General features: G+C 37.0%; 1 protein-coding gene across 3 annotated transcripts; it reads left to right on the top strand.

Annotated features, from left to right (window-relative positions):
* Window positions 1-60,026: 60,026 nt before the first annotated feature.
* Window positions 60,027-142,960, top strand: ARHGAP12 (Rho GTPase activating protein 12; the record flags this gene model as incomplete). 3 transcript variants are annotated; one of them, XM_084253534.1, is made up of 18 exons in its annotated part: window positions 60,027-60,704; window positions 96,079-96,339; window positions 101,749-101,889; window positions 103,015-103,095; window positions 111,958-112,083; window positions 114,574-114,648; window positions 114,984-114,998; window positions 122,068-122,129; window positions 127,874-127,955; window positions 133,638-133,739; window positions 134,523-134,621; window positions 135,503-135,605; window positions 137,272-137,388; window positions 139,953-140,051; window positions 141,309-141,386; window positions 141,485-141,619; window positions 141,871-141,973; window positions 142,786-142,960. In XM_084253534.1, 18 exons carry the CDS (start codon window positions 60,027-60,029, stop codon window positions 142,958-142,960), a joined length of 2,532 nt encoding a protein of 843 aa, XP_084109660.1. The 3 variants fall into 3 exon arrangements, with proteins under 3 accessions (XP_084109660.1, XP_084109659.1, XP_084109661.1); XM_084253533.1 differs by lacking the exon at window positions 114,984-114,998; XM_084253535.1 differs by lacking the exons at window positions 114,574-114,648; window positions 114,984-114,998.
* Window positions 142,961-144,179: the final 1,219 nt, after the last annotated feature.

The raw sequence follows: 144,179 nt of genomic DNA, 5'->3' as shown, positions 1-144,179 counted from the left end.
GAGTTGTGAGATGGGGGTCCACAGTAATCCCCTTCTCTAGGCCAGCTCCTTGGTCTTAGTGTCTCGTGTTCAATAAGATTGTCTCATGTTCACTTCCACTCTAGGCTATTTTGGAGCATTAGACGCTGTGCTAAGCACAGATTATATTTGATATCTGATCACAAGCCAGGAGTTATTCCATTTTCTAGCACAGAGGCTTATCCTGGGCTGTTTGCTTTTAGTATTGACAGCACTTGGGCTCTAGTTTGTTCAAGTGTTTCTTTGTCTTGGGTAAGCCCTGGGTGGGGTGTGGCAGGTGTTTTGAATATCTCCCCTTGGGTTCTATATTGAATCAGGCTCTAGTCAGTAATCCTTGGTCTGCACCCTTACTCCTGCACATCTCTAACTGTGCAACCTCTGTCCTGTGCCAACTTGTACACCCCTTTATCCAGTGCAGAGTTGGGTCTCTCAAATATCCACTGTTGTTGTGTGCCCCAGTCCACAGCTATAGGGTGATCTGCACAGCAGCCTCCCTCTTGTAAGCTCTACTGCTCCATTATCACTATAAACAAAGTCATTTAATGTTTGCCTTGCCCCTTCCTACTGTGACATTGCGCCTAGTATGTGCTGTGGATGTCCATTTTCCCCTCAGGAAGATTTAGTTTTGTTTCACTGCAATTTAGTTGAGTATCTGAAGGAGGCAAAAACTGGTCTCTACACTCTGCTTCCATCTTGCTGCTGAATCCTCTATTTTTTGAATAAGCACTTTGTTCTACCACCCCCTCCTCTGTTCCATTTCTGGGATACCCCATTATCCTTATATTGCCTTTCCTAATAGAGTCAGATAGTTCTCTAAATGTCTCTTTGTTGTTTTTTTTTTTTAAATTTTGCATGCCTTTCTCTTCTTCCACCTTGCACCTTTCATCCATTGCATATTACTCTTTTTAAGTTCACTGAATTGATCTCTATTTGGTGTAATCTGCTTCTGTAGCTTTCCCTAGAATTTTTAAATCTTATCTATTGAGCTTTTTGCACCCTGAATCTGTTATTTTCTCATTTAAAACTTCAATTCCTGGACCTCCCTGGTGGCACAAGGGCTTAAGACGCAACCTATGAAACTATCCACAGCCACTGCAGCATAAGTTCGATCCCTGGCAAGGAGGCAACCCACATGGTGCAGCAGACCTCTCCTGACTCGCCCACTGCTCCCCTCAGCAGTGTATTTCAGTCGATCTGCCTGTTCTGTTCCCCACTCTGTCTCTGGTGAATCCTCTCACCACCCACACCTCTGGCCTGTACCCCAGTTCTTGTATGCACAAATAAATAAATCTTTTAAAAAAAAAAACTTCAATTCCCGTTTTTTGTTCATTAATTTTATTTTTTAGTCATTTTTCTTCTATTTCTGTGAAGAATGCCATTGGGATTTTGATAGGGACTGCATTGATTCTGTTTATTGGTATAGATAAAATGACCATTATAACAATGTAAATTCAGTCTACAAACAGGAGTATCCTTTATTCTTTCTTTAAAAAAAAAAAAAAAATAGGGCCTCCCCTGGTGGCGCAGTGGTTGAGCGCTGGGCTGTGAGGCTGCCTGCAGCCTCCGCACCGCCGGTTTGTTCCCTGGCCACTGGCAAGGGTCCCACACAAAAAAAATAAATAAATAAAAAATAAAATAAAATAAAAGGTTTATTTATGCATAGAAGAACTAGAGTGTAGGCTGGAGGTGTGGCGGCTGAAAGGATTCACCAGAAACACAGTGGGTAGCAAAACAGGTGGATCTACTGAAATGCACTGCTGAGGGGAGCATCAGGCAAGACAGGAGAGGTCTGCTGTGCCATGTGGGTTAGCTCCCTGGCCAGGGATTGAACTCAGGCCGTAGTGGCCACAATAGCTTGATAGCACTGAGACTTTAACTCCTGCACCACCAGGGAGACCCCATTTTTTATTATTTCTAATAGTTTTTTGGTGGAGTCTTTACAACTTTCTATGTGTAATACCATGTCATCCACAAACAGTGACAAATTTACCTCTTATTTTTCAGTTTGTATACTTTTATTTCTTTTTCTTGCCTAACTGCTCCAACTAGAATGTCCAGTACTAAGTTGAATGGGAATGGGCTTTCTTGTCTGGTTCCTGGTCTGAAAAAACTTAGTTTTTCCATTGTTGGATATGATGTTAGCTATGGGTTTCTTTGTGGCTTTACTATGTTTAGGTACATTCATACTATACCTATTTTATTGAGCATTTTCATCATAAATATATGTTGGATCTTCTCGAATCTTTTCTCTATATTGATGTGGTCATGTGATTTTTACCCATTATTTTGTTCATGCTGTATATCATCATGATTGTAAATCATTTAGGTGATTTCTATTTAACTTTTTATCATTGTAAATAATGCTGAGTTAAATAGGCCCTTGTTTTTATTTCTTTTGCTAAAGTATATTAAAGTCTTCTAGTATATCAACCCAAAGCTAAGTGCTTCATCTGCATTTTCTCATTGACTTCTCACAATGTCTCATGTGGTAAACTCTATTATTTCATAGATAAGGAGCATAGTGAATGAATATTATAAATATTTGCTTAGGATCACACAATCACTGATAACCTCTAATAAACCTGTGGGCCACACAGCTAATAGATACAGAACAAACCTAGAAATCCAGGTTTGTCCAATTGCACAGCTCAGAGTCTAACCCTATAACTTCCTTCTCATGTGGAAATCCTCAGGTAATCCATGAATATTTTCTTAGGATAAGTCGGGAAAATGGAATTGGAGAAGTGAAGGCTTTTGATACACCGTTTTCCTGAAATTTTGCATCAATTTATACTGACTCCAGGGCCTCCCTGGTGGCACAGGGGGTTGAAGAACAGCACTGTGAAGCTGTCCACAGCCTCTGCAGCATGAGTTCAATCCCCAGGCCGGTCAGGGAGCTACTCATGGCGCAACAGACCTCTCCTGTCTTGCCCTGTATTTCAATCAGTCTGCCTGTTCTGTTCCCCGTTCTGTCTCTGGTGAATCCCCTCACCCCCCATACCTCTGGCCTGTACCCCAGTTCTTGTATGCATAAATAAATAAATCTTAAAAAAAACTTATAGTGACTCCAAAGATATATTAAAGTCTGTATTTTCCCCCATACTTGTACTACACCTGCTGAGAATTATCTTAATCAGAATACCTTTACTAATATAAATGGTAAAAATAGGTCTTGATTTTTAATTTTGGCATATTTTGTATTACATTGTAATTCTAGCTACCTTCTAGTTAAGCCTAAGAGGATAGAGACTGATGTTTGGTTTGTTTATTGATGTATCTCCAACCACTAGCAGAGTTCCTGGTAAACAGTAGTTACTCAACAAAAAGCTGAAGAAAACTTAATGAAACTTAGTGAAAGTACTGGGCATTGAGTTCAACACTTTACAGGGATTATCTAGATTATTCTTTATAACACTGTGCTTTAGCTAGTATTGATACCATGGTAATAGGCATGTGGCTTACTGGGTATTCCCAAGGTTGAACAGCAAGTTGGTGGCTCCAAAGTAGAACTGCAACTGGGTATTCCCAAGGTTGAACAGCAAGTTGATGGCTCCGAAGTAGAACTGCTCACCTCCCTTGGATTCCACACTCTTCCCCCCAGAAATTCCTTATACAACATGTATGCTATATTTTAAGTCAAATCACCCCAAATATATCTCCAAATGGTAAAAATATGCCTATCTATTTTCTAACTATGTAGCCACAGGAGAAATAATTTTTAACAAGTCTAATGATTCTTTTATTATTCAAAAAGCTCCATTTTTAAATTTAACTTTTTTATTCTATGCTTGTACTTTCAACACTTTTGTAGTGATTTTCTGCTCCTCAATATGAAAAGAACGCTTGATCCTGTCGTGGACACATTCAACAACCATGAATGTGCCAGATGCCTTTTTTTGTTTGTTTTTGCTTTCAACAATCTCATAAGAACTTTAGATCTAACAGCACAAACCCCCTGTAGTTGTCCCAGGCACATGCCACATGTGGATTTTGGTACTCTTGCACTCGTCTTTGTATCAGGCAAACAATTTTAACTGGGGCCTCAGGACAGTTTAGTTTTACTAGAGATTGTATTACAGGGTAGTCTACAGTACAGTGGTATGTAAATACATTTGTTGTGAGACACTATTCCCAGAATAGGAAAAGAAAGAGAAATTAAGTTGTTTTCATAGTGGTTGGAAAAAACTCTCTATGCATAAAAACTTATCCCTAATTCTTGTCATATATTTCGCAAATGCCCTCCTTTATTTTCATTGCCTTTCAGTTTTTTTACAGTATATATTTTTTTACTTGCAAACTTTTCCCTTTTTTGTAGCAAAATTATTTGTTTTCACCATTATGGACTCTCCGTTTTCACCATTATGGACTCTCTCTATATATGTCTTTTACTTTATATAGGCTTCTAATCATACATTATAACCATTTCCCTGTGGACTTATCTAGAATTTAATAAAAACCTTGGCTCTCTAATGTGAAATCAAGGTGGTGTGCACAGAATCACTCAATTTCTGTGTAATAGCACCAGATTACCTTTGCAACTGCTCCCGGTAATCTATTATAAACCACTCAAGGGCTAAGGTACCAAAGTTTTTGACTCTGAGAGAGAAGATGGGACATCAACTGTGTTTTCTCTTCAAGTCCTGTGAATGGTTATATGCCTCTGCAAAGCAGCCATTATCACAAACACCACTTCAGTTCCTTGGGGTCAACAATGTTGGATTTTTCCCTACTATTGTAGGCAAAAAGGAGACATATTTAATGACTATGTATATGTGTGTGTATTCATACAATTTTTCTCATAAAGCTTCAAATAACTGAAAAACAATAAAAATTAAACAGCTTCAAAACAGTCATACCAAGCTATTTAAGGAAAGAAAATGAAAAAACCCAATTCAACCAAAATAATAGATAATAAAACATAGAAGTTTCTCAAGCATGAATGAGAATTGTTTAGGAAGAAGACATTCACATCATACAATGAGATAACTCAATCATGTAAACTTATGTTATCACTATAAAATACAATAAAATACAATAAAATAAAATAATGAGTTAACTGCTAATGAGTAATGAATTATAAGTATTCATTGAATTTCAAGTAAAGGGTCCTGTTTCTAGTCCCTTAAAAGAAGGAGTCTAGGGCCTCCCCGGTGGTGCAGCGGTTGAGCGCTGGGTTGCGAAGCTGCCCGCGGCCTCTGCGGCGCCGGTTCGATCCCCGGTTCGATCCCCGGTTCGATCCGGGGCTCGATCCCCGGCTGCCACTCAGCCACTGGAGGAGGGTCCCACATGGCGCACAGACCTCTCCTGCCGCCCGCTGCTCCCCTCAGCAGTGTACTTCGGTCCTTCTGCCTGCTCTGCTCCGGGATCTGGCTCTGGTGAATTCTCTCACCCTCCCGTGCTTCTGACTGTACCCAGTGCTTGTATAAACAAAAAACAAACAAACAAACAAACAAATAAATAAATAAAACATGCCTCTATTTAAAAAAAAAACTTATAAAAAAAAAAAAGAAGAAGGCGTCTATAAGGAGCTGAGAGACATTCATAGGCTGACTTTGAGACACTCATCTCCTAAAATACACAAGCAAATCCACTTTGTTTTCTACATTGACAACACTAATTGTCTGGATACAGTTATGTCTCACAGAAATAATAGCAAATGTAGTGCTGTTTCCTGTGCTATGTAATTATCAAAAGCAACTTTAGATCTTGCTGGGAACTCCGTCATATTTGAATAAATAAAGCTACAGCATCAGCAGCATGAGGGCTGTGTGATGACAGAGTGAAATGGTAATTAGCTGTTAATAAGATTTGCTGAAATATTAGGGCAATCATCATAGAAAAACCCCACTCAACGTTATATGTAAGTTAAAAATGCCCTAGGGCAGCTATTCACTGCTGAAGATAGTAGCCGGTATAAGCACTTCAGGTGAAGTTAATCAACATTTTTATTACCTACTTACTCAGTTTTCAGAGATTATACATGGTGGTTTTTTTTTTTTTAAAGATTTATTTATTTATTTATACAAGCACTGGGTACAGTCAGAAGCGCTGGAGGGTGAGAGAATTCACCAGAGCCAGAGCGGGGAGCAGAACAGACAGACTGACGGAATACACTGCTGAGAGGAGCAGCAGGTGGCAGGAGAGGTCTGCACACCTATACATGGTGTTTTTTTATGGCACTACATTAGTCTGGTGTTTGTACCCAAGTTTATAGATTTGTAAATTTAAAAATATCTTTTCTTTTACTGTAAAGTTGCTGCTAAAGAAAATTGGCTACAATAAACATTCTTATGATATTGGACTTAGTCTTCTTTCTTTTTCCCTTGGAGAATTTTTTTTAGACTTTCCATCAGGGAGAGATACTTTGGTAACCTACAAATACAAAGACATACACATATCTCCATGATAGAGTCATATCAGCCTTATGAAACTTTACTTCATGGTCATTCATTTCAGATCTTCTATTTATTTGTTTTCAGATCTTTTAACATGAGTCGAAGAAAACTTAGCAAAATGACTCTCTCACCACAAATTGCAATTGAAAACCTCAACCGAACAATTAAAAATTTAGAGAAACAATTCAGTACATAACCAAATAATGTAGTCTAGATCTTAGCTACTTACAAAACGTAATTGCTGTATCTTGATTTAAGATTTTTATTTAATAACGAAGATACAATTCAGTTTCTATGTATTCAATCTATTCACAATCTATAGTTTCATCTAAGGAGCAATGTTAGTTTTCTTCACATTCACCACAGACAGTATTTACACATAACAGAAATAACATATGACACTTTAACAGTTTCATTTGTATGACCCTATATGTATTTATCTATTTTTTGTAATTTATACATAAGATTAAAAATATTACTTGTTTAGGGGGCCTTCCTGGTGGCACAGGGGTTAAAGTCTCAGTGCTATCAAGCTATCACCAGTCACTGAGGCATGAGTTCAATCTGAGGCCAGGGAGGTGACCCACATGGCTTAGCAGACCTCTCCTGTCTTGCCTACCACTTCCCTCAGCAGTGTATTTCAGTAGATCTGCTTGTTCTGCTCCCACTCTGTCTCTGGTGAATCCTCTCACCCCCAGCACCTATGGCCTACACCACAATTCTTGTATGCATAAATCTTTTTTAAAATATTACTTTATTATACCAACTCTAGTGTATTAGTTTTCTATCACTGTTTAACAAATTGTACCTAAAATTAGTGACATAACAACAAAAATGCATGAAACTCAGTTTCTGTCTATAAAGAATATAGACACAGACCAGCTGATGCCTTTAGCTTTAGATCTCTCATGAGTCTGTAGTTGAGTTGTTAACCTGCTCTGTGGTCTTATTTAAAGACCAGATTTGGGGACTCCCTGGTGCACAGGCAGTTGAGTGTAGCAAAGCCATGCATTCTCTGTGGCGCAGGTTCGATCCCGGCCCCCAGGGAGATACCCACATGGCACAGCAGACCTCTCCTGTCTCACCCACTGCTCCCCTCAGCAGTGTATTTCAGCCAGTCTGCCTGTTCTGCTCCCCACTCTGTCTCTGGTGAATCCTCTCATCCTCCCACCCATCTGGCCTGTGTCCCAGTTTTTATATGCATAAATAAATCTATTTAAAAAAAAAGACTAGATTGGGGGCAGATCCATTTCCAAGCTCATATAACTGGCTGTTATCAGTCTTAGAAAATTCACTTCCAAACTCACTTACTTTGACTGACTCATGGTAGCTGGCTTCTCCAAGAATAAACAATCTGAGCTAGAGAAAGTGAAAGCATCTATGATGGAAACTGAAGTCTTTCATAAACCAATCTCAAAAGTGACATAACATCATTTCTGTTATAATCTTTTCTTTAGAAGTGAGACACTAACTCTAGCCCACATTAAAAGGGAGGAAATTACACAGGATGTTAATACAAGGAGACAGGAATCAGGATTATTTGGCTGTCCCTAATATAACCATAATCAGTCTATGATCATCTAGAAAGGAAGCAGATAGTTGTTCTTATTTTTTGTATGCGTACCATCAGTTTGGGAAATGATTTCCTCATTCCTCAGTCTGTGTGGTTCTGAGAAGCTCACTACTCACCCCACCCTGGCTCTTGGGTAAGCAAATGTGGTACCCCCCAGCCTGGCCAGTCACAAACTTCAACTTTCTGGCCACACTGAGTGAGCTCAGGATGAGCCATTCAGAATCGTTTTTCATAAATTGACCTGAGTGCTAAGTGAAAAATGGTGTCCTAAGATCACAGGTACTATGAAATATAGAGAATTGGAAATTTCTTTCTTCTCCCATGCCTATATATAGACCACCTGAGCTCCATATGAAAAAAATTCTTACGATGAATCCAACACAGGGCCTTCCTGGTGGCGCAGCGGGTTGAGCGCTGTGCTGTGAGCCTATCCGCAGCCTCTGCAATGTGGGTTTGATTCCTGGCAGGCCAGGGACATTCCCACATGGCACAGCAGACCTCTCCTGTCGCACCCACTGCTCTCCTCAGTAGTGCTTTCGGTCTGTCTGCCTGTTCTGCTCCCCAATCTGTCTCTGGCGAATCCTTTCATCCCCTGGCCTGTACCCCAGCTCATGTATGCATAAATAAATAAATCTTAAAAAACAACAACAATGAATCCAACACAGAATAAAACATAGCTGAGAGGAACGTGAGTGAGCATAGCATGTTCTTATGACATCTCCTGCATCTCTATTCTCAGTTAAGCCTTAAGATACTTTGAACTATGTTTTTGTCACTTACCCAAAAAATGGTCCTAACATATCCAGATGTTATAGATGTGGCCCCAAATATTCTAGCTTCCCTTAACAAAACCATCATAGCCTTCCCTGAGATTAACTGTTTTGCATATATTTACATTTTTCTGCTTTATCAGCTTAACTGTTATGCCTCACATGTTTCTTATTTTGTGAACAACTTCATTTTTTCATCCTCAATTTGCTTTTCTAAAGATTCAGAATATCTTCTTTTTAAAAAAATATTTTATTTTATTTTATGTTTTTTTACAACATTTTCCATTTTTGCAGAATGCATGCACTTTCATCGTGGCTATATTCCCCATACAATTCCCACCCCCCACCCCTAGAATATCTTCTAATTCCATTTAAGTTCTCTAAAAGAAGGGATAAATGCCTTTTATTAATTTTTGGGTTTGATTTTAAACAACCTTGTTTATTTTTTCACAATATAGGATTTCTCCCCTCAGGTGTAGTCACCATAGTTTTCCCACCATGAAAGAGCCACAGCCCTACTACACGGTCCACTGTGCTCTCCTCGCCTACTCTTACCTACTTTCCTTCTCTCTTTTTCCTCCACCACCCCCTCCTCAGTGTCTCAGATCTACTGTCTGCTTTCAAGGGTCAGTTTTACAATTTGTCTTTGTCTGATCCTTTGTTCAGTTTCTCTAGATGCTACTTATATAAATAAAACCATCCAGTATTTCTTGTTCTCTTTCTGTCCCACTTTGCTTAGAATAACCCCTTGCTGTTTTCCATCCATGCTGCTACAAATGGTATGAATTTATCTTTTTCGATTGTTAAGTAGTATTCCATTGTGTTTATGTACTACTTTTTTTTTTTTTTAATTTGCTCTCTCCTTTTTTTTTTTTTTTTTTAAAGATTTATTTATTTATTTATACAAGCACTGGGTACAGTCAGAAGCGCGGGAGGGTGAGAGAATTCACCAGAGCCAGAACGGGGAGCAGAACAGGCAGAAGGACCGAAGTACACTGCTGAGGGGAGCAGCGGGCGGCAGGAGAGGTCTGCGCGCCATGTGGGACCCTCCTCCACTGGCCGGGGAGCAGCCGGGGATCGAACTGGCGCTGCACAGGCTGTGGGCAGTTTCGCAACCCAGCGCTAAACCGCTGCGCCACCGGGGAGGCCCCTGTACTACTTTTTTTTAAAGATTTATTTTTATTTATTTATGCATAGAAGTGGTATGTAGGCCAGAAGTGCGGGAGGTGGGGGGATGAGAGGATTCACCAGAGACAGAGTGGAGAGCAGAACAGGCAGATTGACCAAAATACACTGCTGAGGGGAACAGTGGGCGAGACAGCAGAGGTCTGCTGCACCATGTGGGTTATCTCCCTGGCCAGAAATCAAACTCATGCCGCACTGGCTGGCGATAGCTTGATAGGACTGAGACTTTAATCCCTGTGCTACCAGGAACGCCTCCACTTATCTGTTCTGGGGGTTTTAGGTTGTTTCCATATCTTGGATATTGTAAATATAATTGCTATAAAAACAGGAGTGCAGGTTTCCTTCTTAATAATTTTGTGCTCTTTGGATAGATACATAGGAGTGGAGTTGCTGGGTAGCTTGATCTAGCCTCTATAGAGGAAGTGTGGAAATTCTTCAAAAAAGAAATGCCTTCTTAATGACAATTTCATGCCCATATATAGCACAACATCTGCCCACATGGTAGATCCACAATAACTGTTTAATGAATGAATGAGGAAATGAATCTTTAAAATGTACCTTAGATTTTTTTCAAAATTTTGTTTTTTTCTCAAATTAATATTTTCTGCCTGTTGTTATAAGTTCATACCAACTTTCAGGTTATTCCTCCCTACTTGGGCTTCTCTTTATCATGGGAATTTAGTGTCATTGTGCCCAGTGCTGTGGTGTTAGCTCACAAAGAGCTATAACATGTGACTGTACTCTGGCACCATCAGCACTGCTGATCTGTAGCCAAACACTGTGTCCAGCTACCTCTGAGAGCTGGCTGCTACCCCTCCAGCACCACTTCCTGGTGCTATTGCCTCTGGTGCTGTCTTGTCCAGTGGCTGGCACTGACCAGCTTAGCCTTCCAATAGGTGTTGCTGGTTGCTGTGATGCCATATTAATAGCACAGTATCCGGCTGCCACAGTGAGCTGAACCTTGGTATGCAGCTTGTCTGCATGCTGCCAGTCTCGGGCTCTCATGGAAGGGACTGTGCCATCTTTTTAAGATTTATTTTATTTATTTCCTTTTTTTTTAATAAATTTTATTTTTATATTCCCCATACAATTGCAATCCCCTTATTTTGACCCCAATCCCTCCTTTCCCCGCCCCCAACCCCCCTATTTATTTACTTTTACTTTATTTATGCATACAAGAACTGGGGTGTAGGCCAGAGATGTGGTAGGGGGAGTGGTGCGAGGATTCACCAGAGACAGAGTGGGAAGCAAAACATGCAGAGCTACTGAAATACATTGCTGAAGGGAGCAGCGGGCGAGACAGGAGAGGCCTGTTTGCTCCCTGGCTGGGGATCGAGCTCACGCCACAGTGATTGGCAATAGCTTAATAGCGCTGAGACTTTAACCCCTGTGCCACCAGGGAGGCCTGGGACTGTGGCACCTTGAATGAGTGGCCTTCGTTTTGCACTACTGAACACTGCAGACCTGAGAGCAAAACAGCCATTTGTGGCCTTACAAACTCTTTCCTTTTCCCAAACCCCCTTTATTAATAAACCCTGTTATTGTAGCTACCAGCACTGAACCTAAATGGTTTCTTGAAATTGTGAGCACACAGAGAAGAACCCACAGACAGTGACCTGTCCCCCAGTCTTGGCACTTTCTTTCTAACACTGTTTCACTAGAACAATCACAGGGCGCATTTGTTTCCGTTCTTGCAGGGATCACTGTCCACTGCTTCCTGGAGCTCAGTGTCTGAAAACAGTTGTTTTCTATACTTTCTTGATTTTTTAAGTATTTCAGCTGGGAGAGTAAATCTAGTCCCTAACACTCTATCTTGACCAGACGTGGAAATCCAATTCAATCCATTGGAACTATTTGTAGTTTTAAAGTGCTGGGCTCTTGCATGTTTTTGTGATTTTATGTCAGTTTGAAATATCCTTCCCTTGCACTCTACCTGCCTGGCAAGATTTGGTTCCAGTATTATCTTCTCCTAAACCTTCCCCGGACTCCTCGCCCACATGGCATCCCTCCTCTGTGCTCTCTGGCATCATACGCACACCATACAGTCTACTTCCCCGCATTGAACTCTAGGCCCTATGCACACAGATAATAGCTGATTCATCTTTGAATCTGCAAATTTAAAATAGTTGAAACAGCATGTATTCAACATATGCTTAATGAAATGAAACACTTTATATAACTACAATGAAACAGAACAATCTTCACTGGTTGTTTAGAGGATTTTATAAAGTTATCTGCAAAAATAGGTTATAACTTAAACATTTCTATCATCTAAAGTTCTCATATTGCATTTATTTTGCACTGAACATGTCATTAGCACAATCATCAGTGGTCTCAACAAAAATGGTTTAGTCAGAAGTGTATCTGTTGGCTCCTACTACAGCATTTGAAGGAGCTAAGTCACACAGGAAGTTCTCCTAGATATGGGTCCTGGGCTTTGTGCCCAAGAAACACAACAGTCAGCACCATGTGAAGCTGAAGAGCTTCACCAAGGATAATTCAATCAAGTCCACCCACCTCAGCCTTCCTGAGCTTCAAGAATGGCATGGCCCACATTGTTGAGATGTGGCCAGGATCCAACTTGACAAGAAGGAAATTGCAGGGGCTGTTCCATTGTGGAGATGTCTTGCTCATAGTGGTGGTGGGCAGTGTGGCTATGTGGAAACCCTTCAAGACCCGATCATAAAATGATCGGGACTACTTAATGTGTTTTTCCCAATGTCTGATTTCAGTTTTGATAGTAATCGCCCTATCTACTTTGATGTTCCTTCATTTGGTACATATATATTGATCTGTCTTCCTGATGTATTTTTCACTTAATCATATACTGTCCATCCCACAGTGATCTGCTCCTCTAAGGCAGCTCCTTGGTCTAAGTGGCTCATATAGTCTCATGTAAGCATCCACTCTAGGCTGTTTTAGAGCATTACATGCAGCACTGGGCATGGACTAGAGCTGAAAAGGTGTCACACGGTGGGAGTTATTCTCTTTTTTTCCTAGCACAGAGCCTTATCCTGGCGTGTTTGCTCCTATTGTAAGCAGGTTGTATAAACTCTGGCTTATTCAAGTGCTCATTTGTTTTCCTTTTTTGGGGGGCCTGGTGGGGAGGGGAGGGAAGTAGGTGGCAGGTGTTGTGAATGTCCCAGCCTCAGTTTCTCTTGGAAGCCTTTCCTATGAGGATACACAGATAATCTAATGTGTTAAATCTGTCCCCTTCCAAGTTCAGGTTGTTCTGTATTGAAAGCTCAGTCTCAAAGGGTCTCCGTGGTGGTGCAAGGGGTTAAGATGAAGCACTATGAAGCTGACCGTAGCCACTGCAGCACAAGTTCAATCCCCGGCCAGGGAGCTAACCCACATGGCACCGCAGACCTCTGCTGTCTCGCCCGCTGCTCCCCTCAGCAGTGTAAGTCAGTCAGTCTGCCTGTTCTGTTCCTCACTCTGTCTCTGGTGAATCCTCTCACCCACTGCCAATCTGGCCTGCACCCCAGCTCTTGTATGCATAAATAAATAAATCTTTAAATAAGGAAAAAAGAAAGCCTCAGGCTAAAGCCATAATCCTCACACTGCTTCCCCTCCCTAAAGTTCTCCAAGATTGCCTGTGCTGGGTGCCAACTCTGTATGCCCCCTTATCCAGTGCAGTGTTGGGATTCAAGAGTCCCAGATGCTGGGCTGTGCCATTGTGTCAGTCATGATAGGGGGTTCTGGCCAGCAGTTTACACTCCCTCGTGTGGGTTGTACTTCACCTGTATCCTGTATCTCTGTAACACAGTGCATGTAGAGTCTCCTATCCCTTTCGACTAGACCATTGCTCCTAGCATGCACTGTGGTTATTTGTTTTCACTTTAGGGGGTTTTCGTTTTGCTCTGCTACAATCCAGTTGTAAGTATACAAAGGAGGCAAGCCAGGTGCCCTCACTATGCCACTGTCTTGCCGGACTCCTCATGGGACTACTTAAGAAAGACTAAATTGCAAAGGAAAAAAGAGATCAATGTCAGTAACAGACCCTGCAGTTGGTGGGATCTCAATAAAAAGTATTTTCCAGTGGGGAAAGAAAATTATATGTCTGCTTGTAGTCTTCCTGTTGAGCAATGTTGCAGATTGTTTGGCGTGTGTCTGTGCATTTGGTTTAGTTACTTATTTTGAGCATGAAACCTTTTCAGTATGTCATAAATTTTGAAAAATGTCTTGTGTGTTTCAGAACATGTTGAGCAGAATGCAACTGTAAACTGCCCAGCAAACAATTTCATTCTCTGCCTCTCATGTGGTGAAACTCTCCTTGACCCAAAGCAAAGTCATAACACAATCTCTAGCTGTGCATTATAACCTATATAAGTTTTTTTTTCAAGATTTTATTTATTTATTTTTGCATAGAAGGGGTATAGGCCAGAGGTGCAGGGGGTGAGAGGATTCACCTGAGACTAAGTAGGGAACAGACCAGGCAGATCTACTGACATACACTGCTGAGGGGAGCAGCAGGTGAGATGGGAGAGGTCTGCTGTGCCATGTCGGTAACTCCCTGGCAAGGAATCAAACTCATGTTGCAGTGGCTGGCGATAGCTTGATAGTGCTGTGTCTTTAACCCCTGTGCTACCAGGGATGCCCTTACACATGATTTCTTATGCTAAAATATATTCACCTAAACACCCTTACCGCAGATCTCTGAAATACTTTGTGTAGTTTTTTTTTTTTTTTAAATAGAGGCATGTTTTATTTATTTATTTATTTGTCTGTTTGTTTGTTTTGTTTATACATGCACTGGGTACAGTCAGAAGCGCGGGAGGGTGAGAGAATTCACCAGAGCCATAGCAGGGAGCAGAACAGGCAGAAGGACCGAAGTACACTGCTGAGGGGAGCAGCGGGCGGCAGGAGAGGTCTGCGCACCATGTGGGACCCTCCTTCGGTGGTGGGGGAGCAGCCAGGGATCGAACCGGCGCTGCAGAGGCTGCGGGCAGCTTTGCAACCCAGCGCTCAACCGCTGCGCCACCGGGGAGGCCCTACTTTGTGTAGTTTGCAGTTAAACCTACTTGAGAATTACTTAGTACTTTCTTTTAATTTCATAAAAAACTGTCATCAATAGGACATGTTAACTGCAAAAAATACAAAATATGTGTATGTCTGTACAAGTAAAATGATAAATATCATCTGCAACCACACAGCTCAAAGTGTATTTGCTGCCCTCACATATTACATACAAAGTGTATTTAATATATATCTAATATTGTATCTACTGTGTTGTAAACAATCTGCCTTTCCCATCTTCACATCTTTCCAGGTCAACATAATGGTTTTCTAATTCCCCAAAGCAGTTAAATCTAAGAAATGTTTTGCAAACATTATTTTTTATTATGTTCCCTCCTTTCTTTCTGAAGTAACCACATTTTAATAAAGAACTCCTGAAGACATAATACCTACCCAAAGAAATTATTCTCAAGTACTGGAATTTCTAGCAAAACAGGCGTAAATATTTTGAATGCTTTTAAATTGTTATACTCATTTCACCCATGCATAAGGCTAGTGCTGGCATATTACAAATTACAAAACACTGTTGTAAAATAAAACAGTTGTAGTGAAAAAAAAAAAAGACCACTGAAAAATTTCAAATGTCATGTTCTTCTGTGTCCTAACAGATGGTTATTTTTAGTAACAGCAATGACATCTGTGAGATTTTATTCCATGAAGGAAAGAAGAGAAAAATCAATGGTTTCATATCTTCAATATTTTCTTTCTTTTTTTAAATTTAATTTTATTTTTTTCTTTCTTTTTTTCTTTTTTCTTTTTTAAAATAAAGATTTTTAATGCATATAAGAACTGGGGTACAAGCCAGAGGTGGGGGTGGGGGGTGGTGAGAAGATTCACCAGAGACAGAGTGGGGAGCAGAACAGGCAGATTAACTGAAATACACTGCTGAGGGGAGCAGTGGGTGAGACAGGAGAGGTCTGCTGTGCCTTGGAATCAGCTCCCAGGCCAGGGATCGAACTCGTGCTGCAGTGGCTGTGGATAGCCTCGTAGTCTGAGAGTTAGCCCCTTGCACCACCAGGGAGGCCCCTCTTCAATATTTTCAACAACAATGACCAGTTTCATTAATCTCATTTAATTTGTTTTAATTTAATTTTATATTTGTATCTTAAGCTAAGACTGCTAACAGTACACTCTCTAGTTTTTGGAAAATTTAGAAATAGTCTACACTAAGCTAATAAAAAACAATTAACATTCAAGTCTCTTTGGAAAAATATACCAGGTTTGGGGCCTCCCCGGTGGCGCAGTGGTTGAGCGCTGGGTTGCGAAGCTGCCCGCGGCCTCTGCGGCGCCGGTTCGATCCCCGGCTGCTGCCCGGCCACCAGAGGAGGGTCCCACATGGCGTGCAGACCTCTCCTGCCGCCCGCTGCTCCCCTCAGCAGTGTACTTCGGTCCTTCTGCCTGCTCTGCTCCCCGCTCTGGCTCTGGTGAATTCTCTCACCCTCCCGCGCTTCTGACTGTACCCAGTGCATGTATAAACAAAACAAACAAACAAATAAATAAATAAATAAAACATGCCTCTATAAAAAAAAAAAAAAAATATACCAGGTTCCATGATGGCAGAAATGATGTCTACCTCTCATATCTAGCATGGTACCTGACAGAGAATAGGGCCTCAATATATAATTACAGACCCTCATCAAGCCAGAATTTAGAAGTAATCAACTATAATTAAATGAATAAGGGTCAATGTTGCAATTGAAAACAGTGTCATCTAAAAATTATCATCTGTTTTTATCCCTATATTTAGAATGATTTTTGTATACATATGACATACACACAAACACATACACACACACAAGGATTTATCCACTTTAATAAGGTTACCATTCTTTGTTATGGGGTGATTATGCACTACGGAATGTTTAGCAACAAATCCTGCTTCAACCCACTAAATGCCAGTGACTCCTCACTCTCCTCCATACTGTGACAATCAAAAATGTCTCCAGACCTTGCCTGTGCACACACACACACACACACACACAGAGTCAGGAGACTCTTAACAAATCATTATAATATTCTTTAAAAAGAAAAATCATACAAATAATACATCAATTCAAAGGAGAAATAAAGAGTGGGAATATTTACCTCCATTCACAGAAAAATGGCAAGTTATCTTCCTAATGTTACTAAGTTCAAACCTGTCATCTTGAAAGCACAATCTTTGAAATAGCCCTGTATTTATTTTATTCATCTAGTTACTTATATACTAGAACTTTAAGAAAAATAACAATTGAAGCAAAAATCAACCCCTTATGATTCAGAGTATATTTAAATTCCTTCTTTTAAGATTCCTTGATAATGAGTGGCATTGTTTTCATCATTCATAGTTAAATCTCAATGATCCATGCATGGATGATGTTGGTTCTGTTAATAATCAGTTGTATGATCTTGGACAACTTGCTGATCTACTCAAGTCCTCAGTGTTTTCATCTGCAAAATGCTTATAATATTAATCCATAGTCCTAAATGTGTTGTAAAATTTAAAAGATGAGTAAAATGTTCAGAACAGTGACTGATACTCAAAGAACACCTGATGAATATTAACAATTACTTGCCAATGTGCAAAAAGTTTTTCATGCCAGATGACCCATTTTCTCTTTCATCACTACAGATTGTTTTTGCCTAATTCATTCCACTAAATTACCTATACAAAGTGAACTAACTTCAAGATAAGGTTACTTAGCTTAAAATACAATTGGGTAGGGCCTCCCGGTGGCGCAGCGGTTGAGCGCTGGGTTGCGAAGCTGCCCGCGGCTTCTGCGGCGCCGGTTCGATCCCCGGCTGCTCCCCGGCCACTGGAGGAGGGTCCCACATGGCGTGCAGACCTCTCCTGCCGCCCGCTGCTCCCCTCAGCAGTGTACTTCAGTCCTTCTGCCTGCTCTGCTCCCCACTCTGGCTCTGGTGAATTCTCTCACCCTCCAGCGCTTCTGACTGTACCCAGTGCTTGTATAAACAAACAAACAAACAAAAAAAAACACCAAATAAATAGATAAATAAATAAATAAACAAAATACAATTGGGTAGACATAGTTGTCTCACTATTCTATTTGTACTATTGTTATTCATTGTTAATATGAATAGAAAATTAAAAATTAATGGGAAAAGAACATTGGGCTTCATAAATTCTCATTTTTTCCTTCCTGTGTTAATGGGGCTCAGGGGATAAGATTGGTGGTGTTTTGGCTTGTCAATTATAATAAGTAGTAAATAGGCCATAGAGATCTAATAAATAGTGTAATGAAAATAGAAAACAACATTGGAGGCCTCCCTGGTGATGCAAGGTTTAAAGTCTTAGCACTATCAAGCACTATCAGCCACTGGGGCATGAGTTCGAACCCCAGTCAGGAAGCTAAACACATGACAAAGCAAACCTCTCCTGTCTCACTCACTGCTCCCCTTAGTAGTAGTGTATTTCAGTAGCTCTGCCTGTTCTGCTTCCCACTCTGTCTCTGGTGAATCCTCTCACCCCCCCCCCCCCCCCGCACCTCTGGCCTATATCAGTTATTGTATGCATAAGTAAATAAAATAAATCTTTTTTTTAAAGAAAGCAATATTGAATTATAATGTAATATGATAAATATTAGTTCAGTAGTGATCATATTGTAACAAATAAACATATCAAAGGATGTTGCTTTGATATGTTATAATATATATAATATATGTCAGTGACATAGTATACTGTTTTGATATTAGAGTTTATATGTATGTCTCAAAATACCTTTATTTCACTTTCCATTGTGAAAGATATTTTCAACAGGTAAAGAAATTCTAAGTTGGCTTTTTCCTTAATTTTTGTTAAGTTAAAGATATTGCTCTATCCTTTTCTGGTTTTCATATTTTCACTGAGAGGTATATTTAATGTGTCTTTTTTCTCTGATTGATTTTAAGATTTTTTTCCCTCTTTATTACTAGTTTTAAGCAATTAGTTATAAAATTTTGTAAACTTTATTATATTTGTTGTTCTTGGGTTCATTGAGCAATATGGGATCTTGAGAGTATATAATGTTCATCAAATATGATAAAACTGTATTTATTACTCCCTGCCTCCCTTTTCTAACCACACTTATTTTATTTTTTGTTAAAGATTTATTTAATGCATATAAGAATGGGGCCATAGTCCAGAGGTGTGGGCAGCAAGAGGATTCACCAGAGACGGAGTGGGGAACAGAACAGGCAGATTGACTGAAATACATGGCTGAGAGGAGCCATGGAGAGGAGACAGGAGAGGTCTGCTGCACCATGTGGGTTGCTCCCTGGCCAGCAGGGGAGCAAACTCTGTAGAAGACCTGCTCTGGCAAAATGTCGGGTCAGGTGTCCCTGAAAGGATGAGACAGCCTAGGCCAAACTTGAGGGCTCCTCACTTGAGGAGTGAGGCCGACACAGACACTCTTATATTGGTGAAAGAATCTCCTGCTGAGGGTCTCAGGGGGTCTTTATTTATACATTAAGGCAAGTGGTGGGATTGCATCATCGTATGCATAGAAGCAAAACAGAAACAATCAGTACATTCCTTTCCCATAGACATTTTGGCGCCTACGTGTTTTGAGAAAAGAAGCGACCTTAAAAGTTAATAGATAATTAAAACTTAGACTCATTATTTCAGCCTAAACAACTACCTAGAACAGCTAATAGTCCTTGGTACATCCCTGTTGCCAAGGCTACAAAATCAGGAGACTCCTTTATCTACATGGCCTGCAGCTAGAGACCAGTTGCTTCCTGGTTATCAGTTATTAGAATTTTTTTCTACCTAGAACCTCCTAGCATAATCAACTTTATGAATCATTACAAGGCTTCTTTACGGAACTTCCATATAAGGAATATTGTGGCCAGCTCTGGGTTGCTTATCAGGCATGCCCTTGCACAATAATTATTTCCCATTGTCAAGTGGGCCAAATTATTCAGTGTTTAATTTTTAAGCAAATAATTCTCCATGCCATGTACTTACCATATTCTTATACATATAATTTGTTGCCCAATGTATTTACTGAGAAGTTCTTTCTTATTATGACCAAGAACAAAAAACAAAGGGATGTTCAATCTTCAGCCCCCAGGTGTGAGGCACAAGGAATCTTCAGCCCCACGGTGTGAGGCTCTTTAAAAGTCTTCGGCCCCATGGAGTGAGGCCCTTTTCTTAGCTGCTTGCCAGTGTCTTATCTGGCTGGGGCAGCAAGGCCTTCTGCAGCAAAACTCGTAGTGTAGACGCTGCTGATAGCTTCACAGTGCTGTGCTCAACCCCTTGCACCACCAAGGAGGCCCCCGAGCCCACCATTTGATTCTTTGAAAGCTTACTTTAACAATTTGTTAGACAGGAGGGACCAACTTGGCGGCCTAGGTGTGTTAAGTCTCAGCGCTATCACCTCGACTGAGTTGGATCTTGGCCAGGGAGGACCTCTCTGTCTCATCCCCTGCTCCCCTTAGCAATATATTTTGGTAAATCCACCTGTTCTGCTCCCCACTCTGTTTCTGGTGAATCAACTCACTCTTTTCTACCCCCCACACCTCTGGCCTATACCCCAGTTCTATGCAAAAAAAAATAAAATATTTAAAAAGGATTTTAAGAATGAACCAAAGTAAACTTTAGTCTACTGCTAATTTAGTCTACTGCTAAAATGTCACAATTATAAGGATTTCATTCAGCCTGGTGGTAAAACCAACTATTCCGAAATCTGTTTGATCTTTAAGGATTGCCCTGCCTTCTCCTTTCTAGTGGAGCTTTCTCTAGCCTCAAGCAATTTCTTTACAGGTGTGTGCTGATCAATACTCACCTAAAGACAAGAGGGAACCCTTTCCATTTTTCTGAAGCTCTTTTTCTGTAGTGTTCTTTCATCTCCAGTACTCTGCCTCGCAAATTCTAACCACTTTCAAGCTGGCTCATCAATTTCTACTTGTTACCTCAACTCAGGGAACCCTGAATTCTAGGTCTCCCCGCTCCTTGAGCTTGAAATGCTACAGAGTAAGCCCAGATAATACCAAGTTCACCACATTTGTTTTCCACCTCTTATGGAACACTGTCCTGAGCTTCCTATTGTCCAATGTCTGGAAATCACAGTTTCACATATTTGGTCCAAAAGACAAAAGAATAAATCCAGTTCCTATTGTATCATCATGGCTGGAAGCAGAAACTGCTCAATGCTGTCTGATCATGTTAAATAATCTTACGCATAAGCTGACATCTAGTAATAAAACCAACAGGCCTATGATTAGGATGATATACTCAGTCAATTATTCACGGTTATCAGTGACATTTTGTATTATGTGCTGACAAAGAACCACATCATCCTTTAAAGTTTTTAAAAAGATTATTCTGATCTTCAGTTTTAGATATTTTCCCCCTGACTTTTTATTTTGAAAAATGTGAAGCCTATTGAAAAACTAAAAAAAAAAAAAAAAAAAAAAAATAGGACAATGAATATCCATAAACCCATCTACATTCTCCAGTTATTAATATTTTGCTACATATACATGCTATATGTTTTTCAACCAATTGAAAGTAAGGTTCACTTTGAAACATTTATCCTGTATCTTCCGAGAAAAGAACATTCTCTTACATAACCACAGCACCATTATCCTACCTGAGAAATTTAAAACTGATACATAATATTAGCTAATATAGAACTCAAATTCAAATTTCTCTAATTATCCATTTCTTTTCCCATAATCACAATCCAATCAAGAATTTGGTTACTATGTCTCATCAATCCCTCTCCAGTTTTTATCTTTTATAATGTTCACAGTTTTGTGGAATTCAGATCTGCTATCTTATCTCATTTAGATTTTTGAAAATTGTGATAGAGTTGGTAAATCTTATAAAAAATTGGGAAACAGAAACTCCTCATTATTTTTGAATTATAGTTATATTGTCACTTTGATGACTGCTAACTTTTGAATATGAATAAATTTCTTTTTAGTAATACCTGGAAACTGCTCAATGACTAAAGAGTGTTATTACAGAATTTAGAAGTGTAAAATATCTAATACTGCAGACCTTTTAGCTGTGTTTGTTTTCTCATTTTTGCTTTATAGTTATACGGTGACTTAAAATGTCGACCAACTTTCTGTGCGATCTTTATATAAAATCTCTCATCTATTTAGCAAATGCACTTGTTGTATATTCCCCTAAGTGAAATGGAATAAAAATTGTTTGTTGTTTTAGAACCCCAGCATATGCATGAGACAAATAAATGCATATTTCTCCTTGATAAAAATGAGTTCACTTTACTTCCGGAAATTTCAAAACTACCATCTGGTAGTCAACCCTGTTTTTCCAGCAGATGGCAATAACCCATAATGGGTGAGCAGCATGAAAGGAATGTACAGAGGGTGTGAGCATTAACAGGGCTGTTAGCTCACAATGCTGTAATGAAGGAAAAATGATGAATCCCAGAAGACAACAAATAATGGGTTGCTAAATCTGGCACACTAGATGCTAACGACAACCATCATGAAAAGGGGATCACAACATTCATCTTTAATTTATTACTGCAAAATTAGGAATAAAATAAGCTGCACCATTTGTTACATTTTTTGTTTTCAGAATCATATGTTAAAGAACAGCTGATAGAGTGAAGTCATTGATATTAAAGTGGAATTAATCAAATTCAGCCCCAAAAGACATGTGTATGTTCCCAGCAGAAATCACAAATTCAGAAAGTATTTTAAGAAAAAAGAGAAGGATTGGAATCTGCAGGAAGTGCTGATGCAAGCCATTTCTGCTCCCCTTCAACATGTCTCCATCAGGAATTCTGCTGACACTTCACTGGTCTTTCAAAATCTCACTAATTGAGTATACCTACTTGGCATTGAGTTTAGGTGGTATCATACAGATCCAACCCAATGATACACTACCTCATGCAAATAATCCACAGTGTACTATATTCCACAATTACAGTAGAATTCCATACTTTTTTTTGCATAGAGGAACTGGAGTGTAGGTCAGAGATGTGGCATGCGAGAGGACTCACCAGAAACAGAGTGGGGAGCAGAACAGGCAGATTTATTGAAATGCACTGCTGAGGGGAGCAGCAGGCGAGACAGGAGAGGTCTGCTGTGCCATGTGTTAGCTCCCTTACCCTGGATCCAACTCATGCTTCAGTGGCTGGTGATAGTTTCATAGTGCTGAGACTTTAATCCCTGCACCACCAGGGAGGCCCCTAAACTGGAAAGAATTTAAACAAAGTTGTTTAATATTGCACATTCATAAAAACTTATAAGGAAACAGGAACATTTCCTTTTGTTTGGGTAAACACATAATTAACTATTTAATATAGGTGAAGACAGTATATAAAATAAAAACACAAAGGTAAAATAATGGGAGGTGCTAGTGGGAGATGGGATTGAGGGAATTCAAATTTTCCTTTTATTATTTATTTATTTATTTTTTTAATAGAGGCATGTTTTATTTATTTATTTATTTATTTATTCATTTGTTTTTTTGTTTGTTTGTTTGTTTATACATGCACTGGGTACAGTCAGAAGCGCGGGAGGGTGAGAGAATTCACCAGAGCCAGAGCGGGGAGCAGAGCAGGCAGAAGGACCCAAGTACACTGCTGAGGGGAGCAGCGGGTGGCAGGAGAAGTCTGCGCGCCATGTGGGACCCTCCTCCGGTGGCTGGGGAGCAGCCGGGGATCGAACCGGTGCTGCAGAGGCGGCTGGCAGCTTCGCAACCCAGCGCTCAACCGCTGCGCCACCGGGGAGGCCCCTTTTATTATATTTTTAAAGGGAGCTACAATTAAAAAAAAAAAGCTCAGCTTTTGTCTATTTTAAAATTTTTTGTCTTTGTTATAAAAGATATAAGTGAGTGGGCCTCCTAGGTGGCGCAACGGGTTAAGCACCGCACTGTGAAGTAATCTGCAGCCTCTGCAGCACAAGTTCGATCCCCAGTTGGCCAGGGAGCAACCCACATGGTACAGAAGACCTCTCCTGACTCGCCCGCTGCTCCCCCCAGCAGTGTACCTCGGTCAATCTGCCTGTTCTGTTCCCCACTCTGTCTCTGGTGAATCCTCTCACTTCCTGCACCTCTGGCCTGTACCCTAGCTCTTGTATGCATAAATAAATAAATCTTTAAAAAAATATATAAGTGAGTAATATAAAATTTTGAAAATAAATAAGTGTTACCAATTTGAAGGTAACTGCAATCAATTGTAATATATTTTCTTCAATTTTTTTCCTATTTTTTTTCATCTTTTAGAAAAATCTGTGTTTCATGGTTTTTATGACTTGATTTCTAACATTGTTACAGAGTAGGGAGAGGGGCAACCCAGAACCCCCAAACCTTCCCTCTCTAAATAGCTTCTGCCATCCACTGCATCAAGACAAAACATAGAACTTTATTTAATAGAATGGAAATGTTTTTTTTTTAAGATTTATTTATTTATTTATTTATACAAGCACTGGGTACAGTCAGAAGCGCGGGAGGGTGAGAGAATTCACCAGAGCCAGGGCGGGGAGCAGAGCAGGCAGAAGGACCAAAGTACACTGCTGAGGGGAGCAGCGGGCGGCAGGAGAGGTCTGCGCGCCATGTGGGACCCTCCTCCGGTGGCCGGGGAGCAGCCGGGGATCGAACCGGTGCCGCAGAGGCCGCAGGCAGCTTCGCAATCCAGAGCTCAACCGCTGCACCACCGGGGAGGCCCCCAATAGAAAGGAAATTTAATACAATTAGTGTGCAATACAGAAAAGGCAAAGAATATAGTTTCCAAATCAAGCACCCGAAGTTATCCTCGTGGGTAAATGTCCACCCAAACAGGATTGGCCCAAAGCAGACCGAAATCCTGCCACAAGTCTAAAGCACCTTCCGGCGGGGACCCATGCATTAGAAAAGGGTCAGAAACAGCTATACAAGTTTGGGAGGAAAGAGCAAAATAAAAATAAGGTAAAAGTTGCTACTGTTAACCTCCCCACAGGTCTCTCACCCACATCTGTTCCATCCAGTCCAGAGGCAAAAAGCAAGCACAGTTTCTTTACCAAAAAGCAAGCGCAGTTTCTGCTCCATGTGCCTCCTCCAGGTCTCCTTCTTGTTCTTTATCCAGGTTCCTTTCTTCTCCAGGCTCCTCTCCAGCTTCTCCCTGCTCAACTCCACCCTCCTTTTGGGTGGAGCAGGGAACCTGGAACCTCCCCTTTTCTTGAGGACCACCCTGTCACAACATTACATGATAATGTGTATTTTCCTGATTAGAAAAAATAAAATAATTTTAATGGCTTCACAATGAGTCATACTTAGCATATCATTGAACATATATTCAGTTTCTCCTTTCGGGTATGACAAATAGCACTGAGAACAAGTTAGTATATACAAAATACTTCCCATATCTAAACACTCTTTGAATTGATTCCCAAGAGTGAAAGTACTAGTTCAAAAAGCATAAAATATTTTAATGCTTTTTTATTTGTATTGCTGCCAATATTTTTTAAACAGAGATAAATGGATTTATGCTGCTACTAGCCATATACAAGGAAGCAGCTTTCACACTGATGTCATTGTATTATCATAAAAACACAACCACTTTGTTTAATGATCTCCCAGTAGCATTTAATTTGCATATCTTTGATTATTATTGAATTGGACTCTTTCCCTATTGTTTGCTAAACTGAATTTCCTCTTTTATGAATTGTTTACTTAACTCTTTTATCTGTTCTCTTTGAGTCTTTATTATCCCTGTTTACAAAGATGACTAACACATACTGTCCAGAGAAATGCCCTCTGTATGCAAGAGTAGTAGAATTCCTTCCCTTTCAAGTCATTCCAGACCCTGCATTCCAATAGCAATGTGAAGCGGAAACCAGGAAAAGTAGGAAGATATGTGATGTATTTGTCTTTGCTGTTCAAATCAAGCACTCCACTCAAATCAACAGTTCATGTTTCTGTAGTAAATGGTTCTATTCCTTTTCTTAACCCAGTACTTACTTTTATACTGCATTTTCTAAGTTTTGACCTCTTTTCAAAACAACATATTATTAACATAGTATATAATACAGGGATACATCCTGCATGAGTCATGGTGAAGCCCTGGTAACTCCACAAAATGCTACCATTCCAGGAACATATTTTGAAATGATTTAATTATGACTTAATTTAATTTAACATGGGGTGTTATCCTTTAATCTGTAGCCACTTCCTGAAAGGCTGGTACTTCCGTGTATAATTTTTCTTACAGCTACAGCTACACTAAGTACAAGAAGGGAGCATAAATGCACTGGCCTTGAAGGAAAGGTGGATAAGCAGACCTGTTCTCAGCACCAGTAACCCAGACCCCAAAATACATGCCTCCTAGGGGCAATGGCAGGATTTAGCAACTAGAACGCCAAAACAAAACAAAACACCCTTAAAAAGCTGATAATGGCTCCCTAAATGCTTTTGTTCCATTTGGTTAATTAAGAAAACCTCCTTACATTCCCCTATTTGAAAAATGGGGTTAATTATTCTCTTCTTATCCAAGGGATATTAAAAAGATAATAAGGCAAAAATACTTTGAGGTTGAAGAACATTATTATTACATTGTAGTAAATCTTATTTTAAAAGATAAGTCAAACTTCTCCAATAACACACCAAAGGCGAATACCGCTGGTGTCCCTGGTGAGCGGAAAGCCCCAGGGCCCAGAGCCCCGGGGCCCAGACTGGGGGAGGGGCAGTGAGGGGTGAGGAGGCTTGGAATGCGATCCCAGGCTGGCTTCCGCGGAGGAGGGAGTCTCACTGGGTAACTCCTGGAATCCTGCCCTGGAGTGGCTGAGCAGCTCACGAAGGCAAGGCAGAAGGCCAGGGATCCCCGCCACCAAACTGCCCCCGCGCCACCAAACTGCCCCCCCCCCCAAAACCCCTCACTTCAAGGCCATGGAGATCAAGTTCCTGGAAGGTTGATCTTTTTTTTTGGCCATCAAGGAAATCTGAGATCATGGATTTTTTTTTTCCAGAGATGTCCAGCAAGAATGAAGTTTTGACAATTATGCCTTTGCAAAAGCAGATCCGAGCTGGTCAACAAGCCAGGTTGAAGGCATTTGTAGTCATGGAGCGTTATAATGTTAGGGGGAAAAGTGTAACAGGGTGGTCCCCAGGAAAGGGGGAGGTTCCAGGTTCCCTGCCCCACCCAAGGAAGGGTGGAGCTGAGCAGGAAGAGGAGAAGCTGGAGAAGAGACTGAGGAAGGAAGCAGGATGGAGCCAGGAGACCTGGAGGAGGCACATGGAGCCTAGAGACACGTGAAGAAACTGCGCTTGTCTTTTGGTCGTAGACTGGGTGACACAGATGTGGGTGAGACCCATGGGGAGGTGACAATGGCAGCTTTCAATGGCAGCTTTTATCTTGATGTTGATTTTGCTCTTTTCCTTCCGGGCTTGTCCGGTTGTTTGTGACCCTTTTCTGTGGGTCCCCACTGGAAGATGCTTTAGTCTTGTGGCAGGCTTTGGGGCCTTGCTTTGGGCCAATCCCATTTGGATGGACTTTTACCCACGAGGGGACGGGTAACTTTGGGTGCTTCATTTAAAAAATAGACTCTTTGCCTTACCTGTATTGTTTCCTAGTTTTATTAAAGTTCCTTCCCATTAAAGTGTTATGTGTTTTGTGTTGATGCGGCGGATGGCAGAACCCATTTAGAATAGGCAGGTTTGCGGGGCTTGGGCTACCCCTCTCCCTGTCCTATAACAAAAGGATGTCCTAAAGCTAATTCCATACAGGCTTTGTGGACTCCACCCCCACCCCATGCCAAAGCCAAAGACACTGGGAACTCCAAATCCCATCACCACCAAAGGGAAGGTGGCTGGGACCTGAGGGTGGGGTTAAGCAGCCAGGTTGGTATAAAGCCAGACACGTGGGCTTTGGAGGGACCCCCCATTTTGGCTCTCCACCAGCTCACAGCGTCAGGCCAGCTCTGAGAGTGCCTTTGGGTTTCCAGGTCGGCGGATCGGGTAGGACGCATTAAAGACTTTATTTCCCTATTTTCTCCCTGAGTTGTACATTTCCTTAATTCCTTTTCCCTTGTAAATAAACCTTTTATTTACCTTTTGTATATGCCTGTAGTGGAGTATTAATAAGTCCCTTTTAAGCGCGCAGGTGAGGACCCACAGCCAGGCAACCTGTTTTATATCGGGGTTGCTCCGTAACAATAACACTTACTTTGGTCTGGGTATTAAGTGCTCCAAGGAGGTAACTGCTGCCATCTGAGGTGTCATTATCCTGATCAAGCTCTCCATTGTTCCCATACAGCTAGGCTACTGAGGAAAAAAGGTCTGCAAGTCCCACACTGTCCCTGGCAAGATGACTTGGCCGCTAGCTGTGTTGGTGCACCTCATCCCTGCCCCCTGGGTCCCAAGAAGTTGTAGATGGTGACCCATAAGGATCACCTCTGCCAGGATCTCCATGCTCACCTCTTCCCACCCCACCCCACCCCTGGGCAGCTCTGCTAAGACCACGTTTGATACTATCATCAGTAACTACAGCTATCTCACCCACAAACGTCTGGAAAGAGATCATGTTCACCAACCCTTCCTATCAAGAATTCATTGAGGGCATCCCTGGTGGTGCAAGGAGTTAAGTCACTGCACTATGAAGCTATCGGCAGCACAAGTTCAATCCCCAGCCAGGTAGCTAACCCACATGGCACAGCAGGCCTCTCCTGTCTTGCCTGATGCTCCTCTCAGTAGTGTATCTCAGTCAGTCCTTCTTCTCTTCTCCCCATTCTGTCTCTGGTGAATCCACATACACACACACACACACCACATACACACATCCCCCCCACCCCGCACCTCTAGCCTACACCCCAGCTTTTGTATGCATAAATAAATGAAATAAATCTTTCAAAAAAATTCATTGACCCATAAAGACTCACTACAGTTTCCTGCGGAGGATCCAGGCTTCAGCTGTTAGCACACAGTTCTGATGCAAGGAAAATATATAAAAGTTATCCTGTATTCTAGGCATATGAAAAAATGTTCAACATCACTTGTAATCAGGGAAATGCAAATCAAAACTACCATGAGATACCATCTTACACCAGTGAGGAATGGCACATATTAAAAAAACTAGCAACAATAAATGTTGGCGAGGATGCGGAGAAAAAGGAACTCTCCTGCACTGCTGGTGGGAGTGCAAACTGGTCCAACCACTATGGAGAATTGTGTGGAGATTTCTGGACCTACTAAACATAGAGCTTCCATAGGATCCAGCAATTCCACTCCTAGGTATTTACCCAAAGGACACAGAAACATCAATTCCAAAGAGCACCTGCACCCCTATGTTTATAGCAGCACTATTTACAATAGCTAAGCTTTGGAAACAACCCAAATGCCCAAAAATAGATGACTGGATCAAGAAGATGTGGTACATATACACCATGGAATATTACTCAGCATTCAAAAAAGATAAACACATGCAATTTGCAGCAACATGGATGGAGCTGGAAGGGATCATGCTCAGCAAAATAAGCCAGAAAGAAAAAGAAAAATACCGGATGGTCTCACTCATATCAGGAATCTAGAAAATTTAAATAAGGAACCAAGAAAATGAATAACTATAAGAAAGTGAAAATGAAAATCAACAAAAAACTATGAACCAGAGACACTCTATGGGGGATGGGGGGCGGGAGGGGAGGGACTGGAGTCAAAATAAGGGGGTTGCAATTGTATGGGGAATATAAAAATAAAATTTATTTAAAAAAAAAGTTATCCTGTATTCTATCTATATATGTATACCTTCAAAAATGACTTCCTTGATCAAATATTTGGAGGTCATAAAGATAATCAAGAAATATTAGAAATGAACAGAATCTTGGAATCATCGAAGCCAAATCTCATTCAACAGAAGAAGAAACTGAGGCTGTAACAGATCATCCTAAATTTGTACAAGATGGTACTGCTAACTAATGACATCCAGAATAATGACCCGGGAGTTCCTAATTCCCTCAAAGAATTTTCCACCCCCTCTTTCTCCCAACCAGAGAGTAGAAAGTTACTTAGCATTATCAAGTAAATAATTTACTTTTATTTCTTCATCAATTTTAATAGAAAATTTCCAGTATCCCTTATTCTATGAGCTAAAATTTTGTTCTTAGTAAATAATAAATATGTTAAATAGCCTAAAATATGTATATATATTTGTCTGGCATCAACATGTGAACTTAAGAGTAACACATTACATATCTAAAAGTTTAATAAACAAGAGAGAGGAAGTTTTAAACTGAAGCCTCTTTTTTGACTTGTATTTGCAAAGCAATATCATTCTCTGTCAGCTGGTGTAGTACTGCAAACACACTGGAGGGAACGAAGGTCATGGAAATGAAGTGGAACCAGTTTGACAGAGAATATGTAATCTTGTTTCAACAGATTAACATGAGAAGAAATACATGTTAGCTGCTCAGGAAGAGGTCTCTGGAATCTTTGCAATTTAAGAAAATACACCCTTTTTAGCTAATCATGTAAGTGAAAGTCAGTGACAAATGTGGATTGCAATAATGAAAATGAATATCAATATATCAGAGAAACTTCATCAAAACTGAGAAGACAGGGCCTTCCTTCCTCGTGGAGCAAGGGTTTAAGTGACGCCACTACGATGCTATCCACAGCCATTGCAGCATAAATTCAGCCTGGAACTAACCCATACGGGGCAGCAGACCTCTCCTGTCTCGCCCGCTGCTCCCCTCAGCAGTGTATTTCAGTCAATCTGCCTGTTCTGTTCCTGACTCTGTCTCTGGTGAACGCTCTCACCCCCCACACCTTTGGCCTGTGCCCTAGTTCTTGTATGCATAAATAAATAAATCTTTTTTTCCCCATGTGATACAAGAATAATGTTTTATTTTTTTAATATTTTATTTTATATAATTCTTACATTATTTTTCATCTTTGCACAATGTATACATTTTCATTATGGTTATATTCCCCATACAATTGCAACCCCCCCTTATTTTGACTCTAGTCCTTCCTCTCCCCGCCCTCCCCCCCATAGTGTGTCTCTGGTTTATAGTTGCTTGTTGATTTTGGATTTTTACTTTGTATTGATTAGTCTTTTTCCTGGTCTCCTATTTAAGTTTTCTAAATTCCTGCTATGAGTGAGACCATCCGATATTTTTCTTTTTCTTTCTGACTTATTTCGCTGAGCATGATCCCTTCTAGCTCCATCCATGTTGCTGCAAACTGCATGTGTTTATCTTTTTTGATTGCTGAATAATATTCCATTGTGTATATGTACCACATCTTCTTGATCCAGTCATCTATTTTGGGGCATTTGGGTTGTTTCCACAGCTTAGCTATTGTAAATAGTGCTGCTATAAACATAGGTGTGTAGGTGGCCTCTGGGATTAATATTTCTGTGTCCTTTGGGTAAATACCTAGGAGTGGAATTGCTGGATTATATGGAAGCTCTATGTTTATTAGGTCAAGAAATCTCCACACAGCTCTCCATTGTGGTTATAAATAAATAAATCTTTTCAAAAAAAAAAACTGATAAGGCTGGGAGCAAGTTGGCTTACATGTGTGAAATTATGGGAAAATGTATTTGTACATACTTTCAAATGGCCAAATACAAATATGTGGTGCTAGTGAAGCTATATGATAAGATGGACAGTTGAGGCAAACTTTGTCAAATCAAGGGAGGATTTTCCATTGCCCCTCCATTCCCAATTTCTTTAACTTTTTTAAAAAAAGATTTATTTATTTATGTATACAAGAACTGGGGAACAGGCCAGAGGTGCGGGGAATGGGGAGAGGATTCCCCAGAGAGAGAGCGGGGAGCAGAATAGGCAGACTGACTGAAATACACTGCTGAGGGGAGCAGCAGGCGAGCCAGGAGAGGTCTGCTGCGCCATGAGGGTAGCTCCCTGAATGGCTAGGGATTGAACTTGTGCTACAGAGGCTGTGGATAACTTCACTGTGCTGTGCCTAACCCTTGTGCCATCAGGGAGGCCCAATTTCTTTAACTTTTTAAAGAGCTTTTTATTTCTTTCATATATTTCCCCCTAACCCAATTAGGATTTACTATATGTTTAGACATACACACACACACACACACACACACACACACACACACACACACTAGTAAAAAAAGTTAACCAACAGGAAAAAATGTCAAGAATGCTCTACATGGCAAGAGCTTTTCTGGTGCTTTTTCAAAGTAGCTATATTATTTGCTATTTTATCCTTTTGTTAGGACAAACTGTGGACACTCAATGTTTCAGGTTTATCAGGTTAATTCACTCTGATTTCACAGATTGTATAGAATGTGCAACATATGGGAGCTTTACCAAGGATTTGAATTCTGTGGTCCTTACAATTTTAGATTCTGTCATATTTATGCCAGGAAATGAAAGCAAAAAGTATCTCATTTTAGCCATTGATTTCAATCATTTCTTTTACTAACTTTCAAATAAAACTTGTAAGGCATTTTTTAAAAATGTTATATCGGGGCCTTCCTGATGGTGCAAGGGGTTAAGACGCAGCCTATGAAGCTATCTGCAGCCACTGCAGCACAAGTTTGATCCCCAGCCTGCCAGGGAGCAACCCACATGGCGCAATAGACCTCTCCTACCTCACCCGCTGCTCCCCTCAGCAGTGTACTTAGGTCAATCTGCCTGTTCTGTTCCCCACTCTGTCTCTGGTGAATCCTCTCATTCCCTACACCTCTGGCCTGTACCCCAGCTCTTGTATGCATAAATAAATCTTCAAAAAAAATGTTACATCTATCTTCAGAACTTGCACTGAAAAGATTGAAGTGAAGAATGTTCTGAGTTGCATAAAAAGAGAATCAAAAAGAAAAGGCTTCACATAGGCACAAAATGAAAATTTGTTGTGAAAATAGACTTTAGAGGAGTACATATTGAAGCCAACAGTTAGTTCTGTGGAAATTGTCACAGATCATGGCATTTTATATCTCATTTAATGATGCCTTTGCAATGCTGAGTGAGAGCATTGGTATTTTCTTGACTCACAAGGACAGGAGCGTGCCGCCTGCTGAATCACCCTCCTTGCCTGCATGTTCCAAGACACTAATGGAAGATTAAATTATGGTTGCCATGACAGCTACCTAAATGCTGTCATGATAATATCAACAGATGTAGTACAGTCTTTCCTGAAAGTTTAATTTTTTTCCCCTTCCAAAATCTCGATAATTTTAATGTTTGAAATTCTTCAATAAGTAGCAAAGTTGATCTAAAGAACTGGAAAAGTTCTATTCTTAACTAGATAGACATATCAATACAACTCATCTCTTAAAATGTATTTCTTTCAGTGAATGATGATTGATAGATGATGTTGCTCATTGTGTTTTAAAAATTAAACTGAATGATATCAAAGTAGAAATACAAATGAGAAGTTTTATTAGTTTTCTTAAAGTTATAGAGTCACATTTTAGGAAACAAGTCATAATACCTTAAGCATTACTTGACATCTTAATGTGTGGCAGTGTTTATACAAATTATTACATGTGAGAACTTGCTTATGAAGGGGTAGTATTTGGAAGGGATATGTTCTGTTCCTCTTTTCCCTCCATTTCAAGAATTAAAACTATAAATGAAATAGAGGATCCTTCAGAGTCTATGTTTTTATTTTTAAACATCTCACTTTGGTGAGATTTACTATATCTTTTGGGGGGATTAGCATGTACTACTGAGGAGTGTTAGAGTCATCAAAATGAGTATCATAAAAAGCTCAATGACCTCTTAGAAGGTACTTGAAATGCCTTTACTAAATATTTTCAAAACTAGACCTTTAGCATGTTGCTGTTTTTTATTTAGTGTTTTTCTCCTTTCATTTCACCTACCTTCAGGTTGTTGGTTACTGTTTCGCTGAAGTGTTCCTTGGAGTCAGTGACACAAAACTGTATCAGAGGGCTATTTATACACATACAGCTTTCCCCCATTTTTTATAGGCAGTTCCTAAGAAATCTCATTAGCCAAAATTGGTTAAGAAGTTTTGAAAAATCTCAGAGTCCAAAGAAAGTACCAGAGCCTCCCTGGTGGCACAAGGGGTTGAGACACAGTACTGTGAAGCTATTTGCAGCACTAGTTCAATCCCCTACCAGGGAGGTGCCCCACATCGCGCAGCAGACCTCTCCTGACTCGCCCGCTGCTCCCCTCAGCAATGTATTTTGGTCAATCCACCTGTTCTGTTCCCCAGTCTGTCTCTGGTGAATCCTCTCACCCCCTCACCTCTGGCCTGTAACCCAGTTCTTGTATGCATAAATAAATAAAACGTTAAAAAAAATGTACCAAATCATACCAAATAATTTAGAAATCCTAAAATCACACAAATACATAATAAAAGTAGTAATGATACCATAAATACATAGTTTATAGAAAGTAGTTCCCAGAGAAGGAGCTTGGCAGTGCTACCCTTGCAAATAACCACTATTTGTTTATATTGTTTTTCCTTTACGGCACATAATTCTCTCAACTCCCTCCATTTTGTTGAAAATGGCTGCATTTCATCCTTTCTTATGGTGGTATAATACTCCATGACATGTATATATCACATTTTCTTAATCAAATCATTTATTGTTGTTCATTTAGGCTGCTTCCCTGTCCTAGCCAATGTAAATAATGCTGCTGTGAATGAACATTGTGAAACATACTGCTTTTTTGTTCATGGTTTCATATTCTGTGGATATATGCCCGAGAGGGATTACTGGGTTGTACAGTACTTTTAGTTTAAGGTAAATTCAGTTTAAGGTAAATTCAGACTACTTTCCATATAGTTATGCTATTTTATGCTCCCAAAATATCCTCTCCAACACTTGTTGTTGGTGGAGTTTTTAATATGTGCCATTCTTAGGGGTGTGAGATGGTGTCTCATTGTACTTTTTTTTTTTTTTTTTGTGGGACCCTTGCCGGTGGCCAGGGAATGGGGCCTCAACCGCTGTGCCACCAAGGGGGGGCCCTCATTGTACTTTTAACTTGCATTTCTCTTATTGCAAGTGATAAATATTTTTTCATGTCTTTTAGCCTTCTGGATATACTCTTTGGTGAATTATCTGTTCAGATCTGCTGTCCACTTATTAATAAAGTTATTTTTTTAATTGTTGAATTGTATGAGTTTTTTATATATTGTAGATATTAATCCTCTATCATTTATATTGTGTATACATATTTTCTCTCATTCAATGTGGTGTTAAACTTGAGGTAATCCCAACTATTTGTTTTTAATTCCTTTGCCATAGGGGTTGAGTCACCAAAAATATTGCTGATATCATGGATGTATCATCAATGTTTTCTTCCATGGATTTTACTGTTGCAGGTCTTATATCTAAATTTGTAATCCCTTTGGGGTTTATTTCTGTGTTTGGGGTCAGCAAGTGATCTAACTTAATTCTTTAACGTGTGACTTTGCAATTTTCTCAACACCATGTATTAAAGAGACTATCTTTTCCCCATTTTACGGTCATGCTTGCCTTTTCATAGATAAAGTGTTGGGATTTATTTCTGGGGTTTCAATTCTGTTCCAGTGATACATGTATCTATTTTTGTGCTAATATCATATTGTTTTTATTTTTATTTTTTTTTTTTATAGAGGCATGTTTTATTTATTTATTTATTTGTTTGTTTGTTTTGTTTATACATGCACTGGGTACAGTCAGAAGCGCGGGAGGGTGAGAGAATTCACCAGAGCCATAGCAGGGAGCAGAGCAGGCAGAAGGACCGAAGTACACTGCTGAGGGGAGCAGCGGGCGGCAGGAGAGGTCTGCGGCCATGTGGGACCCTCCTCTGGTGTCCGGGGAGCAGCCGGGGATCGAACTGGTGCCTCACAGGCCGCGGGCAGCTTCGCAACCCAGCGCTCAACCGCTGCGCCACCGGGGAGGCCCCTATCATATTGTTTTTTAATACTATTGCTTTACATTAAAGTTTGAAGTCAGGTAATGTAATGCCTCCATTTTTCTCCTTTTTTCTCAGGATTCCTTTTGCAATTTGAGACTTTTTGTGGTTCCATATAAGTATCAATTTTTTTTTTTCAGTTTGAAAAATGTTGATGGCAGTTTGATGGGGATTATGTTGAACTTGTATATCATTTTAGGCAGGACGGTCATTTTGATTGTATTGATATTCCCCATCTATCAGCATGGGATATACTTCCATCTCCTTATGTCATTAAGTCCTTTAATAAATGGATAATTCCCATTGCATGGTCTTTTATTTCTGCTGTTAGGTTGATTCCGAGGTACTTAACTCTTTTGGAAGCATTTATAAATGGAGTTATTTTTAAGTTTTCTTTGCTTCTTGTTCGTTGTGTATAAAAAGGCTATGAATGAGCCTCCCAGGTGGTGCAGGGGTTAAAGTCAGCGCTATGAAGCTCTCCAGCAGCCACTGCAGCATGAGTTTTATCCCGGGCCAAGGAGCTAACCCACATGGTACAGCAGACCTCTCCTGTCTTGCCTGCTACTCCCTTCAGCAGTGTATTTCAGTCAGTCAGTCTGTTCTGTTCCCCACTCTGTCTCTGGTGAATCCTCTCACCCTCCTGCACCTCTGGCTTGTACCCCAGTTTTTGTATGCATAAATAAAATTTTAAAAATCTTAAAAAAAATAAAAAGGCTATGGATTTTTGTACATTCATTTTGTAAGCTGCCACTTTGCTATAGTCATATATTGTTTCTAATAACTTTTTTAGTGAAGTCTAGGATTTTTCTATATATCCTAAACCAGTGAACAGTGGTAGTTTCAGTTCTTCTTTTCTGACTTGGAGTCCTTTTATTTCCTTTGTTTGTCTAATAACTCTGACCAAAGCCTCTATTACTAAGTTAAACAGAAGTGGTGACAATGGGCATCTTGTCTTATTCCCATAATTTTATTAGGACAGAACCCAAGCCATTAAAACTTATTCAAGTAAGCCTCTACTGCAAAAAAAAAAAAATAAATTATATATACATACATATATATTAGATAAGATGTATACTAAGGCTCAAACTAAGTTTTATACCTGGAACTTAAATTACTACAGTGAAGAAGAGATACTGCTTGTTCTGAACTTAACAAAAATAGCTCTGAACTTTTTTTTTTTCAAGATTTATTTATTTATGCATACAAGCTAGGGTACAGGCCAGAGGTGTGGCGGGTAAGAGGATTCACCAGAGACAGAGTGGAGAACAGAACAGGCAGACTGACCAAAGTACACTGCTGAGGGGAGCAGCGGGTGAGACAGGAAAGGTCTGCCTTGCCATGTGGGAAACTCCCTGGCTGGCCAGGGATCGAACTCGTTCCGCAGAGGCTGTGGATTGCTTCATAGTGCAGTGCTTAACCCCTTGCGCCACCAAGGAGGCCCCCCTTTTTTTAAGATTGATTTATGCATACAAGAACTGGGCGTGTAAGCGCGGGTGTGAGAGGACTCACTAGAGAAAGTAGGGAGCAGAACAGGCATATCTACTGAAATACACTGCTGAGGGGAGCAGTGGGGCGAGACAAGAGAGGTCTGCTGTGCCATGTGGGTTTTAGAAAAGAAAGATAACTTAAAATAAGCCTGAAATCATACTGTATCACTGCACTTGCTCCCACCCTTTTCTTGCAGGTGGTGTTTCCAGTTTCCCTCAGTTTCTAATGTTCTTTTCTATATCCTTGTTCACCATACAGAGTATTTCTGCTGTATGCTTGTGAAACTGTTTTCCATTGAATCTCTTGTGATCTCTTCCTTATCTCCCTGGCCAGTCAGGGCATTGAAATGGGTCGCTGCAGAGACTGGCAACAGCTTGATAGCACTGTCTTAACCCCTGCGCCACCAAGGAGGCCCTGATGGATATTTAGACTGTTCCCTGTCATTTGCTGTTTTCAACACATCTATAAGAAATAACTTCATTATTAGGCCTCCCTGGTGGTACAAGGGGTTGAGTGTCAGCACTATGAAGCTATCCACAGCCACTGCAGCACAAGTTCAATCCCCAGCCAGGGAGGTGACCCACATGGCACAGTAGACCTCTCCTATCTCACCTGTTGCTCCCCTCAGTAGTGTATTTCAGTAGATCCGCTGTTTTGCTCCCCACCCTGTCTCTGGTGAATCCTTTCACCTCTGCCTGCACCCTAGCTTGTTTGCATAAATAAATAAATCTTAAAAAAAAAAAAGAAATACCTTTATCAGGTCTCATGTGCAGAAGTACATCTGTGGGATAAATCCCAAGAAGCAAAGTTGAAGGGTCAGAGTATATAGGCATTTGTAATTTTGATACCAGATATACTTTTATACCTTTTTCTCTAGAAATACATAATAAAAAGTGGGTTACCTGTTAAAGAATTAGGAAGAAAGCAGCACAAATTTATTCATCAATTTACAGAGTTCATTTTCACTAAAAATACATTAAAAATAAATTTATTATGCATTCACCACATGCCAGATGTTTTCAGGTACTTGGAATATACATACATACATATATATTTAATAAACTCAAATATCTGCCTTTGTGGAGCACACATTTAAATACTACAGTTTTGAACTCTATGTTACTTCATAAGAAATCAGTTAAATGTCAATATCCTGAAAATTATTTGTTGAGATATCCTGAGCACAGGCGCCAGACATATGCTACCACTGTTATTTAAAAACTAACTAGAGGCAATGTTGCATATGATTTCATAGCTTTCCATCAGGTCCTTTTAAAACAACACACTTGGGAGAGAGCTCTTTTTATCTGACTCCATCTGCTGTTGGTAGTGATCAGCATACTGTGGGCATTGTGGTATCATCTGAGATTAGGTTGTGAAACAGGAAGTGGAGTTACAGGCAGATCAGCAAGTATATGCAAACTGCTTTGCTCTATCTCTTGCTGAAACCAAGAGTGCCCAATTCAGGTTTGGGGAGTGGGGAAGATATGGTCATCAGCACATTCCCATCAGGGCAGCTTCCTTTTTGCAGTATGTCCCTGTATTGGTTCAAGGAAGAGATCGCAAGAGAGTCAATGGAAAACATTTTCATAAGCATACAGCAGAAATACTCTGTATGGCGAGCAAGGGTATAGAAAAGAACATTAGAGACTGAGGGAAACAGGAAATACCACGTGCAAGAAAAGGGTGGGAGCAAGTACAGTGATACAGTATGATTTCAGGCTTATTTTAAGTTATCTTTCTTTTCTAAAAGAATATCTTAAAACTATAGCTTTTCCTTATTATGTTTGATTTACGAAAAGGTGGCAATACCTTGCCAGTATCCCAGTGAGTAACCTTTAAATAACAATTGGGAGCTAAGTTTGTGATAATGACAATGGTGTTTCTTTAAGTGTGAGGTGAAGCACAGAAGTGAGCCAGTTTCAAAGAGCGGCTCCTGAATCACATCCTGGATTTTGTTTTCATCTTCTAGTGTCATTAAAATTCCATCTCCGCACCATAATAGCCACACTCAACAGCTGGATGCGGAGTGGGTGATTTCTGAAGTTCTAACACCAGTAATTTTTCTCACAGCCATTTCATTTTAGAGCTATGTCGTGGAAACAAGAACCTTCTGAGTTTAGTCAAAACCCTCCTTTGATGGCTGGGCTCGAGAAGCGTGAAGTAACAACAGAAGAAACTCGGTCTCTTTCCAGATTTCCAGCCCAGCAAAACTCCTGCCATAGGGTCACCATGAAAAACGTGTAATGCCTCTGCCTCCTGGCTTCTACGCTGACATGCTATAAACGAGGGCAAACTGGGATGACTTTGGACAATGACACCATGGCACCCACGGGGCTTGCACGCAGCAGGCTCTGTGGGTGCCTGAGTGCTGAACGAATTCGTGCTGCCTGCCCGCGGGCTGCGGGTCCCGGGTCCCCAGAGAGTCCAGTCCTGCGTGTACAGAGCTTGCTTGTCCACTCTCTTGCCCTGGTGACCCCGGCGAAGGACAGTTCCTCACGGACCCGATAATGCACTGAACACGTCCAGAGTTCCATCTCGTCGCGCGTGGCACTTTCTGAGTCTCGCAGCGCAATTTCCGGCCCAGCAAAGGGCTGTCTACAGCCGGCAGCGGCTCCCAGCAGGCCCGAGGGCCCAGGAAGGGAGCGGGGGCGCCCACCACCCGCCCCGTCTCCCTGTACCCCAGTCCCGCCACCCCAGTGATCTGACCGCTTGGCCTTCGCCCTTCGCTGGTTCGCGCCACCAGCGTGTTGGGACGTACCCCACTTCATGTTCCCAGCCTGTTTACACACCCCAGGTCAGCAGCCCCCGAGGTAGCCGGGCCCCGCGCCCCTCCCCCGCCCCCTCCCCGGGAGCCGCCTCGGTGCCCTCCCGGGCAGTCACGTGAGCCGCCCGGCCCGCCCCGTCGGTCACGTGAGCCGCCCGGCCCGGCCGCCCCGCCCCGCCCCCGCGCCGGCGCGCTCCGACGTGCCCTGGCACTTCACCTCCCCGGAGACCAGCCTGCGGGGACGGCGCTGCGGCCGTCGCCGTGGAGCGCCCTCCACACTCGCCTCTGCGTCCCGCGCCGCGGCGCCCGCTGGGCAGGGAGCCGGTCCCCGCGAGGCCCCCGGGCCCTCGGTAAGGTGGCGGGCGCGGGCTGCGCGGACCGAGGGCACGCCGTGCAGGCACCGCACAAAGGCGCTCCGGGGCCGGGGCTGTGCCCGCCGAGGGCGGCGGAGTTGGGGGAGGCGTGTGCCGGGGGTGCCGAGGTGTGCGGCGAGGTGAGGCCGGGAGCGCGGCCCCGGGCTCCGGCTTGGAGCGCGGAGGTGCACCCCGGGAGTGGGGCGGCTGCTAGCCCAGCGCCCACGGGGGCCGGAGGGTTTAAATGACTCCAAGTCGTGGTTTCTCAGTCCCCCGGGCTTTCTGACTTCCTGTGTGAGGGCAGTGCCCGCCCCGCCCCCAGGAAGGAGGGTGTTGGGATGTGTGTGTGTGTGTAAAGCAGGTTGGTGTCTCCCTCCTTCCTTACCTCCCGCCTTCCGTGTGCCCCACTCCTCTGCTGCTGTGGGGTGCAGAAACCTCCGCCCATCCAGGGAGCCCACCTGAGGCCTCCCCTGGAGAACTGTCCAGTTTAAAGTGGGCACTTCTCTGAGGTCTTAGAGCTGCCCCGCCCCTGCTGAATGCAATTTGCTACTTTCTTGCTTTTCTGGGAGGAATTTCCTCAAAGTTCTTGAATTAAAAAACCCTCGTCCCTGGCGTGTCGCCCCCCCCTCTTCCATCTCGGGATTGTTGAATGTTTTCTTAGAATGCCTGTCCTTTCTATGTTGAGTCGTAAATCACCGCAGACCCTCTGAGAAGAAATGGCCACAGGGGCATCAGTGGAGAAAAAGGCACGGCCTTCACTTTTAGAGGCATGTGATGTTTTCCTTTTGGCTGCAGCAGCAATTTCAAAAACATTTGTAAAGGCGAAGAAATCAAGATGTTCAAAGGATACCTTTGTGAAAGTTCTAATGGAAGTGACGTGTTTGTTACAGGTGAAGTCTGTTAACACTGCACGATTAGTATGCTTAATTGGGACACATGGAAATGGACTTTATTGACCATTTATGCACGTATTCTAAGGGGAGGTAATGTAGAGGAGAGGAAGGGACATTGAATGAGGAATCACTAGAGTTCTGATTTTGGTTCTGCTGTTCACTTCAAAAGGTGAGACCTTGAAAGACCTCTGAATGTTACCATGAAAGGTTGTTAAGAAGTTTTTTGCCCTTAGCCACGCCTCTTTCATATTTAAAAGTTGGGAAACGATGGCCTAGAGATGCATTTAGTTCTTCACATCCAGTGTTCCTTACCTGATCTGTAGGAGGCTGCATTACAAAATGGGTCATCTCGCTGTATCTTTTCTGGTTTGAATAGACAGTTTGACTGCTGGTGTCACTGTGCCAGTGTTTTTATCTCTTTAAAATAAAAAAAATAATACATTGGAAACATTTTAGGGCAGGGATTTTGAAGCCCAGAGCAGTGCCTAAGCACAGGCTCTGAAGACTTGACCCGGAGCCATGCAACCTGAAAAGCCATACAAGCTGGGCACTTTCGTGTGACCCTGTTTACACATGTAGTTCTGCTGTGGATAGTGTAACGTAACATTATTTTGTGTGTGTGTGTGTGTGTGTGAGAGAGAGAGAGAGAGAGAGAGAGAAGTGTATGCCTCAGTACTTGTTGATAGATTTCTGTTTGTACATTATCAACCATAAAAGTTGGAGAACCTGCTAATGGACTCAATATAATGCCATCTATATAGGTTAATATATAGTCAATATTGTTTCTTTAGATTTTTTTATAACTTACTATACCAGTTGTTGTGAACCGTAGTGAAAATATGTAAATGCTGTAGAAAAACAGCACATTTGTAGTTAATCATTTGGCCTTTCTTTATTAAAAAGAAAGTGTCTTAGTCCTTTTTTTTTATTTGAGTAGGTCTATAGAAAGTGGGCTTTAGGAATTTAAGTACTTAAGTTATGCAGTTGACCTTTCTGAGAATAATAAAGGCAATACAGTTTCTAAATTGATGAAAATAAAAGTGAGTTTTGTGGTGTGTAAACTTATTAAATGTATTTAATAATTATTTGAGAAATTTGGTGTTAGGAAAAAGGTTAAAGTGACTGTACCTAAAATGGGCTGTTTTATAATAAATAGTGGAAGAGAAAAGTGAAAGTAAAATTTCTCTTTTATATTGAATGATTTTTTTTTATGATTGCAAATATGAACTGTTTTTAAGAATGAATCAGATGCGAAAAGGTATAGTGGTGTCACATAGCATCCTTGTTCTTCATGCTGTTCATGTCATCCTCTTTTTTTTTTTAAATTTTTTTTTTTTTTTATAGAGGCATGTTTATTTATGTATTTATTTATTTGCTTGTTTTTGTTTATACATGCACTGGGTACAGTCAGAAGCGCGGGAGGGTGAGAGAATTCACCAGAGCCAGAGCAGGGAGCAGAGCAGGCAGAAGGACCGAAGTACACTGCTGAGGGGAGCAGCGGGCCGCAGGAGAGGTCTGCGTGCCATGTGGGACCCTCCTCTGGTGGCCGGGGAGCAGCCGGGGATCGAACTGGTGCCGCAGAGGCTGCGGGCAGGTTCGCAACCCAGCGCTCAACCGCTGCGCCACCGGGGAGGCCCATGTCATCCTCTTTTGAGGAACTCACTGGGTCACTGTCTTTTTAGTTTTTCTTTCTGTCTGTCTGTCTGTCTGTCTTTCAGCACTGGGTACAGCCAGAAGCGCGGGAGGGGGAGAGAATTCACCAGAGCCAGAGCGGGGAGCAGAGCAGGCAGAAGGACCGAAGTACACTGCTGAGGGGAGCAGCGGGCGGCAGGAGAGGTCTGCGCGCCATGTGGGACCCTCCTCCGGTGTCCAGGGAGCAGCCGGGGATCGAACCGGCGCTGCAGAGGCTGCGGGCAGCTTCGCAACCCAGCACTCAACCACTGTGCCACCGGGGAGGCCCTGTCTTTTTAGTTTTTCTTTAGTTGTTAACTGGTCTAATTGTGCTACACCCTCACTTGTAGAAGGCTTTGCTGTGGTTCAGCCATTTTCCTGCTACTTTCTTTTTTTTTTAAGATTTATTTATGCATATGAGAACTGGGGTACAGGCCAGAGGTGCTGGGGATTAGGGGATTCACCAGAAACAGAGTGGGGAACAGAACAGACTGACTGACTGAAATACACTGCTGAGGGGAGCAGCAGGCGAAACAGGAGAGGTCTGCTGCGCCATGTGGGTAGCTCCCTGGCTGGGGTCGAACTCCTGCTGTAGTGGCTGGTGATAGCTTCATAGTGCTGACACTTAACCCCTTGTGTCACCGGGGAGGCCCCTTTTCCTGTTACTTTTATTGACTTTAATGACAGTAAATATCCTGCAGTTTCAGTTGATTAGCTTATTTGAACTGAACTGCCAAATGCTGACATCTCTAAGCTCTCCTCCCTTGTTGATAATCTACTGTCTTAAGTTTTAATGTGTATAGGAATCACCTGAACATCCAGCAAGCCTCCAGGTGATACCAACGCTGCTCTTCTGCCCAGACTGCAGACTACTGCTGTCCTATAGAAATATAATGGCAGTCACGTGTAATTTTAGTTTTTAGTACTCATGATAAAAAAATGGAAAAAAAACTCAAGTGAAAGAAGTAATTTATTTTATCATATAATCAATATTAAAGTTTTAATGAGATATTTTATTTATTTTTTTCAGATTAAGTCTTTACACTTACAGCACATCTCCATTTAGATCAGCCATGTTTCATGGCTTAATAGCCATGCTTAATAGCTGTTTTTGGCTAGTGGCTGGTAGTTGAACAGTACAGTTCTGGAGTCTGGAATCTAGACCAGTGCTTTTTTTGTAAATGTATTTTCATTTAATCCCATCAGCAACTTTGGGAAATTGTTAGAAATGTATGTTTTGGGCACCCAGCTCATGCTTATTCATTAGGTTATCTGGAGTTTCATTAACTTGTAGGAAATCTGAATAAGGTATGAATATTATTATGTATCAGTATTTTCACTGACTATGACAAATGTACCAGCCTGCTCTAAGATGTACTATACTACTCTAAGATGTTAGTAGTAGGGGAAACTGTACAAAGTTATCTGGGAACTTTTTGTACTATTGTTGCAATAATTCTGTAAATCTATAACTCACCTAAAATATTTTTTTTAAAAAAAGATTTAAAAAAAGAACTGGGGTGTAGGCCAGAGGTGCAGGGGGTTGGAAGGTATGAGAGGATTCACCAGAGACAGAGTGGGGAGCAGAACAGGCCACTACTGAAATACACTGCTGAGGGGAGCAGCAGGTGAGACAGGAGAGGTCTGTTGTACCATATGTGGGTTACCTCCCTCACCAGGGATCACACTCAGGCCATATGTGGCTTACCTCCCTCGCCGGGGATCAAACTCAGGCCATGGCCGTGATAGTGCTGAGAGTAAAGTAAGTATTTTTAAAGTAACTTCAGGTAATTCCATTGTTCACTGAATTTCAGAATCAGTTATCTAGATCTTTAATAAGACCTAAGCTACTGGAGCTTGGGTGGATCATGCAGGATGGAGGCCTAGTACTAAGCCTGGCAGGACAATAATATTATTTTTATAAGAAGAGCTAAAATATAGAAAGCACTTAGCAGGTGCTACGCATTATAGCAAGTGTTTTACACATATTTACTCATTTAATTTCCCAGGATGTGGTATGTACTATTAATAAACTCCATTTAACAAATGGAAAAAACTAAGACTCACGGATTGACTTGTCTTAGGTCATATTGCTAGCAAGAGGCAAAGACAGGAACTTTTGAGGGACTGATATCTGTTTGACCAGTTTATTTGTGATCATTTTTCTCTTTCACAATTTTGCTTCTTTGAGTGAGTTATGATTAGTTTGGATACTCTGTATCATCACATTTTTTTCTGTTTCCTTCTTTCAAGGATGTTTTAAGGTTTGTATTGTTTTCTTTGTTTTACAGATAATCTAAAGTGCTCAGGGTCTGAGAACTGATAATTGGCAAATCCTAGCTTTGAATTTCTGGCCTCTGATCCTGTTTCTGTGCTATTTTCCTTTACCAAAGGAGAATTTAGGATACATTTTGAAGTTACAGTGAGATACTGAAAAGCTTGCTGAAAATTATCTGTATTTTGCTTTGTGTTAATTTAAAACATCAGTTTTATGAGGTGTAGTGTACATATTTTAAAATTTTAAAATGTACTAACACTCAGTAATAAAAAGAAGTGAACTATAGATACATATAACAACGTGGGTGAATCTTAAAAGCATTATTGTAGGTGAAAAGTCCAGAAATAAAGCTACATTTTGTATGATTTGGGGTATTTTTTTTTATCGCAACTTTGCTTCCTTTTTTAAAATCACAACTTTGTTTCCAAGTAAGCAATGACTAATGTGATGCTACCTACCTTTATAGTTCACTAAGTACTTTCCCACATGTTCCCCCATTCTCATAAGGACCTTTTGAGGTTTGTGTTGTTTCCAGGTTTACAGATGATGTACCACAATTTGTTTAGTGTTCACTGGTTGATAGGCCTTTTGTTGTTTCCAGTTTCTGGCTATTACAAATTAAAATTATTACAAATGTACATGTAAGGTATTTTCATGGACTTACGTTCTCATTTCTTTGGGTAAATAGCAAAACTTGCCAGATTATATGGTAAATGTATGTTTAATTTCATCAGAAACTTCTAGAATGTCTTACAAAGTGGCTGTACCATTTTGTATTCCCACCAGCAATGAATGAGAATTTCAGTTGATGTATTCTTAATATACAAAATGTGTGTGTGTGTGTACGTGCTTGTGTGTATTTGTGTGTGTCCATTTAAATAGGGGGAGTAGTGATATCTGGTGGTTTTAAAATGCAGTTTTATGGTTTTGTTTAACAGCTTTATGGAGGTATAATTGCTGTGTAATAAACTGCATGTTTTAAGTGAACAATATAATGAATTTTGATGTGTATCAAGTTAATGAACATATCTCTAGCACCCCAAATTCCTTGAGCTTCTTTGTAAATCATTGTCCTTGTTCCCTGGTGACTATTAATCTGCGTTGTCACTATGGATTAATTTGTATTTTCTAGAATTTTATACAGATGGGTTCATATACTATGTAGTCGTTTTTGTCAAAATTTTGTCAGCAAAATTTTGGAGATCCAGTTTCCTGTATCAGTAGTTCATTCATTTGTATTGCTGTGTGATAGCACACAGATATACCACAATTAATTTAGTCATTCACCCACTGATGAATATTTGGGTGGTTTCATGTACAGGTCTTGTGTGGACATAGTTTTTCATTTCCTTTAGGTAAACATCTAAGAAATAGAATCTTTGGGTCATAGGGAAGAAATACATTTAAATTTTGGGTTTTTTTTAAAGATTTATTTATGCATACAAGATCTGGGGTGCAGGTCAGAGGTGTGGGGTGGGGGTGTGTGTGTGAGAGAATTCACCGGAGACAGAGTGGGGAGCAGAACAGGTGGATCTACTGAAATGCACTGCTGAGGGAAGCAGTGGGTGAGACAGGAGAGGTCTGCTGCGCCATGTGGGTCACCTCCCTGGCCAGGGCTCAAACTCATTCTGCTGCAGTGCCTGCAGATAGCTTCATGGTGCTGAGACTTAACCCCTTGCGCCACCAGGGAGACCTCTAAATATTTTGAAGTTTTTAAGAACTTGCCAAACTTTCCCCAAGTGGTTGTATATCAATTTGTATCTGCCCGAGCAGTGTGTGAGAGTTGTAGTTGGAAGTTTTTAAAGTGTAAGCCATTTTAGTAGATGTATTGTGTCATTTATTATGGCCTTAATTTGCATTTCACTAATGACTAATGATGTTGGCATTTTTTTCAATGTCTTGTTTACCATTTGTAGATCTTTGGATAAGTGTGTATAATATCTGTTGTCCATATTTTTTTTTTGGGTTATTTGTCTTACTGACTTTTATAGTTCTTTATATATTCTAGATATAAATTCTTTGTTGGAGATGAGTGTGTTCATGAAGTATATTGATCTTTAGCTTTTTTTTTTCTTCTTATAATAGCTTTGGTTTTGCTATGAGGATAATGCTGATCTCATAGAATGAGTGAGGATTTTTCCCACTGTTTCAGTATACTTAAAGTGATTTGTGTAGAATTTGTATTGTTTCTTACATTTTTGGTAAAATTCACCAGGGAAACTATTTGGACCAGGTGTTTTCTTGTTGGAATGATTTTAAAGACAGATTCAATTTATTTTTCAGACATTGAATTGTTGAGGTTACCTATTTTTTCTTAAGCAAATTTGCATAGAAGAACTGGGGTATAGGCCAGAGATGCAGGGGATGAGAGCTTCACCTGGGACAGAATGGGGAGTAGAACTGAAATACACCACAAAGGGGAGCAGTTGATGAGACAAGAGCGGTCTGCTGTGCCATATGGGCTAGCTCCCTGGCTGGGGATTGAATTCAGGATGTCTCAGTGGACCTTTGTGGTGGTAGTGCTGAGCCCCAAACCCCAGGTCACCACTGAGGCTCTGTAATAGTATTTTACCTTTTTTTTTATATCTATGGGATCTGTAGTTATGTCTCATTCCTGACATTGGTAATTTGTGTTTTGTTGATTTTGTTCCTGATAATTTTGGCTAAAGGGTTATCATTATTACTCATCTTAATGAGTAGCTTCTGGTATCGATTTCCTCTGTCATTTTTCTGTTTTCTCTTTTATTGATTTCTGCTCTGATCTATATCATGTTCTTTTTTCCTACTTTGGGTTTAATTTGCTCCTCTTTATATAGTTTGTTAGCGCACAATTTTGCATCATCCTTTTTTTCTTTCTAATATGGGCATTCAGTGCTATTGTTATAGGCCATGGCCCAAAAGGGGGGGTCCTTTACCCTCTTGGGAAAAAATTCACTGAAAGCTCTAGGTGTAATTGAATCAGGCAAGGTTTTACTGGAGACTCATATATGACAAACCAGTGCCAGAAAGGAGAAGTTAGCTTGGTTCCTCAAAGGGAGTTAGGGGGAGATATTTAAAGGGTAAGTCCATGAAGCAGAGGAGTAGAGCAGCAACCCCCACACAGACATGTGCAGATGGATTATATTCTAACTGTGCATGCAGGTTCTCAGCCTTCTTTCAGAAAGTTGTGAAATTATCATTAGTCAAGATCTAGTGCTTTTTTTTTGTCATGGCACCTCATGGCCAGTGTGATGGGCCAAATTATTTGGGCAGGACTTGCCAGTCCATAATTTAGTCCACCTATTCAAAAAGGATTTGAGGCAACTCATTCTTACCAGCTACCATGTCTTTTACCTAGACTGTTTCACTGTACATTTCCTCTAAACATTACTTCATTTTGCAAATTTTGGAATGTCTTGTCTTCACTTTCATTTAGTTCAATTTTCTCATTGGATTTCTTGTTTGACCTCTGAGATGTGGAAGTATGCTGTTCAGATTTAAACAACACACTTGGAGTTCTGAAGATATCTTCTTCTTTATTTAAAATTTAATAAAGTAGTTATGTAGAAAACATTTTGTCTGATTTTAGTCCTTTTAAGTGTACTGAGATAGATTCATGATCCAGTATATAGTCCACAGAAAATATATGTTTATAATAAACTACTGAAGTTGTACCACTTAGCATTTCCAGTGCACCATATGAGTGTTCCAGTTGTTGATATCTTTGTCAGCGCTTTGTATTGTTTTTGTCTTTTAAAAATAGCTTTATTAGGCCTTCCTGGTGGTGCAAAAAGATAAGTGACAGCACTATGAAGCTATCGGCAGCCACTACAGCATGAGTTTGATCCCCGGCCAGGGAGCTAACTCACATGGTGCAGCAAACCTCTCCTGTCTCGCCCTCTGCTCCATTCAGCAGTGTATTTCAGTCAGTCTGCCTGTTCTGCTCCCCACTCTTTTTCTGGTGAATCCTTTCCCTACACCTCTGGCTTGCACCCCAATTCTTGCATGCATACATAAATAAATCTTAAAAAAAGCAAAATAAAAAAAGAACTTTTATTTGGTGTGTAGTGATTCTTATTTTGGTTTTAATTTATATTTTTGGAATATTAATGCTTGGTAAAATAGTTTAAATTTATAGATAAAAATGAAAAATCATGGAGTGCTTTCCTTTTTTTTCTAGTAGAGAACCCAAAGCTCTGAGGGTTTGGTTAGATTAGTAAGTCGTTCATTTGTCTGGGTGCTACATAAATACTAGTTTTCAGTTTTTTAAAAATTTGACTGTTTTCTTGCCTTTTAATAATTACTTTGAAAGAGGATCTATAAATGTGATGGTAGGATTTTAGTGACTTATGGTTTTTAGGTAGACAAATACAGGTTGACTTAAACTGTATTTTCTAGTGACTGCTTATTGTGGCAATATATACAATATAACATTTCATTTTATCCATATACCACATTTTGGTTAGCTAGTCATCCATCTCTATACACATTTGGTTTGCTTTCACCTTTTGACTATTGTGAATAATGCTATGTGAACATGGGATACATATTATCTGTTTGAGTCCCTGCTTTTAATTCTTTTGGATGTATACCCAGAAGTAGAATTGCTGGATCTTATGGTAATTTTATTTTTAATATTTTGAAAAACCACCACACTATTTTCCCCAGTGGCTGCAGCATTTTATTTTTCTACCAGCAATGAACAAGAATTCCAGTAGTTGTTATTTCTGGGCTGTTATTATTGGTTGTTTACAGTAGCCATCCAAATGGGTGTAAAGTTGTATCTCATTGTGGTTTTGATTTACATTTCCCATATGTTTAGCAATGTTAAATACCTTTTCGTGTGCTTATTGGCCATTTGCATATCTTTGGAAAAATGTCTAGGAAAGTCATATCTAGAATAACTTTTATCACAATGTCAGTTTGAAGTAGATTAGCATAATTTAAGCATTATAAAGTTTTTTTTTCTTTTTTAAAGTAAGTTACTAGTATCTCACTAGAACTTTGAAATGATGAGACTTTGATAATAGCTACACTTGTAGATATATTTGCCCATGATTTGTGGTTTGTATCTTTTCTTAGGGCATGAAATTTGGAAAATGTTTGAAAGTGATTGAATTAAGTGATTTTGAAGATTAAGAGGTTAATGTGTATAGCTTTGGAGGAATATATGAATGAGTTGGGGATGGGGGATGGTGCTTTAAAGCCTTGGGTAGCCAATGTAGTTATAAGGTGAATGAAGTTTTTCTTCTAAAATACATTATTAAAGATGACTGGATCAAGAAGATGTGGTACATATATACCATGGAATATTACTCAGAATTCAAAAAAGATAAACACATGCAATTTGCAGCAACATGGATGGCGCTGGAAGGGATCATGCTCAGCGAAATAAGCCAAAAAGAAAAAGAAAAATACCGGATGGTCTCACTCATAGCAGGAATCTAGAAAACTTAAATAAGGGACCAGGAAAATGAATGTAAGAAAGTGAAAATCAAAATCAACAAAAATCTATGAACCAGAGACACTTTTTGGGGGGTGGGGGGCGGGAGGGGAAGGATTGGGGTCAGAATGGGGCGGTTGCAATTGTATGGGGGAATATAAAAATAAAATTTATTATTTAAAAAAAATAAAAAAATAAAATACATTATTAAAAGATTACAAGTCCTATTAAACTTTTTAAAGACCAAGGTTATGATCTTATTAATGCATGCCAAGTTGTACATGGACTAAGATCACAGGCATGGGTGCATTTCCAAAGAAAATCCAGGCATTGTTACTACAAGGGATCAGACAGGATAGGATGCCACAGAAAAAAGATCAGACTCATATGCGCTGTAAAAAATGTTAAAAAATGTCACTTCCTGGTTTTTGTTTTTTTGTTTTTTGATTACAGGATTCTTATTAAATTAAAATATAGGATTTAGGTGTTCAGAGTACAGAAGAAGCATAGACTCTCTTGATGTACATTTAAAAGATAGTAAAGAGAAAGCTGAAAAGTGTAGAAGTAGAACAATCATCATAGGATGACTTTAAAGGTTAACCTGGAGATATTGTCGGTACAGGTAGCTTTTTAGTTAAATAGAATCTGGAGGAAAAGGAAGTTATCCTGTTCACTCAAGAAACAATTCTTTTAGCTACTTAGACTTTTTACTAATTATGATTTGTTTTTTAACCTTAGGGGTTATCTTCTTGGTACCTACATTATTGCATTAAAACTCTTAGTGTGTACAAGTGGATCAGCGGGAATTAAATCCAATTCAATTTTTAGTGTTTTTTGCTCTGAAAGGACTTGATTAGGGCTGTTGACTGAATTTGAGAATTTTTTTTTTAATACAATAGGCCTCACACTTTCTGCTGCTGTACATATCAACTGGGACAGTAGTACATCTCCATATATAAGTGATTTAGAATGGACCAGTGAAAATGGAGAATCTTAGTAGTTTTTAAATAATTAAAAATTTTTGTTACTATTTTTTAAAAAATTTTGTGTTGAAGAACTGGAATGTAGGCCAGATGTATGGGGTTTGGGGTGGGTGAGGGAGATGAGAGGATTCATCAGAGGCAGAGTGGGGAGCAGAACAGGCGGATTTACTGAAATACACTGCTAAGGAGATCAGAGGGTAAGACAGGAGAGGTCTACTGTGCAATATGTGGATTAGCTCCTTGGCCTGGGATCAAACTCAGGCCATAACAGTGATAGCATTGAGACTTAATCCCTAGGCCACCAGGGAGGCCCTTTAAATAATTGTAATAAGTGCTTTGATGAAAGTAATGAAAGAGGGCCTCCCCAGGTGGTGCACCGTTTGAGCGCTTGGTTGCGAGGCTGCCTGCGGCCTCTGCAGCGCCAGTTTGATCCCTGGCTACCGGTGAGGGTCCCACCAAAAATAAATAAATAAATAAATAAATAAATAAATAAATAAATAATGAAAGACAACTGGATTTATTTAACCGTGGGACATAAAATGTAAACTATGCTAATTTGAATATCATGCATGGGTGGTATTACATTTGACTATTACAAAGTGGTATTACAAAGACTATTGTCTCGTAATAATAATAATTTAACTCAAGTACTTAAAAAAAATCCAGATGGGGGAGGAGAGAGGTTCACTATGGCACTATAAGATGCTCCAGAGTTATTTTATTTCCTAGAAGCAGCTCTTTCTTGAAAGAGCCTTAGTTCTTTTTGGAGGATGGATTAGACACCAAATTTGGGTGCTCAGTGTGCTTGTTGCTCTAGGGTGTTTTTACTGACAGCGAGTAAATTGTGTGCGTGTGTGTGTGTGTGTGTGTACACATGTGTACAGTAAGTATACTGACTTATCTGTAATCTTTTTTTATGTAATCGGCTGTGTCTGAGGTAAGATAAAAATGAATTTAGGGCCTCCCTGGTGGTACAGCGGGTTAAGTCTTAGCACTATGAAACTATCCACCACTGCAGCTGGAGTTTGATCCCAGCCAGGTTGCTAACCCACATGGTGCAGCAGATCTCTCCTGTCTTGCAGGCTGCTTCCCTCAGCCATGTATTTCATTAGATCTGCCTGTTCTGCTCCCCACTCTGTCTCTGGTGAATCCTCTCAACCCCTCCTTTTCCCCCCAACCCTGTACCTCTGGCCTACACCCAGTTCTTGTATGCGTAAGTAAAAAAAAAAAACTTTAAAAAAAGATTTTAAAAAATGAGTTCATATTGATGTTTTCTTGTCTAACTTATTAGCACATGGGTCATTCTAGCCTTTACTCTTTGCATATGTATATAAATCCCACCCCCAACATTGAGAAGCCAAACTTCTACCATCCACATTACCATTTACTTATTCAATTCCAGGATACATGTATAGGAATATTACAATTTACCTCCACAGGGAACTTTTATGTACTGGAACATAGTATACATGTGCAGTTCCATTATCTATGTTCTTATAGATCCCACTTATTTCCAAAATAAGATAGGCAGCATCTTCCCAATACCTCCAATCAGTGAGATTGTTCATGTATTTGTAACAGTGCTTTCTATCCTAGGATTTCCCTAAATGATTTTTTAAAATTTGCACTCACTGAAGCTTATGCTCTGTGTTGTAAGGATTAATGGATTTTGACAAGTGCATAATGCCTTATATCCACCATTACAGTACCATGCAAAATGTATTACTGATCTAAAAAAGAATCCCTGTGTTTCACCTGTAAAACTCTCTCTCCCCTCCTTCCCTTGGCAATTACTGTGATATAGTTTTGACTTTTCCAGAATGTCGTATCATTGAAGTCATTCAATGTTTGTGACATTTTTCAGACTACTTCTTTCACTTAGCAAAATATATCTAAGATTTGTTTGTGTCTTTTCATAGCTTAATACTGTATTTCTTTTTATCTCTCAATAATAGTGCATTGTATGTGAGTATCACAGTTTGTTTATCCTTTCTCCTATTGAAAGGCATTTTGATTACTTCTTGATTTTTGGCAGCTATAAAGAAAGCTGCTGTAAATGTTTGCATGCAGAACTTCTTGTGTACATAAATTTTCAGCTAATTTGGGTAAATACCTAGAGTGTGATTGCTAGGCTATATGGTAAAATCACATGTAGCTATGTAAGAAACTGCTAAACTGCCTTGCAGAATAGCTTGTAGGATTTCAGATTTGTATCAGCAGTGGATGAGAATTTTTCTTGCTCTCCATCCTCAGTAATGTTTGATATTGTCATTTTTCTTTGATTTTATCCACTTTAATGGGTGTGCAGTGGAATTCAAACCACATCACTGAAGGATACTGGAACCCAAACTTTAGGGTTCTGAAAGGGTTTTTAAATCTACATGCACAAAGGCAAAGAAAGCAGGCTCTCAATGTGAAAGATCTTTACCTGGTTTGCTTACAGCACACATGAGAGAGAAAGGATTTCAAATGAAAGATTGCCAATCAAACTCCGAAAATTACTTGTCCCCTTGTGGAACAAGCCCAGCCCAGGCTCAGACCAAAGTGGGGTGGCTGAGGTCCAAAAACTTGGCCACAAGTCTAAGTTTCTGGCAGGCAACCACAAGAAATGGGTTGGGTAGATCCCAGAGAGCTGGTACAGAGAGAGAGATCCGAAATTCAAAATGTACCATATAATCCACCATAAGGTTAAGGAAACGGCTGCCATTGTCACGAAAAAGGATCAGGAGCAGCCTCTCCACATGTCTCTCACCCACATTTCTTTTCCAAGTGTCTCTTCCACATGTCTCTTCTCCATGTGTCTCCCCCTTCCTCCTTCTACCTCAATTTGTTTATCCACTTGCCCCGCTGCCCCCATTCAGTATGGCATGCTGGGAATTGTAGTCCAGGGTGCCTGCATGTAAGTAGGGGCAGGGGCAAAGGCCTCTATTCACTGCTCTGTGATATTCTTCCCTGTTTCATTTTGCAGTTCCCTAATATCTTGATGTTGAGGAAATTTTCATATGCTTATTTGCCATCTGTACATTTTCTTTCATGATGTGTCGTAAAGCTCCTTTTACCATTTAGAAAGTTTGGTTCTTTTCGTTGAGTCTTAAGAGTTCTTTATATATTTTGGATACAAGTCCTTAATCAGGTATGCGTTTTGCAAATAATTTCTTCTTGTCTGTGGTTTGTGTTTTCATTCTCTTCTAGTCCCCTACCCTCTATTTTCATTCTCTAATAGTGGTGTCTTTCACAGAGAAGAAATTTTTAATTTTAGTAGAATCCTATTTAATTTTTTTTCATGGATTGTTCATTTCATGGTATATCTAAAAACTTATTGTTATCAGCAGGATCATTTTTCTTTTTAAATTGGAATATTTTCACCATTGTAATAATACAGGAAAATGTCATTAATTAATTCCACTCCAGTTCTAAGACTTCATGGTAGAAATTTTTCTAAAGCACCCTAAGCAAATGTCATTTTTGTTAAAGTAAGCTTGCTTCCCCAAATACATCCTTTGTTGTTTCCTCATTTTTGTTTCACATTTAAATCTTGGTTTTGAATTTCCTTTACTAGTTTACACTTGACTGTGTTCCCAGTGCTTTCCAGTTATCCGATTATTTCCTGTATCCTATATGCTATTTCTTTCTTTTTTTGCTATTTATGGCCAGAATAGTTTATAATATTAATCACTCAGTTTTCCTATTTTAGTTTTTCTTATATTGTATGCCTTTTTATTCTCAGAAAACAGGGGCCATATATTAGAAATAAAACTTTTAATGCCCTATAGTAGTTTCTGATTTCTTAACAAGGGTAAATGTTACAAAATTATTTGGGGAAATAATTTCTTAATGCTCAAATTGTTCTTTTCACTGTGCACACTGGATTTAATTGATTTCTTTAGAAGAAGGCTGTTTAGAGATTGTTAGTTTTAAATAAGTACTTTTAAAACTACTTGGAGGACTTCATGTCTAGAATCAGTGTTTAAATTATGATATCTTTAAGTTGGTTAACATATGTTTGAGGCTATAATAACATTGTTCCTGCTATTAGAATTGCTAAATACATTGTATAAATATGTATTGAACTTAAAGAAAAAGTTCATTGATTATAATACATTTACTTTAGTTCTCAAGATTTTGTTTACATATTTACTTTTTTAGATAGACCTAATAAGGGCATCATGCTGAGAGATGTAGTTGATTAAAACAGATGTCCTGGGGGAGGAAGATAACATTTGCTGAGCTGTGTAATTTGTGGTAGGGAAGAAAAATTGGCAGACAGAAAGGAGGAGGCTATTAGATTTTAAAATATCATAATAGAAATTTCTGAATTTGACATGAAGTAAGAAAAGTAAAAGATGTGTAAGTGGTTGATGTGTTTGTGTGTCTATGTGTATGTCTGTCTTGTTGAACATGATGAAGAGGACTGGCAAGAGGCATGAAAAGCCTTCCTGGGTATTTTTGAAACTGCAGAGAAACAGTGGTTCGTACTTAACTGTGACTATGCAAAACTTTATATATTCTAGTGATTGGAGTACTTGATGGTTGTGAGATGAATGACAGAGAAGTGTGGTGATGAATATAGAATATATTTCAGTTAGAGCAGTGTTGTGCTTCAAACAAGTGAAAATTAAAACTATATCTTTGTTTTAATACAGTTTATGGTTTAAACTAAAAATAGGTAGCTTAAAGTATGCACACATTTGCAGATAATTTTCACTTAGGTTTAAGTTTTTAGAGATACCCTATAACTATTTGAATTTTCTTTGAATCCATAGTTGGTAATAAAAGCTTTTCTTTTTTATTTTATTGTAACTTTTCCCAGGCTTTGGGATTATAACCCATAATTCCTGCTCCCTGTCTTTCTAGAAGTTTGTAGTTTTCATAGTCTTAGGGGCGTCCCAGGTTTATTCCCCACTCCCGCCCCATATTAATTAGAAATTTATCTCAACCACTGTTCTCTTTGCATTGTACCCACTCTTGCTCATGTCATCTGCCTTTTCTATATAGATGTTATGGCATCTAACTTGTCCAGAAAGATGTGGATCTTCCTTGTCTGACCAGTTCTCATTGACTTTAACTAAAACTTTAGTTTGGATGTTGAGCATAGTGAAACTGACTTCTTTATCTTTCTCCTTAGCTCCTCCCCCATATTTATCTTTGTAGTCACTGGGGAGTGTTGTCATAAAGTCTGGGAGTGAGAGACTTAACGTGGACTGGCCTTTAACCTATTGTTACTCCCCACCCCATAGTACCTCTCCTAGTAGTATGAAATCATATAGTTTACTTGTTATTCTTAGTACTTTTCTCCATTCCTGACCTGCTGTAACTGTCTACATGTTCCCTTACTTGTTCTGTATCTTCAGAGGTATTTCTGAGGGCTATTTTATTACTTCTTGGCAAGAAAAAAAAAATCACCTGAGGAGATAAATATTTCAGTATGGAATTTTGAAAAGTTACAGCAAAAGACTTATGTAGGTAAAATTATTAAAGCACAATGATGCATTGTGTTTTATCACAGAGGTGCTACATGAATGTAAAGGGTGGATACTTAGGAGGGTAGAATTTCTATTTACTGTGAAGGGAAAGATCATGAAGATTTCGCAGGACTGGGGTAGGGCAGAGATAAGATAGGAAGTAGATTTTTCATAGATAAGTTTGAAGTATCTATTAGAACACGTAGGGATTTGGCTTATTGTGCCAAAATCTTGTTTAATCTAGAAGAATCTCCTTTCTGCTTTCATTGTTACGAAAATTTTTTTATAGTTCAAGTCTGCTGTTCAATAGTATGCCTTACATTCTGGATTTAATTAGCTTAATCATAAAGCATCAATGTGTTTTGATAAGAATACAGCATATGTGCAATTGTGTACATCTTGCTGCATCACATTAAGAGGCATGTATCATCATGGTCTCCCATTGTTGGTTATGATTAAGCTTATAACTCTCAGATCTCTCCATTGTAAAGGTGTATTTTCCTGTTTATAGTTAGTAGGTAATATGTTAGGACTCCCAACAACTTTATTTTTTTAAAGATTTATTTATGCATACAAGAACGGGGGTGTAGGCAAGAGGTGTGGGGGTGAGAGGATTCACTAGAGACAGAGTGGGGAGCAGAGCAGGTGGATCTACTGAAATACACTGCTGAGGGGAACAGTGGGCGAGACAGGAGAGGTCTGCTGCAGCGTATGGGTTGCAGCTCCCTGGCCTGGGATTGAACTGATACCACAGTGGCTGCTGATATCTTGATAGTGCTGACACTTAACCCCTTGTGCCACCAGAGAGGCTCCTCCCAACAACTTTTTTAAGATTAATTTATTTATGCATACAAGAACTGGGATACAGGCCAGAGATGCAGTGGGTGAGAGGATTCACCAGAGACAGAGTGGGAAATAGAACAGGCAGACTGACTGAAATATACTGCTGAGGGGAGCAGCAGGTGAGACAGGAGAGGTCTGCTGCACCTTTTGGGTGGTTCCCTGGCCTGCCATGCATTGAACTTGTGCTGCAGAGCCTGCGGATAGCTTCACAGTGCTGTCTGTGCTCAACCCTTTGTGCCATCAGGGAGCCCCCTCCCAACAACTTTAACACTGATTTTCATTGTCTTTACCTACTTAATACCATAAATTTGAAAAAGTCTTGTCATTTTAGCAACTTTGTGAAAGTTGTTTCTCACATTATTAGAAGTTTTAAAAAAATAAAAATAAGCAGGAGAAATGAAGGTGAGACAGTGTGGAAGTGAAATGGGAGAGGATAGTGGTAGAGCATACCGTGTGTTTGTACATGTTTGGATACAACATGTGAGAACACAATTGTGAGAAATAAAATTGTACTGTGTTCCTCATAGGTATTATAAAAAGTTATGCTTTTAAAACTGAAAGCAGTATTATATTCTTAGCCTATAAGCGGTCCTAGTTAAATTTAATGCACTTTTTTTTTTTATAGGTTTAAGTGTAATGCTGGATGTATATGTCTCCTTCTAAGGTAAGATTTTAATTTTTTTTGAAACACATTACTGTATTAAATTTATTATTCAAGTAATTTATCTAGAAAGTAAATTCTGGAAGTTGTATCACTTATTTATCACCTGGGTTTATTGAAGGCTTTTTATCTGTACAGAGAAGAATCTAGTGCTTGGGGGATTATTACTACAACTATAGGGTACAGTAATTTTATGTCCAGTACTTGGGTGCTGAGGAAAATTCGCAGGTTGTCATGGGAACTTGGGTAAACATTTCTAGTACAGCTCAGTATGTTGAATTGCTTAGTTTGCCTTCAGATCCTTGAGCTGAGTGTTATGACTTAGGGCTTAACACTTAGGGCTGTTGTAACAGTGCTACAAACTGGGGTGGCTTGCAGAAATTTATTCTCACACAGCTCTGCAGATGTCCAAAATAAAGATTATTAGCAGTGTTGTTGCTCTTTCTGAAAATCTAGGGGAGAATCCTTCCTTGCCTCTTCCTAGTTTCTTGTGGGTGCTGGTGGTCCTTGGTATTCCCTGACTTGCAGCTGCCATACTCACATTTCCATTTCTGCCTCTGTCTTAATGTGCTCTCTTCCTCTGTTTTTTTCCCTCACTTTATCATCAAATCTCCGTCTTTATAAAGACACCATTCATTGGCTTTCTGGCCCACCCTAATCAAGTATGACCTCACCTCAAATTGACTACATATGCAAATACTCTGTTCCCAAACAAGGTCACATTCACAGGTCCTGGGGTTAGAACTTAACACACTTTTTCAGGCAACTAATTCATTTCCCAGTAACCACTTTCGTACTTAAGTTGTAGCAGTATTCGGATGTTATGATTATTTTGAGGCTTGAAAGCAATGTTCTATGAGGTACTAAAGCTAAACTTGTATAACCTGTATACCTTTAAGAAGAGTTCATTGATGCCCTTGATCATTTTAAAAAATAAAAAAAAAATTATTGAAATTCAAGGACATTGAAATTCAGCTCTAACTTGAAAGGGATCATAAATATGGGATACAGTGAACCTAGCTGAATGCCCAGACCTTGGTAAGTGCCTACTACATGTTGGTTATTATTAGTGAACTTTTCTAAGAAAGTGAAAGAATCTTGAGATAGTCGTGGAAAAAAGGAAAGTTCATGTCACCTCTTATTTTTGATAGCATTGTGTCTGTTGGAGTTATAGTCATTGGTTTTGTTTTGGTCATAAATGACTGAAAAGATGTAGATTATGGTTAAAATGAGAGTGTTTTTAATGTAGGACAATCTGTATGATATTAGACACACGTTTACATTCCAGGGTTTGGGATTTTGAATGGTTCGTATTAAATGTGTTTGTGAATAAATACTAAAAAGTCCAGACTATGTTAACTATTTTTTCATTCTCTTCCTTCATTTAAATAAAAATAGCTGTATCAGTCCAATAAGCCATAATGTGGCATACCATCCTTTTTGAGAGGTGAATATTATTGAATAAAAATGGCTGACAGAAGTGGGAAGATTCTTCCAGGACAAGTGTATATTGAAGTGGAATATGATTATGAATATGAAGCAAAAGACAGAAAAATTGTGATAAAACAAGGGGAACGCTATATCTTGGTGAAAAAGACCAATGATGACTGGTGGCAAGTCAAACCAGATGAGAATTCCAAAGCGTTTTATGTGCCAGCCCAGTATGTTAAAGAGGTCACCCGCAAAGCTCTAATGCCGCCTGTTAAGCAGGCATTTGGACTGTCAAGTAATTCTATGAAAATGATGCAGAGTCTACATCTTCAGAGATCAACAGAAAATGTGAACAAATTGCCTGAGCTTTCAAGTTTTGGAAAGCCATCGTCATCTGTTCAAGGAACAGGTCTTATTCGTGATGCCAATCAGAATTTTGGACCCAATTATATTCCAGGTCAGACTCTCAACCTGAGTCTGGACCTGACCCATAATAATGGAAAGTTTAATAGTGATTCACATTCGCCTAAAGTTGCAAGCCAGAATAGGACACGCTTATTTGGTCACTTTCCTGGTCCTGAGTTCTTAGACATAGAGAAAACTAGCTTCTCCCAGGAACAATCTTGTGATTCAGCAGGTGAAAGTTCAGAAAGAATACACCAGGATTCGGAATCTGGAGATGAACTTAGCAGCAGCTCTACTGAACAGATAAGGGTAAGATTGAAAAATGGAATGATGAAACACGTGTACCAACTTAATAAAAATATTATAGATTTTATTTTAATGAAAATGTCTATAAAAGTTAAGATTTTTTTTGTATTCAGAATACATGTGTTCTATCCTGATTTAAAGAGATGGAGACTATGAAATTACTTGTGTTCATAAAGGTTCACATTATGGTTTCCAAAATTCTCTTGTACCACTTTAGGACTACTTTAAGCGTGGATTGTTTTTTTTCCTCTCTGTTGATGATGCATAAGGTAGAAAGGATTTACTTAATTTACTCATTGGTAATTTTTTCTTTTTTACTCAGTTTGTTTTTACATGTATTCATTTTGACTTGTATCTTCAGATAATAATGGAGATATGAGGAAAGATGTCATTAGAATTTTAATTGCTAACTATTGTTTTTTGAAACTTATTTATTAACCTTGAATATTAAAAAATAATGTATACATATATATGTATATCTAGCATGCAAAACCTTTACCTCCTTTCATGCATGTTTGTGTCTTAAGTGCTTAAGTGTCCATACTTGCTTGCATTGAATGTTAGCTCGGAAAAAATTTAATGTGTCAAAAAAAATTTAATGAGTCTGTGATTTGATTTCTTTTTTTCAATACCTAATTTTATTGAGATTAATTTATCCCATTTTGTAAGTAAAGTGATTTTAAAAGTACATGTGTGAAACTGAAACTTGAAATTTGGAAAAGTCAATTTTAAACGGATAGATATAATTTTTTTTTGTCTAAAGCTTTGTTTTAAGATTCATCAAGTTGAGTCAGTGAATAATTGTGAGGCTGCTCTTAGGTGTGATCTTATTGTAATAGAAATAGTATTTTTTTTTCTGGAGGTTGTCATTTTTCTTGTGATGTTTTGAATTGAAATAGGAAAAAGGGAACGATCTCTAGAAACACTTCTGTGACTTGAGATTAAGACAGACATGAAGTAGTTTATTTTTCTGACTTTAGCAGAGTTTCTTTTCCCCAGTGTTTATGTGATACTGTAACATAGAATATACATAGTTTTCTTGAAATTTAAAAAAAAAATTACTTATTTTTGCATAGAAGAACTGGGGCGTAGGCCAGTGGTGGGGGGAGAGAGAGTGGGGAGCAGTATAGGAAGATCTACTGAAATACACTGCTAAAGGGAGCAGCAGGTGAGACAGGAGAGGTCTGTGTGCCATACGTGTGTTAGCTCCCTGGCCAGGATCGAACTTGGGCCTTTAATGTGATATCGCTGAGACTTAACCCCTATGCCAGCAGAGAGGCCCTTGGAATTATTCTGTATACTGAACTGTTGGGACTTTGGAAATACACATGTTTTCTTCCATCCATCCATCACCATAACTGGTAGATTTCACTCTTCAAATCGCATTTTGTATTTAGGGATACCAGCAGTCCTATGTTCTCTTCATTATGGTCATCTTAAATTCATTGCGATGAGGGTCATGGCTTCATATCTCTCTTGGCTCCTTAATACTGAAAATTCTATCAGGTTTCTCTAGCCAGTCCTCTTCCTAACTTCTCATGGCAACTGTTTCAAACCTTTCCCATTTTCTTCAGTTATCTGATTCAGTTGCTTTTCCCTTGCTCTTTTATCAGTTAACCTTGCCTTCTATTTCACAGCAAAAATAAAAACTAGGGGATGGAAACTACTTCAGCATGGGGAGTTAAAAGTATAGTTAAAAGTGTTGACTTTAGATTTGAATGTAGTTCCCTATCACTTAACAACTGTATGATAATTGGGGCAAATTACTGAATCTTTGTGTGTCTCAGTTTCCTCATCTTAAAAGGGGATCCTGGTTTTTGAGGGTTAAGTGGATTACTATATGTAATTACTATATGCTTACCAAACTTAGTGGCTTAATTATTGTAATTACTATATGCTTACCAAACTTAGTGGTTTAAAATAGTAAACCTTTGGGCCTCCCTGATGACGCAGGGGTTAAAGTCTAAGCACTATCAAGCTATCTATCACCAGGCACTTCAGCTTGAGTTTGATCCCCGGCCAGGCCAGGGAGTTAACCCAAGGGCATAGCAGACCTCTCCTGTCTCACCTGCTGCTTCCATTCTGGTCTATTTCAGTAGATCTGCCTGTTCTGCACCCCACTCTGTCTCTGGTGCATCTTCCTACCCCCTGCCCCCGCACCTCTGGCCTGCACCCCAGTTCTTACATGCATAAATAAATAAAAATTAATCTTTAAAAAAAGTAAACCTTTATTACCTCACAGTTTAAATCAGTAATTCAGAAGTAGTTTATTCTAAAGTTGTATGGTTCTAAAGGCTTAAGGTCTCTCATGAGGTGGCAGTCTTAATAAAGACTGGACTGGGCTGAAGTAGCTCCTTCTAAGATGCCTCACTTTGTGCTAGCAGGATCTCTTCACTGCTGCTTGAACATTATGACTATCTTTCCCCCAGAAAGGATTATCCAAGAGAGAACAAGGTGGAAGCTGCATTGTTTTCTGAATCTTAGAAGTCACACAGTTATATCCAATCAATTATACAATTCAGCCCTGTTCGTTGTGGAGGAGACAAACCAGGAGTGTGAATCTCAGGATATGAAGTTCATTGGGGGCCTTGTTAGGTGCTGGAGGTCATGAAACCTGTAGTTATTTGTACACCTCTGTAACCAACCTTTTGCCCATTCCCAGTCAATATCCACATACCCAACCCCAATGTCTCTGCTAGGGATTTTCATTTTTCTGAGTTACATTACCATTGATTAGTGTTCTTTAATTACATTTTTCATTTTGAGATGATTATAGATTCATAAGCATTTATAAGAAATAATACCTCCAGTAGTAACATCTTAAAAATACTATACTGTGTCACATTAGGATATTGACATTGGTACAGATAAGATATTGAACATTTCCATCACCACAGGTATCCCATATATTGCCCATTTTTGTTGATTTTATGTTGCCCTTTTATAGCCACACCCACTTCCACCCACTTCCACCCCTCTCTCCCTTCTTAACCCCTGGCCCCAATAATATGGTCTCTATTTCTATAATTATGCCATTTCAAGAATGTTAAATGTTAAATAACTGGAACCATATGCTAATAACCTTTTGGGATTGACTTTTTCATTCAGCATAATTATCAATATTTTGATCCAGATTGTATGTGTGTCATTATTTACTTTTTTGTTGTTGACTGGTATTTTGTGGTACACTGTACCATAGTTTATTTTTGCAGTCGCTGGTGGTGAAGATTACCTAGGATTCCTTTTGTTGACTTGCATACACCTCTCTCTCTCTCTCTCTCTCTCTCTCTCTGTGTTTGTGTATAAACACATAGAAATATTTCTGCACCAGGTTTTTGTGTGTGTGTGTGTGTGTCTACATAGCTCTTTCTTTCTTTGCCATAAATACCCAGGAATTTACAGTAGGTCTTGAAACATGTTTTGTTCCAACGCCCTTTCATTATAATGTTGGTGAGAAGAAAGAAATACATACTGATGTTGAAGGGTACGTTATTTAAGGACTTGGATTTATTATACTTTTTTTTGATTTAAAGTCGCAGTTTCTAAGAATATCAACCTTAAGTGAGGACATACTATAATAGCTAATAGCATGATAGTTGAATGTTAAGTTTAAGAAACTACCAAACTGTTTTCCAATGGTTGTGCTATTTCAGATTTCTACCAGCAGTGTATGTGATTCATTTTGTCAGCATACTTAACATTTGGTGTCACTATTTTTTATCTTAGCCACTGATAAGTTTGTAATGCTATTTTGTGACTTTTAATGTGCATTTCCCTAATGACTAAAGCTGTTGAACATCTTTTTATGTGCTTATTTGCCATCAATATATCCTTTTAATTGAAATATCTCTTCATGTCTTTTGACCATTTTCTAATTGGACTAGTTGTTTTTCTATTGTTGAATTGGGGCAATTTTTTATATAATCTAGGTTGTGAGTTGTGTACTACTCAATTGTCAAATATATGGTTTGCATATATTTTCTCCCAAGGTGTAGCTTTTTGTTTCCTCAATAGGTTCTTTTGTAGAACAGACGTTTTTAATTTTGTTGATGTCCAGCTTAGTAATTTTTCTTTTATGGATCTTGCTTTTGTGTCAAGTCTAAGAACTTGTATAACCGTATTAGTCAGGGATCGCTGGAGAAATAGAAGTAATTTAGTTAGTTCTTACACTCATTCAGAGAGGAATATTTATTTAAGGAATTAGCTCATGTGATTATAGAGTTTGGTAAGTCCAAAATCAGCAGTTTGGGATGGTACATCAGAGACCCAAGGAAAAGACAGTGTTGAAATTCAGATATGAAGGTTGTCTGCTGACAGAATTTATTCTTTTTGGGGAGAGGTCAGTCTTTTGTTCTACTCTGTTCTTCAATTGATTGGTTGAGGTGCACCCACATTGAGGGGAGTGGTCTAATTTACTCAAAAGTTCACTGATTTAGATCTTAATCACATCCCAAAACAACCTCACAGAAACATCAGTGATAGTGTTCCAACAACTCTCTGGCCCAGCCAAGCTGATATACAAAACTAATGATCACAGTAGGTGAGATCCTAAATACTACCTCATATTTTTCTAAAAAAGTTAATAGCTTTGCAGTTTGCATTTAAATCTGTTATCCATTTTGAGTTTAACTTTTGTATCTGCTGTGAGATTACATAAAGATTCCTTTCTTCTTTTTCTATGGATATCTTACTATAATATCGTTTGTTGAAAAGTAGCTTTTGTTCAATAAATTGCTTTTAATGCCTCTGTAAAAAATCAAATGGCCGTATTTGCATGAAATTATTTTTGTGTCCTTGATTCTATTTCATTTATTTATTTGTCCTTCCTCTAAGACCAACATCTTTGATTACTCTAGCTATAAAATAATTTTTGCAGTTGGGTAGACTGATTCATCCCACTATTGTCCTTTTTCAAAATTGTTTTAGCTATTGTAGAGTGCTGAATAATACACTACCATCCCTGAGCATGTAAATGTTACTTTTTTTTGGGAAGGAGGGCTTTGCAGATATGATTAGATAAAGGATTTTGATATGAGGAGATCATCCTGGATCCTACATGCAATCACAAATGTCCTTATAGGAGCTAGGCAGAAACACCACACACATAGGAGGCAGCTATGTGAGGAGGGATCAGAGAGAGAGATTCGAAGATTCAGGTCTTGAAGATAGGAGTGATTGGGCACAGTAGAATACAACTGTATCAACTGGAATATAATACTTAATGTGTAATTCTTTATATTTTTAGTTTTACAGACTGCATTGATTTTTCAAAGTTTCTTGGATTAATGCTGATTTAGTGAAATTGTTTCATTTGTAACAGAGTTGTTTTTTTTTTTTCTTCTTTCTTTACATATTCTGCATTCCATTCTGGGGTTCTTTGCCCTACTTTAAATTTATAAATTAAAAAAAAAAGCCTCTGTTGATGTTTGCTCTTTGTGCTGTGAAGTTTAGTGTGTTTTGACAGTTGCAGTAATAGAATAGTTTCATGACCCTTGTCCCCTTTACCAATACACCTTTCCTCTTTCCTCAAACCCTTGACAACCACTCATTCATTTACTTTCTCTGTAGTTTTGTCTTTTACAGAATGTGTTTTAATTTGAATAATAGAGTTGATAGCCTTTTCAGGTTGGCTTCTTTCAGTTAACAATATGTAATTTAAATTCATCCATGCCTTTTCAGGACTTGCTGGCTCATATCTTTTGTTGCTGAATTGTCCATTGTAGGGATGTACCATAATTTGTTTATCCATTCATCTGTTGAAGGACATCTTGGTTATTTTGATTTTTTGGCAATTCTGAATAAAACTGCTGTAACTGTTCACATGCAGGTTTTTGTGTTTACATACATTTTAGATAAGTTGAGTAAATATGTGGGAACTGTTGAATAGTACCTTGGGTAAGAACCTAGATTTCTGAGGGGTGGTAAGGTAAGATTGTATTTACCTTTGTAAGAAACTGTCAGACTGTCTTTCATAGTGGCTATACCATTTTGTATTCCAGTTAGTAATGAATAAAAGTTTCTGTTCCTCATCTTTACTGGCTTTTTGATATTGTTGTTTTTTTTTGATTTTAGCCATTTGCCTAGATATGTAGTATCCAATTGTTATTTTAATTTGCATTCCCCAAATATAAATGATACTGAATATCATTTTATATGCTTATTTTAACCAGTTTTGTGTCTTCTTTTGTGAAGTGTTTAGATCATTTGCTCATTTTAATTTATTTTAAAGATTCATTTTTATTTATTCATATAAGAACTGGGGTACAGGCCAGAGGTGTGAGGGGTGAGAGGATTCACCAGAGAGAGAATGGGAAGCAGAACATGCAGATCTACTGAAATGCGCTGCTGAGGGCAACAGTGGGTGAGACAGGAGAGGTCTGCTCTGCCATGTGGCTGAGCTCCTGAGTTGGAGATTGAACCCATACAGTGGATGCTGATAGCTTGATTATGCTGAGACTTAACCTCTTGTGCTACCAGGAGAGACCCGTTTGCTCCTTTTAAAATTGGGTTTATTTTCTTACTGAGTTCCTTGTATGTTTTGGATACAAATCCCTTACCAGATACATATTTTATAAGTACTTTTTCACAGCCAGTGGCTTATGTTTTCATTCTTTTAACAAGGGCTTTCATCGAGCAAAAGTTTTTAATTTTAAAAAAGTCCAAAACTTGGGCCTCCCCTGGTGGTGCAGTGGTTGAGCGCTGGGCTGCGAAGCTGCCCGCAGCCTCTGCAGCGCTGATTCATCCCCGGCCTCCGGCGAGGGTCCCACATGACGCGACAGACCTCTCCTGCCGTGCCCGCTGCTCCCCTCAGCAATGTATTTCATCAGTCTGCCTATTCTGTTCCCTGCTCTGGCTCTGGTGAATTCTCTCACCCTCTCAAGCTTCTGACTGTACCCAGTGCTTGTATAAATACATAAATAAATCTTAAAAAAAAAAAAAAGTCCAAAATTTTATTAATGAATCTTATTTATGCTAGTGTCTAAAAATTCACTACCAAACCCAGGGTCACTTAGATTTTCTCTTTGTTTTTCATTCTGGAGTTTTTATAGTTTTACTTGTTATATTTGGGTCTTTGATCCATTTTCAGTTAATTTTGTAAAAGTGTTAGGTTCATTTTTTTTTCATATATACGCCCTGTAGTTCCTAATGGTATATGGAAAAAGGGCCTCCCTTTCTTCATTGAATTTCGTTTTGTTTTTTGGTCAGTGGATTATTTATGTGGGTATGATATGGGGCTGTCTTGAACAAACAAAACTGAGGGAATCCAGTACCACCAGATACAAGAAGTCCTAACACTGTGGATGGCCAAATTGATCTATAGACTGAGGACAATCCCCATCAGAATCCTAGCGTGTTTCTTTGTCGAAAATGATAAGCTGATTTTAAACTTTAGGGCCTCCCTGGTGGCACAAGGATTTAAGACACAACCTATGAAGCTATCCTCAACCACTGAAGCATGAGTTTGATCCCTGGCCAGGGAGATAGCCACATGGCACAACAGACCTCTCCTGTCTTGCCCACTGCTCCCCTCAGCAGTGTATTTCAGTCAGTGTGCCTGTTCTGTTCCCCACTCTGTCTCTGGTGGATCCTCTCACCCCCCACGCCTCTGGCCTGTGCCCCAGTTCTTGTATGCATAAATAAATAAATCTTTAAAAAAAAACTTTATATGGAATTGTAAAGGTGACAATAAACATTTGAGAAATAGGAGGAATAACATTTTCTACTTTTGAAACTTAATGTAGAGTAACGGTAATCAAGTAATAGTTATTTTAATTTCCCTGTCTGATAATTCCAACATCTGTGCCGTATCTCAGTTTGAATCTGATGCTTGCTTTATCTATGCAGACTGTTTTTCTTGCCTTTTGCCGTGGCTTGTATATTTTTGTTGAAAGCTAGGCATGTTGACCGAGTAGTAGGAACTGAATAGGTCTGTAGAGTGAGGTATTAGGTTAATCTGGCTAGAAATTAGACTTCGTTTAATGATTCCTGTAGTTGTGGTTACTAGAGACTTCCCTCATTACTTGGCCAGCATGACCTGTGCTAACATCTGACTCTTTGCTAGTCCTTTATGTGGGATCTTTTTACTGTTTGTTCGTAGCTCTTCTGTTTCCTTCTCTGCCTTCTCCGACACTACCCTGGTGTGCGGTTTGGGATGATTGTTAATAGCCTGGCTATTAAGGAAATACAGATTCCCTGCTCCCTACTGCTGGTCATATATGGGTAGGAAGAATGGTTTTCTCTGTGGTAGCTGGCTGGAGCAAAGTGGTTACATGTATAAGTTTTCAGTTTTGCTACATTTCCCCCTTTTTTGGTCTGTGCCTGTTGGTGTTTTGAGTTGCTGACTTCCCTTTTTCAAGTCTGGGATATATGAAGCTAAAAGTAAACCTAGGGAACACACCATCATATTGTTCATTGAGTTCTGAGGTCACTAGTTGGACTCTACCTTTCAGAGTCTTACGTTTGGTTTATATTTTACATCCATCATTTTTATTTGTGTTTGGTGTGTGGAATTGGGAATAGTACATTTACTCTTTTTTCCCTGTCTTGTTAATCTTTATTTCTATGGTATTCTTCTCATCATAAACTTCCATTGCACCCTGTACTTTTCCTTTGTTGTACTCATCACATTGATGATTGTTTTGTTCCAGGGCATGCTAGTACCATATCTTGTTTATTCTGTACATCAAGTCCTTAGTAAGTACCTGGTAATAGTTGATGTGCTATGGAATTCTGACCAGTGTTCAGCCACAAGTAAATAAATGATAGTCAAATGATTTAGGAGGGCCTCCCCTGGTGGCACAGCGGTTGAGCGCTGGGCTGTGAAGCTGCCCACAGCCTCTGCAGCGCCGGTTCCATCCCCGGCTGCCAGCAAGGGTCCCTCATGGCGCGCAGACCTCTCCTGCTGCCCGCTGCTCCCCTTAGCAGCGTATTTCGTCACTCTGCCTGTTCTGCTTCTGGCTCTGGTAAATTCTCTCACCCTCCCCACTTCTGACTGTAACCTAGTGCTTGTATAAATAAATAAATAAATCTTTAAAAAAAATAAATTTCAGAGGTATCATGCCTCTGAAATAATAAAAAACCAAAAGAAACAAACAAAAAAAAAACAAAGGATTTAAGAAAACCTAGATTACTGTCCCATCAAAGATTCATATTTCTGTTTGAAAACCAATGATCTAGCAGTTCTGTAACTCTTGATTCAACATAGACTTTTCTTTAAAAAAAAAAAAAATTATTTATTTATTTATTCATACAAGCACTGGGTACAGTCAGAAGCGCGGAAGGGTGAGAGAATTCACCAGAGCCAGAGTGGGGAGTAGAGCAGGCAGAAGGACCGAAGTACACTGCTGAGGGGAGCAGCGGGCGGCAGGAGAGGTCTGCGCGCCATGTGGGACCCTCCTCTGGTGGCCGGGGAGCAGCCGGGGATCAAACCAGCGCTGCAGAGGCCGCAGGCAGCTTCGCAACCCAGCGCTCAACCACTGCGCCACTGGGGAGGCCCTCAACATGGACTTTAATGAAGAATGTTTTTAGAGAGATGGAGTTGGTGGTTGAAAGTTATAATGCACTATAGAGATTATAAAATTTGAGTCAAAAAATCATAAAATTCAACTGGGTCCCTCATTTCAAATTTCAAGCCAATGGTTGATATGAAGATAAAACTTTGAAAATCAATATGATATGTTAGTTCAGAGTTCCAAACCTTGAACTGTATAAAAATCACATGCTTTGATCATGATGTTCTATGTTCCCCTCATGATCTCATTAATGTTCCTTTAACAGATGTGTTTTTCTCAGTCTTGGGTATCAGATGTCTTAGTTCCCCATAGTTAAAAAGAGTTATCTAAAAGTAGAGAGTAGACAGTATGGAGGGTGATCTGGTTTACTCAAAATCTAACAACTTAAAAGAGTCAAGAATAAGCTTTTTTTTTTTTTAAAGATTTATTTTATTTTATACAATATCCAGGGTACAGGCCAGATACAGGGGAGGATGAGAGGATTCACCAGAGACAGAGTGGGGAACAGAACAGGCAGACTGACGAAACACACTCCTGAGGGGAGCAGCGGGCGAGACAGGAGAGGTCTGCCACGCCATGTGGGACCCTCGCCAGCCGGCCGGGATCAAACCGGTGCTGCAGAGGCTATGGACAGCTTTGTAGCGCGCTCAACCACCTGCGCCATCAGGGCAGGCCCAAGAATAAGTTTTTTAATTTGACTTTATTTGATTGACTGCAACATATTCAGAAAGTCACAAAACTCTTAGCTTGATGAAAATCATAAATCCTTTTCCCAATAAATGAATTAAATTTTGTAAAAATCCAAGGTAACCAAAGTATTCGTAAATTGAATGTTTTGAGTAAAGTAATTATGTAATAAAAATTGATAAAAATTCTTTAAGGGAATTTATAGTCTAGGTAGATGGAAATTTGGGAGAGGAGCTAGCTAGATCTACTTGAAATCACATTGGGTCAAATATGGAGTCAAAATTGAATGGTTTAGGATGACTGTCTGACATACCTTCTGTTCTCTAGGAAAAGAATCATGGTTATATTTATGGGGGCCTTTTTTCAGAAACTATGGATAGTAGAAAGCAAATATTTTATTATCTATCACTGGCTTCCTTCTAGGACCAGTTTCTTTGCTTTCTTTATTTTAACATAGATCTTTTTATCAGACCCCTCTTTCTTAATTGGTTTTGACCTTTTTTAAAGATCTGGTGAAAGCCGTAGACCATCCATTTTTATATAGGAAAGTGTCTATATAAATTCATACTTGCACTTTTGACTCACAGTCCACACACACACACACACACACTCACACACACACACACACACACTATACGTACATGCATACTTACATACATAAAATATTATATCTTCTATCTGAAGAACTGTGACCAAAATACAGGGTATAGCCACCGACTGCTCCAGGTGTTTCTCACCACAATTAGATACTCCAAAAGAAAGGCCCAGAATTTATGATATTTTGGGGGAACCTCTCACCCTAATTTAATTAAGTCTGAGGTATGCAAGATAGTATGATTGGCAGTTCCATCAGAATCACATTATTTAGGGAGGTCAGATAACCAAATAAAGGAATACTGATGGTGCTAATACCTGAAAAGGAGAAATTTAGACAGTCAAGATTAATAAATTTTCATATAGCACAGTTATTTGCTATATACTGGGATATATCTTTTGGAATATGGAATGAATGTATGTTTTAGAATTCTTGCATATTGCATATGGTCAATTGCATATAAATTGCATATAAATTCTTGCATATTGCATATGGTCAATTGCATATAAATATCTTCTCATCTGTAAATGGACTGTGATAGATTTAAATGCATGGATATTGATTTTTTTTAAAGATTTATTTGTTTATACATACAAGAACTGGGGTAGTTCTTATTTATTTATTTATTTATACATACAACAACAGGCCAGAGTTGTGGGGGATGAGAGGATTCACCAGAGACAGTGGGGAACAGAACAGGCAGATCAACTGAAATACACTGCTGAGGGGAGCAGCGGGTGAGTCAGGAGAAGTCTGCTGCGCCATGTGGGTAGCTCCCTGGCCGGGGATCGAACTCAAGCTGCAGTGGCTGCAGCCAGCTTCATATTGTGTCTTAACCCCACAAGATTTTAAAAAGCCTTAGACATTATTTTTAAAGATTAAAGTCAGAGTATCTTAATATTGTGTATTATGTACTAGAAATTTTTCTCTTTCTCTTTAGGTGTATATATGTATAATGTATACATGCACACACATAGGTAATTGTAGTATGATTGTAGTAAAGGAGCAATAGAAAACATGGTTGAAAAGATGACATAATGTTAATAGAGTCATTAAAAAAATGTGTGCATTAAAAATGTTTTCTGTTTTCACCCTGTTTTCTTCCTAGGAAAGAATTTGCTAATCTAGGTGACATATCAACAAAAACAACAGATGTAGAAACATTTTTGCATTTTTTTTTTTGAGAAAAATCTCATCTGTATGCATAGACTATCTTTAGCAATTACTTCAGTAAATGCCAGACAGATGGTTTAGATTCAGAATGACTGCTCAAATAATTTTATCACAACAATTATTTTGAAGCATGTTATAATAACACTCAAGATCAGACTCTGGAAAATCATGAATGTAACTTGGTAGATATAGACTTCTAAACCAGAGAAACTCATGCCACAGTGCCCTTTCTACAAGAAACTTCTAGAGTTATCTTTCTGTAATCTATTGTTGGATACTTCTTTATATGTTTTCCTGTTTTAAAGCATAGAGGAAAATTCAGTGATGTAAAAGTGGTTGGAAAGTAGATGCATGACAACTGTTTTTTAAGATTTATTTATTTGTGCATCCAAGAGCTGGGGTGCAGGCTAGAGGTGTGGGGGATGAGAAGGATTCACCAGAGACAGAATGGGGAGCAGAGCAGGTGGATCTACTGAAATGCACTGCTGAGGGGAGCAGCAGGTGAGACAGGAGAGATCTGCTGTTCTGTGTGGGTCAGCTCCCTGGCTGGGGATCGAACTTGTGCTACAGTGCCTACGGACAGCTATGTAGTGAGACTTAATCCTTGTGCCACCAGGGAGACCCCTGGTTTTTAATGAAGGAAATAAAAATTAAAAACTAGAAGGGATTCATTAAAATAGCATTTTTTAATGTATCATTTTTTGTTTACAACGTTTTATGTTATTTAAGGGTCTATGTTCATGCCTCTTAAGATGTGTGTTACTGCATCATACCCTCTACCACCTACAGTGTCCCATCATTGTCCATTGGGCTACCTACCCTCTTTGCTCCACCCCTTCCACTTGCCCTTTTGGTAGCCCCAGTACTACAGTTATATTTCTAGAGTTTGTGTTGGTTTATTTTTGTATGTTTCTTTATTTTGTTTTTCTATATTACACATATGAGTGAGATCATCTAGTATTTGTCTTTCTCCTTCTTGCTTATTTCACGTAACATAATTCTTTCCAGTTCCATCCATGTTGCTGCAAATGCAGATTTCCCCCCCCCCTTTTTTTTTTTTGCAATGCTAGGTAGTGTTACATTTTCCTTCTCCATTAATTTGTTGGAGATTTAATTTGTTTCCATAATTTGATTGTTGTAAATAATATTGCAGTGAACATAGGAGTGCATATATCCATTTTGAATTAGTGGTTTTGTATCCTTGGATCAGAGGAGTGGAATTATTGGAATATGTAGCAGATTTATTTTTAATGTTTTAAGAAACCTCTGCTGTTTTCTGGAGCTGGGCCAGTCTGCATTGTATCTGTCAGTGTGATAACATTTTTGCATTGAAGAAACAATTTTTTAAAGAGATTTATTTATTTATACAAGAACCGGGGTACAGGCCAGATGCATGGGAGGGTAAGAGGATTCACAAGAGACAGAACGGGGAACAGAACAGGCAGAGTGACAAAATACCCTACTGAGGGGAGCAGTGGGAGAGATGGGAGAAGTCTGCCTCACCATGTGGGGTTCGCTGGCCGGCTGCAGAGGCTGTGGATAGCTTCACAGTGTGGCGCTCAACTGCCTGTGCCACCAGGGAGGCCCCTGAAGAAACAATTTGATATCAGTTGAAGAAGTGAGGAATGTTCTTATCCCCATAAATGTACAATAGAATAATTATATCAAATGTTGACATTCTTGTTGATTTAGTTTTGTGTGCAACAATTTTTCATGGAACACCAATTTTATTTGAAAGAATAAAAACTGGTTGCTCATACTATGGCATTGGAAAGACACTTTCTAAAAAATAAAGTGAACCCATCACTTAAGGAAAACAATTGATATTTGTTACAAATGATGAAGTTCAAGTTTACAAGTGAAAAATAGAATTTTGAAAATTTGTATCTGCCACATGAATTTATAGCTTCTCAGTCTCAAGACTTTACTGATGAAAGCAGTAGTGATATTAAGGTTTCTTGTGATATTTTTTAGGAGAGACTGTCTTTCATAAATATCTGTTCACTTGTAATGTTTTTATTAATATTTTTAAATAAAGTCAGTAAATAATTTTAAAATTTATTGTATCTAATATGACAATGTCAGTAGATATAACCTACACGAATATGTAGCTCTCCCATTTCCCAAGTAATTTTTTCAAGTATGAAGGGATTCTGAGACCAGAAAGTTTGAGAATTTTTGTTTTGGTGAGAGCCCACTTTTGGTGAAGTGAAAGGGGCATTTGATTGCGGCCTTGCAGTATTCCTTGAATCTAATTGATAGTAGGTATTGGATATACATACGTGTGTGTGTGTGTGTGTGTGTTAGTGGTTTAGTGGTTGATGACAGTAGCATTTTTTGAAATAACGTTTTAAAATTTGGTTAAATTCTTCTTGACTAAACTCTTTTTAGTTAGAGAGGCAATATAGTTGTATTTTTTGTTAAAATCTGTATCAGACTGGAAAGCATATGGTTAGTAGTCTTAGTATATAGAATTAAATTTAATTTTTGGTTGCAAATATATAAGCAATATTGTGATCATATATGTAATATTAAAGTATTAGAAATTTCTTGCCTTAGAAATAGTTTATACTTTTCAGAGATTATTGCACATAAAATCACATCTCCATAAGGAAAGCACAGTGTGAAAATACTCAGTTCAAGATCTCAGAACCTTGAATATACAAAAATAGAAATGACAAAAAGTGAGACTTATGTCTCCAGTGAGGATGAAAAAGAGGAAGGAGATTTCCTGTAGTCAGACTGTTTTAAATTCTTTTTGAGTTGAAGTTAGAGAATAGAAAGCTTAGCAAAAAAAAGGGGATGAAGGGCTGCTATATTCCTTCTTCCTTAAGCATAATATTTAATGTAAGAGATACCTTAATTTGTGATAGAACTACGTTTTAAAATACTTTTAAATAAGATGAATTAGCAGCATTTCTCTCTTTTTATCTGTTTAGCTTGCTGAACTAAAATTTGAGGCGTATTTAGAGGGTAATTAATGTAAAAGGGAGTAAATAGTTCTTAATGGAATGAAAGCTCAGTTTTCCTGGGAAATAGAAATGTTTGCCTAATTGAATTTCTCTTAATAAGGCAGGGGTAGCCAGTGTCTGTTTTTCATTTACCATTTATTTAAGACTTTCAGTTGCTAACAAAATGTAAAGTCCTATCTGGTTTTTGCCTTTAAAGTATTAGTTTAGGGTATTTTAGCTCACTCTCCACTATTAGTAACTGTTGGCATATGAAACATTATCGAACCTTTCTTTAAAGAGTCAAAAGTTTATAGTCATCTTTATTATTATTACTAGTTCCCTTTATAGTATTATATTTGTTAATACTATATAGTATTATATAATACCATATAGTATTATAGCATTATATTTGTTAATATAATACTATAATTTGTAGTGGCTGCAGGTTACTTTTCGAGAAACAAAATACTATTAGATATTATTTGTCTAATTCTCCTAAACTGAAAATGTTGAAAAATTCCAGGTAACAGTTTTAGTTAGGCAGGCTCTGACTAGTATATATATTTTTAAATGCAGATGTTCACCTTTCTTTTTTTTTATTTGATAAAAAAATTCTAATCAAAAAACTTGTCTCTCTTACTCTAAGTTTAAAACAATTATTTTCCTCCTCTATGTACTCTTTGAGTTTTTACTATTATTATTATTTTTAAAGATTCATTTATTTATGCATAGAAGAACTGGGGTATAGGCCAGAGGTGCTGGGGGTGAGAGAATTCACTAGAGACGGAGTGGAGAGTAGAACAGATGGCTCTACTGAAAATACTGCTAAGAGGAGCAGTGGGCGAGACTGGAAAGGTCTGCCGTGCCATGTGGGTTAGCTCCCTGGCTGGGGATCAAACTCAGGCTGCAGTGGTGATAACGCTGAGACCTAATCCCTGTGCCACCAAGGAGGCCCTACTATTGTATTTCTGACATTCATTTAAAATCTTATAGATCTTATAGATACTATGGTGAAGGATGATTGTTGTTTTAGTGGTGGGAATGATTTAGTAACATATTTGAAGATGTGTGAACCTGTGCACCTAAATCATATATAGTGTTGTAAACCAGTGTCACCTCAATTAAGAAATGGTACAATTAAAAAAAATACGAAATATATAGATGCAGATAGACATGGTCTTATTTTTTGTGATTCTACTTGCTGAATTTTACTTGCTGTTTTGGTCAGAGCCCAGAGATCGATTTACTTAGCTTTCTTTATCTTTCTGTCCAGTGTCTTCTCCACAGGTGCAGACTATAGATATTACTAGTTAAAATCTCCTAATTACCTATGAGCACAATCTACAGTAGCTTTGTGGTTCACAGTGGGGGAGTTGTTCTGCCTTCATTCTCTTTGAGAAACTAATTGAGTGGGAGTATGTCAAATCTCTGCCTTGGGAGATCAGAGAGGTGTAGTGCTATAGTCAGAAATGTATTCGAAGTTCATTTTAAAAAATGTAGTGGGTGTGTCTTGGCACTTATTTTGTAATTTCTGACTGATTTTTTAATTTTTAATTAGCTCAAGGTACTGAAGAACCAAGAAAATTAATCTTGAGAATTGCTCTTTTCTGCTTAAAATTATCTAGTGCCTCATACTTCCACTCACTCAATAGTTAGGAGGATGACTCTGTGTATTGAATCAAGTAATCTGCTTCCTACTGAATACACTTTGGCACTTTTTATTAGTGTAGAACAAAACTAGTTGGAGAGTTAGAAACATTTTGAGCTTTAAAGTTTTGTAGTATTGGGCCTTCCCTGGTGGCACAGGCAGTTGAGTGCAGTGCTGTGAAGCTGTCTGCAGCCTCTGCAGCGCTGGTTTTATCCTGGTCGGCCGGCCAGCGAGGGTCCCACATGGCACGGCAGACCTCTCACCTGCTGCTACCCTAAGCAGTGTATTTTGTCTGTCTGCCTTTTCTGTTCCCCGCTCTGTCTATGGAGAATCCTCTCACCCTCCCGTGCATCTGGCCTGTACCCCGGTTCTTGTATAAATAAATAAATCTTTAAAAAAAAATAAAGTTTGGTAGTATCATGAACATAACCACTATACTTTCAGAATAAAAATCTAGAACATTTACTTTGATGAGGTGAGAATGTACTTCTGGGGATGGTGGGAAACAATATTTGAAATCTGAACTGAGCTATTTGGTTCCCATGTTCACAGAGGGGAGAGCATTTTTTTTTTTTAAAGATTATTTATGCATATAAGAGCTGGGGTATAGGGCAGAGGTGTGCAGGGTGGTGGTGGTGAGAGGATTCACCAGAGACAGAGTTGGGGAGCAGAATAGGCAGATTGACTGAAATATACTGCTGAGGGGAGCAGTGGGCGAGACAGGAGATGTCTACCTCGCCATGTGAATTTCTCCCTGGCTGGCTGGGGATTGAACTTGTGCTGCAGAGGCTGCGGATTGCTTCATAGTGTGGTGCTTAACCCCTTGTGCCACCAGGGAGGCCCTTAATACCTTTTTGGATATGTGATATGCAGATATTTTCTTCCATTTGATAGGGTGTCTTTTTGTTTTAATGTAGTTTCTTTTGCTGTCCAGAAGCTTATTAGTTTGATGTAGCTATTTGTTTATTTTTACTTTTGTTTCCCTTGCTATAATTAAGTCCCCAAATACATCACTGTAGTCAGTGTTGTGGAGAGTTATGCCTGTGTTTTTTAAATATATTTTATGGTTTCAAGCCTGATATCCAAGTACTTAACTCATTTTCAGTTAATTTTTGTATATGGTATGAGATAGTGGTCTAGTTTCATTCTTTTGCATGTGGCTAGCCAGTTTTCCTGACACCATTTGTGGAAAATACTTTCTTCATTAAATACTCTTTATTCCTTTCCTATAGATTAACTGTCTGGAAACTTACAGGCTTTTAATTTTATCCCATAGGTATGTATGTCTGTTTTTTATTTCTATGATGTGCTGTTTTGATTACTATAGATTTGTAGTATAGTTTGAAGTCTAACTGTTCCTAACTGTTCCTCTTTGTGAGGATTGTTTTGACTGTTTAGGGTCTTTTGTGGGTCCATGTTTATTTCAGTAATGTTTATTCTGTTTCTTTGCATTCTACCACTCAAACTTTGATAGGGGATGCTATATTTTCTAGCTAAGAATTTTTCTGAGATCATGGCAAGGCAGGGTATTTGAAAAAGGAGTCTTCACTTTCTTTCCTTTTTTTTTTTTTTTTTAAAGATTTATTTGTTTATTTATACAAGCACTGGGTACAGTCAGAAGCATGGGAGGGAGAGAGAATTCACCAGAGTGGGGAACAGAACTAGCAGACTGACGAAATATACTGCTGAGGGGAGCAGTGGACACAGCAGAAGAGGTCTGTGCGCCATATGGGACCCTCGCAGGTGGCTGGGGATCGAACTGGCACTGCAGAGGCTGCGGGCAGCTTCGCAGCGCAGCACTCAACTGCTGCGTCACCAGGGGAGGCCCAAAGAGTCTTCACTTTCTTTTCTCTGTTTCAGAGAGGTTTACATTACAATTAACAATAAATTTTGAATACCCACCATAAACTAGGGGCTTTAAGAGAACTTTTTTTGGGGTATATGTTTATTAAGTACTTTAATCATTTTTTATTTGGAATGGAAGAGAAGAACCCATATAGAAGAACCAAAAATCGTCACTTTAGGTTTACCAGTATAGTTAATTCAATCCTGTATTCACTAAGCAAATATTTATTGAGTACCAGCTGTGTACTTGTATTGTTCAGGGTTGTGGGGATATAATGATAAACAAAGAGCATAACTTTTTTTTTAATGTTTATTTTTATGTGGAAGAACTGGGGTGTAGGCCAGAGGTGCGGGGTTGGATGTGAAAGGATTTACCAAAGATAGAATGGGCAGCAGAACAGGCAGATTTACTGAAATACACAGCTAAGGGGAGCAGTGGGTGAGACAGAAGAGGTCTGCTGTACCATATGTGGGTTAGCTTCCTGGCATAGAAATCGAACTCAGGCTGTAGAAGTGATAGCTGTGAAAGCGCTGAGACTCAATCCCTAGACCACGAGGGAAGCCCGCAAGGAGCATCTGTTGTAATGGAATCATAGTTATGAATGGATAGTAGATACTAGTGTAGAAAAGTAGGTTATTTCTATTGCTTCCCTATTATCTTCCATAAGAAAAAATCTTTAACTGGACACTCCCGGACTTCTCTGCAGAGATTGGGCATAAGCTTTATAGAAAAGAAGATCTGTAACCATCAAGGAATTATGTAACATATCCCAGTATGATTCTCGTAAGTGTAGGTGGTAATGATTTTAGTAATGGGATTTATCTGATATGTAAACTGCCAGCCTAGTGTCAGTCTGTTTGTCTATAAACTAGAGGCATGTGTGAGCATGTTAGGTGATTTGTTGGGATGCAGGTGACTTAATAGATTAAGGCAGTGCATATAAGGTGAGGTCAAACGAAAAATATGAGTAGAAAAGTAAGTTTAATAAGTTAAACAATTATTAAAGCTATTTAAGTTTTCGGTCTCTTTGGGCTAAGTACTAAATAGTTATGTATTTAAAATAAAATTAACTTTTTTTTAGAGCTAACGTCATTTGAGATAGCTTTCTTTTTAAATAAAAACAATTGTATTTACTTAGAAACATTCAGAATATCAGCAAAGCAGTTGTCATTTTTATTTTTACACTTAGAGTGGCATTCAGTTAAAATAACAGTAGTTAGTTATTTCATATAAGCTATATCAGAGATAACTGAAGAGGAAAAATTACCACTCACATAGATAACTAATCTGTGTTGTGTACCAACATGAACCTGCTTAAATTTCCATGCCAGTCTACAATCCCTATCCTGTACCAGGCAAGGTTAGTGGCTATTGAAAATACCACCAGGACCAAACTATCTAAGGGCACATTCCATAGTGTGGTAACTATACAAAACAAGACACTGTACGGTTTAGAAACAAATCTTACACATACATTTTTCTTTTTTTTTTCTTTTTTTTTTTAAATAGAGGCATGTTTTTATTTATTTGTTTGTTTTTGTTTATACATGCACTGGGTACAGTCAGAAGCACGGGAGGGTGAGAGAATTCACCAGAGCCAGAGCGGGGAGCAGAGCAGGCAGAAGGACCGAAGTACACTGCTGAGGGGAGCAGCGGGCGGCAGGAGAGGTCTGCGCGCCATGTGGGACCCTCCTCCGGTGGCCGGGGAGCAGCCGGGGATCGAACCGGCGCTGCAGAGGCTGCGGGCAGCTTTGCAACCCAGCGCTCAACCGCTGCGCCACTGGGGAGGCCCGGGTGGGCAAATAGAGACCAGCTTATTTTTCATCTTTGTCATCTTTCTCCTAATACTCTTTCTTTCTTCTTTTCATTGCTCTTTTCAACTTTGATGGCTGTGTTTTGGGCCACATCAGACTTTCCTTTAACTTCGTATGTTGCAATATTCTTTTCATATTTTTCCTTCAGCTTAGCTGCCTTTTCAAAGGGCTGCTCCATCTGCAGCAGTATTCCACAATCTCTTTCATTTTCTTTGCAGCATCACCAATGGATAGGCCTGGATGTTCCTCTTTGATTTTGGGGTCATATTCACAACAAAACAAGAAAATGGCTGAAGGAGGCTTCTTGGGTGCATTGAGATCCTTGAACTTCTTTTTTTGTTTCCTCTTTAGGGGGATATAAGTTTTCATTTCTCTTTCATAAAACGGGCCTTGTTTGCCTTTACCATGTTGTCAAAATTTTTCCTTTTCTTTAGCATACATGGTCTTCCACTTCTGAAAGTATTTTTTTAGAAAACTGAGAAGTTGAATAAAGCATCTGGGTGCTTTCTTTTTTTTTTTAAGATTTATTTATTTATGCATAAAAGAACTGGCGTGTAGACCAGAGGTGGGGGGTGAGTAGAAAGAGAATTCACCTAAGAGAGTGGGGAGCAGGACAGGCAGATTACTGAAGTACACTGCTGAGGGGAGAAGCGGGTGAGATGGGCGAGGTCTGCTGTGCCATGTGGGTTGCTTGATAGTGCTGTGTCTTTAACCCCTGTGCCACCAGGGAGGCCCTGGGTGCTGTTTCTTATGCTCCTTCTGGCAGGTTTGCAGAAAAAATGCATTTGATTTATGCCCTTCAGTTTCTTAGGATCTCCTTTGCTCAGTTTAATTATTTTTCCTCAGTGAGGCGCAGAGTTGCCCTGTGCTGTCTGACTCTCACTTGTCCCAGTGCTGTCTCTATGGAGCTCACTGTACTATAACTGCTGTGTATGATAACATTCTACTTCCACAGTTAAGCAAGATAAGTTTTCTTTTAAATCGGTATTAAAACTTACATGTGCATTAAGGAAATCAGTTGAAACTTACTGTTTAACATAAAATGGCACTTTTACATAGCTGAAGATTGCATTTTCTGTTCATCCTTTCTGAGGGTTTAAGGAAGAGAATGTTAGTGTTGAAGAGATCTCAGTTTTGTCATTATTTTAAGCAATTACTTTGGAAGAATGCAGTTCAACCCATATTCCTGCTAATTTTTGTTTATATAGTTTTAAAATCTAGCTTAAAATGAGGAAGGCAGTTTCACAGGGGGTGGCAATCTTTCCCTGTGAAGAATCAAAGAATAGATATTTTAGGTTTTGTGAGCTCTATGTCTGTCACAAATATTCAACTCTGCCATTGTAGCATAAAATATGGAAATAAGGGAATGTAATTGTAATTAAGTAAAATTTTACTTACAAAAATAGATTGTAGGTTGGAAATGGACCGTAGTTTCATCATCCCTATGCTGTTAAAAAAGTAAAGGGGAGTGCTGCATATTTTAAAAATTTTTGTTTTTGTCTTATTTAAATAGTGTAAAAATGCAACAAAACACTCAAATATAAAATTGCAGAAGCATTGCTACACAAATAATATGTGAGGCTTCTGAAATTGAATTTCTGTTATTTGCTCAAAAATTTCATCAGTTAGTATAAGACAGTTCAGATTTTGTATTAAATAAAATTTGTCTTTTTACATGCAGAGACTTCTAAAGGAAACTTAGGAGTTTCATTATGGAATTACAAATATAGATATACAAGGTATTTGAAAGTTAAAATTCTAAGCGTCACAGCCTCTATCTTTTATGATTATAGCTTTATTCAAGACCTCAGCAGGGGTCTTAAGTAATAGATTTCCAGTTTCATTGTTTAAGGAAGAATATTTGTGAATCTTAATGCATCACTTTTCTAGCCAGCAAAGTGTGGCTTTAAAATTTCATTACTTAGCTGCTGAACTTCTCCATTAAGTAGGTTAGATTTTCCTTCACTTTATTTCTCAAGCATTATTAAGCATCCAGTTTATATTGATGATATTGGTAAACATTAATAAATTAGAACTTTCTGTTTTTATAGAAAAATTGTTATTTCAGTTAAAGTAATATTTTCTTCATTGAGTTTTGTTATTATAATTTAAATAATATGAAAAAAGCTGTTAATCAGTTATAACTTAATAGCTAGCTGTTATTTGTGAAGTGGGAAAAATGTGATCTTTTTAAATTTCTTAGCTACAGATTTATTTATTTATTTATTTATTTATTTTTTAATTTTCTAGAGGCATGTCTTATTTATTTATTTATTATTTGTTTGTTTGTTTGGTTCATACATGCACTGGGTACAGTCAGAAGCGCGGGAGGGTGAGAGAACTCACCAGAGCCAGAGCGGGGAGCAGAGCAGGCAGAAGGACCGAAGTACACTGCTGAGGGGAGCAGCGGGCGGCAGGAGAGGTCTGCGCACCATGTGGGACCCTCCTCCGGTGGCCGGGGAGCAGCCGGGGATCGAACCGGCACCGCAGAGGCCGCGGGCAGCTTCGCAACCCAGCGCTCAACCGCTGCGCCACTGGGGAGGCCCACTTAGCTACAGATTTAAATGGGGATTAATGAATGTCAGTGCTCTCTAGTAATTATATATAATTATAAAAATCATATGGATACTCTTATGAGTTAGTTGCTCTGATGTGTTGTTATTGATACATAATGGTTCTTAATCTAGGGACACTCATTAAAATAGAATATAAAGGCTAAAAACTGCAATAACCAGACTTGTTCCTTCCTATGGCTGGCACTTTCTTCTATTTAAAGAAACCAGGCATCTTTATTCCACTTTCATTATGCCTCATTCTGAAGAACAACAGACAAAACACATGCTAGTCAAGAACTTAGTAAATCTTAACTGAACTTAGATTTCTACCAGAGATTTTCTCATTTGTCTTTTTTACATGTGGAGACTTCTGAAGCCTGAAAGAAAACCTTTTTACTTTTCTTGTGAGTGTTCAAATACCTGCTGACGATAATTAAGTATATCAGTGATTGATAATCCAAGCAGAGTTGACATATCTCAAGTAGAGACTTGGAATAGTGTAGGGAAATTGAGTCTTTATATGAAGATCAGGAATTAATTTGACGTATAGAAAACTTACCCTTTGTATTTAAAACCTTTACTAAAACTTCTGAACTGAGCAGTCCTGGTCAGAAGTGGTGGTGGTGGTGGCAGGGTCCGGGGTTTCTATGCTGCTAGGTTGGTCCTTGTCACAACTGGGATTGCCTGTGTCAAGTGGCTCTCATGGTGAAGAGGGCTCAGATCACATGTAGGGAAGGCCCTCACTTACTTCATCATGCTCTCTGGGGTGGGACTGAGCTTGAATGTCTTCTCTAAGTCACAAGGTGCAGAGCATGAGAGACCTGAGTTCACCTCTACATCAGGTCCAACTCTTTTTTCTGGGGACGTGGTAACCACACTCTATTCCACAACTCTTCTGTGAATTTACTGTTGACCACCTATGAAGATGAATAAAGAAACTTAAGCAATGGGGAACTTAGCTCTGGCTTGGACTGTTTATTACTCTGCCCATGGACCAGAAAAGTGTACAGGACGATAAGCTCACCTTCTTTACTTGTATCAGATAATGACCACTGCACTTCTGTCTCTGCTTATGGCAGGAGATGACTTAAATAAATAACTTGATTGGTCATGAAAAAACAATTTCTGAACTGAGAGTAAGTTTTGATGAGGAAGGGTTGGGAGGGCCTTAACAGGGTATCTCTTTATAGAAATGTAATGTATTATGTCCTGCACTTTGAAATATAATACAATGTTATGCATGTATCTCCTTGGGAATAGACTATATAAGGAGGTCAAGAGGAACAAAATTAAGTTGCTTTTACATTAATCAATTCATGTTGTCTCCCCACCTCCCTTCTCTCTCTCTCTCTCTCTCTCTCTCTCTCTCCCCCCCTCTCCCTCTTTCAGTGTTTACTGTAATATGTTTAGAAGTGGAAAACATATAAAATGTCAATTTTTTGGGGTATGAATCTGTATTAGAGGTTTCAAGAGAAACTAACCAGATTTATTACAAGAATTGGCTCTTGCAGTTATGGAGGCTAGGAAGTCCCATGATTTCTCTTCTGCAATCTAGAGAACCAAGAAAGCCAGTAGCATAATTCAGTCCAAATTCAAAGACCTAAGAAGTGGGATCTGATGGTGTAAGTCTCTGAACAAATATATGCACACAAATGTGTAAATATGTAAGGTATTTAGTAAATTCATAGAGAAAGTAGAATGTTGGTTGCCAAGGATTTGAGGGGGAGGGGAGGGATAGTTACTATGTAACTCTATGTCCAGAGTTCTAGTTTTGCAAGATGAAAAAAAATTCTGTAGATGGTAATGATAGAAAGAAGGGCTGGAAATGATTACCTAGTGTTTAGACTGGCTTGAGTTTATGACACTTTAGGATCAACTGCCCAAAGAGGTGCTAGACTTTTGACCACTGATTTTATAGAACAATACTATTCTACCTCACCCATATTTCCCAACTTGGAGAACTCGCTAATGGGAAACATAGTTTCATTGTGGCTTATTTTAAGGGTCATAATTTTAAGCACAGTGGCTATTTTCTGGTTTAGAATGAACCCAAAATGCCTATGACCTTGAAAAAGACCTTTCTTGCCTACTCTAGGTTTTCTGAGTAAAAGTTTTGGGTATTGACCTCTGTAGATAATCATAAGTGTTCTTGCCATTATAGCTTAAGCTATAGAACTTCCAAAAAGAAATTCTGGAAATGTTATGTGGGTTTAAAATTCATGATCTTTTCTCTTTCACAAATTTTTAAAAAAATCTCACTTCAAAATAAATGTGCTCCTTGAATAATAAATCAGAAAATACAAATTAATGAAAAGCCATAGCAAAACCAGCCATAATATCATGAAATAAATCACAAAAGCTTACTCACTCTTGATCTTTTCATGCATATGTGTATGTATATGTGAATGATTGGTTATGTCTATATGCAGATTCATGCTATATATATATCTAAATACCTCTTGAATGTCTTCTGGTAATTCAGGGCTTAAGTATTTCTTGTTTTAGGATAAGATGATAGAAAATCATCTACTTTTATTTATTTACATATAAAAATATGTATAAACTTTACAGGTTTAAGGGAGTGATGCTTTAAATTACACAGTTTGGAATTTATTTTTTAATTTTTTATTTTTAAAGATTTATTTATTTATGTATACAAGCACTGGGTACAGTCAGAAGCGTGGGAGGGTGAGAGAATTCACCAGAGCCAGAGCAGGGAACAGAAGAGGCAGACTGAGGAAATACACTGCTGAGGGGAGCAGCGGGCACGGCAGTAGAGGTCTGTCACGCCATGTGGGACCCTCGCCAGCAGCCGGGGATTGAGCCGGCGCTGCAGAGGTTGTGGGCAGCATCGCAGCCCAGCGCTCAACCTCTGAGCCACCAGGGGTGGCCCACAGTTTGGAATTTATATAGATTTCACAGAACCTGTATCACAGTATTCTCATGCGGACTTGTTAATGAGTTGGCACATGTAGTAAGTTAGAAACTTATTTGTTTGGATGTGTTCATTTTAAGTCATAGTTTACATTCTTTTTCTCAGGTAATTAAAGTTTTCTGAAGTATTTTCTTTCAGAATCTTATTTTTGAAAATAACAAAAAGGACATTTGTCAGAAAATGAAAGGATGGTATATCAACCACTTAAATAAGTACTATATAATTATGAATTCATTTTGTGTTTTTCTGAAGTTTATTATTTTTTGTTGTTGTCAGAAGCTTCAGCTTCTGAACTTAGACTTGTGCATGTAGTATATTCTTTGAACAAGCAAGCTGAGGTGCATTTTTTTCATTTGTAGTTGTGCCATAAATGTTTTACTTTCTAGAAATTTCCGTAACAGAGTATTCTTTAGTTATCCTCTGAATGCTGATCCTATAGTTACCATTCAAGTCTCCAGGGAGGGAGGTTTGTAATAATGAATCCCAGTGTACCAGGCTGTTGCATGTTGCTTTATCAGCATAAAATAGTTAGATCTAGCTCTCTCAGCATAATGGTCTATTGAGGAATTTTGTTTGCTTAACTGGCCAAGGACAAAGATATGTGGTTGAATACTTTTGACATAAATTAGTAATGAAGTTTTATCAATATAAATTCCTAGCAAGTAGCTGTCTTCATTTACCTTTCTATTTTTAAAATATTCTGAGGATTGGGAAAGCAGTAACTGGGAAAATGAGATTTATCAGAGTCAAAGGCAAAACTTGAGAAGAGATCAGCAGTTTATTCTTTTGTTTCTAGACTTTGAAGATACATAATGATTAAAGAAGAGTATTGAGGCTGTAGGAAAGACTCATGTGAGGGCATGACAGAAAATGGCATGCAAGAGGTGTGGACTTGATCTTGAAGGGGAAATTTGTCGTTTGTTCCTTTAGGGCAAATCTTTTTTCACCTCTGATGAATTTCCTAACCATACACATCCTCAAGACCAGTATGTTTCTTCCTGTTACCTAGGGTTTTTTCCATCATGATGTCTGTCAACTCTTATCTATCCATCATGTATATAGGTACAGATATCTATACCAGTGATTTGAATTTATAGCACACCACAATTCCACTGTTGTCAGTTGACAACTGTTTTTGTTTGCTGGTGGTACAGAAATAACTTCATCGGTATGTTTGTGTATCACTTCCAAGAAATAAGCATTTGTCAGACTTCATAGCTTTTCTAAAAGGGAACTGCTTGTTTCCGCTGTGTGTGGGAGTGGGGTGGGGGGTGGGCAGACTGAATGGAGACAGGACTGTGATGGTGTGAAGGGTTTATTCAGTTTGTTGGCTAAGGTGATCAGAGGAAAGAGGACAAAAACAAGATGAAAGATGGGGGTGGGCACTAATATTAGTACATGACTGTAAGCCCTGTAGAAGTTGAGTAGTCTGGAATTGGAATAACTACTAGGGAAATTGGAAAACTACTAGGGAAAAAAAAGTAAGGAAAATAATTTATTTACCATGTAAATAATATTTATTAAAGCTTTTCACAATTCTGAAAAAATCAGAAATCCCAATTCTGTAGATTGGGAAAGCAGTTACTGGGAAAATGAGATTTATCATACTGAAAGTCAAGACTTGAGAGGCATCAGTAGTTTATTCTTTCGTTTCTAGACTTAATTACAAGTCACTTTGTTATCAGTTACATTTCCTTATTGAAATGCTTTTCATTTCTTTGTTTTTCATGAACTGTTTTTAAACAGTAAGGTTTTTAATGTATTGAAGTACCTTTTACCACTTCTCTTGTTTTACCTAGCTGTCTACCACCTACTTTATAGATCCAGTTAAAACCATACCCTGGACCTTGTCCTGAACACAATGTCTCATTCTCTTCTTCTGTTTAGTGCTGCTTTTTCTGTGTTTTCCCAGTGCTTCTGTGCACACACCTCTATAGCTCTTAGCTCATGCCATTAGACCTTTTTTTTTTTTTTTTTTTAAACGTGCCTCTTTCCTCTTTATTAGGCTGCTGGCCCTTATGACAGGGAAAGTCTTATTTTCATCTCCTGCCTTGCCCACAGTTAGTTCTTAAATATTAGTTAAATAAGCAAATAAAATATTAGTATACTCAATGGAGCTTAAAATCTCAGTGCAGCCATGCTTTTCGATATGAACATTAGAATTTGTAAGAATTTTATATTTAAAAATTTAAACAAAGGTATTTTTTCTAAAATTTGACATGAATTGAAAGACAGTCTTTTGGAAAGGTATATTTTTCCAGTTAAAATGGATACGCTATTTTTAGTTGTGAACCTAAAACAATTTTCAGCCTTATTTTAATTATTTATTTTTAAAAAGTTTATTTATTTATACATACAAGAGCTGGGGTACAAGCCAGAGATGCGGGGGGTGAGAGGATTCACTAGAGACAGTGGGGAACAGAACAGGCATGTTGACCAAAGTACACTGCTGAGGGGAGCAGCGGGTGAGTCAGGAGAGGTCTGCTGCGCCATGCGGGTAGCTCCCTGGCCTGCCAGGGATCAAACTCGTGCTGCAGAGGCTGAGGATTGCTTCATACTGCAGTGCTTAAATGCTTGCGCCACCAGGAAGGCCCCCCTGTTTTAATTAAATAGTTTATTCAAAACTATTCAAAAAAGTTTATTTTCTTTTTTGTCCTCTCTTACACTGTTAATGGCTCATTATTGCAGCTATAAGCAATTATGGCAAAGTAGAGCTTAAATAGGTAATTTACCATAGAATTTGAAAAATAAATTCCATTTCAGAGTTCGACTCATTGGTAAATGTCCTTCTCCTCTCCCCTGCAAATCTAAATTAAAGATATGATTATGGGCTGTAGAGACATACTGGTCATTTAATTGTGTAATTCTACATTTGTAGTCTGGTGGATACTTTAGTATTACTACTGAGTAACATATGCTAATTAAGAAACAAAAGGTGTAGCTTCTTCATTGATGTGTTTTGCCGTTCTTTCAAGTATGTTTTAGAAACATTTCTTGCACTAATGTCAAAAGTAAAAAGAGGACAAATCTCAGTTTTTTGGGTATTAAAAATAACAATTTAGGTAGAATCTAAGATTAAAGTTACCTTCTAATATATATGGTTCCCTAAATTTCCCTTTCTGTGGATAGTCTGAAGACTATTGTAGTTATATATAGATAAAGTGGAACAGGCCATGTCTTTTTTTAAATATAAAACTGGGTCATGTGCAGAGGTACTGTCCCAATTCAGTTGTTAATTAATAACAGGTATGGCCCATTAAAATTAACGTTTTCTTTGTTCTCCTTTTAAAGATTTTTCTTTATGAAAAATCCGTTTATTTTTAAATATTTTTCTTTATGAAAAATCCATTTATTTACTTTTATTTATTTCATGAATATGGTTGTTAAGTTTAAGCTTGTAGTACTGAAGTCTTACAATTATTAGAAAACTAATTTTTATTTGATCCATATATTGAAAGTACTCCTTGTTTATTCATTTCTCCTGGAAATTACTTCTAACAATTTATGAGTAACATTTCAATGAACATCCGTCAAAAAATTTAAATAGTGGTAAGAGTGTGAAATATTAAAGTTTTAACTTTCATTAATTGTCAGTAAACATTTTCTAACTATGTAGCTCTACTTAGAATTACTGTTGTATCTTCCTTGCAGACACTTGACTCTGTTTCTTAGTTGATTAGTTTTGAAGAATACCAGTAAAGTTTGTTGATACTTTGGTTTTAACGAACTATGAAGGATTCCCTTTTCCTCTCGCAGTGTTTTATGTATACATAACTATTTTTATTTCTCGTAATTCTTCCCTTTGTTACCTTTTATAAAATAAATACGTTATTTTTTAAATTGAGGTAACATCAGGATCCTCCCATTGTTGCTTTTTTTTTTTTTTTGAGATAACATTGGTTAACAACAGTGTATATGATTTAAAGGTATAGGATCATAAATTCTGGTGTCTATTTTGACAACACACCCACCACCAAGGCACCAAAAGTCCTCACTTTATTCCATTGGGTACCCTACCCACTTAGATCTTCCTTCTTTCCTTTCCCCTCTGGGAGTCTCTGCTCTGCAGTCAGATTTCTATGACACCATCTGGTATTTGTGAATTTGTCTTTTTCCTTCTGACTTTACTTAGCATTATCTCTTCCAGTTCCACCCATATTGTTGTCACAAATGACAAAATTTCATCTTCTTTAATAACTGAGTAGTATTCCATTGTGTATATATATATATACAGCTTCCTGAAATCCACCCTGAACATCCTGATATTGTCAGCTAGGTAAGGTTGGACCCTGTTAGTACTTGGGTGGGAGTCCCTTTATTACTTTAATAAGGTAAACCTTTTGTTCTATCCTATTAGCTCTCTTGAGATTGCAAGACCCTGTTTTGGTTTCCCTTCCCTATGCCCGTTTCTATAACTACAGGTGGAAAGCTGAGAGCAATAGGAATCCCTCAGTTTCTTCTTTCAGGAACCACAGTCCTGTAATGATTGTTGTACAATGTCTGAAAATACTTGTTTCCTATGTTTACTCACTTTTTAAGTGCTTATGACAGGAAAGTAATTTTGGAGTATTAGCATCTGGAAATTGGTCTTCTAACGACTTCTCAGTTGCTGAAACTGCGTTTTAGAGCCCTTATTTTGAACTCTTTAGGTTGATACCATCAAGTTCCCTATTTTGGGAAAATTTCTTTCTCTTTGACTTTTAAATATACCATTTCCTGTTAGACCTTCTACTTCTCACTTTTCTTTCTGCTTCCTTTAGTAAATTCTCTTACTTTGGTGTCTTGGAAAACAACAACAAAACTACACAAGCATATACATTCATACACATGGATATATATTTTTTATATAAAATTACTACTAAAACACTGGAAGTCACCATGCCAGACTTTGTGCTAACTTTATATGCATGTTCTCATTTTAATTCATAAAGTTTAACTGCTTAGAATTCTCCATGGTTCTGGTTTCCTCCTCCTCCCATCTGTATACACTATCAAGATTTTGGTTCCACCTATATAATAACTTTTACGTTCGTATTTTTAGCCCTGATGTCTTTGCTGAATTCCCAATCTGTGTATCTAACAGTCTATGAGCACTTCCGTCTGGAGTTTGAAAGGCATACCAACCTCATACATTCTATGTGAAACTCTATTTTGCTCCTTTCTTTTTATCCTATTCTTACCATTACATTATTTAATTTATGATTTAAAAAAAACACAAAAATTCTGCTTCACATAGACATATAATCTGCCTATTAATTAATTTAACCTGCTTGAAGCTGGCCCTGCTTTTCCATTCCTATCCTTGTCATATTGTACCAACTTTCTGACTTATCTCTGCTTCTAGTTGTCCCCCTAAAATCTGTAATGCAGCTGTTGTTGTTTTTTTTTTAAGATTATTTAGGCATATAAGAACTGGGGTTCAGGCCAGAGATGGGGGGGTGAGAGGATTTACCAGAGACAGAGTGGGGAGCAGAACAGGCAGACTAACTAAAATATACTGCTGAGGGGAGTAGCAGGCGAGACAGGTGAGGTCTGCTGCGCCATGTGGGTCACCTCCCTGGCTGGCCAGGGAATCGAACTCATGCTACAGTGGTTGTGCACAGCTTCATGGGTTGCGTCTTAACCTCTTGTGCTACCAGGGAGGCCCCCTTATGCAGCTGTTTTAAATCAGAACATACTTTCTGACGGAAAATCTTCAGTATTTTCCTACATGCTATTGGATATTGTCTATGCTTTTTTTTTGTATTTATTTATTTTTTTAATAGAGGCATGTTTTTATTTATTTGTTTATTTGTTTGTTTTGTTTATTTGTACATGCACGGGGTACATTCAGAAGCGCGGGAATGTGAGAGAATTCACAAGAGCAGGGAGCAGAGCAGGCAGAAGGACCGAAGTACACTGCTGAGGGGAGCAGCGGGCAGCAGGAGAGGTCTGCGCGCCATGTGGGACCCTCCTCTGGTGGCCGGGGAGCAGCCGGGGATCGAACTGGTGCTGCAGGGGCTTCGGGCAGCTTCCCAACCCAGCGCTCAACCGCTGCGCCACTGGGGAGGCCCTGTCTATGCTTTTTAACATGACATACAAACTCTCCTTGTTCTGTAACTTGCTTCACTTTAGGTCTTTCTCTGCTGCTCCATGTCAGCATAACTCCTTGACTGTATGTGATTTTTTTTCTTCTAAATTTTTTTTTTGTTGCCTCCTATCTCCCCATATTTTACGTGGTTCATTGTTGGGTCCATGTAGGCCAGTTTCCAACAGGGGTTGTAGGTAGACATCCCCATTCCAACAAGCAATTCTTGGACAGCAGCAGGGTGTGCAAGAAATCAACTCAATTCTGACACTGTGTACTTGGAGATAGCATCAAATCCCACAGTTGAAGGATTGTCTCCCAAGACTTCCCTCTCCATCAGACACAGGCCATAAGCCCCAGCATATCTGTGTTTTAAGCTGTCAACTATTGATCAGGGGTCTCCACAACCCCTCGTCAGACTACCTGTTCAAAACCCAGATTATGTCTATTCTGTGACCAACTGACTATAAATCAGGACACCCACGTCAGGTTAGTTTGCTAGAGTGACTAATAGAATCACTGAATCAGACACATTCCAAAGGAGACTAAAAGCACAAATGGAAGAGATGCTTAGGACAAAGTACATGGAAAAGGCATATAGCTGCCATGCGCTCTCCAGGTGTGCCTTTTTCCCTCAAATAGTCACACCTTGGAAACTCTCCAAACCCCATCCTTCCTTTTTTTTTTTTTTTTTTTTAAGACAGGAGAGGTCTGTTGCACCATGTGGGCTAGCTCCCAGCCTGAGGCTTAGCACCTTGCCCCACTAGGGACACCCTGTTCAATTTATTTTTTATAGTATTTATTGTAAATGGTGACAGAACTGTCTATCCTTTTCCCCAAAGTAGAGTTGTGGATGTTTTCCTAGTTTCCTAATCTCTGTCATGTGTAACCAGTACCAAATCCTTTAATTTTGCTTTTACTCAACATATGTGTTTGCATTTTTATGTTCTTGTGTTTGTTCATTCATCTAACACGTTCTTTGTGCTGAACATTGCATTGAATTTTATGGCATTTATAGATTAATTTGGGACAATTAATATGTTTACAGAGTTAAGTTTTTCCACTTAGGATCAAGGACTTAGCTGTTCAAGTCTAATTTTAGTTCTACCTGAGGAAAGTATTAGTGTTCCTCATTTGATCTGTTACCTATCTTTTAAGACTTATTTATTATTTATCACTTCTCCAGTTGTGAATGAGATTGTTTTAGTCTGTTAATGCTTTTCATTTTGTCATTGCTCATGAATGGGAAACTGATTAGATGATATCTAGTCTGTTTTTGGCCAGTTCACTAAACTCCTTAGAAATTTTCGTGGATTTGGAGTTTCATATATTGGTTATGTCAGTGACAGATACCAGTTTTTTTTTTTTCCTTCTCAGTGTTTTAGAGTTGAATTCATTTTTAATATCTCAGTACATTGCCTAGAACCTCTAGTACAGTGTTGGAAAAAGAGTGGTATTTGACACCCTGCTATTAGTCTTGATTTTTGTGAAAATGTTTTATAGGTCTTGCTAAGTAAGAAACTTTACTTATTTTTTACTTGCTAAAGAATCCTGAATCCATGTTGAATTTTATCCAATGCATTGCTGGGGTGTGTGGAGATGGTCATGTTCATCTGTTAATGTAAAGACTTACACTCTGAGATTTCCTAACATTTCTGCTTTTCCTGAGTTTTTTTTAAATGCAGTGCTGAATTTGATTGGTTATCTCTTATTTAGGATGTTTTCATTTATGTTTATAAGTGAGATTGGTTTATAATTTTCATTTAATTCTTATCTGCTTTTTCAGAATTTTGCTAGTGGCAGAGACTTTAATCATTGCAGTTTTTTTTAAATTGGAAAAACTATTTAAATTTGAACTGTTTAAAGAAGAGTTACTTGTTTAATGATTTAGTAGAATTTATCAAAAAACATCTTTTATAAAATTACTGTTTCTTGAACTTTCTTCCCTAAGTTCTAGTATTGTGAGCAAAGTAAGGGCTTCTTTAGTATTTGCTGAATATTTTCTAGATTGAAATATTATATATAATTCTTATGTTAACGTGTAATCATAGAAGCATTGTGCTTCTTGCCTAATTTATCACAGTATGAAATTAGTCTGTAAGAGAAATACATGAAAATCTGTTTTCGTAGTTTTCTTCATAGATTCTGTTTGATGGTAGTCTGAATTCAAAGGCTGACATTTTTAGTAACACTGTCTAATTTGCATCATTGAATACAGTACTTGTATAGAAAGTACTATTATGTACTTTATGTATAGAAAGACCAGAGGGAACCATTTTATTAATATGTTCATGTTTTGTGTTGTTTTTATGTTTTTCTCCATTAAGACTTATTCTGTGATTTAGAATCATTGTAATTATTTTATAGGCAAATACTGTTTTAGATGTTAAAGTACTTAATTTCAATAAAACTGGTTTAGTGTATCCATTCACATTTCCCTTTATAAAACTCTGTGCATTACACAAACAATTGAATATCTGAATATAACTTGAAGATTTGGATAGTAAAGCAGTGATCCTCAGTCAAGGGCACTTCTGTCTCCAGGGTACACTTGGCAATGTCTGGAGGCTTTTTACTTGTTCCAGTGGGGGAATGCCATTACCATCTATGGGGTAGAGGACAGGTGGCAGTAAAAATTTTACCATGCACGGAATGGCACCCTTACTCCCCAAAGGATTGTCTGTCCCATAATGTCAGTACTGCCAAAATTGAGAAACCCCGTAAAAGGAAAGCTATATATATGCAAATATGAATATGCAGTATAAAAAGGTATTCTCAGATAAGTGCTTTTACCTTCAGCAGCTAGAATTCTAATTTAATAGTTTGTAGTGTGCTCATGCAAAGGGTACTAAGAGTATTCTGCTCTTGACTGACATCTAGTGAAACATTTGAAAGTAAAAGATAAAGTTGTAAATTAAGGTAAAATATGTGGATCAGAGTTACGGCTAATACCTATTTTCCACTAGTAGGGAATTCATGAATAAAAAAACTAGGGAGATATATTTATGACTACTGAGAAATTATAACTGAGGAGTAGAATATAGATAGTTTTAAGTATTGTTTTTCTTTAATGTTTCACTTATATTTTTAACTTAAAAGAATATAGACTAATAAATGCTGAGTTATTCATGTGTAAGACTTTTTATATTTAAAAAAGCCTAAAATTATATAATTTTAGAGCCAAAGGAGATCTTGCTGTTTAATCTAGTTCCTTTATCTATAGAGAGTAAAAAATTCTGTTTTAGAGAGTAATCTCTAATCCAACATCTAATCCAATAATTTGTTAGTGCCAGATTTTGAACTAGAACCCATAGTCAAATTTTCTTTCAGAGTGAAGGAAAGTACTAAACACACTTTGGATTGTATTTAAACTTTTTATTATTTTTTTTCAGCAAAACTGTGAATATTAAAATTGTTACTGTATTTTTTTAGAAAGAATATCTATACCTGTATGTTTTTAAAATGAATAGCTGTGTATATATGTATGCATTATAAATTGTTACAAATTTGATATTATTACTCTTGTGTCTCATTTCATTTTAATATTTAAATGTTAATACTGGTATAAACATGAATATTTAAAAATTTTCACAGGCAACAACACCTCCAAATCAAGGACGGCCAGATTCTCCTGTCTATGCTAATCTGCAAGAACTGAAAATATCCCAGTCTGCTCTCCCCCCACTTCCTGGGAGTCCAGCGATTCAGATTAATGGAGAATGGGAAACTCATAAAGATAGTTCAGGACGTTATTTTTATTACAACAGAGGAACACAGGAAAGAACTTGGAAACCACCTCGGACTCGGGATACAAGCATAGGCAAAGGAGATTTCCAGAGTTCAGGAGATCAAGAGGTATGAGTAATTCAGAAATGAAGCAATGAGTTATCAAATTTTGCTCTTTTTGTTGTTCAAAGACAAAAGCAGTGAATTTTATATATATTACATTATGTGTGTACATATGTCTATGTGTGTCTGTGTGTATGTGAAATAAATATAATTACTTTGCTACAAAAGGATAGTCCTTATAAGTCTAATAAATTTACACTAAAATTATTTTGTCTAACAAGTGTTCATGCTATTTCCCCTTAGTCCTACCCCTGTCTTAGAGAGTAGTGCAGTCAATTGACCAGCTGTATTTTGAGAAATACTCATCCTGAAGATCTGGAAAAATTCCTTGAGACTATTTAGATATGAAGGGAAAGCTGAGGTAGGGTTGATAGAATGGAGTTCCTGCTCTTTAAAGGATTGGGGCTCTTGCCTTCATAGGGCATGCCTTCATATGCCTTCATAGGGCATCTTGCTGTTATACAAGGCATTGGGCTTGTAGAATAAAAACAGAACTCTAAGTTAGGTAGTGCTGGAAATATCAGGTAACACATCCTGTATTTAGCAGACTCTGAAAGCTTTCTGTAGTTAATAACCCCTTTTCTTGTTCTGTTTTTCAATTGGGTATTTATAGCTTTGGTTTGGTGGTGACTTGTAGTTTTATTGTTTGAGAATGAGAATAGTGAGAGTTGTTCATATGTTATGGTAATAAGAAAACTGTTAGGAAAATTTTTATTTTATAGAAAGATTTGAAAATAAATTTTTCTATGTCTTAATAATAAAGCAAAATCTTATAATTTGGGAGAATTAGGGAAAAGGCTAAACTACAGAATAATTTTTTTTTTACAGAATAATTTAAAGGAATTTAAAGAAACTAAAAATATAATAGAGACAGTTCTCATTTAATTGATAGTTTGAACATAGAATTTTCAGTCAGAAATAATTTTTCTTATAATTGCAGAGCATTTTGAGTTTCACTTTATAGTGACTTGGATCAGCTGCTAGCTGGGCAGTCTCCAGTGTTAGGAACCACTAGATTTTTCCTTTAAATCTTCTATCTAGAAAGTAAGATCTTGATAGTTGGCAGTTTATGTATACAATTGATGCTTGAACAACATGAATTTGACCACAGTTTATATACAGGTGAATGTATTTTCTGTCTGCAGATTTGGAATTCACAAATTCAACCAATCTTGGATGTTAGACCCCTATATAGTAGGGCATTTATAAACTATACACAGATTTTTGACTCTTGGGGAGCTGGCTTCCCTAACCCCCTCTGTATTCAAAGTCAACCTTAGTCCCTCAGTCTCTCGCCTTTCTGTTTGATTCCATGTCCCAGTGTGCCTGTTGCCTCCTAACTCAGAATCTTACTGTTTTTCTAAAGAGGGAACAAATAAATCCCTAGGTGGTACACACCTAGTAGCTAGGCACGAACAAGGGGATTCTAGCAATTTTAATCCTTATTTTAGTCTTCAACCCCAATTCTAGAAATACCTAATACTGTCAGTTTCCTAGGAACCTAATACTGTCATTTCCTGAGTCATTTGAAGATTCAGTAAATGTATCAGATTTCATTTTCCTTCTCCAACTGTACCCTCCCTGCAATCAGTTTACATTCTTCTGACTTATCTGCAGATTTAGTTTTTTTGCTTATCTACTATTTAATCTCCAGAGTTTTGTGACTATTTCTTTTTGTGCGCTCCCTGTTCTTGTGGATTCAGGTCTTTAAAAGCATATTTCACTACTTTTAGTGGCGTTTGAGAGAACAAGTGTTAACTCTTTCATCTTAACTCAGAAGCTTAAGTGGTTATCCTAGAATAATGGTTCTCAATTGGGGGTTGTGTTGTCTCCTGAGATATTAGACACTGGAGACATTTTTGGGTGCTACAACTGGGAGAGTGGCTAGTTAGGGAGAGGCCAGAGTTACTGTTGAATAGTCTGATTCAGAAGGTAGCTCCAACAACTAAGAATTATCTGGCCCTAATTCTTTTCTCACATTTCTATGCAAATTATCTTGGATAACTTTAGTTTCTGTTTGTTTGGAAATTAATTTTTTCTGCATTTTTAAAGAATATCTTTTTGGATATACAGTTCTAAGTTAACTGTTTTTTCCTAGTTGATTGAACATTTAATTCTCGTGTTTTCAGGTTTCCATCATTGATGTTGGAAGTTTACCTGTCAGTTTGCCTTCTTTAACAGCAGTTTGTTTCTTCTCATTGTCAGCTTTTAAAATCTTGTATCTGTAATTTCACAGCAATGTGATTAGGTGAAGTATTTCTTTTTTTCTGCCAGGGCATTTTTAGAACTTCTGAATTTGAGGAGTCCTACCATTGATCAGTTCTGGAGAATCCTTAGCCATTAACTATAGATAGCTTCTGTCCTGCTTTGTTATTGATTGATTATATGATTGTTTAATCTACTCACTGTGTCATGTCTTGTAATTTCTTCTATGCTTACAAATGTTAGCTGTCTCCATGCCTCATATTTAATAATTTCCTGACCTAGCTCCTTTTTGCTAGTTTTATCTTCTTCTATGTCTTTATTTGATATTAAGCCAATCCTAAAATTAAAAAAAAAATGTTTTATTTTTTGCTCAGGTGCACTTCTCTATTCTTTTACTTAAAAGAGTTTTTTCACTTACAAAAGTAGTAGGACAGTACATAGTAAACATCCTTATACCATCTAGATCTACCACTTAACATTTTGGCACATTTTCTTAATATCCTTTTCCATCCTTCTATTCCTCTTCCCTCTAGTGTTTTTCCCTGAACTATTTGGAACAAACAATGTGACATTTTCCCTGCATCACTTATTGAAGAGGCTTTCCTTGCTACTATAGTCTTGGCTATTTTGTTACAGATTAACTGTCTGTATTGGTATGGTTTTATTTCTGGGCTCTCTATTCCATTGGTCTGTGTAGCTGTTTCCCCCCCCCCCCCCACTACCATGCTGTTTTGATTATTCTATCTTTGTAGTGTAGTTTGAAATTTGGGAGTATGATGTTGCCATTCTCCCTCTCTTTTTTTGGTCAGAATTACTTTGACTATTTGGGGTCTTTTGTGGTTCCACATGAATTGCAATATATTCTTTCCATTTCTTTAAAAAATGTGATTGAAACTTTGATAGCGATTATGTTGAACCAGTGTATCGTTTTGGGTAGGGTGGCTATTTTGACAATGTTAGTTCTTCCACTCCATGATTATTTGTGTTCAATGTAAAATTACAGTTTTACATTAATTAATTAATATAGATGAAGTCTTTAATGTTGTAGTTAAAAGTTTGATCCTTAAAATAGGATTTGATTTTGCTTCTGTCAGGTGCCTGAATAAACGAATTATTTAAATATTAAAATTAATATTTTAGTTTTAGTTTTTACAGACCTCCTAGGTTGTAGTAATATGCATTGTATGAGATTGGAAATTCCCCCACTTTCTCTCAGTTGTTGGGAAATATTTCTGTGGTTCCTCCAGCTTGGAATAAAGGGACAAGATTTGTTTCTGGTTAATCTATTACTTCCAAACAAAATTTTTTGGGGCCTCAGCTCTGTATTGTGTGGTATCCTTTTAGACTTGCTGTGTTTGATGTACCTGATGAGCTCTTTCCCGAATACTCTTTGTAGTCTTTAAATCTAATATTCTAGTTTGGGTTTTGACAAATGCTGTAAAGGGGAAAACTGTTTTTTCAATTCTATTTTTCTTTCTGGAATCTTGATTTTACTTAGTTTTTGTCCTCTGCGTATTTTTTAACTTCTTGCTCATTGATGTTTAAAAAGAACTATGACAACAACAAAAGCCTTATGTAATATTTTAAACTGTTTCAGTCGGGATAATTTTTTTTTTTGTATTTACCAGATATTATCCTATAAAGAGAGCATTTGTATAGCAGAGCATCTGCTAAAATATATGTACCCAAAGTCACTGAGCAAGGTACCCTGATGAATGGAATTATTTAATATAGAACATTTAGTATTTGGATAATCCTTGCCAAAAATAATCTTCATTTTTAAAATCAATTAAATGGCTTTTTTCAATCAGTAAATTTCAAGATCTTAGAGCTACTCCTGGTTTTATATTGCAGTAAAACTTAATTGAGATATTAGAATTATTTTTGATACAGAAGAGAACATCTTACTGTATAAAAATTAGGAGACTGTGGTTATCATTTTGTCAACTAGAAAGTCATTTATGAAAAAATAGATTCAATAAGTTTGATTGTTTCTTAAATCAGTTTTACTACTTAGATTGCCTTTAATTCTGTTTTTGAAACATTTTACTGCACTTCCGACATAAGCGTAGATTTTAAGTTGCCTCAATTAAATAAACTTCAATTTTTGAGTTAATGATTTCCACTTTTTAAAAACATTACTTCTACAAAACCTGACTTATTTTTTTGCAAGTCTTCTGTAAAGTCTGTGTCAGTTTGTATGAACATACTAACATTACATGTCTGTGTCTTTATGTTACTACTACAACGTTGATGACCTGTACATCTTAGCGTTTCAGACCACATTACAATGGGAGAAATTATAGTCTCATTAGTAATGTTTAATTGTAGAACTATTTTACCTTAAAGTGACCCTAGAATGGTCATTTGCACAAATATAAATGTTTGTTTAATTAATAAAGTTTAAGTGCAGTAAGCAAATTGCTACTTAGTCACATTAAGTAGGGTTAATGTGACTACTTCAGGTTTGAAAAACCTGAAATTGTTACATTTTCTCAGTCTTTTAATTTGTTTCTCTTTTATACCTGGAGTTTATCATTTTTTTTAAAGTAAATCATACTGAAATTACTTCCATACCACAATTTCTTTTTTCTCTGTATTGTGTTTGAATTTTCTCAATATTATATTTTCTTGTTTTGAGAGTTAGCTTGCAACAACCTTTAATAATCATTTGGTTGAGTTAGTTAGGAAAACTTGCCAATAAGTTAGAATATAATAGTGTTGCAAAACCAGTGTTTTTTCTCACTCCTCACTCTCTAACACATTTTAAAATAATAGTTCAAGATGTATTTATTGAACCCCGCTGTTTGCCAGGCATTTGGCTAAGTACTTGTGATATGTGAGTGAGAATTCTCAAGAACCTGCCTCCTCTACTTAGACATGTATACACATACAAATCTGTGTCACATATTAATCTAATTTCAGTTTAAAAACAGCATTAAATAGAAGGTAGCATTTTATCTCTCCATCTGGAAACAATTGTTTTCAATTTTATGGTATGGTGAATTTTTCTAGGATGTATTAATGTGATTTAAAAAACCCACTATTATCTCACCACTTACAATGTACCATTTAAAAGACTAAGCAATTTGTTTTGAAAATTAAATATTCAAATATATTTTAGCCAAATAAAGTTGATATCTTAGTTTTTCAGCTGCTGCATATTTATATTCAAGGAAGAAAAATCCTTATGTTTCTGACTATTTATAGCAACTTTCATCAGAAGAAAACTACCACAGCATTTGTTACAGCCAGTCAGATAGTCAGTGTGGTTCTCCTCCAAGGGGTTGGTCAGAAGAGTTGGATGAACGTGGGCATACCCTATATACCAGTGACTATACTAATGAAAAGGTACATTCTTTTTTTTTCTCATTTAGTTTTGTTGGCAGCATTCTGTCATAAAATAGCTGTGTACTGAAGTTTTAGTGGCATTTAAAACACTTGTGAAAATACTCTTTTTTGGAAATTACTTTTTTATTGTAATTCTCTAATGCCAGTAAAACACAAAAACTCAGTGTAACTACTGATTCATGGTTTTAATCTGCTTACAATTACGGTGATTTTTTGTGGTGTCAAAACCCATTTAAGGCAGACCTTTTTAATAGTAGACCTATTGAATGTACCTTGGTTTAGTCTTTTTCAACAAGCATATTTTTCTTGGGTAAAAGTCTCGTGGGAATATATTTTTCAACATGTCATTATGCTGTTCCATCTCATTTTCTATACTCCTTTTTCCTTTACAACCAAATTTATATTTTAATGAAACAAACCATGAATCTAGTACAATATGATGAATTAACTAGTTTGGGAAAGCATATTGAAATTTTATGTGTGTATGTCTGGTATCATCAGAGGTGGTTACTGGCTGGTTGTGCCTGGGGGTAAATGGAGGTAGGTATTTACTCCTTGCTTCTGCTTCAGTTGTTTAACACAGGAACTTAAGGAAACAGTAGTTTTATTCATGTTGCAGTCAAGATCATGTGTTTGTATTAGCAACACATAATCTTTTCCCTCTTATATTCCCTGAATTTTATTGTTTAAGTTTGGTTGGTACTCTAAATTGTATTCAGTAATATGTGCTGACCACAGAGGGTAATTTCCAGGGGTTTGTGGGAAGTTTGGCTTAAATTGTCAGTTTTACTTAAAATGTTCATTTAATTTTTTATCAGTTTTCAGAGTGGGCATGGCTCTGTTCATTGCATATATTAATCTGTGTATCTTTATGTTATACATTTCTTGATGTATTGTTAAGTGGTGCTTGAATCACTAGCTGGACATTGGAAGGAAGAAAGAGAAAATAAATTCAGACTTAATATTGAATTTACTTACTCTTACCACACTTTTAATGCAAAATATATGAGTTTAATAATTTTTTCAGCATTTTGAACAAGTAAAATGGAATTCATTAAGAATCTTTATGGCTGTAAAGCTTAAACTTACTTTTTAAAATTTAAAAATCTGTTCTGTTTTTTATAGTGGCTCAAGCATGTTGATGATCAAGGTAGACAATATTACTACAGTGCAGATGGATCTCGGTCAGAATGGGAATTGCCAAAGGTAATTAAACTTAACACTGAGTTTCTATTTCAAAAGAGTAGGTAGAGTAATATCCACAAAGGGTGTCAGTTGATTTATTTTCATTCACCTTTAGAAAGCAGCAAGATTATTTTTTTTTCAGAATTCATTGAGACTCTTTTGTCCAGCTAAGCTTTTTTTTTTTTTTAAAAGATTTATTTATTTATGCATGCAAGACCTAGGGTACAGGCCAGAGATGTGAGGGGTGAGAAGATTCACCAGAGACAGAGTGGGGAACAGAACAGGCAGACTGGCTGAAATACACTGCTGAGGGGAGCAGCGGGCAAGACAGGAGAGGTCTGCTGCGCCATGTGGGTTGCTCCCTGGGCGGCTGGGGATGGAACTCATGCTGCAGAGGCTTTGGATTGCTTCATAGTGAGATGCTTAACCCCTTGCACCACCAGGGAGGCCTCCAGCTAAGCTCTTTGAAGATAAGCATTGTACTGTTTAATACTGATAAAATCTGTTTAAATTTTTTTTGGTTTAACTTAAAACCAGGTTTCCATTACCCCTCGAAATAAGAATCCCCATTAATGCCAATTACTATCGTCTAATATATAGTTTTCTTGAGTATGTTAAGCTTCCTACATGAAATTGGCCTATTAATTTTTTATGAGGAGAAAGAAAATCAGCTCAGTATTCCAGTTTATTCTTTTATATAAATAAATGTTTTGTAATTCAGACTGTGATTTGTATCTTGTAGACTCCCCAGTGGCTTTATTATTTTTTTTAAAGATTTATTTATGCATACAAGAGCTGGGGTACAGGCCAGAGATGTGGGGGGTGAGAGGATTCACCAGAGACAGAGTGAGGAACAGAACAGGGAGACTGAGTGAAATACACTGCTGAGGGGAGCAGCTGGTGAGACAGGAGAGGTCTGCCATGCCATGTGGGTTGCTTCCTGGCCTGCCAGGAATCGAACTCATGCTGCAGAGGCTGAAGATTGCTTCATCATGCAGTACTTAGCCCCTTGCACTCCCAGGGAGGCTCAGACTTTAGTTTTTGAAGAAATTTATCTTTTTCCCAAAATAGTTTGAAGAAAGATATTACTAATATAAAGATAGATGGATATAGAAAAAAGTTACTAGAGGTTGCTAAATTTACTAAAGTTTAAGATAGTGAATTAGTGCTATTAGTTGTTTCTTTGTGAATGTTATCTGACATTTAATTATTTTATAAAATCATAATACTTAATATTAGTACAAAAGATATACAGCCTATAGTTGATTTCTAAGAAGTACCCTTTTGAATCTGTCTTGAACCAGTAGCAGAAAAGCTCTTGCCAGCTTCTAAAATGTTGTGATCCCACACAATGAAATACTATTCAGCAATCAAAAAAGATGAACTAATGCATTCGCAGCAACATGGATGGAGCTAGAAGGGATTTGCTCATTGAATTAAGTCAGAGGAAAAAGAAAAATATTGGATGGTTTCACTTATAGGAGGAATATAGGGGAACCAAATAAGACACTAGGGAAAAAATAACAATAAAAAACATAGCAAAATGAAACAAATAAACAGACAACTATAAATCAGAGACATTCTGCAGGGGAGGATGAGGGAGAGGGATCAAAATGAGGGAGGGAAGAACACAAGGGACTATGGTGATGGTGCATGGGTGAACCGGTGGTGGAAGTTCTATGGGGACCACACCTGAGAAAAGAAAGCAAACATTGTACAAAAAAGAAAAATGATGTAACACACATGTAAATAAATAAAATGGAAGAAAAATTGTTCTGATCTCAAGGAATAACAAGGTTGCTATAGTGGAAACTTGGCAAGTAGATGGGTAGTGGTGAGAGATAAAAGAAATACTAGTTCTTTTGATTTATTTGGTTATCAACAACAGGCCCAGAATTTTCTTGTTTAAAGAAAAAGGTTTTCTCAGATACTCAGAGAAGCATTTTTGATCCTTTTAAAAAAATATTCAGATTTTGTTTATAACACTGTATATGATTTAGGGGAAAATTCACACCTCTTTAGATGTATGTTACCCCACCATACCTATCACCAGAGCTCTTACAGTCCTAACTCCTTCTCCTCATTCTCCAACTCATTACTTCCCCTCTAGTGCCCTCAATTCTGCAGTCCTATTTCTTGGGTTTGTTTTAGTTTAGTATGTTCCTTTGTTTTGTTTCAGTATATTCCACACATGCATGAAATCATTGGTATTTTTCTTTCTCTTTGATGTATTTCACTTAGCATAATTCCCTCCAGTTCCATTCATGTTATTACAAATGAAGCGATTTCATCTTTTTTTTTTTTTCCTTTTTTCATTCCTATTTCATTGCGTAACTATACCACATCTTCTTTATTCACTCATCTCAGTGGGCTCTTGGGTTACTTCCATTATATGGCTGTTATAAATAGTGCTGAAATGAACAGAGGAGTGCATATGTCTCTTTGAATAGTTTTTTTACATTCTTTGGATAAATACTAAGGAATAGGGTTGGTGGACATACGTTATATATATTATTAGTATTTAGAAAAACCACTATATTCTATTCCACAGTGACCGAAATAGTCTACATTCCCACCAGAATTGTACAAGGTTCCTTTTCTCTGTACCCTCTCCACCATCTGTTGTTTTTGGTTTTTGTTTTTAATATGACTAATAGGAGTGAGGTCATATCTCATAGTTTTAATTTTCATTAAAAATTTTCACTATCCCTGAGGATAGTGAATTTGAACATTTTATCATATTGCTATCGTCCATCTACATGTAATCTTTGGAGAAGTGCCTATTTAACTCTTCTAATTTTTGACTGGGTAATTTGTTTCTTTGTTGAGTTGTCTGAATTCGTTATTGATAAATGACGCGCAAATATATTCTTCCATTTGGTAGGATGTGTTTTCATTTTATTGATATTTTCATTGTCTGTGCAGAAGCTTTTTGGTTTCATGTAGTTCCATTTCTTTATTTCTAGCTGTGTTTAGGAGACAAAGGAGTCAAGTCTCCATTGGGGACTTAGTGGTTTACTCTTAGGAAACCTACATATCTCTGATATGCTGTAGGTGAAAAAAAAAAAGAGCAGCGCTTGGGACAGAACCTTAAGGGATAATTCTGTGGGATTGGAAATGGGTATTGGTTGTGACTAATGCTGAATCATAAGTTACATGATATTATCTCATTTTCTGCTGCCATTTACCAGTTAGGATAAAGTATCAGAATGTCTCAGAATTTTCTTGAACTTGCAATTAAGTTGGATATGGAGAGGAGATTTGAGTTGGGTACAGTGGAAATGAGGAAATAATGAAAAATGTTCTAGAACCACTATTGAATGGATTGTTGCTGTATTATAAGGAAAATTGCAGGTCAAATTCTGTGTCCCAAACAATTTATTACTTAAAGTCCAGAATAAGTTTTGTTAGATAGGTTTGTAACCCTCAATACAGATAGTGGAAACTTTAATTTCACTATTTTCTGAATACATCTTTGCTGCTGAGGTGGTATGATGAACACAAATGCATGAAGTATGGTCTTTACTCTCACAGAGTTTATTATAAATTTGGAAAGGAGAAATATGTTCATATAAAATCTGTACACAGATTTGTACACACATACCTGGTTCTAGATTGGGTGTAGGTGAATGGAACTACAAAAATGCTAGATAGAAGGAAGATTTGGGAGGGAAAAATAAAGAAGTATGAATGAAGAGAAAACAAAATATCCCCCACTCAAAATGAGCTTGTTGTTCAAAATTCCTAACAAGCAAGTAAAACTCTAATGCTATTACACACGTGAGAAAATCAGGAGGGTGTTCTCCAAATGAAATTAATTTTCTTAATAACTTTGTAAGGATTTTAAATACATTGACGAAGTTCAGAGAGTTTAATGAAGGATTTCATTTAAAAAGAACAAGAAATTATGAAATATAACAATATACATGTAACAATATACAAAGTACATCAATATAATTAGAAATATTGGACATGTAAAATACAGTCATTAAAATATGAAGTGTTGTGGATAACAGACTATAGACAGGGATAGGAAGATAACAAATATTATAACATAGAAGACATGGAAGATTGATGGAAAGCTTCTTAAATTCATATACTAGAAATTCCAGAAGAGAAATAGTAGGGAAATTCTATTTTAAAAATACAATTTCTAAAACTGAAGGAAGACGTGAATGTTTAACTGGAAAATACGCTTTGAATACCACCTGGTATAGATAAAATCACATGATGCCGAAGTTTTGCTGGTTTTTCCAAAATTCAATTTAGGGAGAGTCTTAAAAGCCATCAAACAGTAAAAGATTAGATCATCTAGTAAGGTAGCTTGCTTGCATCATTGGATCCATTCTTTGCCCACTCCTTTATTAGTGCTTTTTGCTTTATGCCTTCATAGTGGACTCCCACTGTGTATGAGGGTGTATTGTTCTGCCCTGAGTCCATTCATGTGACAAAATGACCAGAAACTGAAAGATCTGTGGGAAAATACAAAAATGCTAGCAGTTATTTTATTCAAGTTCCAGAAAGAGAGGAGCGAATGAGACTGAAAAATATTTGAAGAAATAACATTTGAAAACGTCCAAATTTGGTAATTTTTAAAAATAAAACCAAATTCAAGAATTTGAGTAAACAAGATAGACCCAAAGAAGTTCACCTCCAGACATATCGTAATGCTATTTCTGAAAACTAAAGATTCCCCCATCCACATCCAGAATCTTCAAAGCAGCTCAGTAATATTTTTTTTAGCCTATTATCTATAGGGTAATAATGATTTGAATGGCAGTGAGTGTTTTATCAGAAACCATGAAGCTGGGTGTGGTATAATAATATTTTCAAATGGTGAGAAAAGTACCAACTGTCATCCTTTAATTGTACATCCAACAAAATCATCCTTCAAGAATGTAAATATACTAAAGGTATTTTTCAGATGAAAGTACGCTAAGATTTATCACTAGTAATGTTGTTATCAGAGAATTGCTAGAGGAAGTCCTTCAAACTGAAGAGAAATGATAGCTTAAGAAAAATTGACACATCAGGATTGAAGAGTACAACAGAAAGGTGAATATCTGAGGAAACTTTTGTCCTTAGTTTTAAAAATGATGTTTGAGATTCAAAACAAAAATTAAAACATTGCTGAAGACTTAAGTACTCATATGTGGAGATGACAACTCTATTCCAAAAGAGGGAAGAGTAAAGAGATGAAATTGTTGGTAAGATTTCTGCATTTGTAGTAGTAGAGTGTTCATATTAGTACAGTAAGTGCTCACTTAACAGCTTCAATAGATTCTTGCAAATTTTAATTTAAAGCAAAATGACATCACAGAAACAGCTCCTTGTATAACATCCTGTTCAAAGTTGACTGGGATATTTTTTTCCTTTTCAATGTCACCGTGAAATTGTATGACCTGTTGTATATAGATAGTGATAAATTAAGTATATAAATGATAACCCCTAGGACAAATACTAAAAGAGCTTCTTACAGATAGATTCAAGAAACTAGATAAAATAGAATATGTTTAAAAGTTGCTCATACATCCCATAGGAAGGGGAAATGGTTAACAGAAAACAATAAGATTGTAGTCTTAAATACTAACATGCCTGTTAAAAGATTTTGAGAATGGATAAAAAGCCATGACCTAGCTGTATGCTTCACAAGAAAATCATACTAAATGTAATGCTATATTACATCATGCTAAAGATTATTTATCAAATAATTGTAGTATCATACTTCATGGTGATACTGCAGAAGCCTTCACATTAGAGTTAGGAACTTGATTATAGCTTTTCTGTTACTGCCTCTATTAAAAAATGAAATAATAAAAGAAATAAGAATTAAAAACAAAAAAAAAATATAGTTTTTGATATTGCTCTCTGTTGCTGGTGAATCCCTCCTCCCCCCACCTCTGGCCTACACGCCAGTTCTTCTATGCAATAAATAAATAAGTAATAATTAATCTAGATATAAGATCAACATAAAAACAATCCATTTCTCTGGTAAAAATGTGATAGTTTGAAAATGTGATAGGAATAAAGATCCTCTTTCCATTAGGAGCAACAGCAACAACAAGAGGGTTATAACTAAGAATATACATATTAAAGGTCCGTTGGATTTTAGGAAAATGTCATAGCAGAATTGGATAAGTGGTGCATTACCTTTATGTTATTGAATTGGGAGGCTTAACTTTATTAATATAAAAAATAAATTCACTGCACCTCCATTTTTTTGGAACTGATGCTAAATTTTATTTGCAGAAAATGATCTATGAAGAACCAAAATATTCCAGAGGGGGTGGGGAGCTATGAAGGATGGGTTTCCTGCCCAGGTATTTAAGATGAAATAGAAAGGGCAAAGGTATAGAGGAACAGACCAGTGAAACAGAAAGCTCAGTTGTAGCATTCCAAATCGATGGTTTAATAAGTGGGGGCTATACAGATACATTGCCAAGATGATTGGTTCTGTCCATGAAAAAAAATGAAATTATGTAGATCTTGACCTCAGGTCATACTTAATAATTAATCTAGGTAGATTAGAGGTATAAATGTAATAAACAAGATTTTAAATACTGTTGTGAAGCATGTATCACAAAATACCTTGGAGTCAGTGGTAGGTTTTTAAAAACACGACTATAAGGAAAAACTGTAAAAGGAAAAATTGACAGATGTGACTATATCAAAATTAAATAAAACACCTTGTAATATAAAAGATGCCATATACAAAGGAGAGACAATGAGCCGCAGACTAGAGAAAGATATAGTCCACTTACATAGCTTGTGGAGGTTTAGAATCTAAAAATGTATAAGGAACTTTTTAGTTCTTTCTGTATTAGAAGAAAGATAACCCAGTTTTAAAAAAAGGCAAAATAAGTGACTAAGCTCTACACAGGGGAGGAAGTACTTGAAATAAATACATGAAAAGACATTTCGTTTTTTTCTTTTTTCTTTTTTTTCAATTGAGGCCACATTGCTTTACAACACTCTATGATTCAGAGGTATAGGTTCACATCTCTTCAGATATATGTCACCACGCCACGCCTACTGCTAAGGCACACTTCATCCTCCATCATAGTCCCTTGCGTCCTCTTGTTCCTTTGTCTCCTTTTCTCCCATCCCCTCTGGTATCCTCATTTCTGCAGTCAGATTTTTAGTGTTTGTTTTGGTTTAATTTTACCTGTTCCTTTGTTTTGCGTTTATTTTTCTACTAAGCAACTATAGTAGTTCTAAAACTCAAAATCTAGAGTAGGTATCCATAAAAATTTATACACAAGCTTACATACAACTATACATTTTAGTTACTGCTAATGATGATTGAATTGTAAGGAAAATACAGCCCTGTTCAATAGTTGTGTTTCTTTTCATGTAGAGATTTCTGGTATTATTATTATTATCATCATCATCATCATCATCATCGTTATTGGTAACCTTTAAGCTTTATCTGTGTTCATGCTAAAAATGATCCCTGTGCGAACTTCTGTGACAGATTTTAAGAATGTTGTTTGTTAAACAACAGTGAGTTAAAAACAACTGGCCATATGTGATTGCCTGGCTTTAACAAATTTTAATGTGAGGAATGAAGTAACAGCTTTGGGAGGAAGTTTGATGGTTGAGTGTGGCCTCATTTTGGAAAGTAAAGAAATGGCATATCGTGGAAAAAGATGTTAGAAGATTTTTTAATATTAAAAATATCCTCCAAATAGGGGCCTCCCCGGTGGCGCAGCAGTTGAGCGCTGGGTTGCGAAGCTGCCTGCAGCCTCTGCAGCGCCGGTTCGATCCCCGGCTGCTTCCCGGCCACCGGAGGAGGGTCCCACATAGTGCACAGACCTCTCCTGCCGCCCGCTGCTCCCCTCAGCATTGTACTTCGTCTGTCTGCCTGCTCTGCAACCCACTCTGGCTCTGGTGAATTCTCTCACACTTCCGCGCTTCTGACTGTACCCAGTGCTTGTATAAATCAATCAATCAATAAATAAATAAATATTAAAAAATATCCTCAATAGAATTTTGTTGACATTATAATGAATCATTAAAATGTAAGATTTACTGGATTTTTCAGATGGGGGGGTGGGAGTAGAAATTAGTTATTTGTTTTCTGGAGATGAGTGTAAATTTTAAAAAGTAGATTAATTTTCTTTTGTTTTTACTGTAATAATTTATAATTTATTAAAATTGCCAGTATCAAATATTATAACCCTTAAAAACCTCACAATTTTCAAATACTTTTGTTTGGTGATCTACTTGACCGTTCAAACACATGATTTAATAAGTTTCTAATTTTATATGTCCTTTTCTTTTGGCAGTTATTACCTATCCTTTATACACAGCAGGTATTGAACTAGTACTGTCTTTAGAACTAGTACTATCTCTGCATTTGACCTGCTAATATTTTATCATTATAGACAAATATTGGTAATGTTTGGCCTGTAAGAGAAAGCAAAAATAAAGAGAAGCAAACAAAATCCTTTAAATGTGAGAGTACCATTGTGTGTATAAGCATTTTTTAAAAAACCTAAACCAAAAATTGAACTCATGGATTTCAGAAGTAGAAGAAACCTTGAAAATAAATTTGTTTGCCATTATTTTATAAATTATACCTAATATTCATTGATAACCTACTGTTACAGCATTGTCACTTTTTATACTTTGTTTAATCCTTATGACAACTCTGAGATATTTCTGTTATATCTGTTTTAGAGTTGATGAAACTTAGACTTTCTTCTATATCAAAATCTGTGATCTCAATTGTGCCACAATGTTGGTCAAAGATAAAACAGTAAAGACCAGAAAAATCCATGTTAGTGCCATATGACTTTGCTAATAACATCATATGTCATTTAGAGTCAGCAGTGCACTTTTGTTTCCATTATTAGTGAAGTGTATTTTGTTTTCTTTTAGTATAATGCTTCATCCCAGCAGCAGAAAGACGTAATTAAGAGTAGGAGCCTGGACAGGCGGCTACAAGAACCAATAGTATTAACAAAATGGAGACATAGCACCATTGTGTTGGACACAAATGACAAGGTGGGCCTTTTTGAGAATCTTTGTTGAGGATTTTTGTAAGTTGTTTATTCTTAATTTCTACTCAGCTGAATCTCATATCTTGGTGAATACTATTTTATTGAATGTCCTGTAATGGATTTTGGTTTTGAAGATTATTGCACAGTAGACTTATCCGTGGCATACCTTTATACATTTGAAACTAATAGATGACATATAATTTTGATAAACCTATTTTATGTTTATAAGATGGACTGATAGAACACAATGAAACTAGTAGCACAATTTCTAATTTATATATTGTGAGGATATCATGCAGTTGAATATTTAGTGTATATTAAAGAAATAAGATTCTGGAGTTAGTGATATTGAAGAATGCCTGAAAAATATTAGCACTGAGATAAATCTGAGTAAGTAGGACTGCTTAGAGATTTTAATGGAGAAATTCATTTAGCTCAAAGAAGTGGATTACAATTCATTTTACCTAGGAAGTCCCTAAACAGCATGTAATATTCTCTAAATGTAAAAACCATTGTTGAATCAACTTTTCACACTGCAACAACTAAGGGTGATTGTTTTGGTGATGGAGAGTTAAAATGTACTCTTTTTTACTTTTTTTTGAGATTCATTTTCATTTTATATTACAATAACTTGCATAAAGTTCTTAATACATTTCCTTTTCAGTGAATTGTTCCAGAGTATAAGAATCTGACTTTCTTGACAGATTTATTTATTTTTGGTAGAAACGTCTTTCCCTCACACTTTATCCTTTAAAAATGAATTTACAGATGATTTCCTTCTTGAGTAAGTTTCTATTATCACCTGATGTGGTCCCTTTTAAAATAAGTCTTCGAAGTTATGTAAGAGGGAGTACACCAGAGGAGTCTAGCTGACTAATGTATGATAAGGGGCACAGTGTGTGTAACTTGAGATGTAGTCAAAGAAAGTTAATATTATGTAGTAAATGTTGATAGGGTGACATAAGTCCTAATTCAATGTTCAGGTAATCTTGGAGAAGATTAGGTGTGTGTATGTGTGTGTATGTGTTGGCATTTGTTTGTGCCTATGTATAGTTTTTACTAAAACCTGCTGTTTATAGATAAATTTAACATATCTGTGCACATACATTTATAAATAGATGTAAATAAATGTATAATTGAAAAATTATTGTTTGTAATATAACCATTATACATAATCACTTCATTTGATAAGGTTTTTATTTCTGTAGGGCTGATAATACTATGAAAAATCATAATTTATTTTCATAGAATTTTTCCCAGACTGTTTTAATATTAGTTATTCTTTTAGAGTGAAGAGTTTGTAGGGTGAAACTTAAATGAGGTTAAATTTGAGATTTGGACACTAAGTGTAATTATTTTTGTAAAAATATATTTGATAGGATTTTAGTATTTTGTCTTTTAACATTGTAGGCCTAGGGTGTTTCACTTGTAAGGTTGTCCCCTTCAAGGTTTTTCCTTGTGAACAGTCACTGCTACCAAGTTTCTGTGGTTACAAATTGTATCAGAGAACTTTCCCAAGTCAGTGAATGTTGAATTAATGGGTTACTGTGCTGTTTGACAATTCCTGGTTTTATAGACAGTACCTTATCCAGTTCCATAACTATAGGAAAGTAGACCAATAAACAGATGTGGAGATGATTGTTCAAATAAATTATTTGGATATACAAGAAAGTTAATAATAGGTATTGAAACATGATTTTTCTAATTCTCTTTTTTTAAAAAAACTATTCAAAGCATCTGGGGAAATGGAAAAAAATTGAATGGAACTTGGCTGTTGGTACTAAAACAGTCTTTTTCAGTCTTTTGCTCTACGAATAATAGTCGTACATAAGCATTTATGGTAGAAATTACACAGTTTTAATGCACTTTAAAAATGCATGTTATTGAATTGCTCCTATTTTAGATTTAGACATGAAAACTTTAAAAAAATTTCAAGTTATTAATCTTTAAATTTGGGCTTCTTTCTTTTAAAAAATTGCTTATTTTTAATAATTAACTAAATTACTTTAAATATTAATAGCAAGTCAATTAAATTTCTTACATAGTCATTAAAGTAAATTTCTTATTCTAGCAGTTGCCAAGTAATTTCTGTGACTGTTCCTTGCCTAATTCTGGGTCCTCCTACCTACCATCTCAAAAACAAGTTATTACATTTTTATTTACAAGTGTGTGGCTTTTACCTATTCTCAATATGGTTAAATCAAGCTGATGCAGCATTGTGATTTTAAGGCAACATGCATCATTTCTTTTGAATAATTCTGTATGAGGTATTTAAATTTTTAACTAATCAGTTTAAAACATGCCATATTTAATAAACCCTCTGGCATCTGTAATTTTAAAATCATTACAATATTAGTTCAAAACGGAAAATAGAAGGAAAATAACTAGGAAAAAATTCTTCTTAGCCTCCTTATTAAGCTCTCCCACTGTGAGTAGAGGGAGAAATATAATTACATAAAATAGAGTAACATTTTTCATTACTTATTTTTTATAGGAATCTCCAACTGCCTCAAAACCCTGCTTTCCTGAAAATGAGTCTTCTCCCTCTTCACCAAAGCACCAAGATACAGTTAGTATGATAACAGCATATAGTATTATATAGTCCAGTTATTTTAATCAGCTTCAATAAATTTTCTCTAAGTGTAATGTTTAAATAATTCTTGGGCTTTTATTAAATTTCATTGTTTCTTAAGAGACATACTCAAAATTAAAATAGGTTTAAATTAAGACTCAGGCTTTATTGAATTTAAAAGTCCCTCTGTACAAAATAGGTATCTTCATGATGAACTGATTTACATACTATATTTGTAAATGATTAATTTATAATTTGTTTATTTTTTAAAAAATAAATGTAAAATATCCAATGAATACTATCAAAATATACTTTACCCTTTTTTTCCTCAGACCAACAGTCCAAAGGTAAGAAGTACCCACCTTCTTATAGATGCCTTTTTATTCCTGTGCTGTAAAGCACATTGCCCCATCTATGCCAGAGGAATATTGGACGTATGTAATTCAACTAAGTTTCCTCTAAACTGAAAAACCTCTGAACGAGCTGTCGTCTGACTCTTGTCTTAATGTTAAAGGCATTTTACTGGACCTCTCTGTATTTATCGTCCCTCCAGTCTGTCTTGTAACTTGCTGATATTCTTTCCTTTTAATGGCTTCCCTTATAAAATGAAGACTAAAAGTTTTAATGAGGACTGCAAGACTACATACGCTGTGACTCTTGACTGCTTCTGCAGTCTTCTTGTGTTCTCCTCTTCTTTCCGGACTTGATTTTTTCGGCTACACTGCTTTTCTCTCTGTTCCTTAAAGGAGCCTGCTGTGTTAGACCTTACATGTGTCATTTCCCCGCCCACTAAAACATTTCAGTCCTGTCTTTACCCAGTTTTAAATAGAGTAATTCTTTCCATTTCTTATTTCTTACAGGAACCTTTAACCCTATATGAGTGTCTGTCCTTCCCACTAGACATTGGAGCAGGAATGGAGTAACCCCAATACCTATTGTAGTGCCATATAGTTGCTGTTCAGTATTTGTTAAATGAATAAATGAAATTTTTAAGGCTTCTTAAAAGACAAACTTTTATTACTTCATTATTTTATGAGACTATGGTAGACTTGCTTATTATGATACTTCTGATTTCTTTAGGAGGCAAAGCTTTCCAGATGCCATTTTTCTCTTTCTTCATCCCCAGTCTACTCAGATCTTTATGGTTCACATTTCCATCTGCCACTGTAGGCAACCTCTTTGCCCAGAATGGTCCTTGACTTTTTCTACATTTATGGTGAAATCCTATACTGACTTTTAAGACTTAACTCTTTAGGAGACCTTGCCAGACTAACCTCGGGGTAATAACATTTCTTTTTTATCTGAACTCCCAAGTTACTTATTGTATCAAATGATACCAAATTAACCTCATGTACTCCTTGCCTCTCTAGTAAGGTTTTGAATTCCTAGGATAGATGGCGAGACTATGTTTCTACTTTTTATGTTCTGCATTTTTAACACAGTTCTGAGTACATAAACATTAGCTATAAATGTAAACATATTTTTAAAGGTTTTGTCAAGAATTACTCTATGACTCTAACGTACTGTTAATATACTACTACTGTCTATCAGTTTAATAGAAAAAGGCAGAACCCCTTTTAAACTTATTTTAAATATAGGTAATATAGAACTTCTATAAATTAATATTTTTTTGTATGTTGTTTACATTTCAGTAGAAGGGAATATTTAAGTAGACCTAGGAAGATTAATTTGAAAATGTTCCACATGGAGTTACAAAGGACTATTTGCAAAATATTATTTCCTTGTGTACTTAACCATTTTCTGAGTAGGTTGACACAACTAGACCATCCTGGACTCACAGAACCCTCTGATGGCCATTACAAGGAACTGCCTCACCAATATTTCTTCTGTTTCATTCTTTGTTTATCTTCAGGTGAAAAAAATGAAGAGCTCTGTTTTTACCTGAGAACATTTGTTTTTACATGAACATACAGAGTTCCTTTCCCTCCTGATGCTCCTCTTCCCTTCCCCTGAATGCCTCCCTACCTGAAGGCTGTCCTACCTCTTGCCACGGAGGCTTTTGCCCTTCTTGACTTCTCTCACTCTACTCTTTGCTTTCTTGTCTCCATTTTCTGTTTCTACTAAGTCTTGCTTGTCTTTTCCACTTGTATGCAGTTAATACAAGGAGATATTTTTTCCCCTCATTCTTTTTATACTAACCAAAATCTGGTTAGTATAAAGCTTTGGTGATAGTAAAAAGAAAGCTACAAATTTTCAAATGAAAATTATACCTAATTTCATCTTAAAATCTTTGCAAATTGTCCATCTCTTTATTCTTTTTTGTTTCGATTTTTTATAGAAGCTTTATTGCAGTTTAACTCACATGCCATAGAATTCACCCATTTAAAGGACACACAGTTCAAGGGTTTTTAGTATATTTAGACATGTGCAGTCATCATAGTAAATTTTAATTACCTTTTTTTTTTTTTAAAGATTTTATTTTTATACAAGAGCTGGAGTACAGGCCAGAGGCGTGGGAGGGTGAGAGGACCCACCAGAGGAAGAGTAGGGAGCAGAACAGGCAGAAGGACCGAAATACACTGCTGAGGGGAGCAGTGGGCACGACAGGAGAGGTCTGCTGTGCCATGTGGGATCCTCGTGCCTGGCCAGGATCGAACCCACACTGCAGAGGCTGCGAACAGCTTCATAGCGCAGTACTCAACCCGCTGCACCACCAGGGAGGCCTAATTTTAATCATCTTTGCTATCAGTTCTCTACCTCCACATCACACCAACTCCTAAGAAGCAACCAGCTTCTATCTTACAAGATTTCCTATTCTGGACAGTTAATAAAATAATATGTAGTTTTTTATATAACATGGTTTTCATTCAATTTCTTCTAATCAAACTAGATTTAAAATTCCATCTTTCAATGTAAATTTTAGACATTTTTCTCACTTTCAATTTCTAAATGCATTATTTTTTATAGTCCCTTCAAATCCTTTTTTGAAATGGTGTATATAAATTTTTTTTTGGCATTTTATTTATTTTTTTTTAAATAATAAATTTTATTTTTATATTCCCCATACAATTGCAGCCCCCCCCATTCTGACCCCAATCCCTCCCCTCCCGCCTCCACCCCCCTAAAAGTGTCTCTGGTTCATAATTTTTTGTTGATTTTGATTTTCACTTTCTTATAGTTATTCATTTTCCTGGTCCCTTATTTAAGTTTTCTAGATTCCTGCTATGAGTGAGACCATACGTTTTTTGGCATTTTAAATGGGTGGGTTTATTAGGAAATAGTCACCTGCATAGATACTGGTGGCCACAAAGAGCTACATTTTGAAAGGGGCAGATTTATTAAGAAAAAGAGACACCTGCATCGACACAGGCAGACAAGCTCTGCATTTGAAACAGACAAATTTATTAAGAACAAAAGAGACTCCTGCATAGATGCAGGTGAAGAGTCTTCGGACAAAATCTGCCTTAAATCAGTATATTTTACTATGATAGAACTACCGCATGTATTAAATAGGATTTTTGTGGACTCATCTAAGAACCTACTCTGTCCAGTATGCCTGTGAGAACATGCATTTTAAAATTACTGAATACTGGGCCTCCCCAGTGGCGCAGCGGTAGAGCGCTGGGTTGCAAAGCTGCCCGCAGCCTCTGCGGCTCCGGTTCAATCCCTGGCTGCTCCCCGGCCACCGGAGAAGGGTCCCACATGGCGCACAGACCTCTCCTGCCGCCCGCTGCTCCACTCAGCAGTGTACTTCAGTCCTTCTGCCTGCTCTGCTCCCCACTCTGGCTCTGGTGAATTCTCTCTCCCTCCCGTGCTTCTGACTGTACCCAGTGCATGTATAAAACAAAACAAAACAAACAAACAAACAAAAAAAGCCTCTAAAAATAAATAAATAAATAAATAAAATTACTGAATACTGAATAAAGTTTTAGAATACATAACTTGGAAGTTTGAGCTTTTGACCCTGTATTTCCAATTATATATTAAAATGTATTACCCATTTTGGAGAAAGTTACTTTTCAATACTTTTTCTCAGCACTTTCTTTAAAAATAACATTGGTGGACAAATTTGCTAGGTTTTTTTCATTTCATATTAATATTCTAAAACCTTTTTGTAAAAAACAATTTGAATATCTAATTTTTTAATAACTCCAATTCTTTTAATTTCAGTTAAGGTGAACTTCACATAATATTAACTGTTGACCAATACAACATTTACTATGTTTACAGTGTGTGTAACTCACATTTACCTAGTTTCAGAGTGTTTTCATCATCTCAAAAAGAAATCCGTATCTATTAAACAATAACTTCACATTTCTTCACCTCCCTTTCCTTGTCTCCTGGCAACAGCTAGTTTGCCTTGTGTCACTGGGCTTACCTGTTCTGCAACTTTCAGCACACTGGTTCTTTCTCCACACCGAACCATTGTGCATGTTTTATTTATACTATAAAGAAGAAATATTACATGACTATAACATGATTAACTGACAATAAGGATTTTTGATAGGCTGTTGATTTTGGTATTACAGTAATTGTTAATCAAAATTAGAAAATGCCTATTTTACTAAATGAATACAACACAACACAAAAACATCAGTTAATTTTGAATCATATTAATGAGAGTAAGTATATCAGTATGAAATAAAACTCTATCTGAATTCCCCCCCAGCCAAATCTCTCACCAATATATCCAAACCTTTATAATTCAGCTTTCATGATGAATTCAGAAACTTTGGTGTTTGAAATTTAAATCTTCATTTTCTCCTTCACTGCTTTTTTCTTATATTCTTCTAGTTGCACTGTGAATTTGTTGGTTAATTACTTCAGCAAATGTGTACTGAATGCCAACTACATGCTAGATGTATAGGCACCGATTATAATACATTGATGAATACAACAGATGTGGTCCTGATTTACAGCCAAGTGGAGTAAACAGTGAATAGTATATATGCCACTGTACTTTCCAATGGCGAGGCAGCATTAAGTGTAATGAAGGAAACAAACTGGGGGAAATAGTAAATAATGGGAGGGACAGAGAATCTGCTAATTAAGAGTGGTCAGGAAAGCTTCTCTAGAAAGGTGTCATTAAAGCTAAGATAACCACTGTTTATAGTTGTTCAAGCCTAGGAGTTTTCCTCACATCTTCCCTCTTACCCATCCATCCAGTTCTTGCCAATTATGTCTTCTGAATCTCTTTCAAATGTGATCCCTCTTAGCTTTCTCCCTGCAATACTTTAGGCATTCAATATCTCTTATGGCAATTATTAGAATTATGGCAACATTGCCATTTTCTTGAACCACCCCATCCCATTCAATACTTTGAGGAAACTTAAAGGTCCTCAAATACGATGTGCCGCCTTTAGCTTCTGTGCTATTACACAGTCTATTCTTTCCATCTTCCTCACTCTGATTCCACTCAAATGTCAGTCTCCTTAAAACTTTCTCTGACTCTCTTCTTTCTCCCAGGTTGAGTTAGATATATAGCTTTCTGATGGCACTTATCACTTTGTATGGTAACTGTTTTGTATGTATACAGTTTGAATGTGGGCAGTTTTATTATGTTCGAGTTAGTGTGCTTAGTGTTTAGAACATCAGTGCTTGGCTTGTAATCACTGTGAGAGTTTCCTGAAAGTTCAGGACCCTTTACTTTAATGATGCACTGTTTGGTATTAGTTTCACTCCATCCATTGACTAGGATAAACCTTCGTTTAGAGTGTTTCTCGTTCTTAGGCATAGGCTCTGTCTCTGTTGCTATCTATCCCTTTGATTTTCTTGTTTTCTTCTTTCTCTACCTGTATTTATTTCCTTGCTACCGCTACTTTTTGACCCTGTTTAGTTCTCACTTGGCATTTTTAAAATTTCTACCTCTATTCTAATTTCTGTGTTCCCTAGTTCACATAGTCAGTACCCATCCTCTTAATGTTGTTACTTAGTTCCTATATCACTGAAAGATTTTCCTCTCCTGTGCTTCTGCAGATTAACTGGAAATGTTCTTATTTAACATTCTGTGCATGTAAGTGTCCATAATTTTGTTGAGAGGAAGCCAAGAGCCTTTATGAAAAGTATCAAAATGTGCATATCTTAGGAGATCTAACTTACACTTTATGGAAAAATTTTGGTAACACTTCATATGGGTATTCCCAGAGTTCTGGGTACACACAAAAAATTCATCTTTGTCTATAATGTGAATTTCTATCAGCCCAGGCAAAACCTTCAGATATTATCTTTTAGACATCATCAAGAAAATATTCAATATTTTTCTCTGACACAGGAAAAGTTAACTTTTTCTAATTAAAGTATGCTGAGAAAATAGTTGAGGTAGAAGTTAAATAATCAGTAGCAAATTCTGAATTGGAAATTTGTGTGTGTCTGTGTTGTGTGTGTTTCAATTGAAGTAAAATTGACTGTTCTGTCATAGATAAAGGGTTTACTAATGTTGATTATTATTCTAGGCATCAACTCATTTTGATTAAATTCACTTGAATATAGGAAACTAAAACAGAAAATGAGTTGTTAATTCCACCTGGAAGAATTTTAAGATATCATTTAACTGTAGCATGGTAGCTTTTGCTTTCGTTGGATTGATGGTAAAGATGTGTCACTATTTTTTTTTAAAGATTTATTTATTTATGCATACAAGAACTGGGGTACAGGCCAGAGGTGTGGAGGGTGAGAGGATTCACCAGTGACAGAGTGGGGACCAGAATAGGCAGACTGACTGAAATATACTGCTGAGGGGAGCAGTGTGCGAGACAGGAGAGGTCTGCTGCACCATGTGGGTAGCTACCTGGCTGGGGATTGAACTCGTTTTGCAGTGGCTGCGGTCAGCTTCATAGGTTGAGTCTTAACCCCTTGTGCCACCAGGGAGGCCCGATTTGTCATTATTTTTGACATCAGCTGGCTAATAGATCTAGTTTGTCCAGAGCCAAATTTACCATCTGATATCTTTAATGAAGCACATACTGAATTTTTTATGCCACATTAAGGCCATTTCTACACATAGTAATTTATTAAATGTAGTCACTGCATTTGTTCTGCCTAGTTATTTTTACATTCTGACAAAGTAGAATGTACATTCTTAAATAATTTTGAGACTATTATTATTATACAATAACATCAAAGTAAGCAATTCTTTTTTTTTTTTTTTTTTTGGTGGCGGTGTTTCTTGTGCTAACTTGCAGCATTTATGTGGAAATTAATTGGGTAGCAAAGTATCTAATGAATAGCTGCCGTGACTTGAGAAGAAATGTCTGATTATAAAATTACTGAAAATAACTTTACAAGGGTATTAGAAAATTGTAATTTTAAAGTAGTCTAGAACCAAACAGATTACTTACACATTAATCTTTTAAGCTGATTTTTAGAGTACCGTATCATTTTGATGGAATCAGATGTAAGGACTTGGTCTCATTGTCTGTATGAATGGTGCATAAATAGTATTACTCTATTCCATAGGGTCAAGAGAAATACGGATTATTAAATGTAACAAAAATAACTGAAAATGGGAAAAAGGTTCGGTAAGTACATACATTTTTAAGGTTTTGATATGTGTTATCTGTGATTGAAATAAGTAAAAAACTGTTACTATAATCTAGTAGAGAAGATTAAAAGATTCATAGCCATTTTAGATAATGTATTTTCTAATAAAATATATGTAGGATTGTCATAAATATTTTTCTGTGTCTTGGCATATTTCTTAAGGCAGTATAAAACTTAGAGGTTATAAGGCAGAGGAGGCTGAGCAAGAATCAACTTTATTAAAAAAAAACTTTTAAAAATAAGTAGTAAATGCACATAGTAAAAAACAAAGGTGCACAAATTTTTTGTCATATATCAGTAATCACCCAGCCATTATTTCTCCTTCCCAAGAGGCAACCAATAAAGTCTAGTGAGATCTAATGATTTCCTCTAGAGATAAAATATGTTTGTGTGTGTTTCTGTGTACATAGTTAATTTTTTTTAAACACAGTATTTTAACAGTTTATCTTAGAGGTGGTTCTGTTTTGTTGTATTAAGAGATGCTATGTCATTTAAAAAAAATTATATTTATGCATACAAGAACTGGGGTGTAGGCCAGAGGTGCAGGGGGTGAGAGGATTCACCAGAGACAAAGTGGGGAGCAGAATAGGTAGATCTACTGAAATTCACTGCTAAGGGGAGCAGTGGGCAAGATAGGAGAGGTCTGCGCACCATATGGGTTAGCTCGCTGGCCAGGGATCGAACTCATGTTGAAGTGGTTGAAGATAGCTTGATAGCGCTGAGACTTTAACCCCTGCACCACCCGGGAGGTCCCCCTTTTTTAACTGTTACATAGTTACATATTATGTGGCTAGATCATAGTTTATTTAATCAATGTTCATTTGTAGCAAGCCTGTCCATTGGTAGATGCTTCAGTGTTTATATTTGTTTGCTTTTACAAACAATATTTATTATCTTGCATAGTTCATTTTGCAAGTATGTAAATATGCCTGTAGAATAAAGTTTACAAAATAGAATTTCTAGGCCATATATAATGGGCATTTTGATAGAATATTCTAAATTGTGCTCTTAAGGAATCAAATCATTTCATATCTCAATTAGTTGTGGATTTTTCTACAGCATTGCCAATATAATATGTCGTCAAATTCTTTGATCATTGCTAATAGAGATTAGGGAGAAAAATGGTACTTTTATTTGAATTTCTGTTTAGTCAGATAGAGTATTAAAAGCTGTTTGTATTTCTTGTTAAATTGTCAGTTTGTACTCTCCTACTATTGGGTTATTGACTTTTTTGGATAATGTGTAGTATTGCATAATGAATTAAAAAAATTAACTCTAAAAAAGTATTAAAAATATATGATTTTATAGTCAAAATGAGATCAATCTGTTTGAGTTAAAAATTTACATTTAGTCTCTTTGATTTTATTTTATTGAATTGTTTTTGTCAGATTTTAAATTTACTTTAATTGAACTGTTTTTGTCAGATTCTTAGATTTGCTTGAATTAAACTGCCTTTGACAGGTGGTAGATGTTACATGTGAATGGGGTCTATTTCTTGTTCCCTTTTGGGTATAGATTAGATAGTTCTTTGGCTGCTTTTTTCTATTTTTGTTGTTGTTTTTGCTTTGGTAATTAGTCTTGGATTTTCTACATCTTTTGTAGTGTTTTTGGTGATTTGTTTTCCTAAAAATGCCCTCCATTTCATCATCCTCAACTTTATTATGCAGAACAGATCCAAAAGTCTTTAATACACTGTATATTAGTATATTTCAAATATTTTTATCTAAGAATATTTAAACTCTTAAGTTAGTGATTACTCCAAAGAATTTTTGTCTATATACAGTTTATAGATATTTACTGTAAGAAATTAAAACAGAAAGCTTAAGAATATTTATTGTTTTAAAATTAACTGGTTATGAGCCTCCCCGGTGGGACAGCCATTGAGCGCTGGGTTGCGAAGCTGCCCGCAGCTTCTGCAGCGCCGTTTGGATCCCCGGCCACCGGGCGAGGGTCCCACATGGCGCGCAGACCTCTCCTGCCGTCCCCTGCTCCCCTTAGCAATGTACTTCATCAGTCTGCCTTCTCTGCTCTCCCCTCTGGCTCTGGTAAATTCCCTCACCCTCCTGTGCTTCTGACTACCCAGTGCTTGTATAAATAAATAAACAAACAAACAAATAAATCTTAAAAAAATTTTTTTAAAAAATTAAATTAACTGGTTAATATAAATAGTATTTAACTGGTTAATATAAATATTTTTATGATGAACCCCCCATATTTTCTAATATAAAAGCAATTCATGAAAAGTGTGACTTTTAAAAATGTAATAAATTTTTAATATTTAGCTTAATGGAAGAAAGCTGGATTCTCATCTCTGTTGTGACCTTTTTTTTGGTTAGCTTATGAAGAATATCTTCCCTTACATAGATAAAGTTGGAAAAGAAGGAGGGCTATTTTAATAACCTTTCAAATAATTGTGCACATTTTTCTGCTATACCAACCTCTACAAATTGCAGAGGTTGCAATGAAGGCTCTGAAAAATTGTCAATAAACTTTCATACTCAGTTACATTAAAATGCATGTGTTTATGTTGTATTTTGAATGACTGTACCCAGGCATAATTTTGTAGCATCATGTAGGTTTTTGGGAAAATACTGGTTCAATGAATTTGTTAACTTTTTACATGTTGACACATTTTATAATATCAAAGAATCACAAACCAGTAATATCAGAAAGACCATTATTAGAAAATTATTTGCCTCATTATGTAGCAGACAAAACAAGTTTTTCAAAATTCTGCTTTCCATTTGAAAGCTTTAAATTTTGTCAATAAATACTATCATTTCAGTGAAGTGTCAAACTCACTTTTATTTTTGAGATAATGTCTACCTGTTAAACAGTCAAATCAAAATAACCATAGCATGTCAGTTATTTTTGGGGGAAAAACATTGGGTTCCATGAAAAAAGTGACTTCTCTGCTTGTGACTAAGTCACACAAATGACTCACATGCCTCAGACATTCAGACAACTATCATTAATTTAGTTTTCAAACATTCGTTCTTCAATAGTCAGTGTGTATCTGAGGATACACATTTAGTTTGCAATTTTTCCGATTTTGAAAATTAAACTCAAGTTTATTGAAGGTAGAAATGTACAAATCTTAGCTCCTTTCAGAGGAAAGTATAATAGATAGTATCTAAAGAAATAAAAGATTAAGAGTATCAAATAAACTCACAAATGAAAATGTCCTTCAAAAATACTTTGAGATCAAAACCAAAAAAAATAACAAACTGACAAGCAGAACAAACACCAAACATATCTACTTATCAATATCAATAAATGTTAAATGCAATTGAAAGAAAAAAACATGCTCAAACTGAGGCATAAAATAAAACCCAGTTAAATAGGAGACATCTAAAAAATGATTCAGAAAAATTTAAAAAACCAAGCAAACAAAGAAGCATGTTCAAAGGTATAAAAAGTAAAGTAAGAATAATGATCTTAATAGCAAACCCAATTTATTCATGCACAAACCATTAAGCATTACAAAAATGGATACTTTAAAATGATAAACTGCTATAAATAAAGCTGCAATGAAGATATTCTCATTAGGACTAGCCATTCACCTAACCATAAGCAAAGTCAAAAAAAGAAAAATAGAATCTCAGTAAACTTTATTTCACTTCTCTGAATCCATGAAGTTGAAGTAGACATAAAATAATAAATAGGTCTAAATAGATAATTAGGTCTTTTAAGTAGTTCTTTTTTTTTTTGTGACAAACATACTTGTTTTTTATTGTGCAACAGATATGTAACATGTAATTTACTACTTTAACCAATTTAGAGTATACAGCCCAGTGCAGTAATTACATATGCATTTCTGTAAAACCATAACGGCCACCATCCATCTCCAGAGTTTTCTCTTCTCTTCTCGAAAAACTGAAACTCCATACTCATTAAGCAATAATTCATTCCTTCCTCCCCTCAGCCCCTGGCAACCATCATCCTACTTTTTGGTTTCATGAATTTGACAACTCTAAGTAACTCATAAATGAGGGATCTATTTTAATACTTGTGCCTTATGACTAACTTACACTGATGCCTAAAGTTCATGTTAGAAGGTACATCATGTGTTAGAATTTCCTTCCTTTTTTTTTTTATTTTTATATTCCCCATACACTTGCAACCCCCTGATTTTGACCCCAACCCTCCTTTTCCCGCCCTCCCCCCAAAGTGTGTCTCTGGTTCATAGTTGTTTGTTGATTTTGATTTTCACTTTCTTATAGTTATTCATTTTCCTGGTCCCTTATTTAAGTTTTCTAGATTCCTGCTATGAGTGAGACCATCCGGTATTTTTCTTTTTCTTTCTGGCTTATTTCGCTGAGCATGATCCCTTCCAGCGCCATCCATGTTGCTGCAAATTGCATGTGTTTATCTTTTTTGAATGCTGAGTAATATTCCATGGTATATATGTACCACATCTTCTTGATCCAGTCATCTATTTTTGGGCATTTGGGCTGTTTCCAAAGCTTAGCTATTGTAAATAGTGCTGCTATAAACATAGGGGTGCAGGTGCTCTTTGGAATTAATGTTTCTGTGTCCTTTGGGTAAATTATTAAGTAGTTCTTAATTGATATTCTACATTGGTAAAATGGAGAGCAAATCTACTTTTGGATAAGGAAGCCTTAATAAATTCTTATAAGGGGCAGATTTGACATTCATTTTAGCCTTTTAGCAGTTGAATTTCCTTTAAAGATAATTAATATATTTTCCTATTTGCAAATACTGATCTCTACCTGCTATTTGAAAAGTACTTTGCTAGGTCTGTGGTAGGTACAAAAATAAAACACTGTTTCTTCCTTCAAGTAATTTACAACATCAGTGAGAAAGGAACATTTAAAACAAAGTTTCTAATAGAGAAAATAATAAGTCAAATGCACTCTGGCCAAGGTGTAATATTGACCAATTTTAGAGTTCTCAGTGGGATCATTGCTAAGTGCATACTGACCGTAGGTCTTGCCTGTACATCTGGAGATAGGGACATAGAGTGGACAGTTTCTTTTAGAGCCCCATAATACAGCAAACACCTAACACTGGTTACCTCTGGAGGTGGCTCGAAGGAGAAGAAATAGGTGCCTTTAACTTTATAAATTTCTGCATTCAGAGTTTTGATATATATATATATATATATATATGTTATGGTTATTTAGAATCAGAATTTTTAAATCTCATGTTGGTGGTAATAATCTCAGTGGTCAAACAGAATATAATACATTGTGTACTTGTAATTATCTGATATCTACCACTTACCTAGCACAACCTTATTAGGGGAAGGGAGAGAACCAACAAGTATTGGTTATATTTAGTTATTATATTGGTCAGGTTATTAAAGCTAACAAAGTAAGTTTTAACTTTTGGGGCCTCCTTGGTGGCATAGGGGTTAAGTCTCAGCGCTGTCATTGCTGCGGCCCAAGTTCGATCCTGGCCAGGGAGCTAACCCACATATGGCGCGGTAAACCTTTCCCGTCTCACCCACTGCTCTGCTTCGCAGTGTATTTCAGTCAGTCTGCCTGTTCTGCTCCCCACTCTCTCTGGTGAATCCTCTCACCCCCCGTACCTCTGGCCTACACCGAGTTCTGCCATGCATAAATAAATAAATCTTTAAAAAGGGGATAAGAATTAATAGTTATAAAGTCCTTAAGAAAAAAAAGTAAGTTTAAACTTTAAAAGTTTGGTTAGAAAAATTGGATCGTTGAGCTTTAATTGGTTGTCTTTATAATTTCAGAAAGAACTGGTTGTCTTCTTGGGCCGTGTTACAGGGTTCATCTTTACTCTTTACCAAAACTCAAGGAAGTAGCACAAGTTGGGTAAGTATTTCTTTTCTTTGGAGACTTTATACATTTGAATTCTATGGATGGTATTGTACCTTCATTTCACAAAGTTTTCCAAAGTCCTTGAATACTAGCCATAGCTATGGCTAGTATTCACATAAAAGTAGCTGAAGGTTGAAGATTAGTAAAGGTACATTTTGAGTCATAAAAGAAAGAAGAGGCTTAAAATTAGGAAAGCCTCATTAATTACTAAAAATCAACAAATTCTGTTTTATCTGTAACTTGTGGTATTTTCGTATTTTTGTGTGTTTATTATCATTACTCCTTAAGCACTAAAAATGATAATTTGTGACATAATACCTAACACGTTTTGAATTTTTAATATGTGTCAGATACTGTTTCCCTAACTCTTGAATACCTGATGTTTATCATCCCTTCTCCTGTTTTAGATGATAAAATGAGGTAGCAAACACTTAACTTGCTCAAGTCTGTTTCTAGTAAGTGGCAGATCTGTATAGCATTTTAGCTTCAGAATCCATTTTCTAGATATTCCCAAAGAATTTTATATCAGTGTTTAAATAAAATTTAAATAAAATTAATCTGATGTCTTCAGACAGACCAGTTTTATAGTCTAACTTAATATTTTCTTATAATGACTTAGTTTCTTTAAACTTGTGGGACTTATGCTTGATGAAAAAGAAGTTCACTTATAAAATTCAAACATGTTTTAGTCCTCTATATTTATAACGCAGCCATGTAACATTGTTCTGAATGAGGAGCATCACAGAACATGTTATTCCTCAATACTATGATAATGGCCTGGATTGAACCTAAATATGAACATTTTAGAAGGATTCTTCTGTTTGCTTCACTTATTCTTTGATTTACTCTCTGTTCAACTAGAACAGTAGAACTGACCTATATTTTCCATAGTAAAAATTGAGGCTTTGGTTTGTATTACCATAAAGTCAATCTTTATCCCTTTTCTCCTGAGGTAAAGCATGTGGTATTTGTTTGTGTTAATGCATTTCTGTGATGGTTTTATTTTTCCTTCCTACTTGTGCTTCAATTTTTATTTAAAATTGAATGAAGAGGGCCTTCTTGGTGGTGCAAGGGGTTAAGTCTCAGCACTATCAAGCTATCCGTAGCCACTGTGGCATGAGTTCAGTCCCAGGCCAGGGAGCTAACCCATATGGCACAGCCGACCTCTCCTGTCTCTCCTGCTGCTCCCCTTAGCAGTGTATATCAGTAGATCCACCTGCTCTGCTCCCCACTCTGTCTCTGGTGAATCCTCTCACCCCGCCCCCCTCACTTCTCAGGCCTATATCCCAGTTCTGGAATGCATAAATAAGTAAAATAAGTCCTTAAAAAAATTTGAAGAAAATTATAGAAAAGGAATGGAGAAACAAAGTTAATAAATGATAAAAAAAGTATCTGAAGAAAACTGGATAATGGTTATTTCGTAGTTATTGATACTTAAAGATTGGAAGCTGTTGTATGTACAGCTAAAACAAGTAGAGAGAATTGTGTGGTAAGTGATATATAATTTAGGTAAGCGAATTGTTTGTGTTTTGAAGAAAATGAAAGCATTTTTAAAACTTAAAAGATGTTATATGAATACTGTGACACATAATCATTAATACACTTCTTGCATTTTATTTAAACTTTTCACTCTCCAAGTTTTTACACAGTTCAGAATTCATAATTAAAACTAACCCGTTGCAAACAGAGGAAGGTAATTCTTTTTTTTTTTTTTTTTGAGAGTGAAGTATATCTATTCATTAGCTAAAGTTGTGTTATGTATTACCATGTTATAACAATGGAAACATAAAATTCACTGAGCGAGCCAATTTTGAAATCAGAGAATTATTATTTTTTAATTTTATATATTTTTTACATCATTTTTCATTTTTGCACAATGTATGCATTTCCATCTTGGTTATAGTCCCCATACAATTCCCATCACCCTTGTTTTGATCCTATTCCCTCCCTCCCCACCCATAGTGTGTCTCTGTTTTGTAGTTGCTTGTTGATTTTGATTTTTACTTTATTATAATTAGTCTTTTTCCTGGTCCGTTATTTAGGTTTTCTAAATTCCTGAAAGAAATCATAGAATTCTTAATGCATTTTTAATTTTAGGTATTCATTCTTTTGAATTTTTGCCTTTAAATGAAATTTTATTAATACTGATAATACAATATGTATTATCACCATCATTTCAGGTTGATATAATTAAATAATTTAGTCACACTGTTTTTAGCCTTAAACATACACAGAATATGATAAGATGCTTGGTATTCAATCCTCAATTTTTATTTTAAGGCAGATTTTAAAATCTTGGACAACCTTGCTTTTTACTTCCCACATGTAACACAAATTAAGGGAATGAAAACTAATAAGTAAAAGTAAGGGGGGGAAAGTGTATGTAGCATATCTTTTGGCATATAAAGCATTCATAAATAATGAAAATTAATGAAATATTGCAATTACTTCCTTTTTTTTTTTTTTTTAAAAGATTTATTTATTTATTTATACAAGCAATGGGTACAGTCAGAAGCGCGGGAGGGTGAGAGAATTCACCAGAGCCAGAGCAGGGAGCAGAACAGGCAGAAGGACCGAAATACACTGCTGAGGGGAGCAGCGGGCGGCAGGAGAAGTCTGCACGCCATGTGGGACCCTCACCCGGTGGCCGGGGATAGAACCGGCCCTGCGGAGGCTGCGGGCAGCTTCGCAACCCAGTGCTCAACCACTGCGCCACAGGGGAGGCCCTGCAATTACTTCTTAATTAACTTTATAGTTAGGATTATTCCAAAGAATTTTAAAGAAATCTCGCTTTGTTTCTCTACACATTCACCAACTAGGTCTATTGTAAGTAAAATGTATCCTGTTTTTACACTGAAATCACTGATTACCTGAAGATGAGATTCTAAGGTTAGAATATAAGCCAAAAAGACAATCACCTATCATGAAAATTACCTGTGCCATTTAGGAAGATGCTAGTTAGAAGTCACTCTTTAGCAAAGCCAACTTTCTTATTTAATATTAGAAGAAATTGCTTTTCTTTCAGTTGAGTTTGGATGGTCCACATTATAGAGATATGGTTCTTTCAAAATTTGATTTACAATTAGTATAAAAATCTGTAATAAGAACCACTTAAAGAAATAGTTCAGATTTTATACTCATTTCCTGGGTTTATATACTCCTTATACTCACTGATAGATTGCTGAAAAAACCAGTCATACTATTTGAAGTTCTGTGTTTTTAGAGATCATTCATGCTTTGTATTTATTTTTGGTTTCTTGGATAAAGTTGAATAAATGAAAATGTTCATATGCTACTTACAAATCCTCTCTGTAAGATAAATTTTACATGGATGCTTTATCATCTAAAAATCCAGTGAGTCTTTCCTTCTCCTTTATGGTAGATACAGTCCAGTTGCTTTCTGGAAAATACTAGTTATTCACTGAATTGTTGTTACATCAGTAACATCATTTATACTTGTTTTTTCCTTACTTGTTTCACCTCATTTGTTCAACACACACACAAGCCTGCTGTGTTCTGGGCAGTGTGTTAAGCTTGGGGGTTTAGAAGTAAATGACATGGTCCCTGTCTCCATAGCTCACATTGTAGTAGGGAAGACCAACAAATGCACAGTTACAATACGAAGACATTTTGTTCCCTCTGAGATTCATTCATCATATTCCTTGAGTAAAACCACCCCACAAGTATTCAAATTCATTTATATGTGCTTTGAATTTTCTAATAATCCACCCCCCCCTTTTTTTTTTTTACCAGATAATTCTTTGTTGTAGAGACTGTCCTGTGTGTTCTATGGTAGTTAGTAGTACCTTTACCTGCAATTATGACATCTTAAAATGTCTCCAGACATTGCCAAAGGTCACCTGGGAACAAAGTTGTTTCTGATTGAGAATCACTATCCTAGAAGAGGGGAAGGCAAGAGCCAGCCAGTCCTCCAGAGAGGACTTAGAAAAGGATACCAGAGTACATTGCCCAGCAGGTCACAGGGAACTGAGTAAGACGGCAGAGGGCTGGGTGTGATGCCTTTCCATTGTTCCTTGTCTTTTGTTGTGAGTAGAGACTAAGCCAACCAAGTTGTGGAATGTATGTTGTATAAAGCATTCATCTTAAAAATAAAAATGAATTTATGTAATGAATTCAGAATATTCTGAGATAAATTCTAGGACCTTTGAAAATAATTTCAAAGTTGAGCTTTGCATTGTGTGTGTCTGCTTGTAGAATTGTATTTTTGTCCTTCTGGTGCCATTGTGCTTTTCTATTCTGTGGCATTGTGCATTATGACACTGTCTTTCTCTTCCCTTTTCCATCAAGTCATTCTGCCTACAGGACTCAGACTTTTGCTTTCACCTTGGAAAAATTCTTTCAGTTGTCCACCTGCAGTTGCATATGTAAAATCTAATCCTTATTTAACTATCAATGTATGTGTTCTTGCTGCATGCCTGTTGCCAGGAAAATATTATTTTCTTTGCCATGAATACATTGGAGGGATGATTATAGTATGGGAAGGGGTAATAGATTTTTAAAATGAATAACAACACAAATTTTTGCCAACCGTGTTAAATGCATTTTTACTAGCACTCCATGCCATGTCTCTGGTGAAGACAGGGACCTCTCACACCAACCCCCCACCCCTGCACCTCTAGGCTACACCCCAATTCTTGTATGCATAAATACACAAAAATAAATGTTTAAAAAAACAAACAAAAACCCTTCAAAATCTGCAAATCTTTTATAACATGGGAATGGTATATTCTACTCTTAACAAACTAAACAAAAATTTAAGCGGATGACAGGATACAGAAAAAGGGTTTAACATATTTTCTGCTATTTGTTAGTTTTTCCTTATCTAGTTAACAAAATGTAATAGTTAAGTACTATCTATTCTCGGACCACCCATGTCAACTATCTTCCTATTTTAATAAAAAATTTCCTTGTTAAATTGCTGAGACTTTATGGCATCTGGCTCTAGTCATAATTGCTAATAATTGGTGAATAAAAGAACATGGGACTTAGAGTTTTCTGTCCTTACAAGTTATTGTTAGTTGATAATATAAATAGTTGATAACAGAATAACTCAAGGAAGCACAATATCAGGCTTAGAGAAATGCCTATTGGGTAGGAAAGTAACTGCCAGATATTTGTACACATGAAAGAATATTGTTTTACCTCTTTGGACACATCATTGAATGCCATGTATACTCTGGGCTAAATTAAAAAAGAAAAACAGAATTGCTAAACCAAAGGATAGGTGTGTTTATAAATTTGCAAATATCATATTTACCAATTTTCCCTCTCCAGAAGTTGTTCCATTTTATCCCCTACATGCATATGAGAGCCTAGTACTCTATGACCTCACCAATATAGTTTTTGATCAAATTTTTGGATTTTTTCCCTGTACAGTTAGGTGAAGAAGATTTTAATGTGATTTTGTTTTGTATTTTCTTATTATGATGGAAGTTGAGCCATTTTGCTTCCTTTTTATGAACTATATATATTCATATAGACATTTTTCTGTTTTCTAATATAGCAGTTGCTATTTTGTAACATGGAAAGACATGAAGGATTTGAGGCAACCATCTATTTAATTTATTAATAATATAAAATTAGTCTTAACTCTTTTTGAATACAAGCAGAAACATGAATCTTACATAAATATTTTTCTTTTTTTCAAAAATGAAGTTTGGGAGCAATCAGTCCAAACCAGAGTTCACAGTGGACCTCAAGGGAGCAACGATTGAAATGGCTTCAAAGGAGAAATCCAGCAAAAAGAATGTATTTGAGGTAACAAATTTCTTTCCTAAGTGTGATTATGTTCTTAACCATAATTTGATTATTTTTTTGAAACAGTTTTTCAGTGTGACTAGTTAAGGCACCATTGGTCATTGAGTCAGTTTGTGTCATAAGGGGCAAAAAGCACTGATGTAAAGATCTAGACTTCATTTGTATAAATTTTTGGAACTCTATATATTAGAAAACTTTGTTCTACAAATCTTCCCTTTCCCTCAGCAATAATAAAATGTATGGTTTCCTTTTTCTACTTAATCTAATATTAAAGAATAAATTAAAACTATTCTACTTTGTTTATTGTCCTCTACAGTAATGTATGACTCTACATCAGGTATTTTTTGCTGTTTAACAGACCACTGCAAAGCCCTGAGAACTCTCGAAGGAGTGAATTTTGTTTAGCTTTCATCTGTTACTCAAGTTAATGTCACATAATTTCTTAAATGTAGTTTTTGAGGAATACCTTTAAAAAAAAGATATTATTTTGGGAACTATGAGGTATATGTTTTAGAATGTTGTTTAGGAAACAGTGCCATATGTTCATAGGGGGAAAAAAAATCACTAACTAGAAAATAGAAGTGCAGCCTCTAACTGCCTCAGTCAAGTGTAAGAAACTCTGAACTGAAGAGATGATGCATAAATTGGTTGCTAGTCTTCTTACTGTAGTTACTTAATGATTTCGCAATGAGTTTTGTAAACCTTGAGCTAAATATGTTCATTTATTTAGTTTGAAAGGACCAACCAACTACAAATAGTTTTTTTCTCCTTTTTTCCCTAAAGCTGAAAACTCGGCAAGGGACGGAATTGCTAATTCAGTCTGACAATGACACGGTTATTAATGATTGGTTTAAAGTTCTTAGTAGCACTATCAATAATCAGGTAAGTATTTGACTAGGGTAATTCTTTAACTTCAAAGTTGTTACTATTTTTGATTTTCTATTTGTTTATAGCCTATGTAGTTTCCTATTTAGATGTGAAAGATTTTTTTAATATATGTATTTTGACAGAGGTGGGAAATACAACAGTCAATTTAACAATTTGCAGGAGATAATAAATGATTTAACATTCTCATTTATAGGATGTTCACTACCATGGGTTTTAAATAATTTTCACATGAGGCATTGATCTAAAAAATAGTTCAGAGGAAGGAACAGTCAAACTTCCCCTAGTACAGAATTTTTATTCAATGACTAAATGAGTTGGAAGTAGTACTTTTTGGTGGACACGGTTCCCAGACTCCAGTTTTTTAACTTGTAAAGGTGACATTGCTTATGCTGTAGATGAGTTCTAGGATTTCTAGACATCCATCACTCTCTGAGTAGTGATTAATACAAAGTGCCATTTAAAAAGATTTGTTGTGCAAATAAATGTGCCATTGGCCAGTTAGCTTCATGTTTTAATATTGTTACAGAATGTAGCTTCATTTGTTCTGTCTTCATAGACTACACCCTGACCTTTTAACTGTTGTTACTATTACTTATATACTGTTGATCAGAATGAGACAAGATAAAACTATTATCACTGTAAACCCATTATCCTGTGAGTTATCAGTATTTTTTTAAATATCAGAATTTGTGCTTTCTGGGGGGAAATAATATTTTATTAATATTAATCAAGTATATGTAAACTATACATATTATATATACTAATTGGTTCCCAAAATCATCTAGAAGGCAATCATTGATCATTCTGAGAATTTTGCTAGTACATCTAAAGTAATATAAAACGTAATATGTGTTTGGGAAATCTCTGACCAATAGACCACAGAAAGTGATGAAGCAATTGAAGAGGAGACACCAGATTCACCTGGAATAGAAAAGCATGATAAAGAAAAGGACCATAAGGATCCTAAAAAACTTCGTTGTAAGTTCTTTCACCGTGTTGCTATTCTTCTTTCCCATCATTGCTAATAGTTTGAGCTAGCTTATTCTCTTTGCTTTTCAGATTTTAAATAAATAAGTGAAGGCTGAATGAGATCTTTATTGTTACAAGAAAGTTATAAGATTCAGTATATTTATTTAATATTGGCAACTTCAGTGTTGAGTACTTCTTTCCTTGTTAACTCATTATTATTTTTCAACTTCATTGTATGCATCCATATGGCATGGTAAGAATTTTAAGACGTTATGAAACTTCAGGAGAAAAATATTATGCATTTTTGTTGAGGCCTCTACAAAGCTGAACTTGATTGATGTAAAAAATGTAATTACTCGGTAGAATTTTATTTTATTTTATTATTTTTTTAATAGAGGCATGTTTTTTTATTTGTTTGTTTGTTTTTTTGTTGTTGTTTGTTTTGTTCACACATGCACTGGGTACAGTCAGAAGTGCAGGAGGGTGAGAGAATTCACCAGAACCAGAGCAGGGAGCAGAGCAGGCAGAAGGACCGAAGTACACTGCTGAGGGGAGCAGCGGGCGGCAGGAGAGGTCTGCGCGCCATGTGGGATCCTCCTCCGGTGGCCGGGGAGCAGCCGGGGATTGAACCGGCGCCGCAGAGGCCGCGGGCAGCTTCGCAACCCAGCGCTCAACCGCTGCGCCACCGGGGAGGCCCTCGGTAGAATTTTAAACTTTCAAAGTCAAAAGCCATGTGGATGTGTGCATCTAGTTCTTTTCTTGCTACCAGGCCACTTGCTTAGCAAGTGCAGATGCACACATTGTTATCTCCAGATCACATATACCTAAAGGACAGGACACTGCATCAGCAATTTTAAGAATAGCATTTTCTAATGCGGGTCCCTTGTGAATCACATTTTAAATAGGCCATTAGCTGTGACTCTGAACTTTGTTAAATCTATTTTAACAAATCCACATTTAACTGAGTGTTTGCTGGCCTCAAATTAACTGAATGGCTAGAAAATCAGCCCTACTTTTCTTCTCCCACGTTTTAATGACGTGTAAGAGTATTACTGATGTCACTATATAACAATGTAAACACATAAAAACCTCATTTTTTTTTACAACTTTATTGTCTGTGCTCTCAACTTTTCCCATATATAGTTATTCTCAAAAAATTTACTTTTTGAATTTTTATTACTGTAATCAAAAAAAAGAAACCAGGACTAAAGGCAACACAGAACATTTTCCAGGTGGTCCCATTCTTAGCTCAGAGTACAGATAATTATGATGAGACACAGTTACACAAAGTATAACTAAAGTACAAATAGTTATGATGGATGTATATATCCCATATATATGTGTATGTGTGTGGATATACATATTTCTAGAGTCCTAGTTCAGTAAGGATAGAGATTTTTATATTTTATGGATTTTTTTGCTGGCCCCTTTTAACCTTCTAAAATCAGTGGTGAGTCAGTATAAACTAGAATAATTTAGGAATGTGTTGGCACAAAGGAAGGGTACAGTGTTGGTTTATCACTTTGAAACTTGGTTTGTGCTAATTTGATTCTTCATGTTATATTTAAACCATATTAAAGTTAGAATAACTGAATTTTACATGTAGTTTTTACATATGGGATTAATCTTTTTTGAGTGCTAAGTGTTTTATGAAATGCTTATTTTCTTTCTTAAGCCATGAAGATGTCTAGCATAGATTCTTCAGAACAGAAAAAAACCAAGAAAAACTTAAAGAAGTTTCTTACTCGACGACCCACTTTGCAAGCTGTTCGTGAAAAAGGTTACATTAAAGGTAGGTAGAAGTGATATTTATGATTATGAACTTTGGTCATATTCAGAAGAAAGACATTTTAAAATTAAAATCTGAAAAATTCCAAACAGTAAAAATGTTCTCATTCATTCTTTGTTTAGTAAAGTTACCAGGTTCAGTGATTAAAATAAATGATTAAAATCTTTTTTCAATGTTCATAAAGTCTGTTTTAGCATTGAATGGTGTGGATATAAACCAAACGAGTTTTTCGAAACCTGTACCAGAGGAACTACATACATGTAATGGGTGGCAGATTTTAGGAGACATGACAATCACAATTCTTAGTTTTAAAATAAATAGCTTGGAAGAAATTTTGAATAAATGATCAATAAGATGGTAGAAATAAAGGAGAAAAATATTGGACAGTCTCATTTTTGTTTGCTTTCAGTTCTCAGTTCAGGTAATTTTAACATTAGTACAAGGTGTTCTCTCCCCTCCAGTTACTTATACATTTATTATTTAACCTGTAAGTACTATAATGACCCAAGAAGATCTTTTCCTTAATAATATACTGTAAATTCACATATACTTGATATACCTTTAGTTCTTATAAGCACCTTTAATTCCAGAATAAAATTTTCTTTCACATGACTCACAATATTGACATGTACTCATAAATAAGATGTGGGTAAAGGTAATGTAATAAATGGCATACATCTATCTCTCCGATTATAAAGTTCCTAACAAAGCTCATTACTGGAATATCTGTAAAGTGTAAAATACACAAATAGGTTTTATTTAAAAGATATTTTAAGTTGCTAGGAAAATTTAAACTAATTGAGTCAAATTAGCAATCTTATAAATTATGGATAAACATTTATTTCCAGATAATATGCATGATTTTAACATACTGAGTTTAGGACCTTAAGGAAAAAAAACCTGCCTGATAAATGAATAGAAATTGATGCTAATTTTTTTCACTAGGCTTTTTCATTGAGAAATATTAACCATTGCTACTTTGCCATATTGTTTATCATTTCATATGTTTATTTACCTGAGCATGTTTTTTTATTTTTTTTAATTTACAATTTTTATATTTTATTTATTTTCTTTTTTTAATTTAAATTTTATTTTTATATTCCCATACAATTACAACCCCCTTATTTTGATCCCAATCCCTCCTTTCCCCACCCCCATCACCCCTCATAGAGTGTCTCTGGTTCATAGTTGTTTGTTGATTTTGATATTTTCTTTCTTATAGTTATTCTTTTTCCTGGTCCCTTATTTAAGTTTTCTAGATTCCTGCTATGAGTGAGACCATCCGATATTTTTCTTTTTCTTTCTCGCTTATTTCGCTGAGTATGATCCCTTCCAGCTCCATCCATGTTGCTGCAAATTGCATGTGCTTATCTTTTTTGAATGCTGAGTGATGCTCCATGGTGTATATGTACCACATCTTCTTGATCCAGTCATCTAGTTTTGGGCATTTGGGTTGTTTCCAAAGCTTAGCTATTGTAAATAGTGCTGCTATAAACATAGGGGTGCAGGTGCTCTTTGGAATTGATGTTTCTGTGTCCTTTGGGTAAATACCTAGGAGTGGAATTGCTGGATCATATGGAAGCTCTATGTTTATTTTAGTAAGTCAAGAAATCTCCACACAGCTCTCCATAGTGGTTGGATACCTGAGCATTTAAACACTAATGAGGCATTTCAAAATTGTTGGATTGCAGGATTAATAATAGAACAGGTTTGAAAATATATTTTGTATAATCAGGTTTATAACATGATGGCCATGTACTTGCTTGATTTAATAGTTAAATTTTTTTTAATGTGGGCCTCCCTGGTGGCGCAGCGGGTTGAGTGCAGCGAAGCTGTCCGCAGCCTCTGCAGCACCAGTTCTAATTCCCGGCTGGCCAGGGAGAAACCTACATGGCGTGGTAGACCTCTCCAGCCTCGCCCACTGCTCTCCTTAGCAGTGTCTTCAGTCCATCTGCGTGTTCTGCTCCCCACTCTGTCTCTGGTGAATTCTCTCACCCTCCTGTGTCTTTGACCTGTACCCCGGTTCTTGTATAAATAAATAAATCTTAAAGAAAAAAAATTTTTTAGTGTTTACTAAGTGCTAGACATGAACCTAGGTGCTTTGTATATCTCCTTGTGGAAGGTCCCTGCCATCGTGAAGCTTGTCTAAAAATGACAGACGGACAAGATAATTTAAAATAGTTATAACTACTTTGAAGAATCTAACATGGTAATAAAATAGAGAGTGATCGAATTGGGGTTATCTTAGGATGGTCAGAATGTTTTTCTAAGAAGCTGACTTTTTAGCTGAGACCAGAAGTGATGGGAAGGAACTCAATTTGGGTTAAGATTTAGTAGTAGAAAGTAATAAAATCTTTTGGGCAAGAATGAATTGTAGTATTCATGCAATTTAGTAAAGAAGGTATATGGAAATGAAATTGGAAGAGGTAGGCAGACTGTAGATCATAAAAGGTGTAAGTGTCTGGATATGAATACACTGAATATTTTTTATTGTACTACAATAGGTTTAGACATTTTGAGAACTAGATTTTAGCAAGGTGGTTAATTTCTTGAAATGAATCTTTCAGATCAGGTATTCGGAGCCAATCTTGCGAGTCTGTGTCAGAAGGAGAGTGGCACAGTGCCAAAATTTGTGAAGTTATGCATCGAACATGTTGAAGAATTTGGTAAGAAAATTTTATTTTAATGTTAATAAGTACATCAGTACATCATTTTACCCTGGGATTTTTATAATTTTAAGAAATGCAAAACTCAGATGTTAAGAAGAGCATCTTGTTTGCAAAAAGTTGTATTTGTGCCTGTTTGAAATGAAAATTTTTGTAGGTATCAACTGAATATTCAGTAATTATGGTTTATTAGACATTTTGCCTTCTTTGAGCCCATTTGGAATTAGCGTTTGCTTAAAATAAAAGTGGTGATTGTGAACTGAGTTTATTAAGGAATGATTTGACAGTATGGAACATACGAGATTATATTTCTTTCATCTTATAATTAAAATATTATAATAAAATATACTTAACTATAAAGTATATAAAAACAAATCCTTTTTGTCATTTCCTTTAATGTAAGTCTTAAAATGTTATTTTCATTGATTTTAACATGTTTATGATATACTAATTTTATATAAAGTAATATGACTGCTATCACATTAACTTATATCTGTATAGTAGCAAACACATCTTTCACAATTAAAACATTTGCATAATTTTTAATTTAATTTCTACAGTTGAGATCTACTGTACTCTTGTGTTTTACTTTTCTTGTCAACATGACAAGAGACACCATGCTACTTGCCTTTATTTGAAGATAAATGAATACACATTAGATAATGTGCTTTGTTAAATGTGTACAGCATTATCATTTAATGAATATTTGAATTTTTTTAGGCTTTGTGTGCGTTTCAAGTGATTCTGTTCTACTTATAAAAGAAATGATTAAACTATCAAACTATTAGCTAAGGTTATGTTTATTTATTATGATTGATTAGTATGACAAGCACTTGTAAAGGGGTTCTTTAACATGTGAATTTACATTATCAAAAGGTTATGAAAAAATGGTTGGAATGATTTTCTCTATTGGCTTCCTTTACCTTTTGAGTGATCCCCAGGTAGTTGCAGAAGTTTATCTTAAAATTGTTAGTGTTTCAAGTTTTATGAGATGATTTCCTTGAGGTGCTCCACAGTGTACAGGATAAACAAAATAGAATTGTTGCTATTCATTTAAGAGTTCAGATTGAATCTTTACCCCTCTCTAGTCTGTATAAAAAGCAATTTAGAGAAAAAGAGTGTTTGCCCATATGATTTTTAGGATAATGTTAACAAGAATTCTAAAACATGCAGGCATCTTTATGTTTTAGAACATAAGCAGCAAACGAATACTTTAAACAAAAAAATTTTTTTTTGTTTTTTATGTTATTACCTTAGGTTTGGATGTTGATGGGATATACAGAGTAAGTGGCAACCTTGCAGTGATCCAGAAGTTGAGATTTGCAGTCAATCATGGTAAGATCATATTCCTTTTTGTTATAGCCAGAGTCATCACCTATACTATTGGAATTAACGTGATTTTTTAAAAATTTCCTATTCCTGTTGTTTTTCAGATGAGAAATTGGATTTGAATGATAGTAAATGGGAAGATATTCATGTCATTACTGGAGCACTCAAAATGTTTTTTCGAGAATTACCAGAACCCCTTTTTACATTTAATCATTTTAATGATTTTGTTAATGCAATTAGTAAGTATGTCATTCCACTCAGTTTTTTCCTAAATATTGAAAATCTTCTGTACAGAGTAAGCTTACATACATTACATCCTGTTCAATCTTATTTTAAACAAGCATTTTTCCAGAGGATTTGTTTTACTCCAGAAAATTTAAATGTGACCACCAGATGTCACTGTGTGTTACTAAATACCATGTTCTAAAATATGTCACAGCTTTCAGTTTCATGCAAAATCTCTAGTTACTGTCTTTTTCTTCCCTCCCAGAACAAGAACCAAGACAACGAGTGGCTGCTGTTAAGGACTTAATCAAACAGTTGCCAAAGCCAAATCAAGATACAATGCAGATTCTTTTTAGACATCTAAAAAGGTAAGAGTGTCTCACTACAATAAAGAAGTAATATAGGGGAGTAAAAAGAGAACTATATAGTTCTCTGTTACTATATGGTGTAATTTCCATGGGGTCAGGGTAAATCAAAGATTCAGATGCCAACTATGCTACTTGCTGTCTTTAAGTTGAAAAAGGTAACTCAATTCCTGGAAGCCTTAAGTCCCTTATAGGTAAAGTGGTTTGGTATGAAGAATACATTAATGTAGATATTATATGTATATAATGCATAGCATGTAATTGGTATTCAAAATTGTTGCTAAAATTAATGTGAAGATGATATTAGTTACTAAAGGGGGGATATTAAATTACCTTAAAAGAAAGCCACCGTGGCTCTAAGTTACTAGATTGCTACTTAAACAACTGATTTTTTTTCTTCTGATAGGATAAATGATCCTAGTGAGAGAGAGCTTTTAAAAAAACATAAAATAAGTTGAAAGTTTAATCTCTATGATGTAATATTTTCCCTCATCAACCTAATGGAGTAATCATTGATATCTGGAATTGTAATTCATATTTAAGTCCATGTTTCAGTTTAAACACTGAGCAAAAATATGAAACATTTAAATTGGTTAGAATATATATATAGTTATATCTGTCAGCTGTGTTTATCCAAAAGAAAGCTTCAAAGGGCGTTGGAACTGATTTCTATTTGGTTAAGTAGTTTTTATGTATCTTAGGAAAATGAGCATTATTTCTCTTTTTTAAATGAAAACTGTTCTTGTTTGTAAAATTTGAAATTTCCTTCTCTAATTTTTATTTCCTCTTTTAATGATTTCTTTTTTCCCCTTTAGAGTCATAGAAAATGGAGAAAAGAACCGAATGACCTATCAGAGTATAGCAATTGTTTTTGGCCCTACTCTGTTAAAGCCAGAGAAAGAGACTGGTAATATAGCAGTTCATACTGTCTACCAAAATCAGATTGTAGAATTAATTCTTCTGGAATTAAGTTCCATTTTTGGACGTTGACTCTTACTGAAGACAACCTGTGTAATAGAAGCTGGATTCCATCAGATTTGAAATTCTTATTCATGATGTTTTTTATTTTTGGACCAAGCAGTGACTTTGATTTTGCACTTTTTTGAGGGATCAGAAGGGAGTGAGAGAGTCAAGCAAGATATCTATTAGGCCCTCATATTTGCTGCTTTGTTGCAAGTTGATATAACTATGTGTGATTTGAATTAATTTTATTCTGAATGCTTACATTTCATACTCTGAATTTCAGTAAAGATTAAAACTTGCGATTATTACCAGTCATATACACTGGATAATTTGGTAAGAAGACTACAGTTGTGATTTTTTTTTTTTCCTCTCAAACTGGATAATTGCAGAGCATCTTCTCATGATTCATTATGGTCATCACTTGATAGACAGTACTTAGTGTCAGTTAAATTGAAAACTCTCTTGGGCATTTTAAACAAACAAAGTATATCCATTTTGAAAACCTGTGTATTTCTTTTTCAGGGTGTCTGCATGCAATGGCAGTCTAAGTGCTAAGATTCATTATAACTCAAATATCCCCTAATGAAGGCTTGCTGTCTTTTTCTGTGTTGTGCAGCATCCTTATCAGATATCTTAGTTGCTTGTTTGGGCAGCACACTAATGTTACTTAAAACACTGTGATATATTGGAGTTTAATTTAGCATAAGTCAGTTCAGGGTATTTTTGGGTTGTCTGTGCTACACTGATTTGTAGCTAGCAACCCTAATTATATCTAGTGCCATACTGAGTTCTTGGTATGACCCTGTGGAAACATTGTTTGATGTGTAAATATAAGCTAAAGACTTAATGTCTTAGCTTATGTATATAATTGTGTTGTATAGTCTCAGAGTACATTCTAACCTTACATTTCTAATCTTTATATTGGTATTCTTTTCTGTGAATATTAGGTTTCCTCCAGAATTATGCTGTTATTTGAGAAAGTTAACTGTGTGCACTTTTAGATTTTAATTACATTTACAGGCAAATCACTGTAATACAAATGGTACTGGAAAAATACTGAATAGACTTGCTAAATGGTAAATGCACTACAAGAGAAACCTTTTAGGTTATTTAATATGTACAGAATACATTAGAAAAAAATTATTACAGAATTCTAACTGCAGTATGAATAGTGGAAACCCATATGTAAATTAGATGGATGTCAGGTGGAAATGACATTGCTAAATTTGAGGAGTTCTTTTTACGT

Source organism: Talpa europaea, assembly GCF_964194135.1.
Source record: "Talpa europaea genome assembly, chromosome: 14".
Classification (NCBI taxonomy): Eukaryota; Metazoa; Chordata; class Mammalia; order Eulipotyphla; family Talpidae; genus Talpa; species Talpa europaea.
Note: the sequence above shows the minus strand (reverse complement) of the source record. Positions and strands in the feature narration are given on the sequence as shown.